This window comes from Oncorhynchus clarkii, chromosome 5 (genome assembly GCF_045791955.1).
Source record: "Oncorhynchus clarkii lewisi isolate Uvic-CL-2024 chromosome 5, UVic_Ocla_1.0, whole genome shotgun sequence".
Taxonomy (NCBI): Eukaryota; Metazoa; Chordata; class Actinopteri; order Salmoniformes; family Salmonidae; genus Oncorhynchus; species Oncorhynchus clarkii.
Window position 1 is genome coordinate 91794913 of NC_092151.1, and position 144179 is coordinate 91939091.

Sequence of the window (144179 nt, forward strand, 5' to 3'; positions counted from 1 at the left end):
CATTCCCAAGCAGACCCCCCCCCCCCCCCCCCCCCCCCCCCCCCCCTGTGAGCCATTCCCCCCCTTCCCCCTCTAAAATAAGTAACCATTTACCTTTAAATGTAAGTGGGTAATAAAACAAATAGAAAAAAATAGCAACAGAAATGCAAACCTAAACAATAAAAGTTCCTCATTATTATTAATAATATGGTCTAAATTAGCTTAAATAATACGAAGGAGAAAGAAAACAAGCAAAAAGGAATTTTGAGGAAGCCCATGGGATTGGTCGTCTATCGTAAGCAGTTTAGTCCATAGGGATGCAATGTGCACTTCAATGTATGGCACTTATATATTACTACACTGAGTGTACAGAACATTAGGAATGCCTTCCTAATATTGAGTTGCAGCCCCCTTTTGCCCTCAGAACAGCCTCAATTCATCTGTGCATGGACTTTACAAGGTGTCGAAAGCATTCCACGGGGACGCTGCTGCCCCATGTTTTCCACCTTTAAACAACAGATAAATCAGTTAGAAGACATGCCTGTGTCTGGTCCTCTCATTGGCCTTTAACCCTGCGGCCAATACTGGCTCCATTGTACCCACAACCCCCACTCCTTCGTTAAGACAATCAGCTTTAATCAAGTCGCTGCTTTAATTGATTTAATTAACTCTTCCTCTGAGTGAGGACGTCCCCCCCTCCATACACAAACGTGCAGAAAAACAAACCCACACCAACTGTTTATTTGAGTGATATTTTCTATACTCCTTCCCACACACTAGCTTTAGAGCCAATATGAAAGTTCATAGTTTATAGTTATTTCAATAATAGCACAACTATAACCCCCACAGCCACTTGCCTGGACCCCACACCCAATGCAAATCCACTTGGTCACTGGGTTCTGTGGGCTGTTCAACTAGCGCACCTGGAGTTTGAGATTTCAGTCTGACATTCGACACTTCTGAAGCATAAAACTTAAAGACGTCATTCAGCAATTAAAAAAAAAAAAAACTTTTACTGTTGAAAAAATAAAAATACTGTAAAGTACACACACTACAAGGGTACAACTGAAACATTCAATGAGTCAGTCTGATGGGAATCTGTGATGTCATCAGCCCTCGCTTGAGGAACAATAGAGAAGCAATAACAAACAAAGAGGAAAGCCCCCCCCACACACACACACACACACACACACGCACACACACACTGCCATGTCATGACTTACCTGGACCACCTGTTGAGATGTGCCTTTTGTTAAGGAAATCATGGTTATAAATGAGCTGGGGGGGAAAAAAAAGACTGGAGTAGGACTATAAACTCACAGCAATATGCACAGATAGTTGTATTGTTCATCAATCATCAGAGTACAGATTGCAGTTAATAAAGCCTGTGATGGTAACTGAGCCAGTGGTGACGAAGGTCAGATTCTGTTCCTTTATTGAGCTCTTTCAACTGTGAACAAACAGTGTTCCAAACGACACCATATTCCCTATATAGTGCACTACTTTTAATTAGAGACCCGATGGGCCCTGGCCAAAAGTAGTGTGCTTTATAGGGAATAGGGTGCCATTTTGGATTCAGCCCAGGGACATCTGGGTTTGCTCTGGATAAGGCTGGAGGACTCAGAATAATCGAACACAGTAACCCAGGTAAACTATTGCAGATGTGACATAATTGCAGAGAGCTGGTTCTCTCAAAATAACTTAATTTGGCGCGGTTGCACATTTTGCATTCTCTTGTAGACCTACTAGACATGAAGGCTGATGGCCATAAAGTAGTAGTATGTTTATTTATTTTTTATCTCACAGTGACAATGACCAGCAACAGATAACTCCATCAATTCAGTCGAGGGATAACGTAGAGACTTGGTCAATAACTGCCTTCCATTCAAAGTGGTACGAAGAAGGTTGTTCTGTGATTTAATACGCCGCCTGCTGTGGCCTGGATCCTTGCTGTTCTAAGGTCACGGAAAAATATTATGCACCAAGAAGAAGAAGAAGAACACACATGTTCAGCAACATGAACACAGACAGGGGGGAAAAGAGAGAGGAGACAGCGAAACCTGGCAAGGGGTATGCTAAAAAAAAAAGTATTCTCTATAATTGTACATAATTGGTTGCTCTACAGAAACAGTGACAGAGATGCCAAGTAATACCAGGCTACATGGTTGGATATTCGAACTAATTGGCTCTTTAAAAAAGGGTAAGGCATTTTTTTTAAGGTCCTTAAATTGGCCTTTTCTCCTCCAGAGTGAGTTCTGAGTGCCAGAGCTAATTAGACCGTGGGTGATTGTTTAGGAACCCAGAAAACACACTAAGGCACAATAGACAACGTGCAGGGAGAGGAGGACGTCAAGAGCAGCTTTACTAGGCCGTCCTAGCTAAGGTGGTAAAAACTGACACTGATTATATGGGAGTAACTGATTTATAACTACATTCCGAAGATCCAGTATGCCCCTTTTGAGACATGCAGCCCACACTTTAACTTGTACAAGGTACTTACCATTAGTTGTGAAAAGATGCTATCACTTTACTATAGTCATTCAAGGACTACAAAAGAGTTGAACATCTTTTAACATCATTGACAAGACTTTAAAAAACATTTTTAACGTCATAACATAATTGATAAAGCTCTGTTGGAGTCCAAGGGGGCTCATCTCAGTTTTTTTTTTGTTTGTGTCTTGAGGTATAGTGTTTATGGTGCTTGGCTAAATGCAGTAACTATTTAATGCTGTATGTAGGCTTTAACTGTTCCCTGACCCCTGACCTCTAACCCCCATCACACAGCATGAGCCCAGCGCTCCTGTTTCCATTTTGGACCTAATTATCTACGTTATTATTCACAGCTTGTTGTAATTTTATGGAGGAAGTTGTTTTTCGATTTTCACTCATACAAATTTTCCACACTAAGTTTCTCACCGATGCCTAAGGGTGTCAGTTTATTTAATCTTTCGTATTGACAACATACGAGCAGATCTTCAGACTTTCTATTTTAAACCACCCCCCCTCCCTCTTCGCTCCAACCCTCAACCAACCAAATTGTCATCTGTGTTGTGTGCTGAGTGATGACGTCCCTCTCACATTAATCGTCTAAAACTCTTCTGAGGGCCTTGCGTCACCCATTTGCAGCTGTGTGGGGAGTTCCAGATTTTGCTGTGCGCTAACTTTTTCTGCGCCCCAAATGGTATTTTATTCCCTATAAAGTGCACTACCTTTGACCAGGACACGTAGGGTGCCCCTATATGCTGTAGGGAATAGGGTGTCATTTGGGATGCAAACTTTAAGCTGGGGAAACATGGAGAGAGAGAGAGAGAGGGCTGGGCGGATGTCCTAGTAGCCTCATTCTCCCCGCTAACGGAGCATGTTCCAACTGTCGTCAATTTATCAACGTAACGTGCACTAGTGGGCACAGTTTGAGCCTCCATTAGGACAGGTGCTGCCATCCATCATGGCACAGTCACTTATTCCACCTTGTCAGGAGAAACTAAATAGGGCTTTAGAAGAAATGTAAACAGCTCTAAGCAGACAATGAGTGGTCCACCATCACCATCTCCTCAGCTCTGGAACTCAGAGCAGGTAGAGAAGATAGAGAGAGAGAGAGAGATAGAGAGTAGAGGTAGAGAGAGTCTCCCATTTAAACACCTTTTGCCAGAGAATTGCATCATCCCAGTCCACTGGCAAGGTTGTCGTTCTCACCTGCATTCTGAACGATGCATCCTTGCATTCTTCCCTTTTTTTAAAGTAAAAAGGGAAGCATTGTTGAGTGGACAGTAGAATGTACAGTACTTCATTTATACAGTAGAATGTACAGTACTTCATTTATACAGTAGAATGTACAGTACTTCATTTATACAGTAGAATGTACAGTACTTCATTTATACAGTAGAATGTACAGTACTTCATCTATGCAGTAGAATGTACAGTACTTCATCTACGCAGTAGAATGTGCAGTACTTCATCTATACAGTATAATGTACAGTACTTCATCTATGCAGTAGAATGTACAGTACTTCATCTATGCAGTAGAATGTACAGTACTTCATCTATGCAGTAGAATGTACAGTACTTCATCTATGCAGTAGAATGTACAGTACTTCATCTATAGAGTAGAATGTACAGTACTTCATCTACACAGTAGAATGTACAGTACTTCATCTATACAGTAGAATGTACAGTACTTCATCTATACAGTAGAATGTATTGTACTTCATCTATACAGTAGTATAAGTAATACTTCTAATAAATATCTTTACACCCATTAAAAATAGGTGTCAAGTCTTGTTTGAAGGTCCGTTTCACAAAGACATGTGTGTAGAGCAATTCCATCTTTATAATCAAAGGTCAACTTGTGGTGCTTATATTTGAACCAGAAAAAAAATATATAAAATTGAGAATCACACAAGATGTCAATTAATCCTAACCAATCAGGATAGATGGTGAGATGGCAGCCATCACAAGCATATAAAGACAGAGGATACGTCCCAAGTAGCACCCTATATAGTGAACTACTATTGACCAGAGCCCTATGGGTAGAAGTACACTAGTAATGCACAATAAAGTGAATAGGGTGCCATTTGGGACAAAAACAAAGATAAATTAAATGTTTTTTTTTGTTGCTCTTCCTGTATCAATGATCTAAATTGACTTTTTGAGGCTCCTTTGAACATGAGAAATGTACGACCATTCCGCCTGCTAATTTACCAGTACACTAACTGTGTTCATTCAAGCACCAAGATAGAGGGATAGTTTTCTCTATTAGCTAAGGGGGGGAAAACCCTGAGATAATGATGATCTGGAGATCATCTCACATACTCTGAGTCAGCGACAAGTCTACACGCTCCCCTGTCACTGACTGGTTGTTTTCATTTCAATATTTCAGGCCACAGAAGGAGGTGGGGATGATTTTTTTTTTTTACCTTTATTTTACTAGGCAAGTCGGTTAAGATCTAATTCTTATTTTCAATGACAGCCAAGGAAGTGTTGTTCGGCCTAGGAAACTGCCTTGTTCAGGAGCAGAACGACAGATTTTTACCTTGTCAGCTCAGGGATTTGATCCTGCAACCTTTCAGTTACTGGCCCAATGCTCTAACCACTAGGCTACCCTGCAGTCTTGCCATGTGACATGCTAGATTCATTATGAATCATCTCCATGCCTCCAACTTCCCTTATCTCAATCCTCATTGGAAGTCTGACACATCAACTCTGCATTACTTTGTCTCATTAATCAATGCACACTAATGGTAGCTGACGACCGTGGAAAGTTGAGTCTGTTTGTGACAACCTCTCTGTCTTTAGATTAAAAAGCACTGGCAAGGAAAACAGGGATAAGTGCACAAATTAACCAAATCTTCCTCTCATGCTGCTTCACTGGGCATTAGCAACACATTATTATCAATCTGTTTTGATTGATGTATTTCAGCATGGATTAATTGGCAACAGGTGTGGCAAAGGTGTGGGAGCAGGATGTTTTTTTTTAAAGCAGCACACATAAGGGTGCAATGAATTAATGGGCTTGCCCCATTAATAATTTTCCTCCCGTAGGTGCTGTGCTTGGCCCGCCACAGCTGCATAAACAGAGATGTTGTCCCCTGCTAAGGGCTTTCAGAGAGCTTCAAAGAGCCGTTCTTTATTTCAATCCATCTACACAGTGGATCAGCTGTTATCAGGACACAGCAACAACAGCACTCTCAAGTTAATAATCAAGTAACCAAGGGTAGGCAAATATCAAAAGATCTTCCATCTTGTGTCATTTAATGAGGGTTTGTGCTATAATCCATGAGTCACTTTTGTTAAAGATGTGACCTAACCAATTGGCTTGGATGGACTGGCAGATGCATAGGGGACCTAGTACCGAGCCCTGGGGAACACCGCATGAGGCTGTGCGATTGAAGACTTCTGGAAAGAGCTAATAGAGATCTGAATACATCATGTATTTAAATGTTTGATCAGGCATAAAACAATCAATACATACCCAAACAGCAACTATGGTTTTGAGCTGTCTATTAATTTGCATTACAACATATATTTTGTGTACATGGAGGATTGGAACCATAAAGTCTGTATGTTATTGACTGTGCCGACTGAAACTCTAAAGTGCTAAATGTATCTGAAAAAAATATTTAGATACATTTTTTTGTCCCTCACAAAAAAAAACAAGAAAAACTTATTCTTATTTAGATAATGTGATATGAAGTGAACTCCATTCAATATGAAAGTAATGACAATCTATTCTATTCAAACAGAGTGTTTTAAACCTTTGGTCATGCTAATCACATGTCCTTTTATTCTCAATGAAGATTCTAGTTTGCTCTCCGTTTCCTTCCTTTCATATCTGACGCTTATTATCTCATTTTCTTTTCGAGGTCCTTGAATATCCCGCAGCCTGTCTATGATTACCCCTCAGTCTGGAAATGGACAATAATTGCTGCCCCACTGCTTACAAAGATCTGTGGAGGAGAGAAAAATAATCATTTTACATTGGTTGATCAACAAAAGGGGTAAATGAATGTGCCATTTTGTCTTTGCTTCCTCTGGTGTTGTTCATGAAACAGAGAAGCTCTCTGTAGAATGACACACACCTTGCACTTTCCCCATTACAAGTGAATATTCTGTGCTTTATTTTCAAAATAATATGGACAACAAGCAGAAAATTGAATTAAAAAAAAAAAATGGGAGCGAGAGCTTTGAACACATATGCCTGCAGGATTCTTACCACTTTGATGTAGATCTTTCAGCTCGATGAAAGACGGGTCCGTTTGGCCTGGGGCCGCGTAAAAATGTACACGCTTTAATTATATTCTCTCTCCCTCCTTACTAGGTGTGTGCCAAGTGAAGTCCCCCTCCGCGCTTGATCATTTTCTAGCATTATCGTATGAGACTAGATGTCTCCTAAGTTACTGCGACAAAACGGTGTGAAGTGATTTCCCGCTCTAAAAAAGCGGATTTAATTATCACTCCGACACACCCTCCCCCTTCCTCCCCCTCTGGAGAAGGTGAGGGTGGGGGAGGAGACTGTGGAGATAGGTGGTTGGTTGTGCCTGTGAGGCAGGGGGGGGGGGGGGGGGGACAGGGATAAGGAGAAAAGCCGTAGCAGTTGTTGTTTTAATACTATAATAAACCCTGCGATGGCAGCATCTGATTGCCATCAGCTGGATGAATCAGAAAGATTAATGACAGCCATTTTGTTATGAGAGAAGGGGGAGATGAGGTGGGTGGGGAGGTGAGGGGGTGGGGACGTAAGGGAGGTGGGATGAGGTGGTTTGGAGGAGATGGGGGCGGGGCCGGTGGGGAGGTGAGTGTGTGTGGAGAGCGGGGTGTTGGAGACAGGGTGGGGAGGTGCGTCTATCCAGAACAGATGAGATTGACCTCACCTCAGAACGTACTATCTGTAGGTTATAAGATGGTCAAATGTGTGTAAAATGTCACGGTCCTTGTTTAGGTGGATATATAATATTATAATGGGGTGCCGTTGTTGATCGACTGACTGTCCTCTGTTTTGAATCAGTTCAGAAACACATATCATGGAATGGGTGCCAAAATGAGTGGAGGAGGAATTGTCATAATGCCAGCAGAACTTTATGGCACTAAGGAATATAATCCTTGAATCTTTTTCTCATCGTGCACTGATATATTTATCAGGCGTGGATCATTCCTTTACAAATGGAAGATAGGACACACAAACACCTACAGTAAAGACAAGTTGTTTAATCATTTGCTTGAACGCTAACCTCTACCTAGGAATATTTGTCATGAACCTTTCTCACACATTATTGTTTCTTCAGACGGGCAGATAAACATGCCTAGCAACACTTTTTTATTTAAACAACACCAAAAACCACACAGTCCCATCAACCTATTACCATGGAGGGTAACTCTGTCACCTAACCAGTGTTACCAGTAATACTTTTCTATTATTATATGGAGATAGAGGAACATAGAAGACAAATAGGATTTTGAGGGGGGGGTGGGGGGCATATAACCACTTATCCCGCTCTGAATACAAAGGGCTGGACCCCGTACTATCACAAAGAAAACAGCTTAGCAGTGAGGGCATTTGTTTTCCATTCAGTGGGAGAAGCACTTTGTCTTTCCAATCGTTACCTGTTTGAGAATCAGTTTCTCCATTAAGGTTAGGCCTAAAGAGGGAGGTGCTGTCTGGGGCTAAATTGCAATTAGTGGGCCTGCGAGTGAGGCCGATACCAGTTAACTTGGGATATTGGAGTGCAAGAGCCCTAGTAATCAGCCTTTGGTCATGTAGAACAATGCATAAAATTAAATTGACATTAATGAATAATTGTGTAATGAAAATGGAAGAGGCGAGTTAATTACATGTTACGGTGAGTGTAATGCCCAGATAACCTTGTGTCTAATGCTATTCTTAGTCTGGCTGCCAAGCCTCTCCTCTTTCCTCTCCTCTCCTGTCACAGAACCCCCCCCCCCCCCCTCTCTCTCTCGCTCTCCTCTACTCTCTCCTTTCACAGAAGCCTCTCTCTCTCCTCTCTCAGAGAAGCCTCTCTCTCTCTCTCCTCTCTCAGAGAAGCCTCTCTCTCTCTCCTCTCTCAGAGAAGCCTCTCTCTTGCTCTCTCTCTTTCTCCGCTCGGCGGGAAGTCATTAGAGCCAGAGTAGATAATGCCGCGGTGACGCCGGCCAAACCCAGAGTGGCTACAATCTAGCAGAGACTTTCTTTCAGGTGCCTTTTTCTCCTGAGTGGGGCATGTTGAAGTCATTTGTACACAGCCTGAATGGAATTAAAGGTCACATGCGCTAAGTGGCCTGGATGGGCTCTCCTCTTCTCTCCTCTCACACTCAGCCAGACCCACTTACCTAAAGGGAATGTCATGGGGACAGATCAACCCAACCAGGTTCACTCAGCTAGAGGACTGTCATGGGGACTAAAGGGACTAATATGGGGACTAAAGGGACTATCATGGGGACTAAAGGGACTTTCATGAGGACTAAAGGGACTATCATGGGGACTAGAGGGACTATCGTGGGGACTAAAGGGACTATCATGGGGACTAAAGGGACTATTATGGGGACTAAAGGGACTATCGTGGGGACCAAAGGGACTATCATGGGGACCAAAGGGACTATCATGGGGACTAAAGGCGCTATCATGGGGACTAAAATGACTGTCATGGGGACTAAAGGAACTATCATGGGGACTAAAGGGACTATCATGGGGACTAAAATGACTGTCATGGGGACTAAAGGGACATTGGGACTAAAGGGACTATCACTAAAACTAAAAGGATTTTCATGGGGACTAAAGGAACTAATTCTAAAACTAAAGGGATTATCATGGGGACTAAAGGGACTATCATGGGGACTAAAGGGACATGGGGACTAAAGGGACTATCATGGGGACTAAAGGGACAATCATGGGGACTAAAGGGACTATCATGGGGACTAAAGGGACTATCATGGGGACTAAAGGGACTATCATGGGGACTAAAGGGACATGGGGACTAAAGGGACTATCATGGGGACTAAAGGAACTGTCACTAAAACTAAAGGGACTATCATTGGGACTAAAGGGATTATAATGGACACTAAAGGGACTGTCATGGGGACTAAAGTGACATGGGGACTAAAGGGACTATCATGGGGACTAAAGGAACTATCATGAAGACTAAAGGGACTATCATGGGGACTAAAGGAACTATCATGGGGACTAAAGGGTCTATCAAGGGAACTAATTGAGTCAATTGTAAACTGGGGATGATTAGGTGACCGTGATGGTATGAGGGCCAGATTGGGAATTTATCCAGGACACCGGGGTTAACACCCCTACTCTTACAATATGTGCCATGGGACATTTAGCGACCACAGAGAGTCAGGACACCCGTTTAATGCACCCTACACAGGGCAATGTCCCCAATCACTGCCCTGGGGCATTGAGATATGTTTTTTAGACCATAGGAAATGATGCCTCCTACTGGCCCTCCAACACCACACCTTACTATATAAGGTCCCAGAGTTGACAGTGCATGTCAGAGCAAAAACCAATCCATGAGGTCGAAGGAATTGTCTGTAGATAGCCGAGACAGGATTGGGTTCTAGGCACAGATCTGAGGAAGGGTACCAAAACATGTCAGCATCATTGAAGGTCCCCAGTGGCCTCCATCATTCTTAAATGGAAGACGTTTGGAACCACCAAGACTCTACCTACAGCTGGCTGCCCGGCCAAACTGAGCAATCAGGGGAGAAGGGCCTTGGTCAGGGAGGTGACCAAGAACCCAAATGGGCACTCTGACAAAGCTTTAGAGTTCCTCTGTGGAGATGGGAGAAGCTTCTAGAAGGACAACTATCACTGCAGCACTGCAGCAATCAGGCCTTTATTGTAGAGTGGTCATACAGAAGCCACTCCTCAGTAAAAGGCACATAACAGCCCACTTGCAGTTTGCCTAAAGGCACCTAAAGGACTCTAAAGGACTTTCAGACAATGTGAAACAAGATTCTCTGGTCTGATGTAACCAAGATTGAACTATTCGGCCTGAATGCCAAGCATTACATCTGGAGGAAACCTGGCACAATCCCTACGGTGAGGCATGGTGGTGGCAGCATCATGCTGTGGGGATGTTTTCAGTGGCAGGGACTGGGAGACTAGTCTGGATTGAGGCAAAGATTAATGGAGCCAAGTATAGAGATCCTTGATGGAAACTTGCTCCAGAGCGATCAGGACCTCAGACTGGGGCAAAGGTTCACCTTCCAACAGGACAACGACCCTAAGCACACAACCAGACAACGCAGGAGTGGCTTCAGGACAAGCCTCTGAATGTCCTTGAGTGGCCCAGCCAGAGCCCGGACTTGAACCTGATTGAACGTCTCTGGAGAGTCCTGAAAATAGCTGTGCAGCAATCCCCATCGAACCTGACAGAGCTTTAGAGGATCTGCTGAGAAGAAAGGGAGAAACTCCCCAAATACAGGTCTGCCAAAGTTGTAGCGTCATACCCATAAAGACTCAATGCTGTAATCGCTGCCAAAGGTGCTTCAGCAAAGTATTGTGTAAAGACTCTGAATACTTATGTAAATGTGATATTTAAAAAAATATATAAATTAGGAACAATTTCTAAAAACCTATTTCTATTTTGTCGTTATGTAGATTGATGAGGGAATTTTTCAAAATACATTTTAGAATAAGGCTGTAACGTAATCAAATATGGACAAAGTCTGATTTCTTTCCGAAGGCACTGTATACTTCCATTCATTTTTTTCATCTGGTACCGGGGAACCTTCAAACAAGTATTGTGTGGCATGTGGGCATCCTAGAGCAAATCAACATGTACGTACAGGGGTCATATTATTGTGTAGCCCAAAGTGTTCTGACGCTACAGACAGAAGTTGGCAGATCGGTTGTATCGACTTCAGACGAGTCCCAAGGTAGTTGTGGAGGACGTAGAGCGAAACGGAGAACCCCGTCGTGTCCGTGAGAGTCTCATCTTTCCACGGGGCCTAAAAGACATGAAACGGAGAACCCCGTCGTGTCCGTGAGAGTCTCATCTCTCCACGGGGCCTAAAAGACATGAAACGGAGAACCCCGTCGTGTCCGTGAGAGTCTCATCTTTCCACGGGGCCTAAAAGACATGAAACGGAGAATCCCGTCGTGTCCGTGAGAGTCTCATATTTCCACGGGGCCTAAAAGACATGAAACGGAGAACCCCGTCGTGTCCGTGAGAGTCTCATCTTTCCACTGGGCCTAAAAGACATGAAACGGAGAACCCCGTCGTGTCCGTGAGAGTCTCATCTTTCCACGGGGCCTAAAAGACATGAAACGGAGAACCCCGTCGTGTCCGTGAGAGTCTGAGAGTTGGACTGTCATGGGAACTAAAGGGACTGTGATGGGAACTAAAGGACTATCATGGGAACTAAATGGACTGTGATGGGAACTAAAGGACTATCATGGGAACTAAAGGGACTGTGATGGGAACTAAAGGACTATCATGGGAACTAAAGTGACTGTGATGGGAACTAAAGGACTATCATGGGAACTAAAGGGACTGTGATGGGAACTAAAGGACTATCATGGGAACTAAAGGGACTGTGATGGGAACTAAAGGACTATCATGGGAACTAAAGGACTATCATGGGAACTAAAGGACTATCATGGGAACTAAAGGGACTGTGATGGGAACTAAAGGACTATCATGGGAACTAAAGTGACTGTGATGGGAACTAAAGGACTATCATGGGAACTAAAGGGACTGTGATGGGAACTAAAGGACTATCATGGGAACTAAAGGGACTGTGATGGGAACTAAATGACTATCATGGGAACTAAAGTGACTGTGATGGGAAGTCAACTTGTGCATTATGTTCATTTAATTTCACCTGTCACATTATTTTACATTTTAAAGCTTACTACAGTTCCCCAGTCACGTGTTTGTTTGGAGACTGCGGGAACTGGTGAGTCCATGTCACTTGTGCTACCTCTCCGGCCTCTAGGTCACCAGGATGCTCGTTATGGCGCACACCTCTCACCATCGTTACACGCACACCACTCACCTGGACTCAATCACTTCCTTGAATACCTGCCCTGTATATGTCACCCCCTGTAATGAAATGTCGGACCAATGCGCAGCGTGGTATGTGTTCATGATGATTTATTTTACTGAACACTGAAAATACAAAATAACAACGTGAAAATAAACGAAAACCGAAACAGTCCTGTAAGGTGCGTAAAACACTAAAACAGAAAATAATCAGATAAGGCTACCTATGTACGATTCTTAATCAGAGACAACGAACGACACCTGCCTCTGATTGAGAACCATACCAGGCCAAACACATAAACACAACATAGACTACCCACCCCAACTCACGCCCTGACCAAACTAAAACAAAGACATAACAAAGGAACTAAGGTCATAACGTGACACTACCTTTGGTTCCTTATCCAGGCGTCATTGTTTCTGTTTCCTGTCTGTGTGCTGTTAGTGTTTCTTGTTTTGTATTATGTTCCGTTTACTTTATTAAAACACTCACTCCCTGAACTTGCTTCCTGACTCTCGACGCACATCGTTACAGAATGATGCCTCACCTAAGGGAAGCATCAGGGAGTGTTTTTTGTTGTTTTTGTGTCAGGTGGAATGACGTCGGGTCTGGGAGCCGCTACAGGCTTACAGGCCTCAGGCTTTCATGCCTCAGCTGACTCTCAGCGCACATCGTTACAGTCCATAGTGTTTCATATCTATCGGCGAGTCTCTGTTGTGCGGTGCACATGAGGTAATGAAGTTACACTTCTATGCAATTCATTACTAAATAATTGCCTTCAGATATCTTATAATGATGGCCTTCTGCCAGAAGTCAAAGAGCTCTGGATGAGTTATCTGTCGAGCTGCCATTTTGTCCCTGTGCTTCCTACTAGCATTTTGCTTCTCCTTCGTTCTTCTCCCCTCACTCATCATCCAGAAAAGCATGCATCACAACTTTGTTCATTTGCACAATAACTTAATGAGCTGGATTTGCCTGTCTTCGCTATTAGATTGTGCAAATTATGTTAGCGTTCTGGTAATCGAGGTCCAATGGGGTTTTCTTGCATTTTAGCGCCCCCTTGTGTGCTATGCCGGAAATACTGTAAATCCCGGGATGAGAGAAGGTTGGTATGACAATACGAACATCTGGATACTGTCCAAACCAAGATGACCAACACTTGCACCCTCTCCGAGAGGGCTTGTTGTCAGAATAGGGAAACTAATCACCATCCATAGTGAGAGGGCTTGTTGTCAGGATAGGGAAACTAATCACCATCAATAGTGAGAGGGATTGTTATCACAATATGGAAACTAATCACTGTCCGTAGTGCTTCTCTTGACTCTTGCTTTCTCACCAAATGAAACGCCTTGGCCCTGGCACTATTGGGAAAATTAACGAGAACAAATTAGTTTGGTGGAAGGTAGCATGAAACCCTTGGCTCGTCCTTTTAGTAATTACGCAGACAAATGCCCTGACTTCACACCTCAAACACCTGCACAGACTTTTAAATCTGCAGAGTTTGCTCATTTCTTTTCCCCTTGCGTTTTTGGGTCAATTTCAGACTCTAACGTCTATAGGGGAATGACCTTTTGTTGATTACAAAGTAAAGTATTTTAGGTCTCAGTGGTTAGATTGATCATTCTCTCTCCCTTATGGTATATATGCACTGCAGAACACACATAACAGGATTAGAAATCACTAGTTGGCTGGGTGGATAAACTCATAGACTCAAATACAATCTATGCATGCTATTTCTACAGTTTATAGTCCTCAGATCCTCAAAGATCTACTCTCTGGTCCAGTGTCGTGCCCTCCAATCCTCAAAGGTTTACAGCTGCACCATCGAGAGCATCTTGACTGGCTGCATCACCGCTCGCTATTACAATTGCAAGGCAAGACACTACAGAGGTTAGTGCGTATAGCCCAATACATTACTGGGGCCGAGCTCCCTGCCATTCAGGACCTCTGTACCAGGCGGTGTCAGAGGAATGGCCCTAAAAATGTTTTAAGACACCAACCACTCAAGTCATAGCTCGTTCTCTCTGTAACCAACAGGACCCTGAACAGCTTCTACCCTCAAGCCATAAGACTGAAAAAAAATTGAAGCGAACGTGCTATTAGCATTATCAAATAAAAAAAACAATCTCGTAACACATGCTGAGCACATGCTGATGTCATAATGAAGGACCAAACCATACTTCTTATTATTCACGTAGTAAGGAATCTCTTCAACCACGCCCACACATTGTGGAAAACAAAAGTTCTTTACAATTGACCACCATTGTAATTTTTTTGTTGTTATACAGAAATAACTGCTGTGTTGTTCAATGTGACCAAGTCAAAAATCTTGACCTACGGTTCACAATACTTCCACATAGGGAAATAAAGGCTTCGAGAAGAGCCCTGTGGCTTCAGGTTATTTGGCGTGGGAACTGTGGGGACCCGGTGGCTACACGTGTGTGGAAAACATTTCATCACAGGTAAGACATTTAACTTGTTTAGTATAGTCTGTTTGTAACTCCACTCACTACTTGTAGCTGTGTAGTCTGTTTGTTTGCCTTGTAGGGTCTTGGCTAGCTTAATGTTCCGGTCGGTAGCTGGCTAACACGTACTCATTTGGCTGCCAGCACCGTCATGAGAAAAATACAGATATTGTAGAAGCCACACTGTAATATATTTTTGGAAGTAGTGAGAACTCTAAGGAGCAGACAATGTTGAAACAATCTCTAGATATGGTATACATTTCTTAAATTTAGTAATTGATTAAAACAAGCAGACAACAAGAAAACGTATTTTGAAAAAGGTCAAGTTTTTTTTTGCTGTGAGCCAATTGAGTACAGTGCCTTGCGAAAGTATTCGGCCCCCTTGAACTTTGCGACCTTTTGCCACATTTCAGGCTTCAAACATAAAGATATAAAACTGTATTTTTTTGTGAAGAATCAACAACAAGTGGGACACAATCATGAAGTGGAACGACATTTATTGGATATTTCAAACTTTTTTAACAAATCAAAAACTGAAAAATTGTGTGTGCAAAATTATTCAGCCCCTTTACTTTCAGTGCAGCAAACTCTCTCCAGAAGTTCAGTGAGGATCTCCGAATGATCCAATGTTGACCTAAATGACTAATGATGATAAATACAATCCACCTGTGTGTAATCAAGTCTCCGTATAAATGCACCTGCACTGTGATAGTCTCAGAGGTCCGTTAAAAGCGCAGAGAGCATCATGAAGAACAAGGAACACACCAGGCAGGTCCGAGATACTGTTGTGAAGAAGTTTAAAGCCGGATTTGGATACAAAAAGATTTCCCAAGCTTTAAACATCCCAAGGAGCACTGTGCAAGCGGTAATATTGAAATGGAAGGAGTATCAGACCACTGCAAATCTACCAAGACCTGGCCGTCCCTCTAAACTTTCAGCTCATACAAGGAGAAGACTGATCAGAGATGCAGCCAAGAGGCCCATGATCACTCTGGATGAACTGCAGAGATCTACAGCTGAGGTGGGAGACTCTGTCCATAGGACAACAATCAGTCGTATATTGCACAAATCTGGCCTTTATGGAAGAGTGGCAAGAAGAAAGCCATTTCTTAAAGATATGTCGTTTAAAGTTAGCCACAAGCCACCTGGGAGACACACCAAACATGTGGAAGAAGGTGCTCTGGTCAGATGAAACCAAAATTTAACTTTTTGGCAACAATGCAAAACGTTATGTTTGGCGTAAAAGCAACACAGCTCATCACCCTGAAAACACCATCCCCACTGTCAAACATGGTGGTGGCAGCATCATGGTTTGGGCCTGCTTTTCTTCAGCAGTGACAGGGAAGAAGGTTAAAATTGATGGGAAGATGGATGGAGCCAAATACAGGACCATTCTGGAAGAAAACCTGATGGAGTCTGCAAAAGACCTGAGACTGGGACGGAGATTTGTCTTCCAACAAGACAATGATCCAAAACATAAAGCAAAATCTACAATGGTATGGTTCAAAAATAAACATATCCAGGTGTTAGAATGGCCAAGTCAAAGTCCAGACCTGAATCCAATCGAGGATCTGTGGAAAGAACTGAAAACTGCTGTTCACAAATGCTCTCCATCCAACGTCACTGAGCTCGAGCTGTTTTGCAAGGAGGAATGGGAAAAAATGTCAGTCTCTCGATGTGCAAAACTGATAGAGACATACCCCAAGCGACTTACAGCTGTAATCGCAGCAAAAGGTGGCGCTACAAAGTATTAACTTAAATCAAATCAAATCAAATCAAATTTTATTTTATACTTAAGGGGGCTGAATAATTTTGCACGCCCAATTTTTCAGTTTTTGATTTGTTAAAAAAGTTTGAAATATACAATAAATGTCGTTCCACTTCATGATTGTGTCCCACTTGTTGTTGATTCTTCACAAAAAAATACAGTTTTATATCTTTATGTTTGAAGCCTGAAATGTGGCAAAAGGTCGCAAAGTTCAAGGGGGCCGAATACTTTCGCAAGGCACTGTAACTGCAGCTTTTCGGTAACCTCTGGTTGTTTTCCCCGCAGGTGGGTGGAGCCGCGACGTTCTATCCAATACCGATTGGACGACAGCAGACTATACAGGCTCAGGTGCATCTTTTTCAAAATAAAAACAAAGAGGTTGAAATGGAATACCTTAAAGATATTACAACAACCAAAGTAAAGAATCGATTAAAAGAAAAGATCCCAGGGGACAACCCAGAGACCCTTATGACTGATTTCAGTGGACCTGAAGAGAGGAGAATGAGATTGAAACCTGCTCTTCTTTACCCCACATCCTACAGCCTAGCACTCTGCCATCACTGCTGCCTTGCCCTATCCCAGGAAGGGTGGCATCTGCACATGTAGACAGATCACTGTGGAGGGAGAAGAGGGGGAAGCGGAAGAAGGACTGAAGTTAACAGTTAACATTTTATAACAATGGAACAAGAATGGTCCAGGGTCCTGAGAGCAGCCTGGAGGAAGTTCCCAACACGAAAAGCGGCCACAGAGCGCTTTAAACAGGAGGACCCAGAGGTGAAGGCTACCCGTGAAGATGTGTCAACATCAGAAACAACAACTGGGTACCCCTCCCCACCTCCTCATTCCCGCCACTGCCCCAGAGTTAACGCTCTGAAAGACAGCCTGGCTGAAACAACAGAGAGACTTTACCATGTTCAATGAAAAATACAACCTCCAGCAACCAGATCAGACCTGGCCCGCAGACCTGAAACCAGCTGACAGCACAGATACAACAGATGTGCTGTGCTGTAAGGAAGGTTGAAGAGGCAAACCAGGATCTACAAATGGAGCTGAACCGCATGAAAGAGGAACTCGTCTGGAGACACAGCTGGAGGGGATGAAGAGATCCGCTCCAGACACCACCCCACAACAGCAGCACACAGCCAGAGCAGCAGTCAGAGGACAACATTGTCATCCTGTATTACTCCAACAGAAAAGACCTTGATGGAAGACAGTTCTTCCCAAGGAGAAGAGTGAGGAACTATGCAGTCTGCCCTTGGATTACTGGCAGGGCACCCACCCACATAATCCTCCACACAGGAAGGAATGAGCTCAGCACAGGCAAGGTGGATGTAGCCAAGTCTCTGACCCAGGTGGTTATAGACTTTGACCCAGGTGGCTATTGGCTCTGACCCAGATGGCTATAACAGCCACATAGGCCTACGCCACAAGTAAGATCATAATCTCTACTCTTCTACCCAGAACAGATATACATCACAGAATCATTCACAGGTTAAATGCTGAAATGTCTGGTAACTTTGCTCTGATTCAGAATGTGCGCATTGCTCATCATAAGTATATTTCCCATGACCAACTCTCTGACCAGTTTCACGTCAACAGAGAAGGGATGAGCGCCTTTGCAAAGGTTCTGAAGGACACCGCTTTGGACAGAAGGTCACACAACCACACTGACATCAGAAGACCAAAAAATCAACCACCAACAACCTCAAAGGGACTCCAAGCCAAGGCAACACAACACACATACCCATCGACAATACAATCAGCCATCTACCCAGAGATACTACAATAGCATCCAGGGTAAACGCCAGCCATCTACCCAGAGGGACAGTTATACTACAGTAGCATCCAGGGTAAACCCCAGCCATCTACCCAGAGGGACAGTTATACTACAGTAGCATCCAGGGTAAACCCCAGCCATCTACCCAGAGGGACAGTTATACTACAGTAGCATCCAGGGTAAACCCCAGCCATCTACCCAGAGGGACAGTTATACTACAGTAGCATCCAGGGAAGCACCCACAGGTCCAATCCAACATAACTACCACAGAGCTCCAGAACAGTCCACTGAGAGAATCCCAGGCGTTCAGTCAGAGAGCTTTGCTGAGATAAACACGCAGGGTCTGCAAAAACACAGCAGCATCTGAACTTAATCAGATATGACACCTTCTGAACATGATCTGGAATCGAGGTATGCAATTCATTTAGTTTTATTCATTATTATTTAGTCATGTCTAGTCCAGATAGAATAACAGATACCAAAGCCTTCAAAATTATACATGTAATCATTCATAGCCTGCTACCCAAAATATACATGCCCAGAGCATTAGTAGAAACTCATAAACCTCAAATACTGTGTTAACATTTTCAGAGACATGGATGAATAGAAACATTTCAGACACTGAGTAAAAAAATCCAGGGTTTGATATGATATAGAATTGATAGGTACACTCGAGGTGAGGGAGTAGCAACCTATGTCCTCGATAAATGACTGTCTATGAAGATTTCAACTTGAGATTCCCCCTGTAGATGTTGATGGTTTATTTGTTTTAAATAACTCTACATGAGAACAAGTCATTGATGATTGGTCAAATTGAAAAACTACCCAATGCCCCAGTAGACGCCATAAACAATATTATCACCCCTGTAAATTCAATGCATTGGTCAAATGAATGGATTATTTAGGATGACTTTAACAAGAATTGGCTAGATAAATCCTTTGCTAAGGATAGAGAAAACTATTAAAAATATGTATGTTACTCAAGTAATCAAAGAACCAACGAGAGTTAATCCACAAATTCATAACGGGACTTTGCTGAATTGGTTCTTGGTGACAGGTCCTGACAGGATTATACATTCGGGTGTTCTTCCAGACTGTTTCAGTGATCTTTCCATCATCTACTCTGTTTGTAATTTATTTAGCTAGACAAGTCAGTTAAGAACAAATTCTTATTTACAATGATGGCCTACCGGGGAACAGTGGGTTAACGGCCTTGTTCAGGGGCAGAACGACAGATTTTTACCTACTAGTCCAACGCTCTAACCACTAGGTTAAAGAACCACCCACATTGATTAATTTAAGACAATGTATACATTTCGATATTGATTCTTTCATTGACGACTTGATTTCCAACGAGCAAAGATTTCAACTAATCCCAACAGCCCAAAGAGCATGGGATTACTGTCTCACTGACTTCACAAAGAGATAAAGATGCACCTTGGAGAACAGTAAAAGTTAAGGGCTGTCACCTGCCCTGGGTTAGCTCTGATTGAATACATCTGTACAGGGAAAGGGATAAAGCTCGGGCTAAGTACCGTAGAACCAAAGAATAAAACTAATTGGGAGTCCTATAGAAAATGAAATCCTTCTATATGGGATAGTCTTACAAATAAAAAAAAATCTAAAATCCACAGCAGTTCTGGAAATACACAAAGGACCTTTTAAATAGGTCAAATAATCAAACCTATTCAGCAAATCATCCTAAATTACCATGTCATTCAAGAGCCGACAGATATAGCTGATGTTTTTAATCATCACTTCTCATTTAGTAGCTCACCTGGAACCTCAAATAATATTACCCACAATTCCACAATTCTGCCCCTGAACAGGCAGTTAACCCACTGTTCCTAGGCCATCATTGAAAATAAGAATTTGTTCTTAACTGACTTGCCTAGTTAAATAAAGGTCAAATAAAATAAATATTTAACTTTAGAAAGAATCAAACAACTGCTATACTGCCTCTCCTCAATGAGATCAATATCAACTAAGGAGCAGGTCTAGATGGACTGGAACCCAGATTTATACATTGGTCTGGTAATCTTAGAATGTGTCTTCTAGCAGATCTATTCAACACGTCTTTAACGACTGGTTAAATACCTTTCGGATGGAAATGAGTCCGAGTCACCGAGTCACCGAGTCTTCATAAAGGTGGAAACTCCTTAGACCCAAATAACTATAGACCTATATCAGTAATCTAGTCAATAGCAAAAATCTTTGAGAAATTAATTAATTAATGTACCTAGATAAATTTAATTTCACCCTTTCAATCTGGATTTAGACCCAACAGTTATATCACTAGAGCATTAGATACTTACTAATGGTATAAATCATTCATCTCACCAAGGCAAATTAACTGGTGCCATCTTCATTGATTTATCAAAAGCATTTGATTTAGTCAATCATTCTATCTCACTAGGAAAACTTCAAAACATTGGTTTCACTAACAGATCACTAAACTGGTTCCGTGCATATTTTAGCAATAGAAAACAATGTGTTTTCATAGAAGGACATAAATCAGAGCTTCTTGGACTCAGTAGAGGTGTACCTCAAGGCTCAGTATTGGCCCCCCTTCTACTCTCTATATTCATAAATGAATTGCCTCTAATGTGTCATAATACACATGTTCACGAATACACTGATGATACAGTGCTCTATACATCATGTTCAAATATACAAGCAACTCTCGAAGAGGATTTTAGCAAATGATTTGGTTTTAAATGAATAAAAACAGTCCTATATCACGCTGTTTGGTATGCAGAAAAAAACAAACTCTACATCTGGTAATTTCAAAATTCATTGAAGTGATGGAACAATGCTTGAGCGTGTTGATTGTTTGACATTTCTAGATTTGAGGATAGATTCTACATATTGATTATACTAGGAAAAACAATTAACTTTAAGCTTGGGTTACTATACAGATCCATAAAATGGTTTACTGTATCCGTTAGAAAGACCTTAGTAACCCAACTGCTGTTTCCTGTCCTAGACTGTGTTGACATCTTTCAAAACACAACCAATACCTTATTTAACAAATTAGGTGTTCTTTATAACAATCTTTGCATATTCATAATTGGGTGCCATTATAAGACATTGTTGCACAATGTATGCATCGCTAAAGGGCCTGTCACTCCCAAACAGAAGACAACTGCATTGGTACCACTTTCTTTTTAAAATGTATCAACTTAGATTTTTCCCTGTATATATTAGGGAACACCTAACTTCACAAGACTCACACTACTCCTTTCGATAAGAACAGCAATTACACATTCCGAGGATATATCATGAAGATAGAGTAAGATCTTTGTCACACCCTGACCTTAGTTTTCTTTGTTATTTTGGTTAGGTCAGGGTGTGACATGGGTGATGTATGTGTTTTTGTGTTGTCTAGGGGTTTTGTATGTTTATGGGGGTGTTTTCTATTTCTAGGTGTTTTTGTAAGTCTATGGTTTCCTAGATTGGTTCTCAATTAGAGGCAGCTGTCTATCGTTGTCTCTGATCGGGAACCATATTTAGGCAGCCATATTCTTTGGGTATTTTGTAGGTGATTGTTCCTGTTCCAGTTTTTAGTGTTCACGTTACGGGACTGTTTCGTCTTTGTTCCTTTTGTCGGTTTGTTGTTTTTGTTCGGTGTTTAAAGTATTCCCATTAAATATGGATTTATCATCACGCTGCATCTCGGTCCTCCTCTCTTTCACCCGAAAACAACCGTTACAATCTTTCAGATACAAAGGCCTTAACTGACTGAAACCATTTACACATAGAAATCATGGCATTGAAATCACACCGTGAATTTAAGAAATACCTTTTTTTTTTTAAATTTTAAGAACAAACTTTTTGTATTTTTAACTAATATGAACATATTTGTAAATATGTATGTATATATCATAGGTACGTAGTTTTATTAATTGTAGTTTTGTTAGTTGTAGTTGTAGCAGTAGTTTTGTAATTGTGTTAGTAGTTGTAGTTTTGTTAGTTGTATTAGTAGTTGTAGCAGTAGTTTTGTTAGTTGTATTAGTAGTTGTATTAGTAGTTGTAGCAGTAGTTTTGCTAGTTGTAGCAGTAGTTTTGTATTTGTAGCAGTAGTTTAGTAGTTGTAGCAGTAGTTTTGTAGTTGTATTAGTAGTTGTAGCAGTAGTTTTGTAGTTGTATTAGTAGTTGTAGCTGTAGTTTTGTTAGTTGTATTAGTTGTAGCACTAGTTTTGTTAGATGTATTAGTAGTTGTAGCAGTAGATTTGTAAGTTGTATTAGTAGTTGTAGCAGTAGTTTTGTAGTTGTGTTAGTAGTTGTAGTTTTGTTAGTTGTGTTAGTAGTTGTAGTTTTGTTAGTTGTGTTAGTAGTTGTAGTTTTGTTAGTTGTATTAGTAGTTGTAGCAGTAGTTTTGTTAGTTGTATTAGTTGTAGCAGTAGTTTTGTTAGTTGCATTAGTAGTTGTAGCACTAGTTTTGTTAGTTGTATTAGTTGTAGCACTAGTTTTGTTAGTTGTATTAGTTATAGCAGTAGTTTTGTTAGTTGTATTAGTCGTTGTAGCACTAGTTTTGTTAGTTGTATTAGTAGTTGTAGCACTAGTTTTGTTAGTTTTATTAGTTGTAGCAGTAGCTTTGTAGTTGTAGCAGTAGTTTTGTAGTTGTATTAGTAGTTGTAGTTTTGTTAGTTGTAGCAGTAGTTTTGTTAGTTGTATTAATAGTTGTAGCAGTAGTTTTGTTAGTTGTAGCAGTAGTTTTGTAGTTGTGTTAGTAGTTGTAGCACCAGTTTTGTTAGATGTATTAGTAGTTGTAGCACTAGTTTTGTTAGTTGTATTAGTAGTTGTAGCAGTAGATTTGTAAGTTGTATTAGTATTTGTAGCACTAGTTTTGTAGTTGTGTTAGTAGTTGTAGTTTTGTTAGTTGTATTAGTAGTTGTAGCAGTAGTTTTGTTAGTTGTATTAGTTGTAGCAGTAGTTTTGTTAGTTGTATTAGTCGTTGTAGCACTAGTTTTGTTAGTTGTATTAGTAGTTGTAGCACTAGTTTTGTTAGTTGTATTAGTTGTAGCAGTAGCTTTGTAGTTGTAGCAGTAGTTTTGTAGTTGTGTTAGTAGTTGTAGTTTTGTTAGTTGTAGCAGTAGTTTTGTTGGTTGTATTAGAAGTTGTAGCAGTAGTTTTGTTAGTTGTAGTAGTTGTAGCAGTAGTTGTAGCAGTAGATTTGTTAGTTGTAGTAGTTGTAGCAGTAGTTGTAGCAGTAGATTTGTTAGTTGTATTAGTAGTTGTAGCAGTAGTTTTTATTAGTTGTGTTAGTAGTTGTATTAGTTGTATTAGTCGTTGTACAACGTTTTTGCTGTTAATGGATGTTTATTAATATTATTAGTTAATTGTTATTATTTTAGACTGTAGTTGCCCTATTATTCTTGCTAAAGTATAGCTTTCTGTTTTTTTCATTTGGACACAGATCGTGCATCTCAATAGATTTCATCTTGCAAAATTTCTGATAAATAAATAAATTGGGAATGAACTGTAAGTCATCTTTTCACTGTTAGTCCACACCAGTTTACCAAGCATGTGATGAATAATATTTAATTGATTTGATTTAATGATTGATAACACTAAAGCTCACTAGTCCAATGTTAAAATTCTAAAGCTTGGCACGGACTGCCTCTCTGCCTCTCTGCTCTAAAACAAATGCACAGTGCCCAGTAACCTATTGTGTAATTCATTTGGGAGCCAGTGTGGCTTAATTCTATCCCTTGAGTCTGGTTTAAGTTGTAAGCTTCAGCTGTTTAGTGCACTCATCACATATGACTTGATGAAATTGGTGAGCTGTTTTGAAAGAATGGATTAGGGACTGGAAGTGGGGAGGGGGGGGGATGTGTGTTATTGAGAGGAGAGCATTCTACGGACATTTTGAATATCAGCATGTGTGATTTAGGGAAAGGTTCCGAAAGGGATGTAGCTAGGGGGTTGAGAATAGAAATGTGATCAAATGAGCAAGGTGACATTTTCGATTAATGTCGTGCAGATGGAGAACAAAAAAAATCACCAGGGTTGAAAATGAAAAACAATCAAACATAATACTGACAACAAAGAGACGCACGGTGAATGGGCCTATCTACCTTTTGTAGGGTTACTGGGTGAGCTGTAGTCAAAGTTGTGTATCATGTTATCCATCATATTTTGGAGGGAACTGAGTTCTGACAGATATCAAAGGGTCCCCCAGGGGTCTGTAGATTGACTACCTGCTGGTTGTCTCTTAGTTTTAATAGGGTCCACACAGCTGGAGGTGCCTAAACCATTCGTGTTTCACAGCCCTGGCACTCCTGGGCCCTCTGAAGATCCCAGAGACACACACACTCTCTCTCTCTCGCTCGCTCTCTCGCTCGCTCTCTCGCTCTCTCTGCGCTGATAAAAGAAGTCCAGGTTGTTCCTTTTACTTGACCCACCAGTGTTTATGTGTGGATTGAGCAGGTCTGTAGCCTTTTTGGGATAAAAAAAGTAACCCCTACTTTACCAAACCACCCTTATACCCTGGCCAGTATTCCACCCACACTCATACAAACCTGAGATGTGTATTTAGAGTAATATGGCATCTTATTTTTAGGACATAAAATATACCCCAGTCATACACTCAGTGGTCAGTTTAATAGGGTACACCACCCCGTTCGTGAAAATAGTTTGCTCCTACAGACAGTGAGTCACTTGGCCGTGGCTTGCTATATAAAGCAGGCAGACAGGCACTGAGGAATTCAGTTACTGTTTGATTGAACGCTAGAATGGGCAAAACGAGTGACCTAAGAGACGTTGAGCGCCAGTTCCTGTATCTAAGAAATGCCCGGCCTCCTGGGCTTTTCACGGATGACAATGTCTAGGGTTTACGGAGAATGGTGCGACAAAAAAACAACAACATCCAGTCAGCGTGTAGATGTGAGGTCGAAGGAGAATGGCAAGAATCGTGAAAGCTAACAGGCGGGGCCACAAACAGACAAAATAACGTTGCAGTACAACAGTGGTGTGTAAAACAGGAATGAACCTCCTTGTCACGGATGGGCTGTTGCAGCAGACAACCACTCCTATTAGTGAAAAACAAGAAGAAGCGGCTCCAGTGAGCACGCCATCACCAACACTGGACAGCTGAGGAGTGGATAAACATGGCCTTGGTCCGACGAATCCCAGTTCCTGTTTTGTGTCATGCTGATTTAACATAAGCTGCATTAGTCCATGGCCACATCCTGCCTGGTGTCAACGGTACAGGTTGGTGGCCGGTGGTGTAATGGTGTAGGGAATGTTTACCTGGCACACGTTAGGTCTTTTGATACCAATTGAGCAATGTTTCCATACCCCAAATAATTCAGGCTGTTCTGGAGGCAAAGGGGGGCCCGGTACCAAACGAGTGTAGCTAATAAACTGGCCACACTAAAACACACACACACACACACACACACACACACACACACACACACACACACACACACACACACACACACACAGAGCTCATAACCCAGTCACACCCCCAGCCAGTCTATCCTTCAGTCCACTGACAACTCCAGTTAGTGGATGTTTGCAGCTGTCTTCCCCTTCTCTCTTTATCAGGGCATGCATCAGTGGCACTCAGAAATGTTTGAAGTGTAAGACACTAGAGTGGAGTGTGGAAGAGTTCCCCTGTTACACTGGAGGATAGTGCTGCCATTAAGTCAGCTATAGTAGTATATAAAGGACCCACTTCTCAAGTTATGTAGGCCGCCGCCATCTTTAATTTTCCCGAGCAGAGTAGTTCTGACATACTTGGCTGAAATTGACAGATGAGATAAATAACATCATCATAGATATAACAATCGCAAATACGAGACATTTAGTTGCTTTAGATGCGTCGTCAGAAATCCATCTTTCTGTCAACAGCCTAAATAACGATCATAGATAATGATTAAAAAGTAGAAACATAAAACTAGCTTATGACTTAAAATAAAGTGACTGAAGATTTTAAATGGACATCTTTTGGGGAAAAAAATCACCAAGGCAGGCCCTACGTTGTTCATAAAATCACCAAGACAGGCCCTACGTTGTTCATAAAATCACCAAGACAGGCCCCAAGGTCTTCATAAAATCACCAAGACAGGCCCTACGTTGTTCATAAAATCACCAAGACAGGCCCCAAGGTCTTCATAAAATCACCAAGACAGGCCCTACGTTGTTCATAAAATCACCAAGACAGGCCCTGCGTTGTTCATAAAATCACCAAGACAGGCCCCAAGGTCTTCATAAAATCACCAAGACAGGCCCTACGTTGTTCATAAAATCACCAAGACAGGCCCCAAGGTCTTCATAAAATCACCAAGACAGGCCCTACGTTGTTCATAAAATCACCAAGACAGGCCCCAAGGTCTTCATAAAATCACCAAGACAGGCCCTACGTTGTTCATAAAATCACCAAGACAGGCCCCAAGGTCTTCATAAAATCACCAAGACAGGCCCTAAGTTGCTCATAAAATCACCAAGACAGGCCCTACGTTGTTCATAAAATCACCAAGACAGGCCCTACGTTGTTCATAAAATCACCAAGACAGGCCCCAAGGTCTTCATAAAATCACCAAGACAGGCCCTACGTTGTTCATAAAATCACCAAGACAGGCCCTGCGTTGTTCATAAAATCACCAAGACAGGCCCCAAGGTCTTCATAAAATCACCAAGACAGGCCCTACGTTGTTCATAAAATCACCAAGACAGGCCCCAAGGTCTTCATAAAATCACCAAGACAGGCCCTACGTTGTTCATAAAATCACCAAGACAGGCCCCAAGGTCTTCATAAAATCACCAAGACAGGCCCTACGTTGTTCATAAAATCACCAAGACAGGCCCCAAGGTCTTCATAAAATCACCAAGACAGGCCCTAAGTTGCTCATAAAATCACCAAGACAGGCCCTACGTTGTTCATAAAATCACCAAGACAGGCCCTACGTTGTTCATAAAATCACCAAGACAGGCCCCAAGGTCTTCATAAAATCACCAAGACAGGCCCTACGTTGTTCATAAAATCACCAAGACAGGCCCTGCGTTGTTCATAAAATCACCAAGACAGGCCCTACGTTGTTCATAAAATCACCAAGACAGGCCCCAAGGTCTTCATAAAATCACCAAGACAGGCCCTACGTTGTTCATAAAATCACCAAGACAGGCCCCAAGGTCTTCATAAAAGCTTGTTGTGTAAAAAAATATATATATATATATTTACTCTTCCATCTCTGCTTCATATTAATGCTTCAGGGTAGACAGGCAACGAGGTACAGACTTACCTGTCTGAAAGGCAGCATTGCTGAATAATTTGATCACATTTTTTCAATTCACACGGGTGCTGAACAAACAGGAATCTGTGATTAACAGTTTTAATTATGATTCTAACCTGACTTACTCCGACAGCCTCGCAACACGAATAAATCACAGGGGCTGGGATCGTCAAGCTGCCTGCTAAGTGAATGTGCTCCTGGCCAGTAGATTGCTTTGTGACTGCCACAAGCTGTGAGTCAGCCTGGGCTGAGGAGGATTTTCCCCCGCTCCCTCCGCCTTCCCGCCCCCCCTCTCACTTACTAGTCTCTGTCTTGTCCATCTCTTTTATTTTCAACCCTCCATCCATCCTTCCCTCGCTCCCACCTCCCCAACCTCCATCCTCTATCTTGTCCATCTCTCTTATTTTCAACCCTTCCATCCATCCTTCCCTCCACCCATCCTTCCCTCGCTCCCACCTCCCCAACCTCCATCCTCTGTCTTGTCCATCTCTCTTATTTTCAACCCTTCCATCCATCCTTCCCTCCACCCATCCTTCCCTCGCTCCCACCTCCCCAACCTCCATCCTCTGTCCTGTCCATCTCTCCTGAAGTCTATGGTAAGTAATTGAACTGTGATGCCCACATAAGTTCAGACATAAGTAGGTCCATAGTATTGGTCCCTCATGCTCTCTCCTATGCTACCTGATTTTTATGTCCATTTCTTGTTGACTAGCCAGTGTTGAGTAGGGTATCATTGGACTCAAATGACATCCTGCTCCCAATATAGTGCCCTACTTTTAAGCAATGACCATAGAGTTGTCTACTTTATATGGAAATTGTGTGCCACTTGGGAAGCAGCCGATGACTCATATTTAGCTTACAGTACCTCTTGTACGCCATGGAAAGTAGAAGGATTTCTCTGGCCGTAATCTAAGTCCACATGATATAACCAACATGACTGGTGTGGTGTACAACCACACTATAGATGAGCTGCTTTGCTCTTGATTAGGATCTGTTATGACCTGTCACTACCCGTTACGACCCGTTAGCACTGGTAGGATCTTTTGCGACCTGTTACGACCCGTTACGACCCGTTAGACCTGTTAGGATCTTTTACGACCCGTTACGACCCGTTATGTCCCGTTACGAACCGTTAGACCTGTTAGGATCTGTTACGACCTGTTACGACCCGTTACGACCAGTTAGACCTGTTAGGATCTGTTACGACCCGTTACGACCCGTTAGACCTGTTAGGATCTGTTAGAACGTGTTACGACCCGTTAGACCTGTTAGGATCTGTTACGACCCGTTAGACCTGTTAGGATCTGTTACAACCCGTTACGACCCGTTAGACCTGTTAGGATCTGTTACGACCTGTTACGACTCGTTAGACCTGTTAGGATCTGTTACGACCCGTTACGACCCTTTAGACCTGTTAGGATCTGTTACGACCCGTTACAACCCTTTAGACCTGTTAGGATCTGTTATGACCTGGTACGACCCATTTTGACCCGTTACAACCCGTTAGACCTGTTAGGATCTGTTACGACCCGCTAGACCTGTTAGGATCTGTTACGACCCATTAGACCTGTTAGGATCTGTTACGACCCGTTACGACCCGTTACGACCTGTTAGGATCTGTTACGACCCGTTACGACCTGTTAGGATCTGTTACGACCCGTTACGACCCGTTAGACCTGTTAGGATCTGTTATGACCCGTTACAACCCGTTAGACCTGTTAGGATCTGTTACGACCCGTTAGACCTGTTAGGATCTGTTACGACCCATTGCGACCCGTTAGACCTGTTAGGATCTGTTACGACCTGTTACGACCCGTTAGACCTGTTAAGATCTGTTACGACCCGTTAGACCTGTTAGGATCTGTGACGACCCGTTAGACCTGTTAGGATCTGTTGCGACCTGTTAGACCTGTTAGGATCTGTCACCTGTTACAACCTGTTAGGATCTGTTACGACCCGTTAGACCTGTTAGGATCTGTTACGACCCGTTAGACCTGTTTTGATCTGTCACCTGTTACAACCTGTTAGGATCTGTGACGACCCGTTAGACCTGTTAGGATCTGTTGCGACCTGTTAGACCTGTTAGGATCTGTCACCTGTTACAACCTGTTAGGATCTGTTACGACCCGTTAGACCTGTTAGGATCTGTTACGACCCGTTAAGACCCGTTAGACCTGTTAGACCTGTTAGGATAAGTTACGACCCGTTAGACCTGTTAGGATCTGTCACCTGTTACAACCTGTTAGGATCTGTTATGACCTGTTATGATCTGTTATGACCTGTTAGGATCTGTTATGACCTGTTATGACCTGTTATGAGGTCTAATTTCTTGGTGTTTTAAATATTCACTGGCTTTCATTATTAAGCTGCCCACTCAAGAAAAAGCTTCAAACTGTAAGTACCTGCAACCTAGTTCAGGTTATCAGTCAACCTACCAGGGTAGTTACAAACAGCACAGGAATGAAATCATCAACATGTATTGATCACATCTTCACTAATGCTGTAGAAATCTGCTCTAAAGCAGTATCCAGACCCATCGGATGTATTGATCACAATATAATAGCCATATCTAGGAAAAACAAAGTTCCAAAGGCTGGGCCTAATATAGTGCATGAGAGGTCACACAATAAGTTTTGTAGTGATTCCTATGCTGTTTTTGTAAAGAATATTTGTTGGGCTGTGGTGTTTAACGAGACGCTGCACTTCACACATTTATGAAATTATTCCAGTTACTAATAATTATGCACCCATTAAGAAAATGACTGTAAAAACTGATGAGCAATTGAACAATTTTATGGTCCAGAGGGATGAGGCAAAAGGAATGGTAAATAAGTCTGGCTGCACAACCGATTGGAAAATGTACTGCAAATTGAGAAATCATGTGGCTAAACTAAATAAAAAGTAGAAGAAACTATACTATGAAACAAAGATAAATTATATAAAGAATGATAGTAAATCAATTTGGACCACCTGAAATTACATTTTGGTAAAAAAAAGGCAAACTCAGTTCAATCATTCATTGAATCAGATGGCTCATTCATTACAAAACCCACTGCTATTGACAATTACTTTAATTATGTTTTCATTGGCAAGATTAGCAAACTTAGGGATGACATGCCAGCAACAAACACTGACTACACATCCAAGTATATCAGACCAAATTATGAAAGACAAGAATTGTACTTTTGAATTCCGTAAGGTGAGTGTGGAAGAGTTGAAAAAAATGATTGTTGTATTTCAACAATGACAAGCCACCGGGGTCTGACAACTTGGATGGATAATATTACTGAGGATAATAGCGGACGATATTGACACTCCTATTTGCCATATCTTCAATCTAAGCCTACTAGAGAGTGTGTTCCCTCAGGCCTGGAGAGAAGCTAAAGTCATTCCGCTACCCAAGAATAGTAAAGCCTACTTTAATGGCTCAAATAGCCGACCAATCAGCCTGTTACCCACCATTAGTAAACTTTTGGGAAAAATTGTGTTTGACCAGATACAAATCAAATCAAATCAAATTGTATTTGTCACATACAGTGAAATGCTTACTACAAGCCCTTAACCAACATTGCAGTTTTAAGAAAATACCAAAAAATTGTAAGAAATAAAAGTAACAAATAATTAAAGAGCAGCAGTAAAATAACCATAGCGAGACTATGTACAGGGGTTACTGGTACAGAGTCAATGTGCGGGGACACCGGTTAGTCGAGGTAATTGAGGTATTATGTGCATAGCAGCAGCATAGAAGAGGGAGTGGGGTGGGGCTAATGCAAATAGTCTAGGTAGCCATTGTATTAGATGTTCAGGAGTCTTATGGCTTGGGGTAGAAGCTGCTCCAGGTTGAGAGCTTCAAGTTGTGAGCCATGACTAGATGTGAACCATGGCCAGCCTTTCAAAGCACTTCATGGCTACAGACATTAGTGCTACGGGTTGGTAGTCATTTAGGCAGGTTACCTTAGTGTTCTTGGGCACAAGGACTATGGTGGCCTGCTTGAAACATGTTGGTATTACAGACTCAGACAGGAAGAGGTTGAAAATGTCAGTGAAGACACTATTTGGCCAGCGCATCCTGGTAATGCATCTGGCCCTGCAGCCTTGTGAATCTTGACCTGTTTTAAGGTCTTACTCACATCGGCTGCAGAGAGCGTGATCACAGAGTCGTATGGAACAGCTGATGCTCTCATGAATGTTTCAGTGTTACTTGCCTCGACGCAAGCATAGAAGTTATTTAGCTCATCTGGTAGGCTCGTGTCACTGGGCAGCTCTCGGTTGTGCTTCCCTTTGTAGTCTGTAATGGTTTGCAAGCCCTGCAACATCTGACGAGTGTCGGAGCCGGTGTAGTACGATTAGATCTTAGTCCTGCATTGACGCTTTGCCTGTTTGATGGTTCGTCGGAGGGCATAGTGGGATTTCTTATAAGCTTCCAGGTTAGAGTCCCACTCCTTGAAAGCGGAAGCTCTACCCTTTAGCTCAGTGCAGATGTTGCCTGTAATCCATGGCTTCTGGTTGGGGTATGTACAGTCACATTGGGGACGACGTCCTCGATGCACTTCTTAATGAAGCCAGTGACTGATGTGTTGTACTCCTCATTGCCATCGGCTGAATCCCGGAACATATTACATTCTGTGATAGCAAAACAGCCCTGTAGTTAAGCATCTGCTTCATCTGACCACTCTTTTATTGACTGAGTCACTTGTGCTTCCTTCTTTTATTTTTGCTTGTATCAGGAGGATAGAATTATGGTCAGATTTGCCAAATGGAGGGAGATCGAGAGCTTTGAACATGTCTCTGTGTGGGGAGTAAAGGTGGTCTAGAGTTGTTTCCCCCCCTCTGGTTGCACATTTAACATGCTAATAGAAATGAGTTCAAATCAATTAAAGTTTTCCTGCATTAATGTCCCCGACCACTAGGAGCACCGCCTTTGGATGAGCATTTTCCTGTTTGCTTATGGCCTTATACAGCTCATTGAGTGCGGTCTTAGTGCCAGCATTGGTCTGTGGTGGTATGTAGACAGCTAAGAAAAATACAGATGAAAACTCTCTATGTAGACAGTGTGGTCTACAGTTTATCACAAGATAGTCTAACTCAGGTGAGCCAAATCTTGAGACTTCCAAAGATATCGTGCATCAGCTGTTGTTTACAAATATACATAGACCGTCACCAGAGGCTGCTGTTCTATCCTGCCGATAGAATGTATAATATGCCAGCTGTATGTTATTCATGTCGTCGTTCAGTCATGACTCTGTGAAACATAAGATATTACAGTTTTTAATGTCCTGTTTAGTTCGTCCCATATATTTTCCAGCGATTGTACGTTGGCTAATAGTATGGATGGCAAAGGCAGATTAGCCACTCGTTGCCTGATCCTCACAAGGCACTCCTATCTCCTTCCGCTAAATCTCCAACTCTTTCTCCTGCGAATGACGGGGATGAGGGCCTGTTTGGGTGTCTGGTGTAAATCCTTCTAGTCTGACTAACTAAAGAAAAATTAATTGTCCAATTCAAGATGAGTAATCACTGTTCTGATGTCCAGAAGCTCTTTTCGGTCATAAGAGACGGTAGCAGCAACATTATGTACAAAATAAGTTACAAACAATGCGAAAAAACAAACAAAATACGTTTGGTTAAGAGTAAATAAAACGGTAGCAATCCTTTCCGGCGCAGATACAACGTTATTTTATTGTAAACAAATTGACAACAGACTTTCAGCACACTTATAGGAAAGGGCATTCAACAAGCACGGCACTTACAAAAATGACTGATGATCAACTGAGAGAAATTGATTAAAAAAAAGATTGTCGGAGCTGTATTGTTGGACTTCAGCGAAACTTTTGACATTATCGATCGATAGTCTTATCGATAGTCTGCTGATGGAAAAACGTATGTGTTATGGCTTTACACCCCCTGCTATATTGTGGATAAATAGTTACCTGTCTAACAGAACACAGAGGGTGTTCTTTAACGGAAAACTCTCCAATATAATCCAGGTAAATTCAGGAATTCCACAGGGCAGCTGTCTAGGCCCCTTTTTCTCAATCTTTACTAATGGCATGCCACTGGCTTTGAGTAAAGCCAGTGTGTCTATGCATGCGGATGACTCAACACTATACTATCTGGATCCCTACATATCAGCTGGGCTAGACAATCTGGACCCTCTCTTTCTAAAGTTATCCGGCAAAATTGTTGCAACCCCTATTGCTGGCCTTCCCTACCTCTCTTTCATATCATCTGAGATCCCCAAAGACGGGAATGCTGCCGCGGTCATCCCCCAATTTTTCAGTTTTTGATTTGTTAAAAAAGTTTGAAATATCCAATAAATGTCGTTCCACTTCATGATTGTGTCCCACTTGTTGTTGATTCTTCACAAAAAAATACAGTTTTATATCTTTATGTTTGAAGCCTGAAATGTGGCAAAAGGTCGCAAAGTTCAAGGGGGCCGAATACTTTCGCAAGGCACTGTACACATGATAAGACACACTCTACACACACGTACACATGGATTTTGTGTTGTAGATATGTGATAGTATAGTAGTGGTTTGAGGGAAGTGTTATGAAATGTAAAGTCATGTAATAGTTAAAAATGGTATATACTGTAATTGCCTTAATGTTGCTGGACCCCAGGAAGAGTAGCTACTGCCTTGGGAGGAACTAATCGGGATCCTTAATAAATGCAAATACAAATTAGGAACTGTTATTATATTTTAGGACCTGGTACATTAGCTATATTTTTTGATTCAAGTGGCACATGCAGCATCAGACACAATCTACCACACACTGTATTTATCCCAGATCACATTAAAAAATGTATAAAAATCTCAATGTGATATCCCTGGTTAAATAACAAAAACCATCTGAGAAGGTCCCTCTTAGCTACTTCTGACCATGGGAATGTCCCTCTTAGCTACGTCTGACCATGGGAATGTCCCTCTTAGCTACGTCTGACCATGGGAATGTCCCTCTTAGCTACTTCTGACCATGGGAATGTCCCTCTTAGCTACTTCTGACCATGGGAATGTCCCTCTTAGCTACTTCTGACCATGGGAATGTCCCTCTTAGCTACTTCTGACCATGGGAATGTCCCTCTTAGCTACTTCTGACCATGGGAATGTCCCTCTTAGCTACTTCTGACCATGGGAATGTCCCTCTTAGCTACTTCTGACCATGGGAATGTCCCTCTTAGCTACTTCTGACCATGGGAATGTCCCTCTTAGCTACTTCTGACCATGGGAATGTCCCTCTTAGCTACGTCTGACCATGATAATGTCCTCTTAGCTTCTTCTGACCATGATAATGTCCTCTTAGCTTCTTCTGACCATAACAATGTAGTCTTAGCTACTTCTGACAATGATAATGTCCCTCTTAGCTACTTCTGACCATGGGAATGTCCCTCTTAGCTACTTCTGACCATGGGAATGTCCCTCTTAGCTACTTCTGACCATGGGAATGTCCCTCTTAGCTACCTCTGACCATGATAATGTCCTCTTAGCTTCTTCTGACCATGGGAATGTCCCTCTTAGCTACTTCTGACCATGGGAATGTCCCTCTTAGCTACGTCTGACCATGGGAATGTCCCTCTTAGCTACTTCTGACCATGGGAATGTCCATCTTAGCTACTTCTGACCATGGGAATGTCCCTCTTAGCTACTTCTGACCATGGGAATGTCCCTCTTAGCTACTTCTGACCATGGGAATGTCCCTCTTAGCTACTTCTGACCATGGGAATGTCCCTCTTAGCTACTTCTGACCATGGGAATGTCCCTCTTAGCTACTTCTGACCATGGGAATGTCCCTCTTAGCTACTTCTGACCATGGGAATGTCCCTCTTAGCTACTTCTGACCATGGGAATGTCCCTCTTAGCTACTTCTGACCATGGGAATGTCCCTCTTAGCTACGTCTGACCATGATAATGTCCTCTTAGCTTCTTCTGACCATGATAATGTCCTCTTAGCTTCTTCTGACCATAACAATGTAGTCTTAGCTACTTCTGACAATGATAATGTCCCTCTTAGCTACTTCTGACCATGGGAATGTCCTTCTTAGCTACTTCTGACCATGATAATGTCCCTTTTAGCTACTTCTGACCACGGGAATGTCCCTCTTAGCTCCTTCTGACCATGATAATGTCCTCTTAGCTTCTTCTGACCATGATAATGTCCTCTTAAGCTTCTTCTGACCATGATAATGTCCCTCTTAGCTTCTTCTGACCATGATAATGTCCCTCTTAGCTTCTTCTGACCATGATAATGTCCTCTTAGCTTCTTCTGACCATGATAATGTCCTCTTAGCGTCTTCTGACCATGATAATGTCCCGCTTGGCTACTTCTGACCATAATAATGTAGTCTTAGCTACTTCTGACAATGATAATGTCCCTCTTGGCTACTTCTGACCATGATAATGTAGTCTTAGCTACCTCTGACCATGATAATGTAGTCTTAGCTACCTCTGACCATGATAATGTAGTCTTAGCTACCACCGACCATGATAATGTCCCTCTTAGCTACTTCTGACCATGATAATGTCCCTCTTAGCTACTTCTGACCATGATAATGTCCCTCTTAGCTATTTCTGACCATGATAATGTTCCTCTTAGTTACTTCTGATGATGATAATGTTCCTCTTAGCAACTTCTGACCATGATAATGTTCCTTTCGCTTCTTCTGACCATGATAATGTAGTCTTAGCTACTTCTGACCATGATCATGTCCTCTTAGCTACTTCTGACCATAATAATGTAGTCTTAGCTACTTCTGACCATGATAATGTCCCTCTTGGCTACTTCTGACCATGTGTCTCAATGGTTCTCCATAGAGTTGTATGGTAGAGTTATGAATGGGAGTCTTGTATTGGACCAGTTTACAGACTTCAACAGCTGTTCTGTTTGATGATGTTTGAGATGTTATTTTTGTTTAATTGAGGCGCCTTTTGGCCCACTGTTGGTCTGACTATGTACAACACACTGTTCTTAAGTGGTGGCAGTGGTTTATATCCATTCCGTCACATGGAAAAATCAAGGATTTAATCTGCAAGTTTTTTTCCGCTCTTCCTTTAAATAACGCTTGAATGGCTCCCAGTGTTGACAAATAGAAGAAGAAGTCTGCATACCAGTTAGAATACATAAGGTTGACATTTTGAGTAGCTCGGGGAGTGTAAACAATGCTCTACAAAGGCTGAATCTGCTAGGTTTCCATGTATTAAATGTTGTTGAGTTAAACACACATAGCTCCTCGCAGCTAGACGACGTCTCTTCTATCCTCCCTGGCTGTCGTTGATTCATTCCAGCCAGGCAGATCTAATGAAGGGCTGTTTGCTAAGTTGTCATCTTTGCTATCCCTTGTCAGGATCTCTCAGCACTCATAAAACAACCCAGCCCTTACAAAGCAATATGTTATACCCGCCTTAGATTAGAAAATATATATATATATATTTTTTACCCCTGGCTTTTGTAGTCAATCATGACTATAACAGAATAGGAATCCAAACAGATGGAATGTGAATGCATCAAGCTCACTATCAAAAGATACAGGCGTGCTACTGTAGCAGTTGTCATGATATTCATTTCTGTTCTTGTTTTTTTTAACAATTTGTCTCCTTTCAATTGTACAACTGATGAGTGAATAAAGCACTTGTTCAGTTAGATGAATGTTGTAATTAATTAACCTTTTTGAGTATCTGTCTTTATAATTCGTGAATGTTAAAAATTATATTGACACAAACTCCATGTGGATAGTGTCGGGTGACAGGGGTTTGGTCCTGAATGTCAAATATTTCAGCGTAGCTGAATGCTGTGACAGGTATTACAGCTGTTAAACTAACATCCATTTTAAGAGATGGGCTACGGAGTCCCAATCAGGACACCTTTGGATCTTCTAATACGGCATTGAAAATTCTAAAAGTTCCCCCTGACACACAGCTTATTTAAACAGAATGAATCAACCAACCAATGTAATGATGCTTTAAAATGAGCAATGATTTGCCTGATTTAAAAAAATAGAAAAAAGTTCTCAAGTCAACTATAAAGACTGCTAAGGGCTAGTAACATATGCTGCTGAATTCACTTAAAGAATATGTTCGATATAAATCTTGATATGCATCATAAATATTGTAATTATAGGGTTATGTCCCAAATGACAATCTATTCCCTATATAGTGCACTCTTTTAGACTGGAGCCCTATGGAACCCTATTCTTTATGCAATGCACTACTTTAGACTAGAGCCCTATGGAACCCTATTCCTTATGCAATGCTCTACTTTAGACTAGAGCCCTATGTAACCCTATTCCTTATGCAGTGCACTACTTTAGACTAGAGCCCTATGTAACCCTATTCCTTACGTAGTGCACTACTTTAGACTAGAGCCCTATGTAACCCTATTCCTTACGTAGTGCACTACTTTAGACTAGAGCCCTATGGAACCCTATTCCAAATGCAGTGCACTACTTTAGACTAGAGCCCTATGGAACCCTTCTGTATATAGAGTCCTGTGGGACCCTTCTGTATATAGAGCCCTATGGAACCCTTCTGTATATAGAGCCATATGGAACCCTTCTGTGTATAGAGTCCTGTGGAACCCTTCTGTATATAGAGCCATATGGAACCCTTCTGTATATAGAGGCCTATGGAACCCGTTCTGTATATAGAGTCCTGTGGAACCCTTCTGTATATAGAGCCATATGGAACCCTTCTGTATATAGAGGCCTATGGAACCCGTTCTGTATATCGTGTCCTGTGGAACCCTTCTGTATATAGAGCCAAAGGGGAATAGGGGGCATTTGGGACGTAGATGGATCTAATTCTCTTCCTCCATTATTAATTGTCCAAGGAGTAAAATGATTAATCGTGGCCCTGGAAAATAATTATAAATTTTCTGCTTGATTCTACCTGTGGGCGTTCCCTTGTCAACAACTCTTCTCCGAGCGCTGTCTGGATAGAAGGATGCTTTCGTCTCATAAAAAAAGTACTATGAGTACAGTATGTCCCAAAATGGCACTCTATTCTCTTCCTTGTGCACTGCATTTGACGATTGCTTTGGTTAAAAGTAGTGCACTATGTAGGGAATAGGGTGGTGCCGTTTGGGACACACGTACTTTGTCTGCTAAACGGGAAGAGAAAAGTACTATATGCTTCACATGAAAACACGTCCCTGAGGAGAGAACTCATTTTTACTTTAATCAAGCTTACTAAAAAGTGTTGATGAACGGTACCGCAGATGTTCTTCAGGGACATTTGAAAGCTGAGTTATTTAATGTGTTCACTTTCCATTCTCTAAAGTATGCGGAAGAAAATCAGCAGATTTAACAAGAAACACCGTTTTTATCCCCCCTCCCCCTATTTTCCAATAAACTTCCCCAAAGCTGTGTGTTTTCATATGGTTCATGTCCTAGCCAGGTGGAAGAATCTTGTATTTCTATAGGGCCTTCTGCTGTTTTAAAACAAGTCAGGGTCTGAACTCAATCAAGCCAGTGGAATGCACAACACCTGCTTAACTCATGGGCCGTCGGACACATTGAAAAACATGCAGGCTTATAGCTGGTTACCCTCGTGTCCCCTGCAACACTGTGCTGGAGCAGCCCGTGCATCATACGCCCCTCGTCCCTTATAAAAACCCTATACCCTGTATAGTGCATTACTTTAGATCAGGGCCCTGTGGGGCCCCATTTGGGACAGACCCACACACAGCATTCTGGGAATGTTGACATCCTCTGGTATGTTTGACCAGGCAAACCCTCTCACTGGCCAAACACACACAGCCTCCACATGTCCATGTCCTTTCTACAGATTGATTGATTGATTGATTGATTGATTGATTGATTGGCATGGCGCCAACATACATGTCTATGTGTAAATGAAGTATCTATCAATTAATCAACAATGCATTGTGCCGGGTGCATATTGTGCAATCTAAACATGTGTTAGAGCATCCAAGGCCCAGACCTGAATATCTAGATAGCTAGTGAAAGAGGCACTGTCTACTCACCCAATTCCTCGAGTGATTTGTTTTTGTTATCTAGAAATCAAGGATATTTCTACTCAAACACACATTTTATTTATATATATATATATAGTCTTGTCAATGAAACCATGCATCTTACAGTAATCAATATAGCATAACAAAAACAAGAAATATGAACATGAGAAAGTAAGAAGCTACCGTTTTAAAACAGGGTCAGTTCCTGTACCATATTAACAATGCGCACGGATACTGGAGTGATAGAGGTAGATATGTTTTGGGGTAAGGTGACAGGATATATGATAAACAAAGTAGCAGCAGCATAATTTATGATTGAGAGTGTGTGTGAAGTCTGTATAAATGTGTGTGCATGTTGGAGTGTCAGTGCACGTGACTGTAAAGTCCTGTGAGTGTGCATAGAGACAGTGAAAAAAACACAAGGGTCAGCTATGTCGGTCTAGCCATTCTGTTAGCTGTTTAGCAGTCGCATGGCTTGTGGAGAGAGCTGTTCAGGAGCCTGTTGGTGTGAGACTTGATGTTCCGGTACCACTTGCCGTGCGGCGACAGAGAGAACAGTCTATGACTTGGGCTGGCTGGAGTCTAATGAATTTCCAGGCCTTCCTTTCACACCACCTGATGTAGAGGTCCTGGATGGCAGGGAGCTTGGTCCCAGTGATGTACTGGGCTGTCCGCACCACCCTCTGTAGCGCCATGCGATCGAGGGCGGCGCTGTTGCCATACCAAGCAGTGACGCAGGTAGTCAAGATGCTCTCAATGGTGCAGCTGTAGAACTGAGAATTTGAGGGCCCACGCCAAACCTTTTCAACATCCTGAGGGGAAGATGCTGCCACACCTTTTCCATGACTGTGACTGTGTGAGTGGACCATTTTAAGTCCTTGGTGATTTAGACACCGAGGAACTTGAAGCTCACGACCCACTCCAGCCTTGCCCCCCCCCCCCATTTCTTGTAATGCACGATCAGCGCCTTGGTCTTAGTGACGTTGAGGTTGTTGTCCCTGCACCGCACTGCCAGGTCACTGACCTCCCTGTAGGCTGTCGTGTCTAAAGCAAACTTGGTGTTGGAGTCATGCAGGCCAACCAATTGTGGGTGAACAGGAAGGGACTAAGCACACACACCTGGGTTGAGGATCAGCAAGGTGGAGGTTATGTTGCCTACCCACACCAAGTCCAGGATCCAGTTGCAGAGGGAGGTGTTCAGATCAACGGTCCTAAGCGTGATAAGCTTTGAGGGGACTGCTGTTGAACGCTGAGTTGCAGTAAATGAACAGCATTCTCACATGCAGTAGGTATTCCTCATATCTAGGTGGGTGAGGGCAGTGAAGTGTTTTTTTTTTTTATCACGTTGTCACATGTGCCAAATACCACAGGTGTAGACTTCAGTGAAACGCTTAGTTATACAAGCCCTTAACCAACAATGCAGTTAAAATAGCCATAACAAAATAGATAAGAAATATTTCAAGCAGTAAATAATAGCAGGGCAATATACAGCCGGTATCGGTACAGAGTCAGTGTGTGGGTGCACCGGAGTCACGGTAATATGTACATATAGGTAGAGTTATTAAAGTGACTATGCATAGATAATAACAGAGTAACAGCAGCATAGAATAGGGTGTGGAGGGGGGAGGGCAATACAAATAGTCTGGGTGGCCATTTGATTAATTGCTCAGCAGTCTTATGGCTTGGGGTTAGAAGCTATTTAGAAGCCTCTTGGACCTAGACTTGGTGCTCCGGTAGCGCTTGCCGTGCGGTAGCAGAGAGAACAGTCTTTGACCTGGGTGGCTGGCGTGACACCGCCTGGTATAGAGGTCCTGGACGGCAGAAAGCTTGGCCCCAGTGATGTACTGTGCTGTACATCACCGAGTCGATGTGCAATTGAGATTGCCGATGACACCAACCCAACCAAATCGTCTGACCACATCCAATCTCTGCAACCACGGTACCTGGAAGAAACAATTTAAGAGAAAGAAATGGAGACCTAGCAACTGGAGAGCAGAAGCCAGAGCAACAGGAAGACCAAAATACACTGGTTCACCAACTAACCACATCAGTTACATCAGCACATAGTTCAAATTTAACGAATTCAGAAGACAAACGAGCACACGGCTTTAATAACAAATTGACATGGTAGAGCTGATTCGCCTTTCGCCGCTCAAATCAAATCAAATCAAATCAAATTTTATTTGTCACATACACATGGTTAGCAGATGTTAATGCGAGTGTAGCGAAATGCTTGTGCTTCTAGTTCCGACAATGCAGTAATAACAAGTAATCTAACTAACAATTCCAAAACTACTGTCTTGTACACAGTGTAAGGGGATAAAGAATATGTACATAAGGATATATGAATGAGTGATGGTACAGAGCAGCATAGGCAAGATACAGTAGATGGTATCGGGTACAGTATGTACAAATGAGATGAGTATGTAAACAAAGTGGCATAGTATAGTATAAAGTGGCTAGTGATACATGTATTACATAAGGATACCGTCGATGATATAGAGTACAGTATATACGTATGCGTATGAGATGAATAATGTAGGGTAAGTAACATTTATATAAGGTAGCATTGTTTAAAGTGGCTAGTGATATATTTACATCATTTCCCATCAATTCCCATTATTAAAGTGGCTGGAGTTGAGTCAGTGTCAGTGTGTTGGCAGCAGCCACTCAGTGTTAGTGGTGGCTGTTTAACAGTCTGATGGCCTTGAGATAGAAGCTGTTTTTCAGTCTCTCGGTCCCAGCTTTGATGCACCTGTACTGACCTCGCCTTCTGGATGATAGCGGGGTGAACAGGCAGTGGCTCGGGTGGTTGATGTCCTTGATGATCTTTATGGCCTTCCTGTGACATCGGGTGGTGTAGGTGTCCTGGAGGGCAGGTAGTTTGCCCCCGGTGATGCGTTGTGCAGACCTCACTACCCTCTGGAGAGCCTTACGGTTGAGGGCGGTGCAGTTGCCATACCAGGCGGTGATACAGCCCGCCAGGATGCTCTCGATTGTGCATCTGTAGAAGTTTGTGAGTGCTTTTGGTGACAAGCCGAATTTCTTCAGCCTCCTGAGGTTGAAGAGGCGCTGCTGCGCCTTCTTCACGATGCTGTCTGTGTGAGTGGACCAATTCAGTTTGTCTGTGATGTGTATGCCGAGGAACTTAAAACTTGCTACCCTCTCCACTACTGTTCCATCGATGTGGATAGGGGGGTGTTCCCTCTGCTGTTTCCTGAAGTCCACAATCATCTCCTTAGTTTTGTTGACGTTGAGTGTGAGGTTGTTTTCCTGACACCACACTCCGAGGGCCCTCACCTCCTCCCTGTAGGCCGTCTCATCGTTGTTGGTAATCAAGCCTACCACTGTTGTGTCGTCCGCAAACTTGATGATTGAGTTGGAGGCGTGCGTGGCCACGCAGTCGTGGGTGAACAGGGAGTACAGGAGAGGGCTCAGAACGCAACCTTGTGGGGCCCCAGTGTTGAGGATCAGCGGGGAGGAGATGTTGTTGCCTACCCTCACCACCTGGGGGCGGCCTGTCAGGAAGTCCAGTACCCAGTTGCACAGGGCGGGGTCGAGACCCAGGGTCTCGAGCTTGATGACGAGCTTGGAGGGTACTATGGTGTTGAATGCCGAGCTGTAGTCGATGAACAGCATTCTCACATAGGTATTCCTCTTGTCCAGATGGGTTAGGGCAGTGTGCAGTGTGGTTGAGATTGCATCGTCTGTGGACCTATTTGGGCGGTAAGCAAATTGGAGTGGGTCTAGGGTGTCAGGTAGGGTGGAGGTGATATGGTCCTTGACTAGTCTCTCAAAGCACTTCATGATGACGGATGTGAGTGCTACGGGGCGGTAGTCATTTAGCTCAGTTACCTTAGCTTTCTTGGGAACAGGAACAATGGTGGCCCTCTTGAAGCATGTGGGAACAGCAGACTGGTATAGGGATTGATTGAATATGTCCGTAAACACACCGGCCAGCTGGTCTGCGCATGCTCTGAGGGCGCGGCTGGGGATGCCATCTGGGCCTGCAGCCTTGCGAGGGTTAACACGTTTAAATGTCTTACTCACCTCGGCTGCAGTGAAGGAGAGACCGCATGTTTTCGTTGCAGGCCGTGTCAGTGGCACTGTATTGTCCTCAAAGCGGGCAAAAAAGTTATTTAGTCTGCCTGGGAGCAAGACATCCTGGTCCGTGACTGGGCTGGGTTTCTTCCTGTAGTCCGTGATTGACTGTAGACCCTGCCACATGCCTCTTGTGTCTGAGCCGTTGAATTGAGATTCTACTTTGTCTCTGTACTGGCGCTTAGCTTGTTTGATAGCCTTGCGGAGGGAATAGCTGCACTGTTTGTATTCGGTCATGTTACCAGACACCTTGCCCTGATTAAAAGCAGTGGTTCGCGCTTTCAGTTTCACACGAATGCTGCCATCAATCCACGGTTTCTGGTTAGGGAATGTTTTAATCGTTGCTATGGGAACGACATCTTCAACGCACGTTCTAATGAACTCGCACACCGAATCAGCGTATTCGTCAATGTTGTTATCTGACGCAATACGAAACATCTCCCAGTCCACGTGATGGAAGCAGTCTTGGAGTGTGGAGTCAGCTTGGTCGGACCAGCGTTGGACAGACCTCAGCGTGGGAGCCTCTTGTTTTAGTTTCTGTCTGTAGGCAGGGATCAACAAAATGGAGTCGTGGTCAGCTTTTCCGAAAGGGGGGCGGGGCAGGGCCTTATATGCGTCGCGGAAGTTAGAGTAACAATGGTCCAAGGTCTTTCCTCCCCTGGTTGCGCAATCGATATGCTGATAAAATTTGGGGAGTCTTGTTTTCAGATTAGCCTTGTTAAAATCCCCAGCTACAATGAATGCAGCCTCCGGATAAATTGTTTCCAGTTTGCAGAGAGTTAAATAAAGTTCGTTCAGAGCCATCGATGTGTCTGCTTGGGGGGGGATATATACGGCTGTGATTATAATCGAAGAGAATTCTCTTGGTAGATAATGCGGTCTACATTTGATTGTGAGGAATTCTAAATCAGGTGAACAGAAGGATTTGAGTTCCTGTATGTTTCTTTCATCGCACCATGTCACGTTAGTCATAAGGCATACGCCCCCGCCCCTCTTTTTACCAGAAAGATGTTTTTTCCTGTCTGCGCGATGCGTGGAGAAACCTGTTGGCTGCACCGCTTCGGATTGCGTCTCTCCAGTAAGCCACGTTTCCGTGAAGCAAAGAACGTTACAGTCTCTGATGTCCCTCTGGAATGCTACCCTTGCTCGGATTTCATCAACCTTGTTGTCAAGAGACTGGACATTGGCAAGAAGAATGCTAGGGAGTGGTGTGCGCTGTGCCCGTCTCCGGAGTCTGACCAGAAGACCGCCTCGTTTCCCTCTCTTTCGGGGTCGTTTTTTTGGGTCGCTGCATAGGATCCACTCCGTTGTCCTGTTTGTAAGGCAGAACACAGGATCCGCGTCGCGAAAAACATATTCTTGGTCGTACTGATGGTGAGTTGATGCTGATCTTATATTCAGTAGTTCTTCTCGACTGTATGTAATGAAACCTAAGATGACCTGGGGTACTAATGTAAGAAATAACACGTAAAAAAACAAAAAACTGCATAGTTTCCTAGGAACGCGAAGCGAGGCGGCCATCTCTGTCGGCGCCGGACCCGCTCAGGGGTAGCAATCCGATAGTTCAGATCGGACGATTGGTGAATCAGTGTATGGGCCGCTGAATTTGGCCTGAAGAGAAGAACCGACAATGGGCAGCAGGGTCAGACTCGGGTCACCTGGACTAAATTGTCACGGCTCCACTCCCCGGTCAAACAATCGTTTCATCCTCACCTGAGACGATGCTAGTTTTTCCCTTTAGCCATTTCACAAGCTACATACATCCTGTCAGAAACCATTAACATATGACAACACATTTGGGGGGGAGGCTCAACCACCTTCCAATCCTCCTTTTAATACAGCAAGGGGACCATGCACAGTATGACCAAATACAAGGTCATTTTGACTGAACCCAGTGCTCTCGCGGTAATTCTTTAACAGCAAGTAGCAACCAGGGTTAACACTACAGTAACCAACACTAACACTACAACCCCTCTTCCCAGTCACGTTCTAATTCAGTGCAGTACGTGTGACGGATGTGAAATGGCTAGCTAGTTAGCGGTGGTGCTAGTGTAACGGATGTGAAATGGCTAGCTAGTTAGCGGTGGTGCTAGTGTAACGGATGTGAAATGGCTAGCTTAGTTAGCGGTGGTGCTAGTGTAACGGATGTGAAATGGCTAGCTTAGTTAGCGGTGCGCGCTAGTGGCGTTTCAATCCGTGACGTCACTTGCTCTGAGACCTTGAAGTAGTGGTTCCCTTTGCTCTGTTAAGAGCCGCGGCTTTTGTGGCGCGATGGGTAACGATGCTTCGTGGGTGACTGTTGTTGATGAGTGCAGAGGGTCCCTGGTTCGCGCCCGGGTATGGGTGAGGGGACGGTCTAAAGTTATACTATTACATACGCACATAAGTGGCTTCAAAGTCTGATAAAATGCTCAAGGGCCCCTCGACTGAGCATAAAAAGCACTGATTATGTTTTATACGCAATTGTCCCAAGACTTGTGCAAATATGTGAGAAGTGAAATTGGAATCCTGATCGCTCTGAATCACCTTAGGTAATTAAAAAAGATATATATATATATATATATATGAACTGTGACAAAGTCTTCACAACAGACTTAGTTGTAATGTGGCTAAGTGGATCGGCTGCAGGATCTCATAGCCTGACAGTTAACATGTAGGTGGTACCAGTTGTAGAATGAAGTCCAACACAATCAATAGTCAAATGCTCAAATGGCCTGTAACAGGTTGTAGCGGAACGGGCCTTAAACATCTGATTAGGATCCCCAGAAAGCTGACAAACATGGAACGTTTTGATGTAAGCAGAAAATGTCTTTATAAATGAGGCCAATAAAAATGAAGCAAAATTCAATCATGGGTTTTTACTAACCCCTAAGTGACAAGAAATGTCATGAGATGTTTTTAAAACTAGAGATTGAACTGAATAGCGTCACACACACACACCCAACTGTGTGATATGTCCATTTCCTCACGCTTCAGGGACCAACTCGTAAGCATGCAGGGCAGCAGTTTTAACCTTTATGTTATCATAGCTATCTATAGCGCTAAAGAATTGAGCCTTCCGAACCCTACCGGTCAAAACACACTGTAGCATCAAAGTACGGTCTGTAATAGACCAAGTCCGAGTCTGCTACACATTCAAATAACGTAGAAACATAGGAACTTTTTCAGTAAATTTAGGCAAGAACCGTAGACTACCAGCAACATCGAAAGGCGGAGAACGACCAAGGTAAGAGCGTCCCATTAGGGAGCTTTAGTCATCATTCTCGAAAGAACATTTACCTGAAAGCTTGCCTTCTCTGACAAGTTCTAACCAGTGATATTGCGACCGCAGTTTAGCTTGTTCCGTATCCTGCGTCAAACTTTCCAAATCAAGTTATTATTGCTGTTTCAACCTTTCCAGATCTTTGTCATGATTTAGCTGCAATAAAGTTACCTCATTTTTCCTGCTCAAATGTCAAACCAGCACTAGACACAATTGGTACATCCAATACAGCTTGACTAGGTTTACTCAATTCAGCCGGCAAAAATACCAGCTGAAAGCAAATTAGCTGCCTGAATAGACCTCCCTGTATCCTTGAGATGTTTGTCACTAATCTCAACATGATAATACTCGCTCAACTTCAAAAGCTGTTCCTTCGTAAACTGCATAAGCAACTATTCAGAAGGAGCACGAACAAAATCCTCAATAGATGCCAAAATGATATGAACAAATGAATGTCCCAAACTTTGAACTGCCCTAATGACCACATCGACTACAGTACAAGTACATAGCTGACTTAACAGTGCAAAAACAGGAGTGTATTACTTGAGTTTCCCCAAATCCTACTGTTAAACTTAACCCTAGCCTTCGGTGGCTTTGCGGCAGGTATTGATGCACTAGAGCCCACTGGCACAAAGGAGGAACCAGCTCTCTGGTAACCAACCCCGAACATGCTCCCGAGACAACTTCTCTGACCGCTATCACCACACAAAAACAACAACGTGCCCCAAGTGGGAACACGCTGCTATACCTAACACTGGGAAAGACCATATCCTTGGGCAATGAGTTGTGTCTGCCTCAAACCTTCTCACTGTCAAACATTGCAAAGACAACTCACCTCCTTAAGCCAATGACCCAATAGCACATAAAAATGGCCATTAAGGGCTTCGGGGACATTAACAGAACTAAGCAAACCACAAGACCCACCAAAGAGTCAACAATTAGCGCTAACCAATCACCATATATACTAGGGATAACATCAAAATAGCCAAGGCACGATCCCAAGTGAGCCCCCCCCCCCCCCCCCCCTTGTCACAACTTAGCTTTTAGATGGTGACAAAGAAGGAAGTCCACACATTGGCAGTTATGGAGCAACAACAACAACAACAACAACAACAACAACAAAATGAATAACTTATAAAACTACAAAGGGGAGGAGGGGGGGGGGGTAGAAATGCAAATTGGAAGGTGGCTTAATATAGCGTACAGTATGTGTAGTCATTGATTTATATCGATCTATATTCTATGTTGAAAAAAAATAATAGTTTTGGTCCTGTTATTGGTATATTAATGGTCACTGGTTAAGAACCAGAAGAGAATCTCTAAAGTGATTTCTCTGGATGATTCTTGATTGACCATATTAGATAGACTACCACTGCTTGTCCATCCCCAAGACAAAGGTTCCCTTTTCTTTATTAGGCTTTTCATTATCTCAATTGAATAACTTATCCGATTATGGCTGGGATTTCACTCTATATCAGAGCACTATTTGTCATTCATTTAAAAGCAAGGGACCAGATGAGGTTTTATAATGGGGGGGCATTATGATTAGGATGATTATGTCTGTTGGTTAGGTCCACAGCCTAAAAGCTTTATCCCAAACTTGACATTTGGTGAGTCTGTGATGCTGATGAGCAGATTGGATTGGAATTGTGCAGTTGACCTTTACTGTTGGAGTCTAGGCCCTGTGCAAGGAAGAACAGGGGACAAGAGAGCTCTGGTTGGCCCTGTGCTGTGTAGGGGACAGGGAGCTCTGGTTGGCCCTGTGCTGTGCAGGGGACAGGGAGCTCTGGTTGGCCCTGTGCTGTGCAGGGGAGAGAGAGAGAGAGCTCTGGTTGGCCATGTGCTGTGCAGGGGACAGGGAGCTCTGGTTGGCCCTGTGCAGTGCAGGGGACAGGGAGCTCTGGTTGGCCCTGTGCTGTGCATGGGAGAGAGAGAGCTCTGGTTGGTCCTGTGCTGTGCATGGGAGAGAGAGAGCTCTGGTTGGCCCTGTGCTGTGCAGGGGAGAGAGAGAGAGCTCTGGTTGGCCTTGTGCTGTGCAGGGGAGAGAGAGAGAGCTCTGGTTGGCGCTGTGCTGTGTAGGGGACAGGGAGCTCTGGTTGGCCCTGTGCTGTGCAGGGGAGAGAGAGAGAGCTCTGGTTGGTCCTGTGCTGTGTAGGGGACAGGGAGCTCTGGTTGGCCCTGTGCTGTGCATGGGAGAGAGAGAGCTCTGGTTGGTCCTGTGCTGTGTAGGGGACAGGGAGCTCTGGTTGGCCCTGTGCTGTGCATGGGAGAGAGAGAGCTCTGGTTGGCGCTGTGCTGTGCAGGGGAGAGAGAGAGAGCTCTGGTTGGCCCTGTGCTGTGCAGGGGAGAGAGAGAGAGCTCTGGTTACACCATGCAGAGGAGGCTGGTGGGAGGAACAATATGAAATATGGGCTCATTGTAATGTCTGGAATGGAGTCAAACACGTTGTTTGCATGTGTTTGATATGTTTGGTTATAATGAGCCCATCCTCCTATAGCTCCTGCCACCATTCTACTCTGACAAGCTTATTCTGGAGAGACCCTGTCCTCTTCTCTTCCCCCGGTCCTGCTCGAAGTCTAGAGAGAGAGAGAGAGAGAGAGAAAGAGAGAGAGAGAGAGAGAGAGAGAGAGAGAGAGAGAGAGTCAGATTAATAACGAGACCTCAGCAGCCAATGAAGACAGGTGGCAAAAGTCGTCATAAGAGACAGATCTGAAGGCTCTCATACAAAACCAATTTCAGACGCACTCCGTTTTTCAAAAGCTCATCAGGGTTGAGGATCGGCAGTGGTAGAGCCGGACGGCCACAGAATTTGTTTCTCACTGATTGCCTTGTCAGGATATCTTATCCCATAGCGGATGACCACAACTGATACACGCACACACGCACAGAGGTATGCTCTCTCACACACACGCTTCAGATTTATTGGGCTTAGCTAACATGACAACCCACCATATCAATGCCACCATTCATTGGCTGTTGGCCCCAAAATGTTCAAACGTTCATACTATGTGCATATGTGTTCCTGTGTCATATGTGGATATACACAGTACCAGTCAAAAGATTGGACACACCTACTCATTCAAGTTTTTTGTGTGTTTTTTTTAAAACCATTTTCTACACTGTAGAACTATAGTGAAGACATCAAAACTATGAAATAACCCCAAAAAGTGTTAAAGAAATTATTCAAAGTAGCCACTCTTTGTCTTGATGACAGCTTTGCTCACTCTTGGCATTCTCTCAACCAGTTTCACCTGGAATGTTTTTCAGTCTTGAATGTGTCTTAAAGGAGTTCCCACATATGCTGAGCACTTGTTGGCTGCTTTTCCTTCACTCTGCGGTCCAACTCATCCCAAACCACCTCAATTGGGTTGAGGTCGGGTGATTGTTAAGGCCAGGTCATCTGATGCAGCACTCCATCACTCTCCTTCTTGGTCAAATAGCCCTTAAACAGCCTGGAAGTGTGTTGGGTCATTGTCCTGTTGAAAAACAAATGATAGTCCCAATAAGCGCAAACCAGATGGGACGGTCTATTGCTGCAGAATGCTGTGGTACTTACTTGAACTCTGTGAAGCATTTATTTGGAATGCAATCTGAGGTGCAGTTAACTCTAATGAACTTATGCTCTGCAGCAGAGGTAACTCTGGGTCTTCCTTTCCTGTAGCGGTCCTCATGAGAGCCAGTTTCATCATAGCGCTTGATGATTTTTGCGACTGCACAATTTTCCGGATTGTCTGACATTCATGTCTTAAAGTAATGATGGACTGCCATTTCTCTTTGCTTATTTGAGTTGTTCTTGCCATAATATGGACTTGGTCTTATACCAAATAGGACTATCTTCTTTTTACCACCACTAAGAAATAGCTCGTCAGCAACTTAACCCCGTTGCCTAAAGCTAACATTTATAGCAGGGTACAAATATGTCGTTCTGCCCCTGAACAGGCAGTTAACCCACTGTTCCTAGGCCGTCATTGAAAATAAGAATTTGTTCTTAACTGACTTGCCTAGGTAAATAATAAGAATAATAGCTCATGAAGCTGGTTGAGAGAATGACAAGAGTGTGCAAAGCTGTCATCAAGGCAAAGGGTGGCTACGTTGAAGAATATATTTAGATTTATTAAACACGTTTTGGTTACTACATGATTTCATATGTGTTATTTCAGAGTTTTGATGTCTTCACTATTATTCTACAATGTAGAAAATAATACAAATAAAGAAAAACCCTGGAATGAGTAGATATATATATATATCTCGCCATGCTCTCTAGAGTATCTGTCTCTATACCAGGCCCTGGTTGAGACTGTGTCTATACCAGGCCCTGAGTGAGTCTGTCTCTATACCAGGCCCTGAGTGAGTCTGTCTCTATACCAGGCCCTGAGTGAGACTGTGTCTATACTAGGCCCTGACTGAGTCTGTCTTTATACTAGGCCCTAAGTGAGTCTGTCTCTATACCAGGCCCTAAGTGAGTCTGTCTCTATACCAGGCCCTAAGTGAGTCTGTCTCTATACCAGGCCCTGAGTGAGTCTGTCTCTATACCAGACCCTGAGTGAGTCTGTCTCTATACCAGGCCCTGAGTGAGACTGTGTCTATACTAGGCCCTGACTGAGTCTGTCTCTATACTAGGCCCTAAGTGAGTCTGTCTCTATACCAGGCCCTAAGTGAGTCTGTCTCTATACCAGGCCCTAAGTGAGTCTGTCTCTATACCAGGCCCTGAGTGAGTCTGTCTCTATACCAGGCCCTGAGTGAGTCTGTCTCTATACCAGGCCCTAAGTGAGTCTGTCTCTATACCAGGCCCTGAGTGAGTCTGTCTCTATACCAGGCCCTGAGTGAGTCTGTCTCTATACCAGGCCCTGAGTGAGTCTGTCTCTATACCAGGCCCTGAATGAGTCTGTTTCTATATACCAGGCCCTGAATGAGTCTGTCTCTATACCAGGCCCTGAGTGAGTCTGTCTCTATACCAGGCCCTGAGTGAGTCTGTCTCTATACCAGGCCCTGAGTGAGTCTGTCTCTATACCAGGCCCTGAGTGAGTCTGTAGCTATACCAGGCCCTGATTGAGTCTCTGTATCTAAACCAGGCCCTGAGTGAGTCTCTGTCTCTATACCAGGCCCTGAGTGAGTCTCTGTCTCTATACCAGGCCCTGAGTGAGTCTGTCTCTATACCAGGCCCTGAATGAGTCTCTGTCTCTATACCAGGCCCTGGTTGAGACTGTGTCTATACCAGGCCCTGAGTGAGTCTGTCTCTATACCAGGCCCTGAGTGAGTCTGTCTCTATACCAGGCCCTAAGTGAGTCTGTCTCTATACCAGGCCCTGAGTGAGACTGTGTCTATACTAGGCCCTGACTGAGTCTGTCTCTATACTAGGCCCTAAGTGAGTCTGTCTCTATACCAGGCCCTAAGTGAGTCTGTCTCTGTACCAGGCCCTAAGTGAGTCTGTCTCTATACCAGGCCCTGAGTGAGTCTGTCTCTATACCAGGCCCTGAGTGAGTCTGTCTCTATACCAGGCCCTAAGTGAGTCTGTCTCTATACCAGGCCCTGAGTGAGTCTGTCTCTATACCAGGCCCTGAGTGAGTCTGTCTCTATACCAGGCCCTGAGTGAGTCTGTCTCTATACCAGGCCCTGAATGAGTCTGTTTCTATATACCAGGCCCTGAATGAGTCTGTCTCTATACCAGGCCCTGAGTGAGTCTGTCTCTATACCAGGCCCTGAGTGAGTCTGTCTCTATACCAGGCCTGAGTGAGTCTGTCTCTATACCAGGCCCTGAGTGAGTCTGTCTCTATACCAGGCCCTGAGTGAGTCTGTAGCTATACCAGGCCCTGATTGAGTCTCTGTATCTAAACCAGGCCCTGAGTGAGTCTCTGTCTCTATACCAGGCCCTGAGTGAGTCTCTGTCTCTATACCAGGCCCTGAGTGAGTCTGTCTCTATACCAGGCCCTGAATGAGTCTCTGTCTCTATACCAGGCCCCGAATGAGTATCTTTCAATATACCAGGCCCTGAGTGAGTCTGTCTCTATACCAGGCCCTAAGTGAGTCTGTCTCTATACCAGGCCCTAAGTGAGTCTGTCTCTATACCAGGCCCTGAGTGAGTCTGTCTCTATACCAGGCCCTGAGTGAGTCTCTGTCTCTATACCAGGCCCTGAGTGAGTCTGTCTCTATACCAGGCCCTAAGTGAGTCTGTCTCTATACCAGGCCCTAAGTGAGTCTGTCTCTATACCAGGCCCTGATTGAGTCTGTCTCTATACCAGGCCCTGAGTGAGTCTGTCTCTATACCAGGCCCTGAGTGAGTCTCTGTCTCTATACCAGGCCCTGAATGAGTCTGTTTCTATATACCAGGCCCTGAATGAGTCTCTGTCTCTATACCAGGCCCTGAGTGAGTCTGTCTCTATACCAGGCCCTGAGTTAGTCTGTATCTATACCAGACCCTGAGTGAGTCTGTCTCTATACCAGGCCCTAAGTGAGTCTGTCTCTATACCAGGCCCTGAGTGAGACTGTGTCTATACTAGGCCCTGACTGAGTCTGTCTCTATACTAGGCCCTAAGTGAGTCTGTCTCTATACCAGGCCCTAAGTGAGTCTGTCTCTGTACCAGGCCCTAAGTGAGTCTGTCTCTATACCAGGCCCTGAGTGAGTCTGTCTCTATACCAGGCCCTGAGTGAGTCTGTCTCTATACCAGGCCCTAAGTGAGTCTGTCTCTATACCAGGCCCTGAGTGAGTCTGTCTCTATACCAGGCCCTGAGTGAGTCTGTCTCTATACCAGGCCCTGAGTGAGTCTGTCTCTATACCAGGCCCTGAGTGAGACTGTGTCTATACTAGGCCCTGACTGAGTCTGTCTCTATACTAGGCCCTAAGTGAGTCTGTCTCTATACCAGGCCCTAAGTGAGTCTGTCTCTGTACCAGGCCCTAAGTGAGTCTGTCTCTATACCAGGCCCTGAGTGAGTCTGTCTCTATACCAGGCCCTGAGTGAGTCTGTCTCTATACCAGGCCCTAAGTGAGTCTGTCTCTATACCAGGCCCTGAGTGAGTCTGTCTCTATACCAGGCCCTGAGTGAGTCTGTCTCTATACCAGGCCCTGAGTGAGTCTGTCTCTATACCAGGCCCTGAATGAGTCTGTTTCTATATACCAGGCCCTGAATGAGTCTGTCTCTATACCAGGCCCTGAGTGAGTCTGTCTCTATACCAGGCCCTGAGTGAGTCTGTCTCTATACCAGGCCTGAGTGAGTCTGTCTCTATACCAGGCCCTGAGTGAGTCTGTCTCTATACCAGGCCCTGAGTGAGTCTGTAGCTATACCAGGCCCTGATTGAGTCTCTGTATCTAAACCAGGCCCTGAGTGAGTCTCTGTCTCTATACCAGGCCCTGAGTGAGTCTCTGTCTCTATACCAGGCCCTGAGTGAGTCTGTCTCTATACCAGGCCCTGAATGAGTCTCTGTCTCTATACCAGGCCCCGAATGAGTATCTTTCAATATACCAGGCCCTGAGTGAGTCTGTCTCTATACCAGGCCCTAAGTGAGTCTGTCTCTATACCAGGCCCTAAGTGAGTCTGTCTCTATACCAGGCCCTGAGTGAGTCTGTCTCTATACCAGGCCCTGAGTGAGTCTCTGTCTCTATACCAGGCCCTGAGTGAGTCTGTCTCTATACCAGGCCCTAAGTGAGTCTGTCTCTATACCAGGCCCTACGTGAGTCTGTCTCTATACCAGGCCCTGAGTGAGTCTGTCTCTATACCAGGCCCTGAGTGAGTCTGTCTCTATACCAGGCCCTGAGTGAGTCTCTGTCTCTATACCAGGCCCTGAGTGAGTCTGTCTCTATACCAGGCCCTGAGTGAGTCTGTCTCTATACCAGGCCCTGAGTGAGTCTGTCTCTATACCAGGCCCTGAATGAGTTTGTTTCTATATACCAGGCCCTGAATGAGTCTGTCTCTATACCAGGCCCTGAGTGAGTCTGTCTCTATACCAGGCCCTGAGTTAGTCTGTATCTATACCAGACCCTGAGTGAGTCTGTCTCTATACCAGGCCCTAAGTGAGTCTGTCTCTATACCAGGCCCTGAATGAGTCTGTTTCTATATACCAGGCCCTGAATGAGTCTGTCTCTATACCAGGCCCTGAGTGAGTCTGTAGCTATACCAGGCCCTGATTGAGTCTCTGTATCTAAACCAGGCCCTGAGTGAGTCTCTGTCTCTATACCAGGCCCTGAGTGAGTCTCTGTCTCTATACCAGGCCCTGAGTGAGTCTGTCTCTATACCAGGCCCTGAGTGAGTCTGTCTCTATACCAGGCCCTGAATGAGTCTCTGTCTCTATACCAGGCCCCGAATGAGTATCTTTCAATATACCAGGCCCTGAGTGAGTCTGTCTCTATACCAGGCCCTAAGTGAGTCTGTCTCTATACCAGGCCCTAAGTGAGTCTGTCTCTATACCAGGCCCTGAGTGAGTCTGTCTCTATACCAGGCCCTGAGTGAGTCTGTCTCTATACCAGGCCCTGAGTGAGTCTCTGTCTCTATACCAGGCCCTGAGTGAGTCTGTCTCTATACCAGGCCCTAAGTGAGTCTGTCTCTATACCAGGCCCTAAGTGAGTCTGTCTCTATACCAGGCCCTGAGTGAGTCTGTCTCTATACCAGGCCCTGAATGAGTCTCTGTCTCTATACCAGGCCCTGAGTGAGTCTGTCTCTATACCAGGCCCTGAGTGAGTCTGTCTCTATACCAGGCCCTGAATGAGTCTGTCTCTATACCAGGCCCTGAGTGAGTCTGTCTCTATACCAGGCCCTGAGTGAGTCTGTCTCTATACCAGGCCCTGAGTGAGTCTGTCTCTATACCAGGCCCTGAGTGAGTCTGTCTCTATACCAGGCCCTGAGTGAGTCTGTCTCTATACCAGGCCCTAAGTGAGTCTGTCTCTATACCAGGAACTGAGTGAGTCTGTCTCTATACCAGGCCCTGAGTGAGTCTGTCTCTATACCAGGCCCTGAGTGAGTCTGTCTCTATACCAGGCCCTGAGTGAGTCTGTCTCTATACCAGGCCCTAAGTGAGTCTGTCTCTATACCAGGCCCTGAGTGAGTCTGTCTCTATACCAGGCCCTGAGTGAGTCTGTCTCTATACCAGGCCCTGAGTGAGTCTCTGTCTCTATACCAGGCCCTGAGTGAGTCTGTCTCTATACCAGGCCCTGAGTGAGTCTGTCTCTATACCAGGCCCTGAGTGAGTCTGTCTCTATACCAGGCCCTGAGTGAGTCTGTCTCTATACCAGGCCCTGAGTGAGTCTCTGTCTCTATACCAGGCCCTGAGTGAGTCTGTCTCTATACCAGGCCCTGAGTGAGTCTGTCTCTATACCAGGCCCTGAGTGAGTCTGTCTCTATACCAGGCCCTGAATGAGTCTGTTTCTATATACCAGGCCCTGAATGAGTCTGTCTCTATACCAGGCCCTGAGTGAGTCTGTCTCTATACCAGGCCCTGAGTTAGTCTGTATCTATACCAGACCCTGAGTGAGTCTGTCTCTATACCAGGCCCTAAGTGAGTCTGTCTCTATACCAGGCCCTGAATGAGTCTGTTTCTATATACCAGGCCCTGAATGAGTCTGTCTCTATACCAGGCCCTGAGTGAGTCTGTAGCTATACCAGGCCCTGATTGAGTCTCTGTATCTAAACCAGGCCCTGAGTGAGTCTCTGTCTCTATACCAGGCCCTGAGTGAGTCTCTGTCTCTATACCAGGCCCTGAGTGAGTCTGTCTCTATACCAGGCCCTGAGTGAGTCTGTCTCTATACCAGGCCCTGAATGAGTCTCTGTCTCTATACCAGGCCCCGAATGAGTATCTTTCAATATACCAGGCCCTGAGTGAGTCTGTCTCTATACCAGGCCCTAAGTGAGTCTGTCTCTATACCAGGCCCTAAGTGAGTCTGTCTCTATACCAGGCCCTGAGTGAGTCTGTCTCTATACCAGGCCCTGAGTGAGTCTGTCTCTATACCAGGCCCTGAGTGAGTCTCTGTCTCTATACCAGGCCCTGAGTGAGTCTGTCTCTATACCAGGCCCTAAGTGAGTCTGTCTCTATACCAGGCCCTAAGTGAGTCTGTCTCTATACCAGGCCCTGAGTGAGTCTGTCTCTATACCAGGCCCTGAATGAGTCTCTGTCTCTATACCAGGCCCTGAGTGAGTCTGTCTCTATACCAGGCCCTGAGTGAGTCTGTCTCTATACCAGGCCCTGAATGAGTCTGTCTCTATACCAGGCCCTGAGTGAGTCTGTCTCTATACCAGGCCCTGAGTGAGTCTGTCTCTATACCAGGCCCTGAGTGAGTCTGTCTCTATACCAGGCCCTGAGTGAGTCTGTCTCTATACCAGACCCTGAGTGAGTCTGTCTCTATACCAGGCCCTAAGTGAGTCTGTCTCTATACCAGGAACTGAGTGAGTCTGTCTCTATACCAGGCCCTGAGTGAGTCTGTCTCTATACCAGGCCCTGAGTGAGTCTGTCTCTATACCAGGCCCTGAGTGAGTCTGTCTCTATACCAGGCCCTAAGTGAGTCTGTCTCTATACCAGGCCCTGAGTGAGTCTGTCTCTATACCAGGCCCTGAGTGAGTCTGTCTCTATACCAGGCCCTGAGTGAGTCTCTGTCTCTATACCAGGCCCTGAGTGAGTCTGTCTCTATACCAGGCCCTGAGTGAGTCTGTCTCTATACCAGGCCCTGAGTGAGTCTGTCTCTATACCAGGCCCTGAGTGAGTCTGTCTCTATACCAGGCCCTAAGTGAGTCTGTCTCTATACCAGGCCCTGAGTGAGTCTGTATCTATACCAGGCCCTAAGTGAGTCTGTCTCTATACCAGGCCCTAAGTGAGTCTGTCTCTATACCAGGCCCTGAGTGAGTCTGTCTCTATACCAAGCCCTAAGTGAGTCTGTCTCTATACCAGGCCCTGAGTGAGTCTGTCTCTATACCAGGCCCTGAGTGAGTCTGTCTCTATACCAGGCCCTGAGTGAGTCTGTATCTATACCAGGCCCTAAGTGAGTCTGTCTCTATACCAGGCCCTGAGTGAGTCTGTCTCTATACCAGGCCCTGAGTGAGTCTGTCTCTATACCAGGCCCTAAGTGAGTCTGTCTCTATACCAGGCCCTAAGTGAGTCTGTCTCTATACCAGGCCCTGAGTGAGTCTGTCTCTATACCAGGCCCTGAGTGAGTCTGTCTCTATACCAGGCCCTGAGTGAGTCTGTATCTATACCAGGCCCTAAGTGAGTCTGTCTCTATACCAGACCCTAAGTGAGTCTGTCTCTATACCAGGCCCTGAGTTAATCTGTATCTATTCCAGGCCCTAAGTGAGTCTGTCTCTATACCAGGCCCTGAGTGAGTCTGTCTCTATACCAGGCCCTAAGTGAGTCTGTCTCTATACCAGGCCCTGAGTGAGTCTGTCTATATACCAGGCCCTGAGTGAGTCTGTCTCTATACCAGGCCCTGAGTGAGTCTGTCTCTATACCATGCCCTACGTGAGTCTGTCTCTATACCAGACCCTGAGTGAGTCTGTCTCTATACCAGGCCCTAAGTGAGTCTGTCTCTATACCAGGCCCTGAGTTAGTCTGTCTCTATACCAGTCCCTAAGTGAGTCTGTCTCTATACCAGGCCCTGAGTGAGTCTGTCTCTATACCAGGCCCTAAGTGAGTCTGTCTCTATACCAGGCCCCGAGTGAGTCTGTCTCTATACCAGGCCCTGAGTGAGTCTGTGTATCTATACCAGGCCCTAAGTGAGTCTGTCTCTATACCAGGCCCTGAGTGAGTCTGTCTCTATACCAGGCCCTGAGTGAGTCTGTCTCTATACCAGGCCCTGAGTGAGTCTGTCTCTATACCAGGCCCTGAGTTAGTCTGTCTCTATACCAGGCCCTGAGTGAGTCTGTCTCTATACCAGGCCCTAAGTGAGTCTGTCTCTATACCAGGCCCTGAGTGAGTCTGTCTCTATACCAGGCCCTGATTGAGTCTCTGTCTCTATACCAGGCCCTGAGTGAGTCAAGCGATAATATTGAAATGGAAGGAGTATCAGACCACTGCAAATCTACCAAGACCTGGCCGTCCCTCTAAACTTTCAGCTCATACATTTCAGCTCATACAAGGAGAAGACTGATCAGAGATGCAGCCAAGAGGACAACGACGAGACAGCCTATAGGGAGGAGGTCAGAGACCTGGCCGTGTGGTGCCAGGACAACAACCTCTCCCTCAACGTGATCAAGACTAAGGAGATGATTGTGGACTACAGGAAAAAGAAAACCGAGCATGCCCCCAGAGATTCAAGTTTGTTGGTGTCCACATCACCAACAAACTAACATGGTCCAAGCACACCAAGACAATCGTAAAGAGGGCACCTGTTTGTAGGCCCTAGCTACCTGTCTGTAGGCCCTAGCTACCTGTCTGTAGGGCCTAGCTACCTGTCTGTAGGCCATAGCTAGCAGTTTGTAGGCCCTAGCTACCTGTCTGCAGGCCCCAGCTACCTGTCTGTAGGCCCTAGCTACCAGTTTGTAGGCCCTAGCTACCTGTCTGTAGGCCCTAGCTACCTGTCTGTAGGCCCTAGCTACCTGTCTCTAGGCCCTAGCTACCTGTCTGTAGGCCCTAGCTAGCTGTTTGTAGGCCCTAGCTACCTGTTTGTAGGCCCTGTTTTGCCTCACCATGCCAGTCTCTTGTCTCCCCATGCCAGTCTCCTCCATACCCATGCCAGTCTCTTGTCTCCCCATGCCACTCTCTCCCCTTGCCATGCCAGTCTCTTCCCTCCCCATGCCAGTCTCTTCCCTCCCCATGCCAATGTCTCGCCTCCCCATGCCAGAACAAGACAGTCTATTCCCTCCCCATGCCAGTGTCTCGCCTCCCCATGCCAGAACAATACCAGGCCCTGAGTGAGTCTGTCTCTATACCATGCCCTACGTGAGTCTGTCTCTATACCAGACCCTGAGTGAGTCTGTCTCTATACCAGGCCCTAAGTGAGTCTGTCTCTATACCAGGCCCTGAGTCAGTCTGTCTCTATACCAGGCCCTGAGTGAGTCTGTCTCTATACCAGGCCCTAAGTGAGTCTGTCTCTATACCAGGCCCTGAGTGAGTCTGTCTCTATACCAGGCCCTGAGTGAGTCTGTCTCTATACCAGGCCCTGAGTGAGTCTGTCTCTATACCAGGCCCTGAGTGAGTCTGTCTCTATACCAGGCCCTAAGTGAGTCTGTCTCTATACCAGGCCCTGAGTGAGTCTGTCTCTATACCAGGCCCTGAGTGAGTCTGTCTCTATACCAGGCCCTGAGTGAGTCTCTGTCTCTATACCAGGCCCTGAGTGAGTCTGTCTCTATACCAGGCCCTGAGTGAGTCTGTCTCTATACCAGGCCCTGAGTGAGTCTGTCTCTATACCAGGCCCTGAGTGAGTCTGTCTCTATACCAGGCCCTAAGTGAGTCTGTCTCTATACCAGGCCCTGAGTGAGTCTGTATCTATACCAGGCCCTAAGTGAGTCTGTCTCTATACCAGGCCCTAAGTGAGTCTGTCTCTATACCAGGCCCTGAGTGAGTCTGTCTCTATACCAGGCCCTAAGTGAGTCTGTCTCTATACCAGGCCCTGAGTGAGTCTGTCTCTATACCAGGCCCTGAGTGAGTCTGTCTCTATACCAGGCCCTGAGTGAGTCTGTATCAATACCAGGCCCTAAGTGAGTCTGTCTCTATACCAGGCCCTGAGTGAGTCTGTCTCTATACCAGGCCCTAAGTGAGTCTGTCTCTATACCAGGCCCTAAGTGAGTCTGTCTCTATACCAGGCCCTGAGTGAGTCTGTCTCTATACCAGGCCCTGAGTGAGTCTGTCTCTATACCAGGCCCTGAGTGAGTCTGTATCTATACCAGGCCCTAAGTGAGTCTGTCTCTATACCAGACCCTAAGTGAGTCTGTCTCTATACCAGGCCCTGAGTTAATCTGTATCTATTCCAGGCCCTAAGTGAGTCTGTCTCTATACCAGGCCCTGAGTGAGTCTGTCTCTATACCAGGCCCTAAGTGAGTCTGTCTCTATACCAGGCCCTGAGTGAGTCTGTCTATATACCAGGCCCTGAGTGAGTCTGTCTCTATACCAGGCCCTGAGTGAGTCTGTCTCTATACCATGCCCTACGTGAGTCTGTCTCTATACCAGACCCTGAGTGAGTCTGTCTCTATACCAGGCCCTAAGTGAGTCTGTCTCTATACCAGGCCCTGAGTGAGTCTGTCTCTATACCAGTCCCTAAGTGAGTCTGTCTCTATACCAGGCCCTGAGTGAGTCTGTCTCTATACCAGGCCCTAAGTGAGTCTGTCTCTATACCAGGCCCCGAGTGAGTCTGTCTCTATACCAGGCCCTGAGTGAGTCTGTCTCTATACCAGGCCCTGAGTGAGTCTGTCTCTATACCAGGCCCTGAGTTAGTCTGTCTCTATACCAGGCCCTGAGTGAGTCTGTCTCTATACCAGGCCCTAAGTGAGTCTGTCTCTATACCAGGCCCTGAGTGAGTCTGTCTCTATACCAGGCCCTGATTGAGTCTCTGTCTCTATACCAGGCCCTGAGTGAGTCAAGCAATAATATTGAAATGGAAGGAGTATCAGACCACTGCAAATCTACCAAGACCTGGCCGTCCCTCTAAACTTTCAGCTCATACATTTCAGCTCATACAAGGAGAAGACTGATCAGAGATGCAGCCAAGAGGACAACGACGAGACAGCCTATAGGGAGGAGGTCAGAGACCTGGCCGTGTGGTGCCAGGACAACAACCTCTCCCTCAACGTGATCAAGACTAAGGAGATGATTGTGGACTACAGGAAAAAGAAAACCGAGCGTGCCCCCAGAGATTCAAGTTTGTTGGTGTCCACATCACCAACAAACTAACATGGTCCAAGCACACCAAGACAATCGTAAAGAGGGCACCTGTTTGTAGGCCCTAGCTACCTGTCTGTAGGCCCTAGCTACCTGTCTGTAGGGCCTAGCTACCTGTCTGTAGGCCATAGCTAGCAGTTTGTAGGCCCTAGCTACCTGTCTGCAGGCCCCAGCTACCTGTCTGTAGGCCCTAGCTACCAGTTTGTAGGCCCTAGCTACCTGTCTGTAGGCCCTAGCTACCTGTCTGTAGGCCCTAGCTACCTGTCTCTAGGCCCTAGCTACCTGTCTGTAGGCCCTAGCTAGCTGTTTGTAGGCCCTAGCTACCTGTTTGTAGGCCCTGTTTTGCCTCACCATGCCAGTCTCTTGTCTCCCCATGCCAGTCTCCTCCATACCCATGCCAGTCTCTTGTCTCCCCATGCCACTCTCTCCCCTTGCCATGCCAGTCTCTTCCCTCCCCATGCCAGTCTCTTCCCTCCCCATGCCAATGTCTCGCCTCCCCATGCCAGAACAAGACAGTCTATTCCCTCCCCTTGCCAGTGTCTCGCCTCCCCATGCCAGAACAAGACAGTCTATTCCCTCCCCATGCCAGTGTCTCGCCTCCCCATGCCAGAACAATACCAGGCCCTGAGTGAGTCTGTCTCTATACCATGCCCTACGTGAATCTGTCTCTATACCAGACCCTGAGTGAGTCTGTCTCTATACCAGGCCCTAAGTGAGTCTGTCTCTATACCAGGCCCTGAGTGAGTCTGTCTCTATACCAGGCCCTGAGTGAGTCTGTCTCTATACCATGCCCTACGTGAGTCTGTCTCTATACCAGACCCTGAGTGAGTCTGTCTCTATACCAGGCCCTAAGTGAGTCTGTCTCTATACCAGGCCCTGAGTGAGTCTGTCTCTATAAAAGGCCCTAAGTGAGTCTGTCTCTATACCAGGCCCTGAGTGAGTCTGTCTCTATACCAGGCCCTAAGTGAGTCTGTCTCTATACCAGGCCCCGAGTGAGTCTGTCTCTATACCAGGCCCTGAGTGAGTCTGTGTATCTATACCAGGCCCTAAGTGAGTCTGTCTCTATACCAGGCCCTGAGTGAGTCTGTCTCTATACCAGGCCCTGAGTGAGTCGGTCTCTATACCAGGCCCTGAGTGAGTCTGTCTCTATACCAGGCCCTGAGTGAGTCTGTCTCTATACCAGGCCCTGAGTGAGTCTGTATCTATACCAGGCCCTAAGTGAGTCTGTCTCTATACCAGGCCCTAAGTGAGTCTGTCTCTATATCAGGCCCTGAGTGAATCTGTCTCTATACCAGGCCCTAAGTGAGTCTGTCTCTATTCCAGGCCCTGAGTGAGTCTGTCTCTATATCAGGCCCTGAGTGAATCTGTCTCTATACCAGGCCCTAAGTGAGTCTGTCTCTATTCCAGGCCCTGAGTGAGTCTGTCTCTATACCAGGCCCTAAGTGAGTCTGTCTCTATACCAGGCCCCGAGTGAGTCTGTCTCTATACCAGGCCCTGAGTGAGTCTGTGTATCTATACCAGGCCCTAAGTGAGTCTGTCTCTATACCAGGCCCTGAGTGAGTCTGTCTCTATACCAGGCCCTGAGTGAGTCTGTCTCTATACCAGGCCCTGAGTGAGTCTGTCTCTATACCAGGCCCTGAGTGAGTCTGTCTCTATACCAGGCCCTGAGTGAGTCTCTGTCTCTATACCAGGCCCTGAGTGAGTCTCTGTCTCTATACCAGGCCCTGAGTGAGTCTGTCTCTATACCAGGCCCTGAGTGAGTCTGTCTCTATACCAGGCCCTGAGTGAGTCTGTCTCTATACCAGGCCCTGAGTGAGTCTGTCTCTATACCAGGCCCTGAGTGAGTCTCTGTCTCTATACCAGGCCCTGAGTGAGTCTGTCTCTATACCAGGCCCTGAGTGAGTCTGTCTCTATACCAGGCCCTGAGTGAGTCTGTCTCTATACCAGGCCCTGAGTGAGTCTGTCTCTATACCAGGCCCTGAGTGAGTCTGTCTCTATACCAGGCCCTGAGTGAGTCTGTCTCTATACCAGGCCCTGAGTGAGTCTGTCTCTATACCAGGCCCTGAATGAGTCTCTGTCTCTATACCAGGCCCTGAATGAGTCTCTGTCTCTATACCAGGCCCTGAATGAGTCTCTGTCTCTATACCAGGCCCTGAGTGAGTCTGTCTCTATACCAGGCCCTGAGTGAGTCTGTCTCTATACCAGGCCCTGAGTGAGTCTGTCTCTATACCAGGCCCTGAGTGAGTCTCTGTCTCTATACCAGGCCCTGAATGAGTCTCTGTCTCTATACCAGGCCCTGAATGAGTCTGTCTCTATACCAGGCCCTGAGTGAGTCTGTCTCTATACCAGGCCCTGAATGAGTCTCTGTCTCTATACCAGGCCCTGAATGAGTCTCTGTCTCTATACCAGGCCCTGAATGAGTCTCTGTCTCTATACCAGGCCCTGAGTGAGTCTATATCTATACCAGGCCCTGAGTGAGTCTGTCTCTATACCAGGCCCTTAGTGAGTCTGTCTCTATACCAGGCCCTGAGTGAGTCTCTGTCTCTATACCAGGCCCTGAGTGAGTCTCTGTCTCTATACCAGGCCCTGAGTGAGTCTGTCTCTATACCAGGCCCTGAGTGAGTCTGTCTCTATACCAGGCCCTGAGTGAGTCTGTCTCTATACCAGGCCCTGAGTGAGTCTGTCTCTATACCAGGCCCTGAGTGAGTCTCTGTCTCTATACCAGGCCCTGAGTGAGTCTGTCTCTATACCAGGCCCTGAGTGAGTCTGTCTCTATACCAGGCCCTGAGTGAGTCTGTCTCTATACCAGGCCCTGAGTGAGTCTGTCTCTATACCAGGCCCTGAGTGAGTCTGTCTCTATACCAGGCCCTGAGTGAGTCTCTGTCTCTATACCAGGCCCTGAGTGAGTCTGTCTCTATACCAGGCCCTGAGTGAGTCTGTCTCTATACCAGGCCCTGAGTGAGTCTGTCTCTATACCAGGCCCTGAGTGAGTCTGTCTCTATACCAGGCCCTGAGTGAGTCTGTCTCTATACCAGGCCCTGAGTGAGTCTCTGTCTCTATACCAGGCCCTGAATGAGTCTCTGTCTCTATACCAGGCCCTGAATGAGTCTCTGTCTCTATACCAGGCCCTGAGTGAGTCTATCTCTATACCAGGCCCTGAGTGAGTCTGTCTCTATACCATGCCCTACGTGAGTCTGTCTCTATACCAGACCCTGAGTGAGTCTGTCTCTATACCAGGCCCTAAGTGAGTCTGTCTCTATACCAGGCCCTGAGTTAGTCTGTCTCTATACCAGTCCCTAAGTGAGTCTGTCTCTATACCAGGCCCTGAGTGAGTCTGTCTCTATACCAGGCCCTGAGTGAGTCTGTCTCTATACCAGGCCCTGAGTGAGTCTGTCTCTATACCAGGCCCTGAGTGAGTCTGTCTCTATACCAGGCCCTGAGTGAGTCTCTGTCTCTATACCAGGCCCTGAGTGAGTCTGGTTCTATACCAGGCCCTGAGTGAGTCTGTCTCTATACCAGGCCCTGAATGAGTCTCTGTCTCTATACCAGGCCCTGAATGAGTCTCTGTCTCTATACCAGGCCCTGAATGAGTCTCTGTCTCTATACCAGGCCCTGAGTGAGTCTGTCTCTATACCAGGCCCTGAGTGAGTCTGTCTCTATACCATGCCCTACGTGAGTCTGTCTCTATACCAGACCCTGAGTGAGTCTGTCTCTATACCAGGCCCTAAGTGAGTCTGTCTCTATACCAGGCCCTGAGTTAGTCTGTCTCTATACCAGTCCCTAAGTGAGTCTGTCTCTATACCAGGCCCTGAGTGAGTCTGTCTCTATACCAGGCCCTAAGTGAGTCTGTCTCTATACCAGGCCCCGAGTGAGTCTGTCTCTATACCAGGCCCTGAGTGAGTCTGTGTATCTATACCAGGCCCTAAGTGAGTCTGTCTCTATACCAGGCCCTGAGTGAGTCTGTCTCTATACCAGGCCCTGAGTGAGTCTGTCTCTATACCAGGCCCTGAGTGAGTCTGTCTCTATACCAGGCCCTGAGTTAGTCTGTCTCTATACCAGGCCCTGAGTGAGTCTGTCTCTATACCAGGCCCTAAGTGAGTCTGTCTCTATACCAGGCCCTGAGTGAGTCTGTCTCTATACCAGGCCCTGATTGAGTCTCTGTCTCTATACCAGGCCCTGAGTGAGTCAAGCGATAATATTGAAATGGAAGGAGTATCAGACCACTGCAAATCTACCAAGACCTGGCCGTCCCTCTAAACTTTCAGCTCATACATTTCAGCTCATACAAGGAGAAGACTGATCAGAGATGCAGCCAAGAGGACAACGACGAGACAGCCTATAGGGAGGAGGTCAGAGACCTGGCCGTGTGGTGCCAGGACAACAACCTCTCCCTCAACGTGATCAAGACTAAGGAGATGATTGTGGACTACAGGAAAAAGAAAACCGAGCATGCCCCCAGAGATTCAAGTTTGTTGGTGTCCACATCACCAACAAACTAACATGGTCCAAGCACACCAAGACAATCGTAAAGAGGGCACCTGTTTGTAGGCCCTAGCTACCTGTCTGTAGGCCCTAGCTACCTGTCTGGAGGGCCTAGCTACCTGTCTGTAGGCCATAGCTAGCAGTTTGTAGGCCCTAGCTACCTGTCTGCAGGCCCCAGCTACCTGTCTGTAGGCCCTAGCTACCAGTTTGTAGGCCCTAGCTACCTGTCTGTAGGCCCTAGCTACCTGTCTGTAGGCCCTAGCTACCTGTCTCTAGGCCCTAGCTACCTGTCTGTAGGCCCTAGCTAGCTGTTTGTAGGCCCTAGCTACCTGTTTGTAGGCCCTGTTTTGCCTCACCATGCCAGTCTCTTGTCTCCCCATGCCAGTCTCCTCCATACCCATGCCAGTCTCTTGTCTCCCCATGCCACTCTCTCCCCTTGCCATGCCAGTCTCTTCCCTCCCCATGCCAGTCTCTTCCCTCCCCATGCCAATGTCTCGCCTCCCCATGCCAGAACAAGACAGTCTATTCCCTCCCCATGCCAGTGTCTCGCCTCCCCATGCCAGAACAATACCAGGCCCTGAGTGAGTCTGTCTCTATACCATGCCCTACGTGAGTCTGTCTCTATACCAGACCCTGAGTGAGTCTGTCTCTATACCAGGCCCTAAGTGAGTCTGTCTCTATACCAGGCCCTGAGTCAGTCTGTCTCTATACCAGGCCCTGAGTGAGTCTGTCTCTATACCAGGCCCTAAGTGAGTCTGTCTCTATACCAGGCCTTGAGTGAGTCTGTCTCTATACCAGGCCCTGAGTGAGTCTGTCTCTATACCAGGCCCTGAGTGAGTCTGTCTCTATACCAGGCCCTAAGTGAGTCTGTCTCTATACCAGGCCCTGAGTGAGTCTGTCTCTATACCAGGCCCTGAGTGAGTCTGTCTCTATACCAGGCCCTGAGTGAGTCTCTGTCTCTATACCAGGCCCTGAGTGAGTCTGTCTCTATACCAGGCCCTGAGTGAGTCTGTCTCTATACCAGGCCCTGAGTGAGTCTGTCTCTATACCAGGCCCTGAGTGAGTCTGTCTCTATACCAGGCCCTAAGTGAGTCTGTCTCTATACCAGGCCCTAAGTGAGTCTGTCTCTATACCAGGCCCTGAGTGAGTCTGTCTCTATACCAGGCCCTAAGTGAGTCTGTCTCTATACCAGGCCCTGAGTGAGTCTGTCTCTATACCAGGCCCTGAGTGAGTCTGTCTCTATACCAGGCCCTGAGTGAGTCTGTATCAATACCAGGCCCTAAGTGAGTCTGTCTCTATACCAGGCCCTGAGTGAGTCTGTCTCTATACCAGGCCCTGAGTGAGTCTGTCTCTATACCAGGCCCTAAGTGAGTCTGTCTCTATACCAGGCCCTAAGTGAGTCTGTCTCTATACCAGGCCCTGAGTGAGTCTGTCTCTATACCAGGCCCTGAGTGAGTCTGTCTCTATACCAGGCCCTGAGTGAGTCTGTATCTATACCAGGCCCTAAGTGAGTCTGTCTCTATACCAGACCCTAAGTGAGTCTGTCTCTATACCAGGCCCTGAGTTAATCTGTATCTATTCCAGGCCCTAAGTGAGTCTGTCTCTATACCAGGCCCTAAGTGAGTCTGTCTCTATACCAGGCCCTGAGTGAGTCTGTGTATCTATACCAGGCCCTAAGTGAGTCTGTCTCTATACCAGGCCCTGAGTGAGTCTGTCTCTATACCAGGCCCTGAGTGAGTCTGTCTCTATACCAGGCCCTGAGTTAGTCTGTCTCTATACCAGGCCCTGAGTGAGTCTGTCTCTATACCAGGCCCTAAGTGAGCCTGTCTCTATACCAGGCCCTGAGTGAGTCTGTCTCTATACCAGGCCCTGATTGAGTCTCTGTCTCTATACCAGGCCCTGAGTGAGTCAAGCGATAATATTGAAATGGAAGGAGTATCAGACCACTGCAAATCTACCAAGACCTGGCCGTCCCTCTAAACTTTCAGCTCATACATTTCAGCTCATATTAGGAGAAGACTGATCAGAGATGCAGCCAAGAGGACAACGACGAGACAGCCTATAGGGAGGAGGTCAGAGACCTGGCCGTGTGGTGCCAGGACAACAACCTCTCCCTCAACGTGATCAAGACTAAGGAGATGATTGTGGACTACAGGAAAAAGAAAACCGAGCGTGCCCCCAGAGATTCAAGTTTGTTGGTGTCCACATCACCAACAAACTAACATGGTCCAAGCACACCAAGACAATCGTAAAGAGGGCACCTGTTTGTAGGCCCTAGCTACCTGTCTGTAGGCCCTAGCTACCTGTCTGTAGGGCCTAGCTACCTGTCTGTAGGCCATAGCTAGCAGTTTGTAGGCCCTAGCTACCTGTCTGCAGGCCCCAGCTACCTGTCTGTAGGCCCTAGCTACCAGTTTGTAGGCCCTAGCTACCTGTCTGTAGGCCCTAGCTACCTGTCTGTAGGCCCTAGCTACCTGTCTCTAGGCCCTAGCTACCTGTCTGTAGGCCCTAGCTAGCTGTTTGTAGGCCCTAGCTACCTGTTTGTAGGCCCTGTTTTGCCTCACCATGCCAGTCTCTTGTCTCCCCATGCCAGTCTCCTCCATACCCATGCCAGTCTCTTGTCTCCCCATGCCACTCTCTCCCCTTGCCATGCCAGTCTCTTCCCTCCCCATGCCAGTCTCTTCCCTCCCCATGCCAATGTCTCGCCTCCCCATGCCAGAACAAGACAGTCTATTCCCTCCCCTTGCCAGTGTCTCGCCTCCCCATGCCAGAACAAGACAGTCTATTCCCTCCCCATGCCAGTGTCTCGCCTCCCCATGCCAGAACAATACCAGGCCCTGAGTGAGTCTGTCTCTATACCATGCCCTACGTGAATCTGTCTCTATACCAGACCCTGAGTGAGTCTGTCTCTATACCAGGCCCTAAGTGAGTCTGTCTCTATACCAGGCCCTGAGTGAGTCTGTCTCTATACCAGGCCCTGAGTGAGTCTGTCTCTATACCATGCCCTACGTGAGTCTGTCTCTATACCAGACCCTGAGTGAGTCTGTCTCTATACCAGGCCCTAAGTGAGTCTGTCTCTATACCAGGCCCTGAGTGAGTCTGTCTCTATACCAGGCCCTAAGTGAGTCTGTCTCTATACCAGGCCCTGAGTGAGTCTGTCTCTATACCAGGCCCTAAGTGAGTCTGTCTCTATACCAGGCCCCGAGTGAGTCTGTCTCTATACCAGGCCCTGAGTGAGTCTGTGTATCTATACCAGGCCCTAAGTGAGTCTGTCTCTATACCAGGCCCTGAGTGAGTCTGTCTCTATACCAGGCCCTGAGTGAGTCGGTCTCTATACCAGGCCCTGAGTGAGTCTGTCTCTATACCAGGCCCTGAGTGAGTCTGTCTCTATACCAGGCCCTGAGTGAGTCTGTATCTATACCAGGCCCTAAGTGAGTCTGTCTCTATACCAGGCCCTAAGTGAGTCTGTCTCTATATCAGGCCCTGAGTGAATCTGTCTCTATACCAGGCCCTAAGTGAGTCTGTCTCTATTCCAGGCCCTGAGTGAGTCTGTCTCTATATCAGGCCCTGAGTGAATCTGTCTCTATACCAGGCCCTAAGTGAGTCTGTCTCTATACCAGGCCCTAAGTGAGTCTGTCTCTATTCCAGGCCCTGAGTGAGTCTGTCTCTATACCAGGCCCTGAGTGAGTCTGTCTCTATACCAGGCCCTGAGTGAGTCTCTGTCTCTATACCAGGCCCTGAATGAGTCTCTGTCTCTATACCAGGCCCTGAGTGAGTCAAGCGATAATATTGAAATGGAAGGAGTATCAGACCACTGCAAATCTACCAAGACCTGGCCGTCCCTCTAAACTTTCAGCTCATACATTTCAGCTCATACAAGGAGAAGACTGATCAGAGATGCAGCCAAGAGGACAACGACGAGACAGCCTATAGGGAGGAGGTCAGAGACCTGGCCGTGTGGTGCCAGGACAACAACCTCTCCCTCAACGTGATCAAGACTAAGGAGATGATTGTGGACTACAGGAAAAAGAAAACCGAGCGTGCCCCCAGAGATTCAAGTTTGTTGGTGTCCACATCACCAACAAACTAACATGGTCCAAGCACACCAAGACAATCGTAAAGAGGGCACCTGTTTGTAGGCCCTAGCTACCTGTCTGTAGGCCCTAGCTACCTGTCTGTAGGGCCTAGCTACCTGTCTGTAGGCCATAGCTAGCAGTTTGTAGGCCCTAGCTACCTGTCTGCAGGCCCCAGCTACCTGTCTGTAGGCCCTAGCTACCAGTTTGTAGGCCCTAGCTACCTGTCTGTAGGCCCTAGCTACCTGTCTGTAGGCCCTAGCTACCTGTCTCTAGGCCCTAGCTACCTGTCTGTAGGCCCTAGCTAGCTGTTTGTAGGCCCTAGCTACCTGTTTGTAGGCCCTGTTTTGCCTCACCATGCCAGTCTCTTGTCTCCCCATGCCAGTCTCCTCCATACCCATGCCAGTCTCTTGTCTCCCCATGCCACTCTCTCCCCTTGCCATGCCAGTCTCTTCCCTCCCCATGCCAGTCTCTTCCCTCCCCATGCCAATGTCTCGCCTCCCCATGCCAGAACAAGACAGTCTATTCCCTCCCCTTGCCAGTGTCTCGCCTCCCCATGCCAGAACAAGACAGTCTATTCCCTCCCCATGCCAGTGTCTCGCCTCCCCATGCCAGAACAATACCAGGCCCTGAGTGAGTCTGTCTCTATACCATGCCCTACGTGAATCTGTCTCTATACCAGACCCTGAGTGAGTCTGTCTCTATACCAGGCCCTAAGTGAGTCTGTCTCTATACCAGGCCCTGAGTGAGTCTGTCTCTATACCAGGCCCTGAGTGAGTCTGTCTCTATACCATGCCCTACGTGAGTCTGTCTCTATACCAGACCCTGAGTGAGTCTGTCTCTATACCAGGCCCTAAGTGAGTCTGTCTCTATACCAGGCCCTGAGTGAGTCTGTCTCTATACCAGGCCCTAAGTGAGTCTGTCTCTATACCAGGCCCTGAGTGAGTCTGTCTCTATACCAGGCCCTAAGTGAGTCTGTCTCTATACCAGGCCCCGAGTGAGTCTGTCTCTATACCAGGCCCTGAGTGAGTCTGTGTATCTATACCAGGCCCTAAGTGAGTCTGTCTCTATACCAGGCCCTGAGTGAGTCTGTCTCTATACCAGGCCCTGAGTGAGTCGGTCTCTATACCAGGCCCTGAGTGAGTCTGTCTCTATACCAGGCCCTGAGTGAGTCTGTCTCTATACCAGGCCCTGAGTGAGTCTGTATCTATACCAGGCCCTAAGTGAGTCTGTCTCTATACCAGGCCCTAAGTGAGTCTGTCTCTATATCAGGCCCTGAGTGAATCTGTCTCTATACCAGGCCCTAAGTGAGTCTGTCTCTATTCCAGGCCCTGAGTGAGTCTGTCTCTATATCAGGCCCTGAGTGAATCTGTCTCTATACCAGGCCCTAAGTGAGTCTGTCTCTATTCCAGGCCCTGAGTGAGTCTGTCTCTATACCAGGCCCTAAGTGAGTCTGTCTCTATACCAGGCCCTGAGTGAGTCTGTGTATCTATACCAGGCCCTAAGTGAGTCTGTCTCTATACCAGGCCCTGAGTGAGTCTGTCTCTATACCAGGCCCTAAGTGAGTCTGTCTCTATACCAGGCCCCGAGTGAGTCTGTCTCTATACCAGGCCCTGAGTGAGTCTGTGTATCTATACCAGGCCCTAAGTGAGTCTGTCTCTATACCAGGCCCTGAGTGAGTCTGTCTCTATACCAGGCCCTGAGTGAGTCGGTCTCTATACCAGGCCCTGAGTGAGTCTGTCTCTATACCAGGCCCTGAGTGAGTCTGTCTCTATACCAGGCCCTGAGTGAGTCTGTATCTATACCAGGCCCTAAGTGAGTCTGTCTCTATACCAGGCCCTAAGTGAGTCTGTCTCTATATCAGGCCCTGAGTGAATCTGTCTCTATACCAGGCCCTAAGTGAGTCTGTCTCTATTCCAGGCCCTGAGTGAGTCTGTCTCTATATCAGGCCCTGAGTGAATCTGTCTCTATACCAGGCCCTAAGTGAGTCTGTCTCTATTCCAGGCCCTGAGTGAGTCTGTCTCTATACCAGGCCCTAAGTGAGTCTGTCTCTATACCAGGCCCTGAGTGAGTCTGTGTATCTATACCAGGCCCTAAGTGAGTCTGTCTCTATACCAGGCCCTGAGTGAGTCTGTCTCTATACCAGGCCCTGAGTGAGTCTGTCTCTATACCAGGCCCTGAGTGAGTCTGTCTCTATACCAGGCCCTGAGTGAGTCTGTGTATCTATACCAGGCCCTAAGTGAGTCTGTCTCTATACCAGGCCCTGAGTGAGTCTGTCTCTATACCAGGCCCTGAGTGAGTCTGTCTCTATACCAGGCCCTGAGTGAGTCTGTCTCTATACCAGGCCCTGAGTGAGTCTGTCTCTATACCAGGCCCTGAGTGAGTCTCTGTCTCTATACCAGGCCCTGAGTGAGTCTCTGTCTCTATACCAGGCCCTGAGTGAGTCTGTCTCTATACCAGGCCCTGAGTGAGTCTGTCTCTATACCAGGCCCTGAGTGAGTCTGTCTCTATACCAGGCCCTGAGTGAGTCTGTCTCTATACCAGGCCCTGAGTGAGTCTCTGTCTCTATACCAGGCCCTGAGTGAGTCTGTCTCTATACCAGGCCCTGAGTGAGTCTGTCTCTATACCAGGCCCTGAGTGAGTCTGTCTCTATACCAGGCCCTGAGTGAGTCTGTCTCTATACCAGGCCCTGAGTGAGTCTGTCTCTATACCAGGCCCTGAGTGAGTCTGTCTCTATACCAGGCCCTGAGTGAGTCTGTCTCTATACCAGGCCCTGAATGAGTCTCTGTCTCTATACCAGGCCCTGAATGAGTCTCTGTCTCTATACCAGGCCCTGAATGAGTCTCTGTCTCTATACCAGGCCCTGAGTGAGTCTATCTCTATACCAGGCCCTGAGTGAGTCTGTCTCTATACCAGGCCCTGAGTGAGTCTGTCTCTATACCAGGCCCTGAGTGAGTCTCTGTCTCTATACCAGGCCCTGAATGAGTCTCTGTCTCTATACCAGGCCCTGAATGAGTCTGTCTCTATACCAGGCCCTGAGTGAGTCTGTCTCTATACCAGGCCCTGAATGAGTCTCTGTCTCTATACCAGGCCCTGAATGAGTCTCTGTCTCTATACCAGGCCCTGAATGAGTCTCTGTCTCTATACCAGGCCCTGAGTGAGTCTATATCTATACCAGGCCCTGAGTGAGTCTGTCTCTATACCAGGCCCTGAGTGAGTCTGTCTCTATACCAGGCCCTGAGTGAGTCTCTGTCTCTATACCAGGCCCTGAGTGAGTCTCTGTCTCTATACCAGGCCCTGAGTGAGTCTGTCTCTATACCAGGCCCTGAGTGAGTCTGTCTCTATACCAGGCCCTGAGTGAGTCTGTCTCTATACCAGGCCCTGAGTGAGTCTGTCTCTATACCAGGCCCTGAGTGAGTCTCTGTCTCTATACCAGGCCCTGAGTGAGTCTGTCTCTATACCAGGCCCTGAGTGAGTCTGTCTCTATACCAGGCCCTGAGTGAGTCTGTCTCTATACCAGGCCCTGAGTGAGTCTGTCTCTATACCAGGCCCTGAGTGAGTCTGTCTCTATACCAGGCCCTGAGTGAGTCTCTGTCTCTATACCAGGCCCTGAGTGAGTCTGGTTCTATACCAGGCCCTGAGTGAGTCTGTCTCTATACCAGGCCCTGAATGAGTCTCTGTCTCTATACCAGGCCCTGAATGAGTCTCTGTCTCTATACCAGGCCCTGAATGAGTCTCTGTCTCTATACCAGGCCCTGAGTGAGTCTATCTCTATACCAGGCCCTGAGTGAGTCTGTCTCTATACCAGGCCCTGAATGAGTCTCTGTCTCTATACCAGGCCCTGAATGAGTCTCTGTCTCTATACCAGGCCCTGAGTGAGTCTGTCTCTATACCAGGCCCTGAGTGAGTCTGTCTCTATACCAGGCCCTGACTGAGTCTGTCTCTATACCAGGCCCTGAGTGAGTCTGTCTCTATACCAGGCCCTGAGTGAGTCTGTCTCTATACCAGGCCCTGAATGAGTCTCTGTCTCTATACCAGGCCCTGAGTGAGTCTGTATCTATACCAGGCCCTGAGTGAGTCTGTCTCTATACCAGGCCCTAAGTGAGTCTGTCTCTATACCAGGCCCTGAGTGAGTCTGTCTCTATACCAGGCCCTAAGTGAGTCTGTATCTATACCAGACCCTGAGTGAGTCTGTCTCTATACCAGGCCCTAAGTGAGTCTCTGTGGTTTACGATAGGACTCAGTTTCAAAATATTTTCCCCTTGGGACCATTAATCCACACAGTCTCACTCAGGGCCCCCCCCCCCTCTCATTAATCCACACAGTCTCCCGAGTCACTCAGAGAGAGAGGGGCTCACTGAGTATGAAGATTAAAGAGAGGGGGGGGCATAGAGAGAGAGAGAGAGAGAGAGAGAGAGAGAGAGTGAGAGAGGGGGGGGGCATAGAGAGACAGAGAGAGAGAGAGAGAGAGAGAGAGAGAGAGAGAGGGGGGGGGCATAGAGAGACAGAGAGAGAGAAAGAGAGAGAGAGAGAGAGAGAGAGAGAGAGAGAGAGAGAGAGAGAGAATTGGGGGGGGCATAGAGAGACAGAGAGAGAGAAAGAGAGAGAGAGAGAGAGAGAGAGAGAGAGTTGTCCACACCTCCATCACACACAGGGGTTGTTTTCTCTCCTCTACCCAATGAATATATAATTGTGTATGAAAATTAATTTAACCAGAGATTAATGTAGGCTACAAGGTAGATATGTTAGCACTTATCTCCTTTGAAATTCTCTATATCCCCCCCCCCCTTCTCCCTCTTCTCCCTCTCTCTCTTTCCTCTATGGGTGGGGTTGAAGCCGGCAGGATGTCGTGTTAGGCGGTGTACCAAGTGGCACCCCTTTCCCTATATAGTACAATACTTTTGACCCGGGCCTTTAGGGCTCGTAGGACTCTGGTCAAAAGTAGTGCACTATTTAGGGAATAGGGTTCCATTTGAGACGAAGCCGGAGGGCTTTAATGAAAAAGGAGATTCCAGTCAGCCTGATGCTTCTCATCAATCACCTCTCTGCTTTGGAAGTGTAATACCGAGTAGATGGGTGGAGGAGTGGAGGGGAGTGTAGGGGGTGAATGTGAGTGGAGGCATCAGGCTTTTAATCTCTATGACTTAATGGACTCCACTAGTTTGGCCTCAGTGCAGAGTGGAGTGAGTGCTGCATAGCTGCTGGGAATTAACCCCCGCAGGTCGGCAAACAAGTTGAATGAACGTCGGAGCTTGTTTCGAGCTTGTTTCAGCAGTAGGCAAGATCAGTGTCTGCCTCTCTGACATACAACTCACACAAAGAGTTTGGGCAGACTAGAAATGGCAATGATTGGAAATATGATACTTATTGTACACTATTGTCAAGGCACCCCCATGTTATTTAGCCTACGTGAATTAATTTATCTAAATTGTTTGGCTTTTCCCCGCTTCATTCCATAAGCTACACCCATCTGACCGTTACACCAATCACCTCATATCTTACAGAGAACTAGCTTTTATCAAATCAATACAAATCAAATCAAATGTTTTTTGTCACATGCTTTGTAAACAATAGATGTAGACTAACAGTGACATTCTTATTTAAGGGTCCTTTTTCAACAATAAATAGTGACACGAGTAATAAATACGCAGTGAATATAGAATATCAATGACGATGTAAAAGTAATATGGCTTTTTACAGGAAGTACCATGTAATAACATGGCTATATACAGGAAGTACCATGTAATAACATGGTTATAAACAGGAAGTACCAGGTAATAACTTGGCTATAAACAGGAAGTACCAGGTAATAACATGGGAGTACCAGGTAATAACATGGCTATATACTGGAAGTACCAGGTAATAACATGGCTATATACAGGAAGTACCAGGTAATAACATTGCTATATACAGGAAGTACTAGGTAATAACAAGGCAATATACAAGTTGTACCAGTTATAAACATGGCTATATACAGGGAGTACCAGGTAATAACATGGCTATATACAGGAAGTACCAGGTAATAACATGGCTATATACAGGAAGTACCAGGTAATAACATGGCTATATACAGGAAGTACCAGATAATAAACTGGCTACATACAGGGGGTACCAGGTAATGACATGGCTATATAGAGGATGTACCAGGTAATAACATAGGTGCATACAGGGAGCACCAGGTAATATCATGGCTATATACAGGGAGTACCAGGTAATAACATGGCTATATACAGGAAGTACTAGATAATAAACTGACTACATACAGGGAGTACCAGGTAATAACATGGCTATATAGAGGAAGTACCAGGTAATAACATGGGTACATACACTAAGAACCAGGTAATAACATGGCTATATACAGGAAGTACCAGGTAATAATGTTGCTATATACAGGAAGTACCTGGTAATAACATGGCTGTATACAGGAAGTACCAGGTAATACCATTGCTTTACACAGGAAGTACCTGGTAATAACATGGGTACATACAGGAAGTACCAGGTAATAACATGGCTATATACAGGAAGTACAGTGCCTTGCGAAAGTATTCGGCCCCCTTGAACTTTGCGACCTTTTACCACATTTCAGGCTTCAAACATAAAGATATAAAACTGTATTTTTTTGTGAAGAATCAACAACAAGTGGGACACAATCATGAAGTGGAACGACATTTATTGGATATTTCAAACTGTTTTAACAAATCAAAAACTGAAAAATTGGGCGTGCAAAATTATTCAGCCCCTTTACTTTCAGTGCAGCAAACTCTCTCCAGAAGTTCAGTGAGGATCTCTGAATGATCCAATGTTGACCTAAATGACTAATGATGATAAATACAATCCACCTGTGTGTAATCAAGTCTCCGTATAAATGCACCTGCACTTTGATAGTCTCAGAGGTCCGTTAAAAGCGCAGAGAGCATCATGAAGAACAAGGAACACACCAGGCAGGTCCGAGATACTGTTGTGAAGAAGTTTAAAGCCGGATTTGGATACAAAAAGATTTCCCAAGCTTTAAACATCCCAAGGAGCACTGTGCAAGCGATAATATTGAAATGGAAGGAGTATCAGACCACTGCAAATCTACCAAGACCTGGCCGTCCCTCTAAACTTTCAGCTCATACATTTCAGCTCATACAAGGAGAAGACTGATCAGAGATGCAGCCAAGAGGACAACGACGAGACAGCCTATAGGGAGGAGGTCAGAGACCTGGCCGTGTGGTGCCAGGACAACAACCTCTCCCTCAACGTGATCAAGACTAAGGAGATGATTGTGGACTACAGGAAAAAGAAAACCGAGCATGCCCCCAGAGATTCAAGTTTGTTGGTGTCCACATCACCAACAAACTAACATGGTCCAAGCACACCAAGACAATCGTAAAGAGGGCACCTGTTTGTAGGCCCTAGCTACCTGTCTGTAGGCCCTAGCTACCTGTCTGTAGGGCCTAGCTACCTGTCTGTAGGCCATAGCTAGCAGTTTGTAGGCCCTAGCTACCTGTCTGCAGGCCCCAGCTACCTGTCTGTAGGCCCTAGCTACCAGTTTGTAGGCCCTAGCTACCTGTCTGTAGGCCCTAGCTACCTGTCTGTAGGCCCTAGCTACCTGTCTCTAGGCCCTAGCTACCTGTCTGTAGGCCCTAGCTAGCTGTTTGTAGGCCCTAGCTACCTGTTTGTAGGCCCTGTTTTGCCTCACCATGCCAGTCTCTTGTCTCCCCATGCCAGTCTCCTCCATACCCATGCCAGTCTCTTGTCTCCCCATGCCACTCTCTCCCCTTGCCATGCCAGTCTCTTCCCTCCCCATGTCAGTCTCTTCCCTCCCCATGCCAGTGTCTCGCCTCCCCATGCCAAAACAAGACAGTCTATTCCCTCCCCTTGCCAGTGTCTCGCCTCCCCATGCCAGAACAAGACAGTCTATTCCCTCCCCATGCCAGTGTCTCGCCTCCCCATGCCAGAACAAGACAGTCTATTCCCTCCCCATGCCAGTGTCTCGCCTCCCCATGCCAGAACAAGACAGTCTATTCCCTCCCCATGCCAGTGTCTCGCCTCCCCATGCCAGAGAACAAGACAGTCTATTCCCTCCCCATGCCAGTGTCTCGCCTCCCCATGCCAGAGAACAAGACAGTCTATTCCCTCCCCATGCCAGTGTCTCGCCTCCCCATGCCAGAGAACAAGACAGTCTATTCCCTCCTCATGCCAGACAACAAGATTTATGCAAAACATGGGCGAGAAGGAAAAAGCCCAAAATATATGAATAATCTAAAATGTCTGCTAGTTCTCACCGATTGGCCTCAGAGCCAAAGTCTACAACCCTCCATGTGTGCAAAGGAAATGTTGCGTGTCGTTCTCTTTTAGGGGCTAATGTCAAAGGCCTAGTGGTGTGTCAAGTATTCATCGGTCATTCCTTTCAAATTCCCCAGAATTTATTGTGAATGTGTTTCGTATTGTCTTTGGCACACGCTGCCATAACTCTTTTTACATCCATTTTCCCACGAGACAGTTATCTACTGTGAATTTCTAACCTAGTCTAAAAACAATAACTGAATTTCTGAATTTCCTTATACCTTTTCCTTTAGATATATAAACAAACATTCCTAATGTTATGCAAATCAGTCGAATGCTGCTAGATGATTCCACGACAGTAGAGTGGAAATACTACCACTGTGGTTACTGTGGAGAATAATCCAATGTGTGGGAAATAAATGTATTTGGGTTAACTGTGCTCTCTCATTAATAATGATTGTGTTTGTTTGGATAAATAGTGCCCTACTTTCAGCATCTGTGGTTTTAAATAATCCCAATAGGCCTCTTGCCTGCTTATTGATTGATTGGAATGGTCCTTAAAGGTCGTATTCATAAAACATAAAGACGTGATAAACACATTGCTGTGTGGAATTTTTGTTAACGAGTGGGCTAATATATCAGTGTGTTGTAACCATGTTGTCTTAGTAAGGTAGAGTTTCCAGATACTCTATTCATACAATTATTTCACTTTCAAAACGTATAGATATTATTTTATGTACTGTACTCCTGCAAATCATCTTTCACAAACAATGTACATACAATTGTGTTTCACATACAATAATACGCACAACGTGATACACCGTGATACAACGTGATACAATGGTGATAAAACATGATTCAACATGATATAATGTGATACAATGGTGATACAACGGTGATACAACTTTATACAACGGTGATACAACGGTGATACAACTTGATACAATGGTGATACAACGGTGATACAACTTTATACAACTTGATACAATGGTGATACAATGGTGATACAACGGTGATACAACGGTGATACAATGGTGATACAACTTGATACAATGGTGATACAACGGTGATGCAACGGTGATACAATGGTGATACAATGGTAATACAACAGTGATACAACTTTATACAATGGTGATACAACGGTGATACAACGGTGATACAATGGTGATACAACTTGATACAATGGTGATACAACTGTGATACAATGGTGATACAATGGTGATACAACTTGATACAGCGGTGATACAACTTGATACAATGGTGATACAACAGTGATACAACGGTGATACAACTTTATACAACTTGATACAATGGTGATACAATGGTGATACAACATGATACAATGGTGATACAACAGTGATACAACGTGATACAATGGTGATACAACGGTGATACACCGTGATACAACAGTGATACAGTGGCGATGCAGCGTGATATAATGGTCGTACAATGGTAATACAATGTGCAACAATGGTGATACAACATGATACAATGGTGATACAACGGTGATACAACGTGATACAATGGTGATACAACGGTGATACAACGTGATACAATGGTGATACAACGGTGATACACCGTGATACAACAGTGATACAGTGGCGATGCAGCGTGATATAATGGTCGTACAATGGTAATACAATGTGCAACAATGGTGATACAACATGATACAATGGTGATACAACGGTGATACAACGTGATACAATGGTGATACAACGGTGATACAACGTGATACAATGGTAATACAACGGTGATACAACTTTATACAATGGTGATACAACGGTGATACAACGGTGATACAACGGTGATACAACTTGATACAATGGTGATACAGCGGTGATACAACTTGATACAATGGTGATACAACAGTGATACAACGGTGATACAACTTTATACAACTTGATACAATGGTGATACAATGGTGATACAACATGATACAATGGTGATACAACGGTGATACAACGTGATACAATGGTGATACAACGGTGATACACCGTGATACAACAGTGATACAGTGGCGATGCAGCGTGATATAATGGTCGTACAATGGTAATACAATGTGCAACAATGGTGATACAATGTGATAGAATGATTATACATTGTGATACAATGGTGATACAATGGTGATACAATGGTGATACAATGTGATAGAATGATTATACATTGTGATACAATGGTGATACAACGTGATACAACGTGATACATACAATGGTACCTTTACCTGTTTTAACTCTTATTTTTACACATCCAAATGTACAGAGTTAATTAATACACAATACATTTTATCCAGTGAGAATCCATGTGTTACTTCCAACAGACACTATGAATACTTTGGACAATGACTATATTTTTATGTTTACATTTTCTAACTTGAGTGATTTAGCAGTTACACCAGTTACACTAGTTACACTAGTCACCATAGTTACACTAGTTACACCAGTTACACTAGTTACGCTAGTTACACTAGTTACCATAGTTACACTAATTACACTAGTCACCATAGTTACACTAGTTACAATAGTTAGGCTAGTTACACTAATTATACCAGTCACCATAGTTACACTAGTTACAATAGTTACACGTGTTACAATAGTTACACTAGTTACAATAGTTACAATAGTTACAATAGTTACACTAGTTACAATAGTTACACTAGTTACAATAGTTACACTAGTTACACTAGTTACGCTAGTTACACTAGTTACCATAGTTACACTAATTACACTAGTCATCATAGTTACACTAGTTACAATAGTTAGGCTAGTTACACTAATTATACCAGTCACCATAGTTACACTAGTTACAATAGTTACACGTGTTACAATAGTTACACTAGTTACAATAGTTACAATAGTTACACCAGTTACACTAGTTACGCTAGTTACACTAGTTACCATAGTTACACTAATTACACTAGTCACCATAGTTACACGAGTTACAATAGTTAGGCTAGTTACACTAATTATACCAGTCACCATAGTTACACTAGTTACAATAGTTACACGTGTTACAATAGTTACACTAGTTACAATAGTTACAATAGTTACACCAGTTACACTAGTTACGCTAGTTACACTAGTTACCATAGTTACACTAATTACACTAGTCACCATAGTTACACTAGTTACAATAGTTACACTAGTTACAATAGTTACACTAGTTACACTAGTTACAATAGCTACACTAGTTACAATAGCTACACTAGTTACAATAGCTACACTAGTTACAATAGCTACACTAGTTACAATAGTTACAATAGTTATACTAGTTACATGTCACACCCTGACCTTAGTATTCTTTGTTTTCCTTGTTATTTTGGTTAGGGTCAGGGTGTGACATGGGTGATGTATGTGTTTTAACTTGTCTAGGGGTTTTGTATGTTTATGGGGCTGTCTCCTTTCTAGGTATATTGTATGTCTATGGTTGCCTAGATTGGTTCTCAATTAGAGGCAGCTGTCTATCGTTGTCTCTGATTGGGAACCATATTTAGGCAGCCATATTCTGTGGGTACTTTGTGGGTGATTGTTTCCTGTCTTTGTGTTCTCTGCACCAGATAGGTCTGTTTCGGGTTTTTTTTTTTCGTCACATTTGTTGTTTTTTGTAATTGTGTTCATGTTGAGTTTCTCATATTAAAAACCATGGACTCTAACCACGCTGCATTTTGGTCCTCCTCTCCTTCGACGGAAGAAAACCGTGACATTACAATAGTTACACTGGTTACAATAGTTACACTAGTTACACTAGTTACAACAGTTACAATAGTTACAAAGCTACACTAGTTACAATAGCTACAATAGTTACAAAGCTACACTAGTTACAATAGCTACACTAGTTACACTAGCTACAATAGTTACACTAGCTACAATAGTTACACTAGTTACAATAGTCACACTAGTTACAATAGCTACAATAGTTACAAAGCTACACTAGTTACAATAGCTACACTAGTTACAAAGCTACACTAGTTACAATAGTTGCAATAGCTACACTAGTTACAATAGTTACAATAGTTACACTAGTTACAATAGTTACACTAGTTACAATAGTTACACTAGTTACACTAGCTACACTAGTTACAATAGTTACACTAGCTACAATAGTTACACTAGTTACACTAGCTACAATAGCTTCACTAATGTTAAAGGTTAACTTTTAGGCATTACATTGTGTATGAAATTGAATGAAAAGTATACCATTGAAATATTGTATACAGTGCAATTGAATACAATTATTCCAACTGTGAAACTCCTACAGTATTTATAACAAGGTTTCACAACGATTGATTCTGGCTTTTGAGAATTATTATTATTATTTGAAATTGTCTGCATTTATACTGGACGTTAAAGTATCAGTCTCAATTATCCTTTATATGAAATCTGAAAAGGTCATGTAATATATTTTGAGTAGTAGAATCGTCTCACTTCACGAGACAAGATCTACGTTTCAAATGGCACTCAATGCATCCCAAATGGCTCTCTATTCCCTACACAATGCATTTCTATTTGAGCAGAGCCCCTGTAGGCCCTGCTCAAAAAGTAGTGCATTAGAGAGGAAGACAGGGTGCCATTTGGGACAAAGTCAAGGCCTGTTGCAGTAACTGTGTTCATACTGTGGCCAGTATTGAGAGCGCCTAAGGCCATTGACAGGCTAAGATCTTAATAGTATTTCTCATGAAGGCCTCCTTAACAGATAGACCATTCTGTGACTCTCTTTGGAACCACTCTAGTTCTTGTCAATTGTGCTGACATGAATACTAGACAGCTTACATTCATACGAGCTTTCAGAAAATCTATCAAACATATATCCCCGGACGCGACAGTTTGGCTCAATAAATGTTGCTCTCCTCCTCTCCTCTTTAACAGATAATTAAATGTTCCTACTTGATACAGTGAGGCTTTTGTGCTGCTTTTAACCGGCTTCTAACCATGCAGGCTTGGCCTTGATAGAACTGAAGGCTGAGCGCTGAGGGAACATTGAAGGGGGAAGAAAACCACATCTACAGTGAAATTAAGTGCACCTTTTCACCATTGTGCCATTAAAACTTTTAACAGCCTTGAGCCATCTACTTTCTATCGTTAGTTACCTAAAGAGTAACCACAGGCATCTTCCTTACCAATCCCCCCCCCCCTCTCTATCAAATTAAAATAACATCCATTGTGTGACGACACGTTACCTCTTAACAAGCTTTTACCTTGGGAGCTGTGTCCATTTGTGTCCGTTTTCACTGGGAGAAGAAATATGATATGTTTCTGTCAACTAAAGACATTTCTCTTATCCTGTCGGCCGGTTCAGGGTGAAAACAATCAAAGGAAATCATCTCAGACACAACTCAAAATTAAATGTACTGTAAATAATAAATAACAAAGAATGGATTAATATAAACGTTAAATGTCTCTCTAGCTGTAGAATGTTTTGTTTAATGTATTGATAACATGATTTCCTTGTGTATTTTTATCAGCGCCGTCAGGACAACGGTTCTCAGTAGCTTAATGATAACGGTTAACCGTTTACAAGTGTGGTAAAGTAAACATAAAATGTTTTAGATTTCTGCATTTCCTTTTTGAAAGGATTGTTAAAAGTTTGCCGTCTAAGGCATTGAAAAACAACGCTGCTTGATCTTACAACGGCAGGTACAGCTGGGGCGGCAGCGTAGCCTAGTGGTTAGAGCGTTGGGTTAGTAACTGAAAGGTTGCAAGATCGAATCCCTGAGCCGACATTATCATTTATACTTGGACATCACAGATTACAGTCTTACTCTTATACAGACATTGTACACACACACTCTCACTAAATCACATCCAATATCATACACATCAACCTACGCTGATTTACTACACACATAACATCTGTGGCATTGGTTCACAGGCAAACAGGCAAAGGAATAAAACAAATATAGCTAGAAACTGTTTCTTGAATTCTAAATATCAGACATTTGAAAGCACTAATTTTGACCTTCATAATACCTCTTTATGGCAGTAACTTTACAAGCACGAATTATGGTCAATTTAGACTGAGAATAGTATCTAGTTATGGTAAGGGGTGAAATAAGTATAGCCAGTTATAATTGTAACGGTTTGGCAGATTATAAAGAAAGAAGATCAGCCTTTACGAAGCTCAAAGAAAAGGACTATAAAACATACACTGTTTACAGGAAACTCACTCTACATCCTGAGATGGAGTTGTTTACAGGAAACTCACTCTACATCCTGAGATGGAGTTGTTTACAGGAAACTCACTCTACATCCTGAGATGGAGTTGTTTACAGGAAACTCACTCTACATCCTGAGATGGAGTTGTTTACAGGAAACTCACTCTACATCCTGAGATGGAGTTGTTTACAGGAAACTCACTCTACGTCCTGAGATGGAGTTGTTTACAGGAAACTCACTCTACATCCTGAGATGGAGTTGTTTACAGGAAACTCACTCTACATCCTGAGATGGAGTTGTTTACAGGAAACTCACTCTACATCCTGAGATGGAGTTGTTTACAGGAAACTCACTCTACATCCTGAGATGAAGTTGTTTACAGGAAACTCACTCTACATCCTGAGATGAAGTTGTTTACAGGAAACTCACTCTACATCCTGAGATGGAGTTGTTTACAGGAAACTCACTCTACATCCTGAGATGAAGTTGTTTACAGGAAACTCACTCTACATCCTGAGATGAAGTTGTTTACAGGAAACTCACTCTACATCCTTAGATGAAGTTGTTTACGGGAAACTCACTCTACATCCTGAGATTAAGTTGTTTACAGGAAACTCACTCTACATCCTGAGATGGAGTTGTTTACAGGAAACTCACTCTACATCCTGAGATGGAGTTGTTTACAGGAAACTCACTCTACATCCTGAGATGAAGTTGTTTACAGGAAACTCACTCTACATCCTGAGATGAAGTTGTTTACAGGAAACTCACTCTACATCCTGAGATGAAGTTGTTTTAGGAAACTCACTCTACATCCTGAGATGAAGTTTACAGGAAACTCACTCTACATCCTTAGATGAAGTTGTTTATAGGAAACTCACTCTACATCCTGAGATGAAGTTGTTTACAGGAAACTCACTCTACATCCTTAGATGAAGTTGTTTACAGGAAACTCACTCTACATCCTGAGATGGAGTTGTTTACAGGAAACTCACTCTACATCCTGAGATGGAGTTGTTTACAGGAAACTCACTCTACATCCTGAGATGAAGTTGTTTACAGGAAACTCACTCTACATCCTGAGATGAAGTTGTTTACAGGAAACTCACTCTACATCCTGAGATGGAGTTGTTTACAGGAAACTCACTCTACATCCTGAGATGAAGTTGTTTACAGGAAACTCACTCTACATCCTGAGATGGAGTTGTTTACAGGAAACTCACTCTACATCCTGAGATGAAGTTGTTTACAGGAGACTCACTCTACATCCTGAGATGAAGTTGTTTACAGGAAACTCACTCTACATCCTTAGATGAAGTTGTTTACAGGAAACTCACTCTACATCCTGAGATGAAGTTGTTTACAGGAAACTCACTCTACATCCTGAGATGGAGTTGTTTACAGGAAACTCACTCTACATCCTGAGATGAAGTTGTTTATAGGAAACTCACTCTACATCCTGAGATGAAGTTGTTTACAGGAAACTCACTCTACATCCTTAGATGAAGTTGTTTACAGGAAACTCACTCTACATCCTGAGATGAAGTTGTTTACAGGAAACTCACTCTACATCCTGAGATGAAGTTGTTTATAGGAAACTCACTCTACATCCTGAGATGAAGTTGTTTACAGGAAACTCACTCTACATCCTTAGATGAAGTTGTTTATAGGAAACTCACTCTACATCCTGAGATGAAGTTGTTTACAGGAAACTCACTCTACATCCTGAGATTAAGTTGTTTACAGGAAACTCACTCTACATCCTTAGATGAAGTTGTTTACAGGAAACTCACTCTACATCCTGAGATTAAGTTGTTTACAGGAAACTCACTCTACATCCTTAGATGAAGTTGTGTGGAAAAAGGAATGGGGTGGTGAAATAATTTTCTGTCATGGACAAAGGAACTCAAAAGGTGTAATGATATTTATCAACAAAAAATGTCAACCTGCATGTGTAAATAGTCAAGAATAATTTGCAGGGAAGGTGGATCTTTTTGAATGGGAAAGTGGATGAAAAAGATATTTGAATCATTAATCTACAGTATATGGCTAAAGAGACAAGACTAACAAGGGAAATACATTAACTAATAGTAAATCATATTTAAAATCAAATCAATTTATATAGACCTTCTTACATCAGCTGATATATCAAAGTGCTGTACTACTGTACAGTAGTTGTCAAGGGTGCAACAAGTCAGCACCTCAGGAGTAAATGTCAGTTGGCTTTTCATAGCCAATCATTAAGAGTATCTCTACCGCTCCTGCTGTCTCTAGACAGTTGAAAACAGCAGGTCGGGGACAGGTAACATGTCCGGTGAACAGGTCAGGGTTCGATATGCGCAGGCAGAACAGTTGAAACTTTAGCAGCAGCACGGCAAGTAGTCATCAGGCCAGATGGTCCTAGGGCTCAGATCCTGAGTGAGAGAGAGAGAGAGAGAGAGTGTGAGTGAGTGAGTGAGTGAGTGAGTGAGTGAGTGAGTGAGTGAGTGAGTGAGTGAGTGAGTGAGTGAGTGAGTGAGTGAGTGAGTGAGTGAGTGAGTGAGTGAGTGAGAGAGAAAGAAAGAATTAGAGAGAGCATACTTAAATTCACACAGGACACCGGATAAGACAGGAGAAATACTCCAGATATAACAGACTGACCCTAGCCCCCCGACACAAACTACTGCAACAAAAATACTGGAGGCTGAAACAGGAGGGGTCAGGAGATACTGTGGCCCCATCCGATGATACCTCCAGACAGGGCCAAACAGGCAGGATATAACCCCACCCACTTTGCCAAAGCACAGCCCCCACATCACTCGAGGGATATCTTCAACCATCAACTTACCATCCGGAGACAAGGCAGAGTATAGCCCACAAATATCTCCGCCACAGCACAACCCAAGGGGGGTCGCCAACCCAGACAGGAAGACCACGTCAGCGACTCAACCCACTCAAGTGAAGCACCCCTCCTAGGGACGGCATGGGAGAGCACCAGTAAGCCAGTGACTCAGCCCCTGTAATAGGGTTAGAGGCAAAGAATCCCAGTGGAGAGAGGGAAACCAGCCAGGCAGAGGCAGCAAGGGCGGTTCGTTGCTCCAGAGCCTTTCCATTCACCTTTACACTCCTGGGCCAGACTATAGTCAATCATATGACCTACTGAAGAGTTGAGTCTTCAGTAAAGACTTAAAGATTGAGACCGATTCTGCGTCTCTCACATGGGTAGGCAGACCATTCCATAAAAATGGAGCTCTATAGGAGAAAGCCCAGCCTCCAGCTGTTTTCTTAGAAATTCTAGGGACAATTAGGAGGCCTGTGTCTTGTGACAGTAGCGTACGTGTAGGCATGTACGGCAGGGCCAAATCAGAAAGATAGGTAGAAGCAAGCCCATGTAATGCTTTGTAGGTTAGCTGTAAAACCTTGAAATCAGCCCTTGCCTTAACAGGAAACCAGTGTAGGGAGGCTAGCACTGGAGTAATATGATCACATTTTTTGGTTCTAGTCAGGATTGTAGCAGCCGTATTTAGCACTAACTGAAGTTTATTTAGTGCTTTATCCGGGTAGCTGGAAAGTAGAGCATTGCAGTAGTCTAACCTAGAATTTACAAAAGCATGGATAAAGTTTTCTGCATAATTTTTGGACAGAAAGTTTCTCATTTTTGCAATGTTACGTAGATGGAAAAAAGGTTGTCCTTGAAACAGTCTTGATATGTTCGTCAAAAAAGAGATCAGGGTCCAGAGTAACGCCGAGGTCCTTCACAGTTTTATTTGAGACGACTGTACAACCATCAAGATGAATTTTCAGATTCAACAGAAGATCTCTTTGTTTCTTGGGACATAGAACAAGCAACTCTGTTTTGTCCGAGTTTAATAGTAGGAGGTTTGCAGCCATCCACTTCCTTATGTCTGAAACACAGGCTTCTAGGGAGCGCAATTTTGGGGCTTCACCATGTTTCATTGAAATGTACAGCTGTGTGTCATCCGCATAGCAGTGAAAGTTAACATTATGTTTTCGAATGACATCCCCAAGAGGTAAAATATATAGTGAAAACAATAGTGGTCCTAAAGTGGAACCTTGAGGAACACCGAAATGTACAGTTGACTAACCATTCACAGAGATAAATTGATATCTTTCCGACAGATAAGATCTAAACCAGGCCAGAACTTGTCCGTGTAGACCAATTTTGGGTTTCCAATCTCTCCAAAAGAATGTGGTGATCGATGGTATCAAAAGCAACACAGGTCTAGGAGCACGAGGACAGATGCAGAGCCTCTAACTGACGCCATTAAAAGGTAATTTACCACCTTCACAAGTGCAGTCTCAGTGCTATGATGGGGTCTAAAACCAGACTGAAGCATTTCGTATACATTGTTTATCTTCGGAAAGGCATTGAGGTGCTGCCTAACAGATTTTTCTAAAATTGTAGAGAGGAATGGAAGATTCGATATAGGCCAATAGTTTTTTATATTTTTTGGGTCAAGGTTTGACTTTTTCAAGAGAGGCTTTATCACTGCCACTTTTAGTGAGTTTGGTACACATCCGGTGGATAGAGAGACGTTTATTATGTTCAACATAGGAGGGCCAAGCACAGGAAGCAGCTTTTTCAGTAGTTTAGTTGGAATAGGGTTCAGTGTGCAGCTTGAAGGTTTAGAGGCCATGATTATTTTCATCATTGTGTCAAGAGATGTAGTACTAAAACACTTGAGTGTCTCCCTTGATCCTAGGTCCTGGCAGAGTTGTGCAGACTCAGGACAACTGAGCTTTGGAGGAATACGCAGATTTAAAGTCCGTAATTTGCTTTCTAATGATCATGATCTTTTCCTCAAAGAAGTTCATGAATTTATTACTGCTGAAGTGAAAGCCATCCTCTCTTGGGGACTGCTGCTTTTTTGTTAGCTTTGCGACAGTATCAAAAATAAATGTTGGATTGTTCTTATTTTCCTCAATTAAGTTGGAAAAATAGGATGATCGAGCAGCAGTGAGGGCTCTTTGATACTGCACGGTACTGTCTTTCCAAGCTAGTCAGAAGACTTCCAGTTTGGTGTGGCGCCATTTCCGTTCCAATTTTCTGGAAGCTTGCTTCAGAGCTCGGGTATTTTCTGTATACCAGGGAGCTAGTTTCTTATGACAACTGCATCTAGGGTAAGGTTAAATTGAGTTCCTCAGTTATGTGATTAACAGATTTTTGTCCTCTGATGTCCTTGGGTAGGCAGATGGAGTCTGGAAGGGCATCAAGGACTCTTTGGGTTGTCTGAGAATTTATAGCACGACTTTTGATGCTCCTTGATTGGGGTCTGAGCAGATTATTTGTTGCTATTGCAAACATAATAAAATGGTGGTCCGATAGTCCAGGGTTATGAGGAAAAACATTAAGATCCACAACATTTATTCCATGAGACAAAACTAGGTCCAGAGTATGACTGTGGCAGTGAGTAGATCCAGAGACATGTTGGACAAAACCCACTGAGTCGATGATGGCTCCGAAAGCCTTTTGGAGTGGGTCTGTGGACTTTTCCATGTGAATATTAAAGTCACCAAAGATTAGAATATTATCTGCTATGACTACAAGGTCCGATAGGAATTCAGGGAACTCAGTGAGGAACGCTGTATATGGCCCAGGAGGCCAGTAAACAGTAGCTATAAAAAGTGACTGGGTAGGCTGCATAGATTTCATGACTAGAAGCTCAAAAGACGAAAACGTTTTGTTTTTTCTGTAAATTGAAAATTGCTATCGTAAATGTTAGCAACAACTCCGCCTTTGCGGGATGCACGGGGATATGGTCACTAGTGTAACCAGGAGGTGAGGACTCATTTAACACAGTAAATTCATCAGGCCAGTCAGGCCAATCACATGAAGATTATTATCAGTGATTAGTTCATTGACTATAACTGCCTTTGAAGTGAGGGATCTAACATTAAGTAGCCCTATTTTGAGATGTGAGGTATCACGATCTCTTTCAATAATGGCAGGAATGGAGGAGGTCTTAATTCTAGTGAGATTGCTAAGGCGAACACCACCATGTTTAGTTTTGCCCAACCTAGGTTGAGACACAGACACGGTCTCACTGACACTGACTGTGCTACACTGACTCCACTACACTGACTCCACTAAGCTGGCAGCCTGGCTAACAGCCTGCTGCCTGTCCTGCACCCTATTTCATTGTGGAGCTAGGGGAGTTAGCGCCCTGTCTATGTTCGTAGATAAGATGAGGTAGATAGCAATAAAAACGATACTACAGAGATACAAAAAAAACGTTTTTTTGTCCTATTTCTTGTTTGTTTCACAATAAAAAATATTTTGCATTCTCAAAGGGGTAAGCATGTTGTGTAAATCAAATTATACAAACGTCCCAAAAAGCCATTTTAATTCCAGGTTGTAAGGCAACAAAATAGGAAAAATGGCTAGGGGTGTGAATACTTTTGCAAGCTACTGTACTTGGTATTCACATCACAAAATATATAAATGAGCTGTGCACAATGAATTTCAATAGAAAACTTGTAAAAATACACAAGATCCTGCAACCTTGGAGAGGTAAATAAATACCTGTCTATATATGGAATAATTGCCTGAATTAACTCCTTAGTCATATCTCAGTTTACTCACTTACTTATGGCAATGCCTACTGATGATTTGTTTTTCAAATCATATGAGCAAAAATTATGTCGCTTTATCTGGGATGCTAAATAAAGCATGACTATCTTTATAGTGAATATGAATTGGGTGGGTTGAGAACCTCTTTGGGCTAGGTGGGACGCTAGCTCCCCACCTCGACAACATCCGGTGATATTGCAGAGCGCGAAATTCAAAATACAAAAATCGTAATATTAAACATTCATGAAAATACAAGTGTCTTACATCGTTTAAAAGCTTAACTTCTTGTTAATCCACCTGCTTTGTCAGATTTCAAAAAGGCTTTATGGCGAAAGCATACCATGCGAATATCTGAGTACAGCGCCCCGTATACATCAGCATTAAAATCATTGTCCCAACCAGCAGAGGCGTCACAAAAAATCTGAAATAGCGATAAAATAAATCTCTTACCTTTGAAGATCTTCCTCTGGTTGCAATCCCAAGGGTCGCAGCTACACAACAAATGGTTGTTTTGTTCGATAAAGTCCTTCTTTATATCCCCAAAAAGTCAGTTTAGGTGGCACGTTTCATTCAGTAATCCACCCATTCCACTCGTTCAACATGCAGACAAAGCAATCCCAAAAGTTACCAATAAACTTCGCATTTGAATGGGTGGTGACTTTAAAAAAATGTATATTCCAGATGGATTCTCCTTGGGTTTTCTCCTGCTATATCAGTTCTGTTATACTCACAGACAGTTTTAGAAACGTCAGTGTGTTTTCTATCCAATGCTACCAATTATATGCATATCCTAGCTTCTAGGCCTGAGTAAAAAGTAACTGAGTTACTTTGCTTTACTTTGTTTTCATGTGCCAAAACACTTTCCACCGACACTCTTTCTTTTGGATTATGTGGCTTCAAAACTTAGATGGTAGATACTTCCAGTTGATTTGGGCAATGTATGGGAAATTGCAACTCAATAGATGGTAGTCAGCCTGCAAAGTAAACACTTCAATGGTAGCTAAGATAAATATGACAAAACTAGAAAGGGCACATTTCCTGAAGAAAATGTGTGTGCTTGTTTCAGCTGAATAAAAATATTTGTAAACCTACCATCGCCATTTGGTCTTTGATATGTTGAATAAGCTAATTATTTCAAAAGGCCTAAAAACATATTTGGTTGTAATGTTGCAATGTTATACATCAAAGGTTTTTATTTGTATTTTAGCCTTATTTTACAAGGTAAATAGACTGAAAAAACATTCTCATTTACAGCAACGACCTGGGGAATAGTTACAGGAGAGGAGGGGGGATGAATAAGCCAGTTGGAGGCTGGGGATGATGGTCAGGGCCAGGACACTTGGGTTAACACCCCTACTCTTACGATAAGTGCCATGGGATCTTTAATGACCACAGAGAGTCAGGACACCCGTTTAACGTCCCATCCGAAAGATGTACAAATGTGGCCAACTATCCCCCAGGCGAGTCAATGGGTGTGCAGGCTTTTATTCCAGTCCCCCCTCTATCAAACCACATTTAGAAATGTGCTGCTCAACCGGACCTTGATAAACTGTCTCTGATGTGTTGGATGCAGGGCTTGATCAAAAGCCTGCACACCCAGTAGCTCTCCAGGCTGAGGGTTGACCACATGTGTTTTATACAGTTGCCTAACAGATATTCTACTTTGAAGGGGTTAGGTGCCTTGCACAACGACAGGATCAGAGACCAGCCTCCCAGTGTTGATAACACATTACACTTACCGTTTTATACGTACTGTACATAGAGACGCCACCAATTGTCGGTCATGGAACTTTGGTTAAAAGTCATGGAGAAGTCATGAAATTCCATCTATCAAAATGTCTTTGAACCCTGAGTATTAGAGCTCAAGACATTGTAACATGAGATTGAGAGAACATTTCTGTATTAGAGCTCAAGACATTGTAACATGAGATTGAGAGAACATTTCTGTATTAGAGCTCAAGACATTGTAACATGAGATTGAGAGAACATTTCTGTATTAGAGCTCAAGACATTGTAACATGAGATTGAGAGAACATTTCTGTATTAGAGCTCAAGACATTGTAACATGAGATTGAGAGAACATTTCTGTATTAGAGCTCAAGACATTGTAACATGAGATTGAGAGAACATTTCTGTATTAGAGCTCAAGACATTGTAACATGAGATTGAGAGAACATTTCTGTATTAGAGCTCAAGACATTGTAACATGAGATTGAGAGAACATTTCTGTATTAGAGCTCAAGACATTGTAACATGAGATTGAGAGAACATTTCTGTATTAGAGCTCAAGACATTGTAACATGAGATTGAGAGAACATTTCTGTTATTCTGGTATTTTTGAAAGATGGGAAAATCAAAACTGTTTTCCACAAATATTTATCTTAAATATGATTTTTAATTTCTTTATATATATTTTGTTTCAGCTATCACATCCTGTAGATGAACAACTTCATTTTTAATGCAACTACCTGGATTTATGTAAATTCTGCATTTCATTTTTACAATTATTGTCCAACAAGTGTTTAAAGGCCTAACATTCGATCATTCAAATATGTAATACAAATTTCCAAATGTGTTTTTAGTTTTGTTTTATGAAATGCCTTTTGGCATATTTTTCTAGATTTAGAACATAAAACATTTATAAAGTAAACATTATCCATTTGTCTAGCACAGAAAAATACTTAGATTGTTTGAGCATATTTTGCAGAAGAATGATTACAACATATTTTTTAGGGGGTTAGACATCAGTGACAGAGTTGACAACAGACACTGTCACATTTGTTGAAATGAGCGGACCAAGGCGCAGTGTACATAGAGTTCCACATGTTTATTAAAATGAAACTCACCAACAAAAACAATAAACAGCAAACGAGACGTAATGACTGGAGAGCTCACATGCACTACACAAAAACAAGATCCCACAAACTAGGGTGGGAAAAAAGGCTGCCTAAGTATGATCCCCAATCAGAGACAAGGATAGACAGCTGCCTCTGATTGGGAACCATACCTGGCCAACAAAGAAATAGAAAATCTAGAATGCCCACCCAAATCACACCCTGACCTAACCAAATAGAGAAATAAAAAGGCTCTAAGGTCAGGGCGTGACAGATACTCAAAACAGACATATATTTGCTTCTAAAAAATAAAAGTTCAGTAAAAAACATTTGTAAATATGGAAAATTCTTATTTTGAAAATTCCCAATAAAAACAACCAGTCTATATGATCTTTCAACACTCTTCAAATCAAATCCCTCTTGTTGACGTTCAACAGAAATCTGACTGAGTTGATGTTTTTACCGGAGTTGACAGAAATCTTCTTCGTTGAAGTGGTATACACACTAGCAATTTCATTTTTCTCGGTTCAATGTAACAGTTGGGAGATGGAGTCGACAGTTTACGGTTGTGACCATGGTGATTCCAAAATAGTTTGTTTAAGTCTATCAAAAGTAGAGACTTTTACAGACCATGAGGGTTATTTGACGACATGTAATGAGAACATGAAAAGGGATCCTTATGGAATAGCTGGCCTTGTGTCACGGTCGTCATAAGAAGCGGACCAAAGCGCAGCGTGGTGTGAATCAATTATTTTATTGAATGACAAAAAACACAAAGAACACTTAAACAAAAAAACGACCGTGACGCTATGAAACCGAGTGCTAAACACAGGCAACAACACATAGACAATAACCCACGAAATACCCCAAGAAGATGGCTGCCTAAATATGGTTCCTAATCAGAGACAACGATAAACACCTGCCTCTAATTGAGAACCAATCTAGGCAACCATAGACCAACATAAACACCTAGATGAAGTCAAACCCCATAAATCTACAAAAACCCCTAGACAGTACAAACACCCTAGAATAAGACAAAAACACACATATCACCCATGTCACACCCTGACCTAACCAAAATAATAAATAAAACAAAGAATACCAAGGTCAGGCCTTGCTTATTCCTGATTCATTGAGGATTTTAGACAAATCCGTAAGGAGGTCACCAAATCTCCAGACACATCTTTTAGGAATCAAAGTTTTGAGAGAAATGTTCTTTAAATTCACACAAGGCTATTGCAAGAAACTACACAGTACATGATCATGTTTCTGTTAATAATATCCTTTATTGACAGTGTTAATCACTTTTTTTGGAGATTTTGAAATTGGGATTCTTTGCTCCGGACAAGAGAATTTCCAAGCATGTAAATGAATAATATTGAAAGCATTTAGAAAATTCCCATAATAAGTATATTCCCTTATAAAATTCCCCTTCATGTAAATGGTAAGCTCAAATAATGCTCAAAGCTTGAATGGACACCAGTAACATGTGTGCTTACGTTAGAGCTGTGTGACTATCCCTGTATTCTTCATAAAAGCTTTCTGTGGCTTGGTAGAGTGTTAAAATCTGTCTCCAGCTGCAGTAGACTACCATGCCTAAGACTAGAGCTGGGACAGAGCTGCAGTAGACTACCATGCCTAAGACTGGAGCTGGGACAGAGCTGCAGTAGACTACCATGCCTAAGATTGGAGTTGGGGAGGAGCTGGGCTGGAGCTGGGATCGGAGCTGGGGATGGGGATGGAGCTGGTGTAGGACTGGAGCTGGGGATTGAGCTGGTGTAGGACTGGAGCTGGGGCTGGAGCTGGGGTGGGGCTGGACATGGGTATAGAGCGGATGGGGATGGGGGAGGAGTAAGAACAGAAAGGGGAAGGGAGACTTAACAGGTGTGAGGCTGCATCACTCTGCAATTGTTTACTCCAACAATAGAGGCATTGTTTGTTTTCCATTAGGCTGCCTTTGGGGCTTCTTCCCAAAAGACACCCTGTTCCCTTTCCAGTGTCCTGTTTTTGAAGTACTGCACTATATAGCGGATAGGGTTGCATTTGGGATGCATCCCCAGTGTAGGCTACAGGTTCATTACAACACAAGCAATGGTGGTGAAAGCCAGGGATTGTCCCACTGTTGTGTTATCTACTGGGTCTTTACCCAAGTTATCTGATCACCTGCTGGGTCTCAATTACTGAGCCAGGTAGTTAAGTCCTACTAGCAATGTATTGTATGAGCCAGGTGATAGCTAACATTACCAGAACGTTCCTCATATGGTTATAATGGATAACCATTCCCTACTGTCTATTGGACAGTTTTCTGAGTGTTCTGCAGGAATTGTTAGACTATGCCAGAGGATTATTTGCTTTCCTCTGAATAGACAGAAGACATTTAATATGTAAAGATTAAACGTGCTTACTTGCTGTATCTATCCATGTGTGTCTTTACAGTACCAGCTCCAGAGACAGTCCCCATGGAGGTGGCTGTGTTGCCAGTGGCAGTCCTGGGTGCTGCTGGTCTGTGCCTTGGCTCTGCTGGGCCTGCAAGTCTGTGCCCTGGCTTTGCTGGGCCTGCTGGTCTGTGCCCTGGCTCTGCTGGGCCTGCTTGTCTGTGCCCTGGCTCTGCTGGGTATGCTGATCTGTACCCTGGCTCTGCTGGGCCTGCTGGTCTGTACCCTGGCTCTGCTGGGCAGGCTGGTCTGTACCCTGGCTCTGCTGGGCCTGCTGGTCTGTGCCCTGGCTCTGCTGGGCCGGCTGGTCTGTACCCTGGCTCTGCTGGGCCCTTACCTGGTGTTCTTTATGATGACCCTCCAAAACCCGCCTACTGCCGCCATTAAAGCTGCTGCAGTCTGCTCCGGGTTCCTCGCAAAAGTCTTTCTGTTCAAGTGAGTACCTATATTTTGTATCGTCACATCAAATGCTGCGTGGGGGAGGGGGGGTCTGTGCTTAAAATGGTGAATGCTATTATCATGCTTTTCATCGTTCTTTGATAGAAATGGGGGTAGACATAGTGAGAGTAGACATATGTTTTTTAGGCTCCCTAGTTGGTTTTTGTAACACAACAAGGCTACGAGCGTTTCAGCTGTTAGGCTATCATGAATGTTCTCTATCTACAGCAGCTACATATTTATCTATGGGCCCGATTCAGACTTAGGAAATCTTTAAAAAAATGTTATGCGGGTTTGATTGAAGCACTTCTCAGTAGTTGGTATACTTTTCGTATGCAGGTGTGTAATGGGCTTTGCAGGTGTGGCTTCCCTTGTGCGCACTGAATACATATCATTTAAACCCTCCCACTTGCTGGCCAACAGATTTTCTTGTGAAGTTTTCAGTTCAATTGGGTTTTCAGTTCAATTGGGTTTTCAGTTCATTTATCTAAAGATATCCCTTTAAATACTGCGCACCTTTAAGTATACTTTTCTCGACAGACTCACTAGAATACATGGAGAGAACAGGTTCAGAATATTAGGGTCCAATGACAGAAAAACATGTGAATACATATTAATCTGCTTATCGGCACCAATTGGTAAATACAAAAAATACCCTGATGTTGTTAATTATTTAGTGTTAGGAAATAATTTATGAATTAAAATAAAAACAGTTTTTAGAAATACAGTGGTTTCGTTTATCCTTAGAGTTGCCATATTCAAATCTGTAGGTTTGGCGCTATACTGTAATTTGCACATGGCTACAGAAGCCTATAGCTTCAAGTTATAATGTCAGCATTTCATAAACTTTACTGTTGATATGTTGATATGCTTCAGCTTGCTGCCATATGACTGGTTTCACATTTGTCTCCAGTGATCATAAGGTAAATTAGATCCCCAAAAATGGTCATTTATAGTTACAATCCCTTTATCAAATTGGCTTACTCGTTCAGCTCTTATCAATAGATCTCATCAATAGATCTTATCAATAGATCTTATCGATTTGTAAAGTACAGTGCAAGGATAATGGTGTTGTTTCTGTCAGGAAAAAGAAAGTAGACCTGCAGGTTGCTCAACCTTATTCATTGTTTCATCATGTGTGCAGGTGGTGGAATTACGAGGGAATTAAGTCAGAGGCCGGAATACGGCGTATCTATCGACACACCTGCACCACAGCTTCATTTCTTTGATCTTCACCGGAAAAATGAATGGCGGATGAAAAGCATGCTATTCTGATGGTTAAATTCAAGGTCGGAATATGCATAGAGAGAAAGGTGCGTGAAAATGGAATTATGTTACATTTATACACACTTACCTAGTGTCGGATTTCCACCCTCTAAATATAGTATCCATCATCACATGCTATAATGCCACTTCCCTCTTTAGTGGTGAGGTGCCCAGGAGAGGTTCCCTCCTTCAACTTTGACCTGTTGGAGAAGAGGAGGAGATAGGAAGGAGAGAGGATGAGAGAGAAGGAGAGGGGAGTAGAGAGTAGGAGAAGGGAGGAGAGAGGAGGAGAAGGGAGGAGAGGGGAGGAGAGAGTAGGAGAGAGGAGGAGAAGGGAGGAGAGGGGATGAGAGATGAGGAGAGAGGAGAAGGGAGGAGAGGGGATGAGAGGGGAGGAAAGAGGAAGAGAGAGGAGAGAAGAGAGGAGAGGGGATGAGAGAGGAGAGAGAAGGAGAGAGGAGAAGGGAGGAGAGAGGAGGAGAGAGGAGAAGGGAGGAGAGGGGATGAGAGGGGAGGAAAGAGGAAGAGAGAGGAGAGAAGAGAGTAGGACAGGGGAGGAGAGAAGAGAGGATGAGAGGAGAGAGGGGAGGAAGGATATTCATTTTGGAACTGTCTGTGACCGGGGGCCTGCCAGGAGCCACACACATATGTGATTGTCTAATTGCAGAGAAGACAATAAAACCCTTCACCATTGTTTTGTGAGCATTTGAGAATCCTAGGAATTATTTTTTTTTGCATTGTAGCACTCGTAGTACTGTGTATGTACCATATTGACATTATCAATCTGCAGTTAAGCTATATCAAACTAACTGTAAGTACATAATAGTTGAGGACTGTCAAACAAAATGCTTTTTGAAAATCTCTTGATGTCTTTCTTACAACCTCTCTCTCTCCCTCTCTCTTTCTCTCTCTCTCTCTCTCTCTCTCTCTCTGTCTCTCTCTCTCTCTCTCTCTCTCTCTCTCTGTTTTCCCTTTTCTCTCACAAGTTAATTTTTGGTTGTTAGGTTTTGATATTCCTAATTGGAATAACGCCTGGGGTTGTGTAAACCATTAGTAAATGAACAGTCTGCTTTAATTAGCATCCGACTAAATAATGCATTAAATGCCTGGGGTAAACATAATCAACTTCGTGCTGTAATAATGCATTAAATGCCTGGCGTAAACATGATCAATCCCATCCTGTAATAATGCATTAAATGGCGGGGGTAAACATGAACAAATCAGTGCTGTAATAATGCATTAAATGGCTGGTGTAAACATAATCAACTCAGTGCTGTATTTATAATGGGAAACATGCTCAACTCCATGCTGTATTCATAATGGGAAACATGATCAACTCCATGCTGTATTCATAATGGGAAACATGCTCAACTCCATGCTGTATTCATAATGGGAAACATGATCAACTCCATGCTGTATTCATAATGGGAAACATGATCAACTCCATGCTGTATTCATAATGGGAAACATGATCAACTCCATGCTGTATTCATAATGGGAAACATGATCAACTCCATGCTGTATTCATAATGGGAAACATGATCAACTCCATGCTGTATTCATAATGGGAAACATGATCAACTCCATGCTGTATTCATAATGGGAAACATGATCAACTCCATGCTGTATTCATAATGGGAAACATGATCAACTCCATGCTGTATTCATAATGGGAAACATGCCACATCACTTCCCCATCTGAAGTCGTTCAAACAAATTCCAGGTGAAAGATAGAAATAAAACAAAAGCACCTGAGGCTGATTTCCATAATAACAAGGGAAATAAAAATGTGACAATATATTTCTCCCTCCCTCCCTCCCTCCCTCCCTCCCTCCCTCCCTCCCTCCCTCCTTTGTTTGAATTAAGAGAAAAGGAGGTTGTTTGTAATCAATTCAACAAGGGGTTCATACGTCTTCCCATTAAACCGGTTTGGAGTGGAATGTTGCCTGGTGAACTAGTAATTAATGTTGTGGTTGTATTGGTAATTAATATTGTGGTTGTATTGGTAATTAATATTGTGGTTGTATTGGTAATTAATATTGTGGTGAACTGGTAATTCATATTGTGGTAGTGGTTAAGCCAAGGTAACCTGTCTAAATGACTACCGTTCCGTAGCACTCACATCTGTAGCCATGAAATGCTTTGAAAGGCTGATCCCATCAACACCCTCATCCCAGAAACTCTGGACTCACTCCAATTCATATACAGCCCCAAGAGATCCACAGATGACCTCAACTCTGTTGCCCTCTACACCGCCCTTTCCCACCCGGACAAAAGGAACACCTACAGTTGAAGTCTGAAGTTTACATACATCTTAGCCAAGTACATTTAAACTTAGTTTTTCACAATTTCCTGACATTTAATCCTAGTAAAAAACTCCCTGTTTTAGGTCATTTAGGATCACCTAACAATTCCAAAACTACTACCTTATACACACAAGTGTAAAGGGATAAAGAATATGTACATAAAGATATATGAATGAGTGACGGTACAGAGCGGCATAGGCAAGATGCAGTAGATGGTATCGAGTACAGTATATACATGTATGTAAACTTCCGACTTCAACTGTACGTGAAAATGCTGTTCATTGACTACAGCTCAGCGTTCAACACCATTGTCCCCTCCAAGCTCATCACTAAGGACCCAGGGACTGAACACCTCCCTCTACAACTGGATCTTGGACTTCCTGACGGGACGCCCCAACGCTGATGACGCTGACGCTGATGGCCCCACCCTCAACACGGGGCCCCTCAGGGGTGTGTGCTTAGTCCGCTCCTGTACTCCCTGTTCTGCAAGAACTGTGTGGCCGTGCCTTACTCCAACACTATCATCAAATTTGCAGACCATACGACAGTGGTAGGCCTGATCACTAACAAAGATGAGCAGCCTATAGGAAGGAGGTCAGAGACCTGGCAGTGTGGTGCCAGGACAACAAACTCTCCCTCAATGTCAGCGAGACAAAGGAGCTGATTGTGCGCTACAGGAAATGGATGGCCGAACATGCCTCCGTTGACATCAATAGGGCTGTAGTGAAGCGGGATGAGAGATTCAAGTTCCTTGTTGTCCACATCACTTAGGACCTATTTGGTATTTAGTGTTTGGAGTTTTATTATGATCCCCATTAGCTGTTGCATAGCAGCAGCTACTCTTCCTGGGGTCCACAACAGAACATAAAACATTATACAGAATGACATAATACAGAACATCATTAGACAAGAACAGCTCAAGGACAGGACTACATGGTCTAAACACACCAACACAGTCGTGAAGAGGGCATTACAAAGCTTCTTCCCCCTCAGGAGGCTTAAAAGAGTGGGCCCTCAGATCCTGAAAATGAACTACAGCTGCACTATTGAGTGCATCTTGACTGGCTGCATCACCTCTTGGTATTGCAACTCCTCGGCACCAAACCGCACAGCACTACAGAGGGTAGTGTGTACAACCCCAAAACATCACTGGGGAAGAGCTCCCTACCACCCAGGACCTCTATACAGCCGGTGTCAAAGGAAGGCCCCAAAACATTGTCAAAGACTCCAGTCACCTGTCAGTACGCACTCTGCTACCGCAGGCAAGCAGTACCGGAGCACCAAGTCTGTGACCAAAAGGCACCTGAACAGCTTCTACCCCCAAGCCATCAGACTGGTGAACAGCTTCTACCCCCAAGCCATCAGACTGTTGAACAACTTCTACCCCCAAGCCATCAGACTGGTGAACAGCTTCTACCCCCAAGCCATCAGACCCCTGAACAGCTTCTACCCCCAAGACATCAGACTGGTGAACAGCTTCTACCCCCAAGCCATCAGACTGTTGAACAGCTTCTACCCCCAAGCCATCAGACTGGTGAACAGCTTCTACCCCCAAGCCATCAGACTGTTGAACAGCTTCTACCCCCAAGGCATCAGACTGGTGAACAGCTTCTACCCCCAAGCCATCAGACTGTTGAACAGCTTCTACCCCCAAGGCATCAGACTGGTGAACAGTTAATCAAATGACTACCTGAACTAAAACAATGACCCCCTTGTTATTTATTGTTTAATGTGTATTGTTTTGCACTGACTCCCTGTTTACCATTCCTCTCCTCCTCTATGTTTATTTTCCTCCTGTACCGCTCCCTAAGTACCTTCCCCTCCCCACCTCTCCTCTACTCTCCCTCTCTCCTCCACCCATCCCTCTCGCCCCCGTTGGCCATCAGTCGCAGGTCGGTGGGTGTGTGGGTGGGTGGTTGAAGGGCATGGGGTATGGAGAGTGGCTCCAGCTTGCCCCTTGGTGCTGGAGCTGGCTGGGACGTGCCAGCCTCCTGCTGCCCCTTGTCAGGGTGCGTCTCAGTCAGCCTCTTCCCTTGGGGTCCTGGGGGGAGGGAGACCTCCACATGGAGGAACCCACAGTGCTGCACTGGCTCTCAAATGGCACCCTATTCCCTATGTAGTGTACTACTATTGACCAGGGCCCATAGGGACTTGGGACCCTACGTACAGTAGGAAATAGGATGCCATTTGGGATGTGGACTCCCTCTAACCATACCATCCAGACTGTATGAGATGCTAACCTTTGTAAAAGAGCTCCCAGACAAACCTTTACAAAAAAACAGAAAACGACCCCCCCCCCCCCCCTGCTCTGCTCCGTACCCTTCCGCACAGCATCCATGAAGCCTGACCTTTCTGTTGTTGTTATTGTGTTAGTTTGCCTCCACTTCTGGGCTTATTTGTTCATTTGGACTATATCCCAACTGACATTCTAATATCTATATATTGCAATTATTTTGACCAGGACCAATAGGACTCTGGTCAACGGTAGTGTACTATATACCAGGACCTATAATAGGACTCTGGTCAACGGTAGTATACTATATACCAGGACCAATAGGCCTCTGGTCAACGGTAGTGTACTATATACCAGGACCTATAATAGGCCTCTGGTCAACGGTAGTGTACTATATACCAGGATCTATAATAGGCCTCTGGTCAACAGTAGTGTACTATATACCAGGACCTATAATAGGACTCTGGTCAACAGTAGTGTACTATATGCCAGGACCTATAATAGGACTCTGGTCAACGGTAGTGTACTATATACCAGGACCTATAATAGGACTCTGGTCAACGGTAGTGTACTATATACCAGGACCTATAATAGGACTCTGGTCAACGGTAGTGTACTATATACCAGGACCTATAATAGGACTCTGGTCAACGGTAGTGTACTATATACCAGGACCTATAATAGGACTCTGGTCAACGGTAGTGTACTATATACAAGGACCTATAGGACTCTGGTCAACAGTAGTGTACTATATACCAGGACCTATAGGACTCTGGTCAACAGTAGTGTACTATATACCAGGACCTATAATAGGACTCTGGTCAACGGTAGTGTACTATATACCAGGACCTATAATAGGCCTCTGGTCAACGGTAGTGTACTATATACCAGGACCTATAATAGGACTCTGGTCAACGGTAGTGTACTATATACCAGGACCAATAGGCCTCTGGTCAACGGTAGTGTACTATATACCAGGACCTATAATAGGACTCTGGTCAACGGTAGTGTACTATATACCAGGACCTATAATAGGACTCTGGTCAACGGTAGTGTACTATATACCAGGACCAATAGGACTCTGGTCAACGGTAGTGTACTATATACCAGGACCTATAATAGGACTCTGGTCAACGGTAGTGTACTATATACCAGGACCTATAATAGGACTCTGGTCAACGGTAGTGTACTATATACCAGGACCTATAATAGGACTCTGGTCAACGGTAGTGTACTATATACCAGGACCAATAGGACTCTGGTCAACGGTAGTGTACTATATACCAGGACCTATAATAGGACTCTGGTCAACGGTAGTGTACTATATACCAGGACCTATAATAGGACTCTGGTCAACGGTAGTGTACTATATACCAGGACCAATAGGACTCTGGTCAACAGTAGTGTACTATATACCAGGACCAATAGGACTCTGGTCAACAGTAGTCTACTATATACCAGGACCTATAATAGGACTCTGGTCAACGGTAGTGTACTATATACCAGGACCTATAATAGGACTCTGGTCAACGGTAGTGTACTATATACCAGGACCTATAATAGGACTCTGGTCAACGGTAGTGCACTATATACCAGGACCTATAATAGGACTCTGGTCAACGGTAGTGTACTATATACCAGGACCAATAGGACTCTGGTCAACGGTAGTGTACTATATACCAGGACCAATAGGACTCTGGTCAACAGTAGTGTACTATATACCAGGACCTATAATAGGACTCTGGTCAACGGTAGTGTACTATATACCAGGACCAATAGGACTCTGGTCAACGGTAGTGTACTATATACCAGGACCTATAATAGGACTCTTGTCAACGGTAGTGCACTATATACCAGGACCTATAATAGGACTCTGGTCAACGGTAGTGTACTATATACCAGGACCTATAATAGGACTCTGGTCAACGGTAGTGTACTATATACCAGGACCTATAATAGGACTCTGGTCAACGGTAGTGTACTATATACCAGGACCTATAATAGGACTCTGGTCAACGGTAGTGTACTATATACCAGGACCAATAGGACTCTGGTCAACGGTAGTGTACTATATACCAGGACCAATAGGACTCTGGTCAACAGTAGTGTACTATATACCAGGACCTATAATAGGCCTCTGGTCAACGGTAGTGCTCTATGTAGGGATTAGGTTGCCATTTGGGACGCATCTTTAGACTCATTTTTAATTGGTTTAAAACGGAACAGGGGCGTGCAGAAACGCCAGTCTGGTACCAATGGCGCTAAAGCATGTTGTCGCGTCTTGCCTGTGATTGGTCCCGTCAGATGTTCCGTGGTGTAAGCAGGAAGAGGAGTCTCCCGTCTCCGTGTCATCGCTGTGCATACGCAACGTTACCTTGGGACAGCTTAGAGACAATCCCTGTTGGTCGTCACTCTGTTGTAGTTACAGGGGAAGAACAACACTTTACCCTAAAAAAGGTGAAGTAAACATCAATATCGATTCCGATTTCCACAACAGTTAACAAGAGTGTTGAAGTGCCAGGCTTTTTAAACCTCTCCGCTGTTTTGGTCCCGTTGATACCTCGTTGTAGTGGGGTGAAGTGTATCCCCTTTGCAAATGCGCAGATACTCTGTCTGACTGCACTCATCTTCAATCACTTCACACAAACATGGCTGTTGTTTTTTATTTTATTTTCAGAAACACAGTATCTCCACCATGTGCTGTTAGGTTAGCAGTAGGCCTAAAGTCACAAATTACAGAGTGTTTATTTGATCCATTTGTCATGTGTGAGATCTTGATTTAGGCCATCTTGGGGTGAGGTCCTTCTCTTGTTTCAATAAGCCAGAACTTGGAGTTGAATGCAACAGGCAGTCTAGATGACTCCCTCCAGTTGAATCAAACAGCAGTCTAGATGACTCCCTCCAGTTGAATCAAACAGCAGTCTGGATGACTCCCTCCAGTTGAACCAAACATCAGTCTGGATGACTCCCTTCAGTTGAACCAAACAGCAGTCAGGATGACTCCCTCCAGTTGAACGCAACAGGCAGTCTAGATGACTCCCTCCAGTTGAACCAAACAGCAGTCTGGATGACTCCCTTCAGTTGAACCAAACAGCAGTCTGGATGACTCCCTCTAGTTGAACCAAACAGCAGTCTAGATGACTCCCTCCAGTTGAACGCAGCAGGCAGTCTAGATGACTCCCTCTAGTTGAACCAATGTAGCAGATGTAGGCTGGGGAACCTGTAGCAGATGTAGGCTGGGGAACCTGTAGCAGATGTAGGCTGGGGAAACTGTAGCAGATGTTGCCAGGGGAACCTGTAGCAGATGTTGCCTGGGGAACCTGTAGCAGATGTTGCCAGGGGAACCTGTAGCAGATGTTGCCTGGGGAACCTGCAGCAGATGTTGCCTGGGGAACCTGCAGCAGATGTTGCCTGGGGAAACCTGCAGCAGATGTTGCCTAGGGGACCTGCAGCAGATGTTGCCTGGGGAACCTGCAGCGGTTGTTGCCTGGGGAAACTGCAGCGGTTGTTGCCTGGGGAACCTGCAGCAGATGTTGGAATAGGATTACAAATGGAAACCTGGCACAAAAGCAGTGCCTTTTGTTTGAAGATGTAGTGTAGGATTCTGGGTAATTTGGATCTGACCTGGCATCTGTAAAACATACCTCTCCTATCTACTGAGTAGTAGGCAGACAGTGCTGCTACAGGTCTGACATTGTGCATAACCAGGAAGTCACGTGGTATTTTTTAGGCTTGAGCTCCCTCACAAAATTCTGCCTTCCCCCAACACACACACACACACACGCACACACACAGGCGCACACACACGCACACACACGCACATACACACACACACACACCACCCTCTCCCCCCCGCTGTCATAACCAGAGACACAGCTCTGAGACAAGAGGACCAAGCAGCTCTCCACACTGTGAATGATCATACCACATCACCATCACCATGGCCTGGAGGTTAGAAACTCTCATTATGCCACGTGAGATTTATTCAAATAGATTATGGAAATGTTAATTAAGTCATTAACTACATTATTTTAGCAGCATTGACAGATAGGGGAATGTGTGTGTGTGGCGGGTGGGGGTAGTGGAGGGGGGTGAAGGGGTGTGTGTGTGTTTGTGTGTGTGTGTGTGTGTGTGTGCCTGCGTGCGTTGGTGCGTAAATGCATTGGTGCATAAGTGCGTGCACACGTGTGTGTCCGTGTGTGTCTGTGTGTGTGTGTGTGTGTGTGTGTGTGTGTGTGTGTGTGTGTGTGTGTGTGTGTGTGTGTGTGTGTGTGTGTGTGTGTGTGTGTGTGTGTGTGTGTGTGTCTGTGTGTGTCTGTGTGTGCGTGTATCGTGTCTGTGTGTGTGTGTGTGTGTGTATGTGTGTGGTGTCAAAGCATCCTGGGTGGCTGGGTGTTTTAAAGGGAAGTGATTGTGAATGTCGACAGGAGACAACGTAGAGGCCGTGTCCAACATGGAGAATAAATGCTAAGGCTGACATGATACAAAGTGGCCGCCTCCCCTCTTCTACCCCTTGTTCTACCTCGGCTTCCCTTCCTGCTTCCTCAACTCACAACATCAGAGTTTCCTGCTGTTTTTGCACCCAGGGCTGCATGAAGATGAGTGGTTGATGGCCCTCCAGAAGATACAGATGGAGCCAGACGTACAGACGTAGAAGACACTTTTACATGACGGAAATTAAACACAAATTCTCCACAGGAGGGACTAAAGATGAAAATTATGCGCCTGGCTAAATCTGGCACATAACCTTTATTTAACTAGGAAAGGCAGTTTTAAGAACAAATTCTTATTTACAATGACGTCCTAAACCCGGGCCGATGCTGGGCCAATTGTGCGCCGCCCTATGACTCCCAATAAACGGGCAATTGTAATACAACCTGGAATCGAACCAGGGTATGTAGTGATGCCTCTTACAAGAGATGTTTATCATTGTCAAAAAAAAAAAAAAACTCATAATAAAGTCAAGAAGAGGTGGACTGCGTACTGTATTCAATAAAAATATGTTTAACTCCATAGCCTTTATTTAAGCCATTGTGTCTCTTAATTTACAGATCAATGCAATGGGCCCCAAGGACAAGTGGTGACCGCATGAATTATCTTTGGACTGGAAGCCCACTGCCTCATACACTAGCTTCTTCATGCATGAATTATCTGTGGACTGGAAGCCCACTGCCTCATACACTAGCTTCTTCATGCATGAATTATCTGTGGACTGGAAGCCCACTGCCTCATACACTAGCTTCTTCACGCATGAATTATCTTTGGACTGGAAGCCCACTGCCTCATACACTAGCTTCTTCATGCATGAATTATCTGTGGACTGGAAGCCCACTGCCTCATACACTCTATATATACATTCTTCATGCATGCGACTTTACATGTTTAATTGTATGAGCAGTTGGAGGAAACAGTTGGAGTGACATTTGTGCTCAGGCCTCAAACCATATTTCCAAGCTGTTAGAGAAAGGAAAGTACAAGGGAGCGATGGTAAAATGGATTACAACGCAGTTGATACCGGGACTCCCTTATCAGTTGACAGCTTAGTTACCACAACAAGAAATGCGTTTTTTCAATTCACTGAGAACTGAGCTTTTTAATCCCAACAGACCTGTATTAAGGGAGGGGAGATTGCTCTGATCGGGTGCGGTCAGCCTGACTCATCACTGGGGACACGCTGCCTGCCCTCCAGGGCATTTACAGCACTCTGTGTCAAAGAAAGGCAAAGAAGATCTTCAAGGACCTCAGCCACCCAAGCCACAGTCCTGTTCACCCCTCTACCAACTAGAAGATCATCAAGGACCTCAGCCACCCGAGCCACAGTCCTGTTCACCCCTCTACCAACTAGAAGATCATCAAGGACCTCAGCCACCCGAGCCACGGTCCTGTTCACCCCTCTACCAACTAGAAGATCATCAAGGACCTCAGCCACCTGAGCCACAGTCCTGTTCACCCCTCTACCAACTAGAAGATCATCAAGGACCTCAGCCACTCGAGCCACAGTCCTGTTCACCCCTCTACCAACTAGAAGATCATCAAGGACCTCGGCCACCCGAGCCACGGCCTGTTCACCCCGATACCATCGCAGGCTATGGGGTTGGTATTCACACAGTATGGGGTTGGTTGTCACACAGTATGGGGTTGGTTATCACCCAGTATGGGGTTGGTTGTCACCCAGTATGGGGTTCATTATCACCCAGTATGGGGTTGGTTATCACCCAGTATGGGGTTGGTTGTCACCCAGTATGGGGTTGGTTGTCACCCAGTATGGGGTTGAATATCACCCAGTATGGGGTTGGTTGTCAACCAGTATGGGGTTGGTTATCACCCAGTATGGGGTTGGTTGTCACCCAGTATGGGGTTGAATATCACCCAGTATGGGGTTGGTTGTCACACAGTATGGGGTTGGTTATCACCCAGTATGGGGTTGGTTATCACCCAGTATGGGGTTGGTTGTCACCCATTATGGGGTTGGTTATCACCCAGTATGGAGTTGGTTGTCACCCAGTATGGGGTTGGTTATCTCCCAGTATGGGGTTGGTTGTCACCCAGTATGGGGTTGGTTGTCACCCAGTATGGGTTGGTTGTCACCCAGTATGGGGTTGGTTGTCACCAAGAATGGGGTTGGTTGTCACCCAGTATGGGTTGGTTGTCACCCAGTATGGGGTTGGTTGTCACCAAGAATGGGGTTGGTTGTCACCCAGTATGGGTTGGTTGTCACCCAGTATGGGTTGGTTGTCACCCAGTATGGGGTTGGTTGTCACCCAGTATGGGGTTGGATGTCACAATGTTTTCTGGCATTTTCTTCCTGGAAGTGGGCAACTATAGCACACAGCCTTGGAAGTTTTTATTTGATTGACCTTATTCCATATTCATAACACAATTGAGTTTGACATTATGACTCATGTTCATACTGTTTAGAGGATCAAAGAACATGATGACATGATTCTGCTGCTCCCTGACCTCTACAAGACAAATCCACTGAACACTAATTACCACGGAAACGTGCACAACGTAGTTCAGAAAATGAAGTCGAGACTGAAATCTGAAATTATGATGGAAATCCGTACATTTCATTTGACTTTTTGATTCTATCTTTCCTGGATTGATGAAGGGGGTATAGTAACTTTGAATGTTGTAATTATGTGATGACTGTATGTGGGTCATTAATTAAAAGTTTATCATCATCAAAAGGAGTTTCAAAGATTGAGAGTTTAGATTTGTCAATACAATGTGCGACAGCTTCTAACAAAAGTGCTTAAATTGAGATTTCTTCTTTGCGTGGCTGGTCCTTCAAATATCACCTTGCAGATAACAAGAAACTCTGTATTGTAAGTATTTCAGTATGACCTACATTCTATTTCAATAGCTACTCAAAGGTATGTTTATATAGTTACTCTAGTGTCTGTTTCTATAGTTACACTACTGTCTGTTACTATAGTTACTCTACTGTCTGTTTATATAGTTACTCTACTGTCTGTTTCTATAGCTACTCTACTGTCTGTTTCTATAGCTACTCTACTGTCTGTTTATATAGCTACTCTACTGTCTGTTACTATAGCTAATCTACTGTCTGTTACTAAAGCTACTCTACTGTCTGTTTCTATAGATACTCTACTGTCTGTTACTATAGCTACTCTACTGTCTGTTTCTATAGCTACCCTACTGTCTTTTTCAATAACTACTCTACTGTCTGTTTCTATAGATACTCTACTGTCTGTTACTATAGCTACTCTACTGTCTGTTTCTATAGCTACCCTACTGTCTGTTTCAATAACTACTCTACTGTCTGTTTCTATAGCTACTCTACTGTCTGTTTCTATAGCTACTCTACTGTCTGTTTCTATAGTTACTCTACGGTCTGTTTTTATAGCTACTCTACTGTCTGTTACTATAGCTACTCTACTGTCTGTTTCTATAGTTACTCTACTGTCTGTTTCTATAGCTAATCTACTGTCTGTTACTAAAGCTACTCTACTGTCTGTTTCTATAGTTACTCTACTGTCTGTTTCTATAGCTACTCTACTGTCTGTTACTATAGCTACTCTACTGTCTGTTTCAATAACTACTCTACTGTCTGTTTCTATAACTACTCTACTGTCTGTTTCTATAGCTACTCTACTGTCTGTTTCTATAGCTACTCTACTGTCTGTTACTATAGCTACTCTACTGTCTGTTACTATAGTTACTCTACTGTCTGTTTCTATAGTTACTCTAATGTCTGTTACTATAGTTACTCTAGTGTCTGTTTCTATAGCTACTCTACTGTCAGTTTCAATAACTACTCTACTGTCTGTTTCTATAGCTACTCTACTGTCTGTTTCTATAGCTACTCTACTGTCTGTTTCTATAGCTACTCTACTGTCTGTTACTATAGCTACTCCACTGTCTGTTTCTATAGCTACCCTACTGTCTGTTTATATAGGTAAAATACCGTTTGTTTCCATAGCTACACTAATTTAGGGTTCTATAGCTACTCTACTGCCTGTTTCTATTGTTACAATACTTTCTGTTTTATAGCTTCTCTACTGTCTGTTTCCATCACTTCTCTACTGTCTGTTTCTATAGCTACTCTACTGTCTGTTTCTATAGCTACTCTACTGTCTGTTCCTATAGCTACTCTACTGTCTTTTTCGATAGTCTCTCTACTGCATGTTTCTATAGCTACTCTACTGTCTGTTTCTATAGTTACTCTACTGTCTGTTTCTATAGTTACTCTACTGTCTGTTTCTATAGTTACTCTACTGTCTGTTTCTATAGCTACTCTACTGTCTGTTTCTATAGCTACTCTACTGTCTGTTTCTATAGTTACTCTACTGTCTGTTTCTATAGCTACTCTACTGTCTGTTTCTATAGCTACTCTACTGTCTGTTTCTATAGCTACTCTACTGTCTGTTTCTATAGCTACTCTACTGTCTGTTTCTATAGATACTCTACTGTATGTTTCTATAGATACTCTACTGTCTGTTTCTATAGCTACTCTACTGTCTGTTTCTATAGATACTCTACTGTCTGGTTCTATAGTTACTCTACTGTCTGTTTCTATAGCTACTCTACTGTCTGTTTCTATAGATACTCTACTGTCTGTTTCTATAGATACTCTACTGTCTGTTTCTATAAATACTCTACTGTCTGTTTCTATAGATACTCTACTGTCTGTTTCTATAGCTACTCTACTGTCTGTTTCTATAGATACTCTACTGTCTGTTTCTATAGCTACTCTACTGTCTGTTTCTATAGCTACTCTACTGTCTGTTTCTATAGCTACTCTAATGTCTGTTTCTATAGATACTCTACTGTCTGTTTCTATAGCTACTCTACTGTCTGTTTCTATAGTTACTCTACTGTCTGTTTCTATAGCTACTCTACTGTCTGTTTCTATAGATACTCTACTGTCTGTTTCTATAGCTACTCTACTGTCTGTTTCTATAGCTACTCTTTTGCCTCAGAGCCTTTACTTACATTTATCATGGAAATTACTTCTCTGAATAAATATGCAAAGCTACAGCTGGGTTAGCTATAATTATTTCAAACAACACCTCTCGGATCAGACATGTCCCGGATAGGTTTGTGCTCCACATCAAATAGTCTCCCAAGTGTTTGGAAGTACCGGCACAGGGGAATAGATTGTAGAGTGGAGCCATTGTCATTCGTTACTAATAGATCTCAGGAGGGTTTACCCATCTAGCGCTCAGCTCACTAAGGGCCTGTTTAGGGAGAGGAGGAGAGGAGGAGGCGGACCAAATAATGAGATTAGGCTAGTGTAATTATATAAACCAAGTTTTGTGTGGCTGCCGATGGTCTAAGGAACATGGGGGGTTAGGTGGGTTTACAGAAAACAAGGGCAGAGAGCAGTGACATAGAAGAGGGACAGAGGACAGGGACAGAGAATAGGGACAGAGAATATGGACAGAGAAGAGGGACAGAGAACAGGGACAGAGAACAGGGACAGAGAACAGGGACAGAGAAGAGGGACAGAGAAGAGGGACAGAGAACAGGGACAGAGAAGAGGGACAGAGGAGAGGGACAGAGAACAGGGACAGAGAAGAGGGACAGAGAAGAGGGACAGAGAACAGGGACAGAGAAGAGGGACAGAGAAGAGGGACAGAGAACAGGGACAGAGAAGAGGGACAGAGGGACAGAGAAGAGGGACAGAGAACAGGGGCAGAGAACAGGGACAGAGAAGAGGGACAGAGAACAGGGACAGAGAACAGGGACAGAGAAGAGGGACAGAGAACAAGGACAGAGAAGAGGGACAGAGAAGAGAAACAGAGAACAGGGACAGAGAGCAGGGAAAGAGAACAGGGACAGAGGACAGGGACAGAGGACAGCGAAGAGGGACAGAGGACAGGGGCAGGGAGCAGGGACAGAAAAGAGGGACAGAGAGCAGGGACAGAGGACAGGGACACAGAACAGGGACAGAGGACAGGGACAGAGAAGAGAAACAGAGAACAGGGACAGAGGACAGAGAAGAGGGACAGAGAAGAGGGACAGAGAACAGGGACAGAGAAGAGGGACAGAGAACAGGGACAGAGAAGAGAAACAGAGAACAGGGACAGAGGACAGAGAAGAGGGACAGAGAACAGGGCCAGAGGACAGAGAAGAGGGACAGAGGACAGGGGCAGAAAAGAGTGACAGAGAGCAGGGACAGAGCAGGTACAGAGGACAGGGGCAGAGGACAGTGACAGAGAAGACAGAGAAGAGGGACAGAGACCAGGGACAGAGAAAACGGACAGAGAAGAGGGAGAGAGAAGAGGGACAGAGGACAGTGACAGAGAATAGGGACAGAGAGCAGGGACAGAGAAGAGGGACAGAGACCAGGGACAGAGAAGATGGACAGAGAAGAGGGAGAGAGAAGAGGGACAGAGGACAGGGACAGAGGACAGGGGCAGAGGACAGGGACAGAGAAGAGGGACAGAGAAGAGGGACAGAGAGCAGTGACAGAGAAGAGGGACAGAGAGCAGGGACAGAGAAGAGGGACAGAGAGCAGGGACAGAGAAGAGGGACAGAGAGCAGGGACAGAGAAGACGGACAGAGAAGAGGGACAGAGAAGACGGACAGAGAAGAGGGACAGAGAAGATTGGCAGCATGACAGGGTGGATTGCAGAGGTCTTGAAAAAGAAGGGTCAACACTGCAATGTAATGTAATTGTCAATAAAAGCCTTTGACACTTTTGAAATGCTTGTAATTATACTTCCGTATTCCATAGTAACATCTGACAAAAATATCTAAAGACACTGAAGCATCATGGTTCATCGCTGTAATACATCGCTGTAGTATATCATGGTACATCACTGTTGTACATCACTGTTGTACATCGCTGTAGTATATCATGGTACATCACTGTAGTACATCATAGTACATCACTGTAGTATATCATAGTACATTGCTGTAGTACATCATGGTACATCACTGTTGTACATCATGGTACATCACTGTCATACATCATGGTACATCATGGTACATAATTGAAGAACATCACTGTAGTACATCACTGTAGTACATCACTGTAGTACATCATGGTACATCACTGTAGTACATCACTGTAGTACATCATGCTACATCACTGTAGTACATCATGGTACATCACTGTAGTACATCACTGTAGTACATCATGCTACATCACTGTAGTACATCACTGTAGTACATCACTGTAGTACATCATAGTACATCACTGTAGTACATCACTGTAGTACATCACTGTAGTACATCACTGTAGTACATCATGCTACATCACTGTAGTACATCATGGTACATCACTGTAGTAAATCACTGTAGTACATCATAGTACATCACTGTAGTACATCATAGTACATCACTGTAGTACATCATAGTACATTACTGTAGTACATCATAATACATCACTGTAGTACATCATAGTACATCACTGTAGTACATCATGCTACATCACTGTAGCACATCATAGTACACCACTGTAGTACATCATGGTACATCACTGTAGTACATCACTGTAGTACATCATAGTACATCACTGTAGTACATGATGCTACAGCACTGTAGTACATCATGCTACATCACTGTAGTACATCACTGTAGTACATCATAGTACATCACTGTAGTACATCACTGTAGTACATCATAGTACATCACTGTAGTACATCATAGTACATCACTGTAGTACATCATGCTACATCACTGTAGCACATCATAGTACATCACTGTAGTACATCACTGTAGTACATCACTGTAGTACATCATAGTACATCACTGTAGTACATCATAGTACATCACTGTAGTACATCACTGTAGTACATCACTGTAGTACATCATAGTACATCACTGTAGTACATCACTGTAGTACATCACTGTAGTACATCACTGTAGTACATCACTGTAGCACATCATGGTACATCACTGTAGTACATCATAGTACATTACTGTAGTACATCATAGTACATCACTGTAGTACATCATAGTACATCACTGTAGTACATCATGCTACATCACTGTAGCACATCATAGTACATCACTGTAGTACATCACTGTAGTACATCACTGTAGTACATCACTGTAGTACATCACAGTACATCACTGTAGTGCATCATGGTACATTACTGTAGTACATCATAGTACATCACTGTAGTGCATCATGGTACATCACTGTAGTGCATCATGGTACATCACTGTAGTACATCATGGTACATTACTGTAGTACATCATAGTACATCACTGTCGTACATCACTGTAGTACATCATACTACATCACTGTAGTACATCATAGTACATCACTGTAGTACATCACTGTTGTACATCATGGTACATCACTGTAGTACATCATAGTACATCGCTGTAGTACATCACTGTAGTACATCATAGTACATTACTGTAGTACATCATAGTACATCACTGTAGTACATCATAGTACATCACTGTAGTACATCATGCTACATCACTGTAGCACATCATAGTACACCACTGTAGTACATCATGGTACATCACTGTAGTACATCACTGTAGTACATCATAGTACATCACTGTAGTACATGATGCTACAGCACTGTAGTACATCATGCTACATCACTGTAGTACATCACTGTAGTACATCATAGTACATCACTGTAGTACATCACTGTAGTACATCATAGTACATCACTGTAGTACATCATAGTACATCACTGTAGTACATCATGCTACATCACTGTAGCACATCATAGTACATCACTGTAGTACATCACTGTAGTACATCACTGTAGTACATCACTGTAGTACATCACTGTAGTACATCATAGTACATCACTGTAGTACATCACTGTAGTACATCACTGTAGTACATCATAGTACATCACTGTAGTACATCACTGTAGTACATCACTGTAGTACATCACTGTAGCACATCATGGTACATCACTGTAGTACATCATAGTACATTACTGTAGTACATCATAGTACATCACTGTAGTACATCATAGTACATCACTGTAGTACATCATGCTACATCACTGTAGCACATCATAGTACATCACTGTAGTACATCACTGTAGTACATCACTGTAGTACATCACTGTAGTACATCATAGTACATCACTGTAGTGCATCATGGTACATTACTGTAGTACATCATAGTACATCACTGTAGTGCATCATGGTACATCACTGTAGTGCATCATGGTACATCACTGTTGTACATCATGGTACATCACTGTAGTACATCATAGTACATCACTGTAGTACATCACTGTAGTACATCATAGTACATCGCTGTAGTACATCACTGTAGTACATCATAGTACATCACTGTAGTATATCACTGTAGTACATCACTGAGCGTGAGTTGGTCCTCTCTGACCCATATTTGATCTTTATCTTGTCTGCTCAGGTTTCTGTGCATCTACTTCAGCAGTCGTTACCGGCAGGCTGAGCGGTGGTCATTCACAGTGCAGGCCGGGGGGAAGGTGAGCGAGGTGGGTCTGGATCTGGGCACCTGGTGGTAGCTGAAGCAACAGCAGTCATGGCAAGACGGAGGTCTTCAGGAGCGATGGAGGAGAAGAAAAGAGTGGAGGAGGAAACCGCATAAATGTAGATTGGCCACTAACACAGTCTGCTGCTCAAACTCTGAGAGGAACAGGGGGCACTAATGGGTATCCTCTGGTGTGAAAGGCAAATGTCCAGCATTAGAGACTGGAAACAATTGTGACTGTATCTCAGTGACTCGTAGATGGTATCTTGGAAATAGGACAGTCAAGAGTATGGCTACATGATGCATGGCTTCAATGACACACAACACACGGTCATCACTGTAATAAACTGTACATGGCTCCTAGTATTTGAAGTGACAGAGGAATTTGATAATAGCACCACTTGTACAATGCCAAAACACCATTGCAAGTATGTTTAAAGTCAAATGTGTAACAATTTAATTGTCTGTAGTTCTGTTAGTTAATTCTAATTCAAGGCTTTATTCTGCTAATTGCTCCTCTATATGTTTAGCAGGTGGATGAGAAGGGGAATGTGTGATCTCCTCTCTGACTATGTACATACAGTAAAAAGAACCAAACATCTCCTGACACAATCTGCCAGCACGTCCTGTTCCTAATAATGATGCCCACACAGAGACAATGGGACGCCTCTCTGATTAGTGTCACCAGTCCTTGTGCATTTCCTCTAGCATCATTAGTGCCTACTCTCCCCTCCCTCTAACTCTCTCCCGCTCTCCAATACACTTGTCCCATGCTCCTCACGCTCTCCCCTGCTCCTCACGCTCTCCCCTGCTCCTCACGCTCTCCCCTGCTCCTCACACTCTCCCATGCTCCTCACGCTCTCCCCTGCTCCTCACGCTCTCCCCTGCTCCTCAAGGTCTCCCCTGCTCCTCACGCTCTCCCCTGCTCCTCACGCTCTCCCCTGCTCCTCACGCTCTCCCCTGCTCCTCACACTCTCCCATGCTCCTCACGCTCTACCCTGCTCCTCACGGTCTCCCTTGCTCCTCAAGGTCTCTCCTGCTCCTCACGCTCTCCCCTGTTCCTCACGCTCTCCCCTGTTCCTCAAGGTCTCCCCTGCTCCTCACGTTCTCCCCTGCTCCTCAAGGTCCCCCCTGCTCCTCACAGTCTCCCCTGTACCACCATTAGGACCAACTCTCCCTGCTCCTCCATGCTCTCTCCGTCTCTCCTTTGTTCTCCCCACCTGATATTCTGGTTCCTTCCATTCTATCCTTTGTCCCCTGATCTACCCGCTCTATCCTGTTGTCCCCTGATCTACGCATTCTATCCTTTGTCCCCTGATCTACCCGCTCTATCCTGTTGTCCCCTGATCTACCCATTCTATCCTGTTGTCCCCTGATCTACCCATTCTATCCTGTTGTCCCCTGATCTACCCACTATCCCCTGTTATCACCTGATCTACCCACTGCTTTGGTCCAGGCGTACCCTGCTCAGTCTCTCTCTGTTCTGCCTTTCCATCCCTCTCTAGATTGGGCCTCTGCATTGCAGTCCACAGAGAGAGACTGAGCAGGGTAAGCCTGTTTGCGTCGTGTCCAGGTCTTCCTATGGGCAGACGTGAGGAGAGGGATGATATGACAGTGCGAAAGCAACAAAACCATGATTGGTATGAAGTGGATCCAGTACCGCTAGCCAAACCATGGTTCACGGTACAGAACCTCAACTCACATGGCTGAGGACGGGAAATGCCACAACAACAACAGAACAACAACAGCAGAACAACAGAACAACAACAGCAGAACAACAGAACATCAACAACAACAACAGAACAAAAACAACAACAACAGAACAACAACAACAGAACAACAACAACAACAGAACAACAACAACAACAACAACAGAACATCAACAACAACAACAGAACAACAACAACAACAGAACATCAACAACAGAACAACACCAACAACAGAACAACAACAACAACAACAGAACAACAACAACAGAAAGCCAATAACAACAACAGAACATCAACAACAGAACAACAACAACAACAACAGAACAACAACAACAGAACGCCAATAACAACAACAGAACATCAACAACAACAACAGCAACAGAACAACAACAACAACAGCAACAACAACAACAGAACAACAACAACACAACAACAACATAACAACAGAGAGAAAGGCCCAGTGTGTGTTCTGTGCACATCACCTCACCACGGTACGCCTGTGGTTTCTGGGGCTTATTGTGAAAATGGCGGCCTGGCGGGCCAGATGGCTACTTTCATGAGTGTGTGAGCGTGGATTATTCCTCCTGCTACATCTGGGGCTCCACATGGCACAGCAGACTGTGGTGGGAGGGAGAGGCAGGCGGGTGGACAATGGGGGCTTTGTCCCAAATGGCAATCTATTCCCTATTATAGTGCCCTCCTTTCGACCAGAGCCTTATGGGGAATAGTGTGCCATTTGGGATGCCTACTGTACATGGGGATGGCAGCCCTCCGGTGCACCAGCCATTCACCTGATCCCATCCATGCCCACTGACAGGGCACTGCATGGCACAATGGCAGACCAAAAGGTTACACGCGCAGGCATAAACTATAGAGTTCAACAAGACAAATATTCTTCAGATATTTAGGCGGTGTCAGACCCACCATCACAATATCCATCGCCATCGTTAAAGACACCCTTCTGTATGCATCTGGCCCTTTTGTGGACTCTGTGTTAACAAACCTCCAAAAGAGCTTCAACACCATACAACACTCCAACTGCTGGTTAAATGCAAGTAAAACGAAATGCATACTCTTCCACCAATCGCTGCCCTTCACCCCAGCCTGACTAGCATCACTACTCTGGACGGTTCTGGCTTAGAATATGTGGACAACTGTAAATACCTAGGTGTCTGGCTAGACTGTAAACTCTCCTTCCAGACTCACGTTATTAAGCATCTCCCATCCAAAGTTAAATCTAGAATCGGCTTCCTAAAATAAAAGATGCGTTGTTGTACTGCTGTCTGTCCTTTGCATATAAAGAAGCTGATTTAAACAGCATGATCATTACACAGGTGCACCTTGTGCTGGGGGGGGGGGGGGGGGGGGGGGGGGGGGGCAATAAAAGGCCACTCTAAAATGTGCAGTTTTGTCACACAACACAATGCCACAGATGTCTCAAGATTTGAGGGAGCGTGCAATTGGCATGCTGACTGCAGGAATCTCCACCAGAGATGTTGCCAGATAATTGAATGTTAGTTTCTCGACCATAAGCTGCCTCCAACGTCGTTTAAGAGAATTTAGCAGTATGTCCAACCGGCCTCACAACTGCAGACCAAGTGTAACCATACCAGCCCAGGACCTCCACATCTGGCTTCTTCAACTACTGGATTGTCGGAGACCAGCCACCCGGACAGCTGATGAAACTGAACAGTATTTCTGTCTGTAATAAAGCCTTTTGTGGGGATAAGCTCATTCTCATTGGCTGGGCCTGGCTCCCCAGTGGATGGACCTTGCTCCCCAGTGAATGGACCTATGCCCTCCCAGGCCCTTCCCAGTCATGTGAAATCCATAGATTAGGGCGTAATTCATTTATTTAAATTGACTGATTTCCCTGTAACTGTAACTCAGTAAAATCGTTGAAATTGTTGCACGTTGCGTTTATACTTTTGTTCAGTGTATTTCAGACATTGTCTCAGTTGGTGGTTCATTTAAAGTGATAATTTCACTTGACTGTTGCTCATTGCACATGCAGACAGTAGACCAGCTAAAATTGTTAAAGTTAAAAAGTACAACAACAAAAAAATTATTAATTTACTCATTTTCATTCCTATAGTATTTTCTCATATTTGTTTTCTCACGTTAGACATGTTTGTTTAATTTCCTGTAAGCATTCAGTATGAAATGAATGTTCTAATGGTTATAAATATGAACTAATTTGTGATGATTCTACTCAAAAATGCAATCTGCGGGAGCACTTTTGAAAATGTTATTAAAAGAGATGGAAACGTGCGCTGGATGATTGTTAAATAAAGGGATATACCACTGCTCTCTACACTGTATGGAGTCGCTCTTACTAGTATAGGCAACCCATCATTAGATTAATTAAAACGCTTTCAATTCACTGACTGTTTTTTCCTTCTGCAAATGTAACACAAATGCTTTCACTTTCCATCTGTGAGTCAAACTTGTAATCTGCTCTAACTGATCGTAGATCAGACATCATAATTGGCTTTTAAGAGAACAATCTGTCTGGTCAGAAACAGAGCCTCTCTTGTTGTCTCTGTGCTCTGGTCTACCACACCATCTGTTTGTCATATTCTATCTCTCTTCCACAATGGAACAATAGCTAAACAGTTCATCTCTGTATAAAATGTGTATTTCTGTAACTTTTTGTTATTAAATTAAACGATAAAGTATGACAATATTCCTTGACTTATTTTACTCTGAAAAGTGTCCCTGTGAGTATATATATATATATATATATATATATATATATATATATATATATATATATATATATGTGTGATTTTTTTGTACATGGATCATGATCATATGCTATACAATTAAGATAAATCATCAAATGTATCATTCATTAACATAATCAATTTATTAGGAACGAACAAATCAGTGTGAGGTGGAAGATAAAGCCCTATTCTCTGTCGGTAGTCCATCCAGGCCCTATTTTCTGTCGGTAGTCCATCCAGGCCCTATTCTCTGACTGTAGTCCATCTAGGCCCTATTCTCTGACTGTAGTCCATCCAGGCCCTATTCTCTGACTGTAGTCCATCCAGGCCCTATTCTCTGACTGTAGTCCATCCAGGCCATATTCTCTGACTGTAGTCCATCCAGGCCCTATCCTCTGACTGTAGTCCATCCAGGCCCTATTCTCTGACTGTAGTCCATCCAGGCCCTATCCTCTGTCGGTAGTCCATCTAGCCCCTATCCTCTGACTGTAGTCCATCCAGGCCCTATTCTCTGACTGTAGTCCATCTAGCCCCTGTCCTCTGTCGGTAGTCCATCTAGCCCCTATCCTCTGACTGTAGTCCATCCAGGCCCTATTCTCTGACTGTAGTCCATCTAGCCTCTGTCCTCTGTCGGTAGTCCATCTAGCCCCTATCTTCTGTAGGTAGTCCATCCAGGCCCTATTCTCTGACTGTAGTCCATCCAGGCCCTATCCTCTGTAGGCAGTCCATCTAGCCCCTATCCTCTGTCGGTAGTCCATCTAGCCCCTATCCTCTGTCGGTAGTCCATCCAGGCCCTATCCTCTGACTGTGGTGCATCCAGGTGAACATACCATCGCCCAGTGTTCTCTAACCACACGTGAGACAGGCCTTCCCTTTGATGAACCAACACAGATCCGGCTCACCGGGCCATGGTGCCAAATATCCTGGGTGGAAGGGGGCTTTGATCTGCTCTGGACCTAGATACCTGTAGAGGAGATTAGACAAAACACACGCCTTTGCACTTCACAGTCAGTGTCCCCATGGTGAAAAGTAGTGGACTATAAATGGAATAGGGTGCCATTGGAACTCAGGCCACACACAAAGGACAGTTGTCATCCCCAAGGTAAAATGTAAAAAAACATCAACAACAAAACACCTTTGTGCTTCTTCTTTTTTAAGAGTTAAAAAAATGTGATTATTAAATGTAGAAAGGAAAATAAGAAAAGCTTCCAGACGTTGTCAGGAATATGACTTGTCTTGTAGCACAGCTGCTCTTTGTTTGGTGTGTACCAAAATCTCGCGTCACATAAAGAATGTGTAACGCTTGTGTCTACTGTTTCCAAATCAATGTGATGCTACTCATGATCTCTGCTTTATGTCTGAAGAGCTTTATTCAGTCCCGGGGTCTGCATTATACCAATGCTATAGGCGCAATAACAGTATATACGCTGTAATTAATCAATAAGGCCCGAGGAGGTGTGGTATATGGCCAACATACCATTGGCTAAGGGCTGTTCTTACGCACGACGCATCGCGGAGTGCTGGTACATAGCCCTTAGCCAATGGTATTTTGGCAATATGTCACAAACCCCCGAGGTGCCTCTCTTGCTATAATAAACTGGTTTCCAACGTAATTACAGCAGTAAAAATATAGGTTTTGTTGTTCCCGTGGTATACGTGATATACCACGGCTGTCAGCCAATCAGCATTCAGGGCTCGAACCAACCAGTTTATAATGAATCATAACCATAATTTCTGATAGGAAGAGACATCAACCAACAACAGCTTGGTATGATCACAGCCTTGTCTAAACTACAAAAGAACGGTATGGTGGCCATGAGAGGACAATGATTGCTGACTGCAAGATGATGTATTCAAAACCTTTAAAAAAACAAAAAAAACAACAAGAACAAAAGTGCACGGCTGTCTGTTAGCACGGCCCACTGTCTTGAATGAATTAAATGAATTAGCATCTGCTTGTGAGAGACCGGAGGATGCGCGGTGGCATGAGCAGGCCATTACAACAATGATGAGGATGTCTACTTGGCCTTGTGTTAAAGAAATCAGACATAGCAGCCGCCGCCTTTTAAGACAGGGTGACAGTTCTGCGCACTGTGGCAACCTATAGTGACATGGAAATGTGTGGGGTTGCATAATGGCAGAGCTGGAGCATGCGTGGCCTTAGCTCTGTGCGCTGTGCACTCTACTGCTAAGAGGAGCCAAGAGAGAACACGTATCCCAGACGGCACCTCATTCCCTATACAGTGCACTACTTTAGACCAGAGCCCTATAGCCCACTGGTTAAAAGTAGCACATTTCTAAGGGAATAGGTTGTAATTTGGGACACGGAGAGAGGAACGCACCCATCCTGCTGTTCTGATGAAAACGGACCGGGCATTGTGCTTAAACGATTTAATAAAATGCAGCGCTGGTGATGATAACGTCACAAGATGTGAAATACCAGGGTAAAAAAGCGATGTCCGCAGAGACAGAGGTTATCTAAAACAATACGACATGGAGCTCTGACTTTGCAGAAAGTCTCCGCTGTCCTGTCCTGTCCAATCGTTTCTGGCTTCTACAACAGAAAAAAAAAACAGATGAGGAACGATGGCTGGGCCTGTATGTCGTTGACTCAGTGACTTTGGTTATGTCCCAAATTGCACCCTATTCCCTATGTGGTGGGAGTCCCATAGAGCCCATAAAGTTCTGGTCAACAAAAAAAATAGTGCCCTATACAGGGAATAAGGTGTAATTTGGGATGCATGTTAGGCCTATATGGGAAATAACATTTATTTTCCACTCTATTGTTTTATTTAAGTGTTACTCTTTTCACTTCCAGGCTATTGGGAAAGGTAGTAGTGTGGGCTTCAACATAGGTTATGTGGTGTTGGAGGCGTCTGATAAATTTGTCTTGCAGGTGTAATCTGATACGGTAGAAAGAGCGAGGGAGAGAGAGAGAGAGAGAGAGACAGGGAGAGAGAGAGAGGAGGGAAAGGGAGAGAGGGAGAGAGGGAGAGAGAGAGAGAGAGAGAGAGAGAGAGAGAGAGAGAGGAGGGAAAGGGGGAGAGAGAGAGAGAGAGAGAGAGAGAGAGAGAGAGAGAGAGAGAGAAGGGAAAGGGAGAGAGAGAGAGAGACAGAGAGAGAGAGAGAGAGAGAGAGAGAGAGAGAGAGAGAGAGAGAGAGAGAGAGAGAGAGAGGAGGGAAAGGGAGAGAGAGAGAGAGAGAGAGAGAGAGGGAGAGAGAGAGAGGAGGGAAAGGGAGAGAGGGAGAGAGAGAGAGAGAGAGAGAGAGAGAGAGAGAGAGAGAGAGAGAGAGAGAGAGAGAGAGAGAGAGAGAGAGAGAGAGAGAGAGAGAGAGAGAGGAGGGAAAGGGAGAGAGAGAGAGAGAGAGAGAGAGAGAGAGAAGGGAAAGGGAGAAAGAGAGAGAGACAGAGAGAGAGAGAGAGAGAGAGACAGAGAGAGAGAGAGATAGAGAAGGGAAAGGGAGAGAGAGAGAGAGAGAGACAGAGAGAGAGAGAGAGAGAGAGAGAGAGAGAGAGAGAGAGAGAGAGAGAGACAGAGAGAGAGAGAGAGAGAGAGAGAGAGAGAGAGAGAGAGAGAGAGAGAGAGAGAGAGGAGGGATCGGCCCACAGTTTCCCAAGTGATTTATGATTGAGGACATGTTAATAAAAAATATCGAAACAATCGTGTCTCTGCTGGGGGAAGATACGGTGTACATCACACAGAACAGAGCCCGTGTAGAAAGAGAATATCCTGCCTGCTCTGTAATGGTAGGCCCAGTCTGGTCTGTATTGGTGCCCCGTTCATGCGCCTTCACTTGAACGGACGTTCTTGTTATGTATGGTGACATTTACCTATCGGCTTTCTTGAGGACAGAACGCGTCTAATAGATGAAGCTAAAGCAAAGTTGTGTTTGAAAATAAGAAACAAGGAAATATCTCAAGCTCCCAATGGACGGGCTAACTTCTCAGACCCAAACCGATAAGCTCCTCTAAATAACAGAGTGAGACGTCTGAACATACAACGCCATCTTTATGATGTCACTTTAATTCTGAGTGTTGGGGGTGGTTTACCTGTCCTTTAAAAACATTATATCAACTGACAGATCACCAACACTCTCAGCACGGTCCTCCAGCCTGGTCTCATAGACTAGACGTGACATAGTTAATGTAAATCCGGGGGAAACACAAATGAGTATGATATGTGATGTTTAGTAAAGTTACATAAGATAGAAGGTTACTTAAAGGCAAAAATGATAGGAGGGTGGTTGATCGGGTTGGATGGGTGGGCGTAGAACGTGAACATCTAGCAACCAAAAGGTCATGGCAAGGCGACCGGAAACATGACTGAATACAAACAGTGTAGCTATTCCCTCCACAAGGCAATAAAACACGGCAATCACAGATTACAAAAAGAAACTAGTGGACACCGACGTCTTGATCCTAGACAAATTCAAAAACTCCTTTGCTCGCTTTGAGGGCAATACAGTGCTACTGACTCAGCCCGCTACCAAAACCTGTGGGCTCTCCTTCACCGTGGCCAACGTGAGTAAAACATTAAACGGATTAACCCTTGCAATGCTGCCGGCCAAGACGGCATCCCTAGCAGCATCCTCAGAGCATGCGCAGACCAGCTGGCTGGTGTGTTTACGGACATATTCAATCAATCCCATTCCCAGTCTGTTGTGCCCACATGCTTCAAGAGGGACACCATTGTTCCTGTTCCCAAGAAAGCTAAGGTAACTGAGCTAAATGACTATCGCCCCGTAGCACTCACTTCTGTCATCATGAAGTGCTTTGAGAGACTAGTCAAGGATCATGTCACCTCCAACCTACCTGATACCCTAGACACAATCCAATTTGCTTACCGCCCCAATACGTCCACAGACGACACTATCGCAATCACACTGCACACTGCCCTAACCCATCTGGACAAGAAGAATACCTGTGTAAGAATGCTGTTCATCGACTACAGCTCAGCATTTAACACCATAGTATCCTCCAAACTCGTCATTAAGCTCGACCCTACCCTGTGCAACTAGGTCCTGTATTTTCTGATGAGCCGCCCCCTGGTGGTGAGGGTAGGAAACAAGACCTCCACCCTGCACCCTGCTGATCCTCAAAACTGGGGCCCCACAAGGGTGCGTTCTCGGCCCTCTCCTGTACTCACTCTTCACCCATGACTGTGTGGCCATGCACGCCTCCAACTCAATCATTAAGTTTGCAGACAACACTAGAGTGGTGGGCTTGATTACCAACAACAACGAGACAGCCTACAGGGAGGAGGTGATGGCCCTCGGAGTGTGGTTTCAGGAAAATAACCTCACACTCAACATCAACATCAACAAAACAAAGGAGATGATAGTGGACTTCGGGAAACAGTAGAAGGAGCACCCCCCTATCCACATCGACGAGACAGTAGTGGAGAAGGTGGAAAGTTTTAAATTCCTTGGCACACACATCACAGAGAAACTGAAATGGTCCACCCATACAGACGGCGTGGTGAAGAAGGCGCAGCAACGCCTCTTCAACCTCAGGAGGCTGAAGAAATTTGGCTTGTCACCGAAAACACTCAAAAACTTACAGATGCACAATCGAGAGCATCCTATTGGGCTGTATCAACGCCTGATATGGCAACGGCTCCGCCCACAACCGTAAAGCTCTCCAGAGGGTAGTGTGGTCTTCTCAATGCATCACCGGGGGCAAACTACCTGCCCTCCAGGACACCTACACCACCCGATGTCACAGGAAGGCCAAAAAGATCATCAAGGACAACAACCACCCGAGCCACTACCTGTTCACCTCGCTATCATCCAGAAGTCGGAGTCAGTTCAGATGCATCAAAGCTGGGACCGAGAGACTGAAAAACAGATTCTATCTCAAGGCCATCAGATTGTCAAACAGCCATCACTAACATTGAGTGGCTGCTGCCAACATACTGACTCAAATCTCTAGCCACTTTAATAATTAAACATGGGATGTAGTAAATGTATTACTAGTCCCTTTAAACAATGCCACTTTATGTTTACATACCCAACATTACTCATCTCATATGTATATACTGTTGTCGTGTTTTTGGCTATGCCGGATTAAGTGATATGACATGCTCTTCTATAAAATCCTTTCTCTGTAATTAATATTACCTGATTGAGATAATCATGCAAATGTAATTAACTAGAGAGTCGGGCACCACGAAATAATATTTATAGAGCTGTTATCTTCCGAATAAACTCTTAAAGGCCTCGTAATATTTTACATCAATAGCAGTCAATATTAATCGTCACCTTAATTCAGTCTCATCTGAAAGTTGTAAATTCTTGGTTATCTTCTCTAACCCTGAATCAGCAATACAAAATTGTGTTTATTTTTTTTACTAAATACCTAACTAATCACACAGAATTACATATACACAGAATTACTCATAACATGATTACAAATTACGTCATAAAGGAAAACGTCCCTAGCAATAGGAACAGATATGACAGCTGGTTACACAAAAGAAAAGGGGCTGGGTTTGAGTGAAAGAGCGGGAAGACTGAGGGACAAAGGAAGAAGCTGTGCTATCGTAAATACAGTATATTATGCATTCTAAATTACCACCCATTTTGGAAAAGGAAAATGCAATAAATATTTACTCTGAGCTGCGCTTCGGTAGGTTGGTGGTAGATGGAAGGCCGTGTTGCCAAACTGAGTCCTTTGTCCTTTGGAGAATGTCTCTGGTGGTCAATTGAATACGTTGTAGTAACGTCGTTGTGTGGTAGACGGGATACTCTGTCTGTTCTTTCCTAGCCCGCGTTTGCAGCTGCTGTGGCTAACTCAACGGCTAGAAGGTATCACTTCTGTTGTGAATAAGAGTTCAAAGTTCATACCATTCGCAACCAAAGCTCACGCTGAGGTTGGCTTAGTTCTGTAGTTGACATGTTAGTCCTTTTAACGCAGAGGCTGCAGACCTCACGTACTTGGAACAGGAGGTTACATTTTCGTCAAGGCTTTATATAGTGGAGCGAGAAGGGTGTGTTTGAAAAGTTTTATAACCCACAGGGGTGGGCCACTGATTGAGCAGAGCCCTAACCTTATGAAATCCAAAAATCTCTCATTTGGAAGCTAAAATTACATTGAATCTTTTCACCAATAATTTTATATTCAAACATTTAAATTGAACAACAATTCCATGTGAATCCGATAACTCTGATGTGTAGACTTTCCACTGTAGAATTTATGTCATCCTTTCATCGATGAGAATGTCTCAGATGACAACCGAACTGACATCATATTCATTAAGTACCACCGCATATGTTCAATTGGTCGGATTACAAGAATATAGTTCATTTCCCCCCACCTTCTGATGTTCCCAGAATCTCTATGTTAACCAAAGGGGTTTTCAAATGTCACATCAGTAGGGTACAGAGAGGAAAAAGGGGGGAAGAGGTATTTATGACTGTCATAAACCTTCTCCCAGGCCAACGTCATGACACTGTACTCTATACCATCTACTGCATCTTGCCTATGCCGTTCGGCCATCGCTCATCCATATATTTATATAAACGTATTCATATTCATGCCTTTACACTTGTGTGTATAAAGTAGTTGTTGTTAAATTGTTAGACTACTAGAAGCACAAGCATTTCGCTACACTCGCATTAACATCTGCTAACCATGTGTATGTGACCAATAAAATTTGATTAGATTTGGTCTCAGTGCAAGAGGCGTCACTACAGTCCCTGGTTTGATCCAGGCTGAATCACATCTGGCTTTGATTAGGAGTCCCACAGAGAGGAGTGCAATTTGCCCAGCATTGTCCGGGTTTGGCCGGGGTAGGCCGTCATTGTAAATAAGAATTTGTTCTTAATCTAGCCACTGTGTCAGATTTCAAAAAGGCTTTACGGAGAAAGCAAACCATGCTATTATCTGAGGATAGCACCCCATCAAACAAACACAGACAATCATATTTCATCCCGCCAGGCGTGACACAAAACTCAGAAATAACGGTATAATTCATTTGAAGATCTTGTTCTGTTGGCACTCCAATATGTTCCATAAACATCATAAATGGTCCCTTTGTTCAAATCATTCTGTCGTTACATCTCCAAAATGTCCATTTATTTGGCGCGTTTGATAAAAAAAAAACACAGGTTCCAACTCGCTCAACATGACTACAAAATATCTAATAAGCTACCTGTAATCTTGATCCAAACATTTCAAACAACTTTCCTAATACAACTTTAGGTATCCTAAAACGTAAATAATCGATCAAATTTAAGACGGGATAAATTGAGTTCAATAGCGATAAAAACAAAGTGGAGGTAGCTTTCAGGTCGTGCGCCCCAACCACAACAGTACACTAGACTCCACCCTCGTTCTGAACAGCCCTACTTCTTCATTTCTCAAATGAAAAACATCAACCAATTTCTAAAGACTGTTGCCATCCAGTGGAAGCGATAGGAACTGCAAGCAAGTGCCTTAGAAATCTAGATGAAAACAATGTCACCTCAAAATAAAAATTCTGGATGGTTTGTCCTCTGGGTTTTGCCTGACAAATAAGTTCTGTTATACTCACAGATATAATTTTAACAGTTTTAGAAACTTTAGAGTGTTTTCTATCCAAATCTACTAATTATATGCATATCCTAGCTTCTGTGCCTGAGTTTCAGGTAGTTTACTTTGGGCGCGCTTTTCATCCAGACGTGAAAATACCGCCCCCATCCCAAACAGGTTGACTGTGACAACACTGTGTTGTTGCATTGGTGTGTAAAAACTTCTTACCCTTTAACCCTTGATCTGATTGAATCTAGGCCTTATAGATGGATGTAGATGGAATACAGGGTATGGAGGGAGATAAATTATTTTAAAAGTATTTACAAACTGAAGGCATGCAGCACTCTCATTAAACCCACTTCCGTTATATTACTATTCCTGAAATCTCCATCGTTTTCTGTCAGGATGTCTTCCTTGAACACAAAAATAATCTCCTTGTAACACAATGTTCTTCTTTGCGAGAACAAATTATACCCAACATGAGTACAGGCCTGACATGGACAGATGTAGAGTTGCTGGCATGCATCCTGTTTGACAAGCTGAATGCAGCCGGCAGCTCAAACCCCTCCAGGAATGCATTAACAAAGCAATTCATTCTATCATTAATTTAAAAATGGAATCACAATTCAGTGACCACTTCAAATTAATCTATTTGATTATTTACTCACACACTTTTCTTACATTCTCCTCCTCTCTGTGTCGTCAAGAAAAAAAAGACAGAGACTGCATCCCACATGGTACCCTAATCCCTACATAGTGCACTACTTTAGACCCAAATGGTACCCTATTCCCTATATAGTGCACTACTTTAGACCCAAATGGTACCCTATTCCCTATATAGTGCACTACTTTAGACCCAAATGGTACCCTATTCCCTACATAGTGCACTACTTTAGACCCAAATGGTACCCTATTCCCTACATAGTGCACTACTTTAGACCCAAATGGTACCCTATTCCCTACATAGTGCACTACTTTAGACCCAAATGGTACCCTATTCCCTACATAGTGCACTAATTTAGACCCAAATGGTACCCTATTCCCTATATAGTGCACTACTTAGGGAATAGTGTGCCATTTCAGACATACACAGTCTCATGTTTCACCTCGCTCTGTTTCAGGATGGCCTTGGATAGAACCCATAATGGGTTGGCTGTTCATGCAGCTGTTCTCAGACAGACTGTGGCCTATAATGCCACTTTAATTGTAATTCATGGCCTTGTAAATTAGAGATCGTGAGATAGTGTGTACACTGCCCAGGCAAAACTAGTACAAAACAGTGTAGGCCCTACCTACCATTAGTAAACTCCACAGACAATACAACATTTGTGAGTCTAAGTTACAATGTTATTATTTACATTTAGAAGAAAAATGCAGCGAATGATTTATCCCCGTTTATGTGAATTTAATGGTCAGAATTACAGGGCAGATTATGAAAGGGTAGTGGGCCAAGGAATGGATAGTCTGTCTACTAACAGTGACTCTCTTTAAAATAGCTCTTAGATACCATGTAGAATATTTTATTTTTATTTGACCTTTATTTAACTAGGCAAGTCAGTTAAGAACAAATTCTTATTTTCAATGACGGCCTAGGAACAGTAGGTTAACTGCCTGTTCAGGGGCAGAACGACAGATTTGTACCTTGTCAGCTCGGGGGTTTGAACTTGCAACCTAGTCCAACGCTCTAACCACTAGGCTACCCTGCCGCCCCAGGAAATAAACTACAGGCCTACTAAACAGACAAAAAGATAATGCTGCATACCACCGAAAACAAACTAGCTCTTAATTTTATGATAATCTCTTAAATTGTTACATAGTGTCAATCTGAAGGATTGTATCTACCACTGCTCAGGGGAGAGCAGGTCTGGTCATCTCTTAAATTGTTACATAGTCTCAATCTGAATCCTACCACTGCTCAGGGGAGAGCAGGTCTGGTCAACTCTTAAATTGTTACATAGTGTCAATCTGAAGGATTGTATCTACCACTGCTCAGGGGAGAGCAGGTCTGGTCATCTCTTAAATTGTTACATAGTGTCAATCTGAATCCTACCACTGCTCAGGGGAGAGCAGGTCTGGTCAACTCTTAAATTGTTACATAGTGTCAATCTGAAGGATTGTATCTACCACTGCTCAGGGGAGAGCAGGTCTGGTCAACTCTTAAATTGTTACATAGTGTCAATCTGAAGGATTGTATCTACCACTGCTCAGGGGAGAGCAGGACTGGTCATCCCTTAAATTGTTACATAGTGTCAATCTGAAGGATTGTATCTACCACTGCTCAGGGGAGAGCAGGTCTGGTCATCTCTCAAATTGTTACATAGTGTCAATCTGAAGGATTGTGTCTACCACTGCTCAGGGGAGAGCAGGTCTGGTCATCTCTCAAATTGTTACATAGTGTCAATCTGAAGGATTGTGTCTACCACTGCTCCGGGGAGAGCAGGCCTGTTTCTCATATGTGTTACTCTTTCCTATATGACCTCTCTGTGTCTGACTGGGAGTAGCAGCTGTTCCATCTTTTGGATAGGACCCTATCTACTCGTGCACTTAATCACAGAACGAAGACATTTAGGTACCCATTAGGGAACCACTTGAAGTAAAAGATAACCTAATGTCCACGACTGAGCGATAATGTTTTTTTTCTTCACCTATTTCTTTCAGACACTAGTGTCAAATATTTGCACAGTGAGGTTGTGGATTTTCCCCTCATTACACCCCACAGTGTGACTCTACTCTGAGCATTTCTCTGGACTCCTTCCAACAGTGTTTATTCATTCAACCAGAGAAGTGGGATTATATGTATATGTGAGCGGGGCGCGGAATTGTTGCCAGATCCACAGTCTGAAACTATTCTGAAGGTGATAACTTGTTAATGAGGAGCTCTTAGCAGGAACACCACACCACCGCGTCTGCGTCAAGAATGGCACTCTATACCCTACAGTGGGGCAAAAAAGTATTTAGTCAGCCACCAATTGTGCAAGTTCTCCCACTTAAAAATATGAGAGAGGCCTGTAATTTTCATCATAGGTACACTTCAACTATGAAAGACAAAATGAGAAAAAAAATCCAGAAAATCACATTGTAGGATTTTTAATGAATTTATTTGCAAATTATGGTGGAAAATAAGTATTTGGTCACCTACAAACAAGCAAGATTTCTGGCTCTCACAGACCTGTAACTTCTTATTTAAGAGGCTCCTCTGTCCTCCACTCGTTACCTGTATTAATGGCACCTGCTTGAACTTGTTATCAGTATAAAAGACACCTGTCCACAACCTCAAACAGTCACACTCCAAACTCCACTATGACCAAGACCAAAGAGCTGTCAAAGGACACCAGAAACAAAATTGTAGACCTGCACCAGGCTGCGAAGACTGAATCTGCAATAGGTAAGCAGCTTGGTTTGAAGAAATCAACTGTGGGAGCAATTATTAGGAAATGGAAGACATACAAGACCACTGATAATCTTCCTCGATCTGGGGCTCCACGCAAGATCTCACCACGTGGGGTCAAAATGATCACAAGAACGTTGAGCAAAAATCCCAGAACCACACGGGGGGGCCTAGTGAATGACCTGCAGAGAGCTGGGACCAAAGTAACAAAGCCTACCATCAGTAACACACTACGCCGCCAGGGACTCAAATCTTGCAGTGCCAGACGTGCCCCCCTGCTTAAGCCAGTACATGTCCAGGCCCGTCTGAAGTTTGCTAGAGAGCATTTGGATGATCCAGAAGAAGATTGGGAGAATGTCATATGGTCAGATGAAACCAAAAGAGAACGTTTTGGTAAAAACTCAACTCGTCGTGTTTGGAGGACAAAGAATGCTGAGTTGCATCCAAAGAACACCATACCTACAGTGAATTATGAGGGTGGAAACATCATGCTTTGGGGCTGTTTTTCTGCAAAGGGACCAGGACGACTGATCCGTGTAAAGGAAAGAATGAATGGGGCCATGTATCGTGAGATTTTGAGTGAAAACCTCCTTCCATCAGCAAAGGCATTGAAGATGAAATGTGGCTGGGTCTTTCAGCATGGCAATGATCCCAAACACACCACCCGGGCAACGAAGGAGTGGCTTCATAAGAAGCATTTCAAGGTCCTGGAGTGGCCTAGCCAGTCTCCAGATCTCAACCCCATAGAAAATCTTTGGAGGGAGTTGAAAGTCCGTGTTGCCCAGCAACAGCCCCAAAACATCACTGCTCTAGAGGAGATCTGCATGGAGGAATGTGGCAAGATACCAGCAACAGTGTGTGAAAACCTTGTGAAGACTTACAGAAAATGTTTGACCTCTGTCATTGCCAACAAAGGGTATATAACAAAGTATTGAGATAAACTTTTGTTATATAAATTCATAAAAAATCCTACAATGTGATTTTCAGTTTTTTTTTCCTTCTAATTTTGTCTGTCATAGTTGAAGTGTACCTATGATGAAAATTACAGGCCTCTCTCATATTTTTAAGTGGGAGAACTTGCACAATTCGTGGTTGACTAAATACTTTTTTGCCCCACTGTATCTACTGTAGTGCATTACCTTTGACCAGGGCCCAGTAGTGCATTACCTTTGACCAGGGCCCAGTTGTGCATTACCTTTGACAAGGGCCCGGTAGTGCATTACCTTTGACAAGGGCCCAGTAGTGCATTACCTTCGACCAGGGCCCAGTAGTGCATTACCTTTGACCAGGGCCCTGTAGTGCATTACCTTTGACAAGGGCCCGGTAGTGCATTACCTTTGACAAGGGCCCAGTAGTGCATTACCTTCGACCAGGGCCCAGTAGTGCATTACCTTTGACCAGGGCCCTGTAGTGCATTACCTTTGACAAGGGCCCTGTAGTGCATTACCTTTGACAAGGTTCCAGTAGTGCACTATATAGAGAATACAGTGCCGCTTGGGAGCATAGACCTCATCCACAGAAGGAAACCAATGTTGGTGTGGTGTTGTCACTGAATGTTCCCAGAACGATCCTTCCCTCTCCACTCTGCTCTGCTCTGCTAGCCGCATCCCTCCAACACTTGAGAGATGTCCCTATTAACACAGGGAAACCAGAAACCTGTTTTTTCTTTCTCAGGGCAAGAGGCCTCTATTCTGACCAATTAAGTCTGTGAAGTCATTAGATTAAGATAAGAACTTATCTTATACTTTGAGATAGACCGTTATGTGTTGTATTTTTTCTTCTCTCCCCCTCTCCTCTCATTCCCTCTCCTCTCATTCCCTCTCCTGTCCTATCTCTCCTTTTGTCTCACAACTCTTAGCTAGCAGTAATTGGGAGGTGCTCTAACCAGAAAGTCAAGATAGGATTTTAACCCTGTCAATGTTTAACCTTTTGTGCCTTGGATAGGAAAGGTGCAAATGGAGACATGTTAAAGGCCCAATGCAGTAAAAAACACGCTTTTTTCCTGTGATTTATATATACTACAACACGACATAGACAAAAGGATGTGGACAACTGCTTGTCGATCATCTCATTCCAAAATCATGGGCATTAATATGGAGTTGGTCCATATGCTGCTATAACAGTCTCCATTCTTCTGGGAATGCATTTGCTGCGGGGACTGGCTTCCATTCAGCCACAAGAGCATTAATGAGGTTGAGCACTGTTGTTGGACGATTAGGCTTGGCTCGCAGTAGGCATTCCAATTCATCCCAAAGGTGTTCACTGGAGTTGAGGTCAGGGCTCTGTGCAGGCCAGCCAAATTCTTCCACACCGATCCCGACAAACCATTTCTGTATGGACCTTGCTTTGTGTACGGGGGCACCGTCATGCTGAAACAGGAAAGGGCCTTCCCCAAACTGTTACCACAAAGTTGGCAGCACAGAATTGTCTACAATGGCATTGATCTGTATGATGTAACGCTAAGAAGGGGTCTAGCTCGAACCACAAAAAACAGCCCCAGAACATTAATCCTCATCCACCAAACTTTACAGTTGGTACTATATGCACTGGGGCAGGTAGAGTTTTCCTGGCATCCGCCAAACCCAGATGTGTCCGCCGGACTGCCAGATGGTGAAGAGTGATTCATCACTCCAAAGAACGCGTTTCAAGCTCAAGAGTCCAATGGCGGCCGACGCTTGGCATTGTGCATGTTTATTTACTAAAATAAACTGAAGTTAAAAAAAATATGTAAGGAAAAAAAATACATATCAAAATTACCAATAATTAAACAGCAACAGTAAAATAACAGCAGCAAGCCTATATACAGGGGCTACCGATACAGAGTCAATGTGCAGGATAGTAGAGGTAATTAAGGTAATATGTACATGTAGGTAGAGTTATTACAGTGACTATGCATAGATAATAAACAGAGAGTAGAAGCAGCACAGAATCGGGGGGGGGGGGGGGTACAATGCAAATAGTCTGGGTAGACATTTGACTAGCTGTTCAGGAGTCTTATGGCTTGGGGGTAGAAGCTGTTAAGAAGTATTTTGGACCTAGACTTGGAGCACTGATACTGCTTGCCATGTGGTAGCAGAGAGAACAGTCTATGACTAGGGTGGCTGGCGATTTTTGGAGCTTTCCTCTGACACTGCCTGGTATAGAGGTCGTGGATGGCAAGAAGCTTGGCCCCAGTAATGTACTAGGCCGTTCGCACTACCCTCTGTAGTGCCTTGCAGTCGGAGGTCAAGCAATTGCCATACCAGGCAGTGATGCAACCAGTCAGGACGCTCTCGATGGTGCAGCTTTAGAACATTTTGAGGATGCGAGGACCCATGACAAATCTTTTCAGTCTTCTCTTCTCTGACCTCTTCACAACTGTCTTGGTGAGTTTGGACCGTGATAGCTTGTTGGTGATGTGGACACCAAGGAACTTGAAACTCTCGACCCGCTCCACTACAGCCCCGTCGATGACAATGGGGGCGTGCTCGGTCCTCCTTTTCCTGTAGTCCACAATCACCTCCTTTGTCTTGATCACGTTGAGGGAGAGGCTGTTGTCGTGGCACCACACGGCCAGGTCTTTGACCTCCTCACTATAGTTGCAGAGAGAGGAGTTTAGTCCCAGGGTGCTTAGCTTCGTGACAAGCTTTGAGGGCACTATGGTTTTGAAAGCTGAGCTGTAGTCAATGAACAGCATTCTAACATAGGTGTTCCTTTTGTCCAGGTGGGAAAGGGCAATGTGGATTGCAATAGAGATTGCATCATCTGTGGATCTGTTGGGGCGGTATGCAAATTGGAATGTGTCTAGCATTTCTGGGATAATGGTGTTGATGTGAGCCATGGCCAGCCTTTCAAAGCACTTCATGGCTACAGCGTGAGTGCTACAGGTCGGCAGGTTACCTTAGTGTTCTTGGGCAGAGGGACTATGGTGGTCTGCTTGAAACACGTTGGTATTACAGACTTGGTCATGGACAGGTTGAAAATGTCAGTGAAGACACTTGCCAGTTGGTCAGCGCATGCTCGGAGTACACGTCCTGGTAATTCGTCTGGCCCTGCGACCTTGTGAATGTTGACCTGTTTAAAGGTCTTACTCACATCGGCTACCCAGAGATGGATCACACAGTGGTCAGCTGGTGCTCACATGCGTGCTTCAGTGTTGCTTGCCTCGAAGCGAGCATAGAAGATATTTAGCTCATCTGGTAGGATTGTGTCACTGGGCAGCTCTGCTTCCCTTTGTAGTCCGCAATAGTTTGCAGCCCTGCCACATCCGACGAGCATCGGAGCCGGTGTAGTCCTATATTGATGCTTTGCCTGTTTGATGGTTCGCCGGAGGACATAGCAGGATTAGACTCGCACTAATCCATGGCTTCAGGTTGGTGTATGTACGTACAATCTCTGTGGGGATGACGTTATCAATGGACTTATTGATGAAGCCAATTTGTTGTACTCCTTAATGCCATCAGAAGAATCCCGGAACATATTCCAGTCTGTGCTAAATAAACAGTCCTGTAGCTTAGCATCTGCGTCCTCTGAACACTTCCTTATTGAGCGAGTCACTGGTACTTCCTGCTTTAGTTTTTTCTTGTCAGATTTGCTTGTCAGATTTGCCAAATGGAGGTTGAGGGAGAGCTTTGTACCCGTCTCTGTGTGTGGAGTAAAGGTGGTCTAAAGTTTTTTTTGCTATGGTTACACATTTAACATACTGGTAGAAATGAGGTAAAATGAGGTAAAATGGATTTAAGTTTCCCTGCATTAAAGTCCCCAGTCACTAGGAGCACCGCCTCTAGATGAGCATTTTCTTGTTTGCTTATGGCCTTCTACAGCTGGTTGAGTGCTGTCTTAGTGCCAGCATCGGTTTCTGGTGGTAAATAGACAGCAATGTGTAACGTCATTTGTCCTCCTCTGATGAAGAGTAAGAGAGGTCAGACCAATGTGCAGCGTTGTAGGTGTTCATGATTTTTAATAATTAACGACACCTGCCTCTGATTGAGAACCATACCAGGCCAAACTCAAAAACCAACATAGAAAAACAAACATAGACTGCCCACCCAACTCACGCCCTGACCATACTAAAACAAAGGCAAAACAAAGGAACTAAGGTCAGAACGTGACAGTACCCCCTCCCCACCAAAGGTGGGGACTCCGGCCGCAAAACCTGAACCTATAGGGGAGGGTCTGGGTGGACGTCTGTCCGCGGTGGTGGCTCTGGCGCAGGACGTGGACCCCACTTCACCATAGTTTTTCTCCACCTCTTTATTCGCCTCCGTGGCCTCTTAAAAGCGGCGACCCTCGCCGCCGACCTCGGACTGGGGACCCTAGCCACGGGTCCCAAATGGAAGGGAGATTCCGGCAGCACCGGACGGACGGGAGACTCTGGAAGCTCCGGAGTGAAGGGCGATTCTGGCAGCTCCGGAGTGAAGGGCGATTCTGGCAGCTCCTGGCTGACTGGCGGCTCTGGCAGCTCCTGGCTGACTGGGGGCTCTGGCAGCTCCTGGCTGACTGACAGCTCTGGCAGCTCCTGGCTGACTGACGGCTCTGGCAGCTCCTGGACAGGCGGGAGACTCTGGCAGGTCAGGACAGATGGGCGACTATGGCAGGTCAGGACAGACGGGCGACTCTGGCAGCTCAGGACAGACGGGCAACTCTGGCAGCTCAGGACAGACGGGCGACTCTGGCAGCTCAGGACAGACGGGCGACTCTGGCAGCTCAGGACAGACGGGAGACTCTGGCAGCTCAGGACAGATGGGAGACTCTGGCAGCGCTGGAGAGGAGGAAGGCTCTGGCAGCGCTGGACAGGCGGGAACGCCTGTAGGAAAGAGATGGAGAGACAGCCTTGTGCGGGGGGCTGCCACCGGAGGGCTCACAGGAGGTCTCGTGCACAGAGCCTGCCCAACCTTACCTGGTTGAACGCTCCCCGTAGCCCGTCCAGTGCAGCGAGGAGGAATAGCCCGCACTGGGCTGTGCTGGCGAACCGGGGACACCATGCATAAGGCTGGTGCCATGTACCCCGGCCCGAGGAGACGCACTGGAGACCAGATGCGCTGAGCCGGCTTCATGGCACCTGACTCGATGCCCAACCTATCCCGGCCGATACGAGGCGGTGCAATGTACTGCACCGGGCTAAGCACGCACACCGGGGACACCGTGTGCCTCACGGCATAACACGGTGCCTGCCCAGTCCCTCTCTCTCCACGGTAAGCACGGGGAGTTGGCGCAGCTCTCCTACCTGACTTCGCCACACTCCCCATGTGCCCCCCAATACATTTTTGGGGCTGCCTCTCGGGCCTCCTTGATCACCGTGCCAACTCCATTCGCCGGTATCCCTCCTCACATTGTTCCAGAGAATCCCAGGCGGGCTCCTCCCTGGGTCGACCGACCACCTCTCTATTTTGTCCCATGTTGTAATATAGTCCAGATCTCCTTGCTGCTGCTGCCCGTTACCACGGTGCTTGGTCCTTTGGTGGGTGGTTCTGTAACGGCATTCGTCCTCCTCTGATGAATAGTCAGAGACGTCGGACCAATGTGCAGCGTGGTAAGTGTTCACGATTTTTAATAATAATCCAAACTGAACACTGAATAACAAAACAACAAAGAAACAACCGAAACAGTTCTACCTAAGTATGATTCTCAATCAGAGACAACTAACGACACCTGCCTCTGATTGAGAACCATACCAGGCCAAACTCAAAAACCAACATAGAAAAACAAACATAGACTGCCCACCCAAGTCACGCCCTGACCATACTAAAACAAAGACAACACAAAGGAACTAAGGTCAGAACGTGACACTATGAACAATATAGTTTGGTGTGGTCTACAGCTTATCATGAGATACTCTACCTCAGGTGAGCAAAACCTTTTAAACTTCCTTAATATTAGATTTTATGCGCCAGCTGTTACTGACCAATAGACACAGACCTCCACCCGTTGTCTTACCGGAGGCAGCTGTTCTATCTTACCGATGCCAGCATCCGAACACTGTGCACACGCCAACTTTCCTTTCTAATGTTCAAGTGGCTGAAACCAGAGATCTGTACATAATGCTTTTACAACAAGTTTAGGTCTGCATATTGTGCCAATAGAAACGCATTGGGCTTATTCCTCGCTGCAGAAACTAGCGGGAGAAAGAGCGTCACGCTGGCTTACTATATGTAGCCCATGTATCTGATGCTGTCTGGCCAGAAAAAGTATAACATACCATACTCCTTTTGTCCAGACAGCGTTAGATACATGGTGTACACATACAGGGACAGAGGGGTGCTGTTTTGCTCACCCATCCTGCTATATGTTATCCATGTTGTCGTCCAGCCACGACTCTGTGAAACATAAGATATAATAGTTTTTAATGTCCTGTTGGTAGGATAGTCTCCATTTTGTTATCCAATGATTGCACGTTGGCTAATAGGACTGATGGTAGAGGGGGATTTTTCACTCACCGTTGGATCCTTATAAGGCACCCCGCCCTACGTCCTTGATATCTCTGTCTCTTCTTCATGTGAATGATGGGGATTTGGGCCTTGTCCAGTGTCTGAAGTAAATGCTTTGCGTTCGACTCCATAAAGAAATAATCTTTGTCCAGTTCGAGGTGAGTAATCGCTGTCCTGATATCCAGAAGCTCTTTTCGGTCATAAGAGATGGTGGCAGAAACATTATGTACAAAATAAGTTACAAATAACGCGAAAAAAACATACACAATATCAGAATTGGTTAGGAGCCCATGAAACGGTAGCCATCTCTTCCTGCTCCATCATAAGAAGGAGAGTTCCAAACATCTCTGCCAATAGCAGCTAGTTTTCATTTTTGCCCTCTCCACTCAGACCACTCCCATAAATTCCTAGCAACATTTTTTGCTTGGGAAATTGCTCTTTGTTGAGAAGTTTTTAATTAAAAACAATAGCAGTAAAGTACTTAATTGTTTCCCAGAAAGGATTTGATATTGAGATAAAAACCTCTGCATCGGACCTTTAATTCTACTCATTAAGGGAAAGCCTGAGAGAGCATGGTTGGCAAACTGTTTCTTTCTTTTTCAGGTACATTTTGCAGAGGGCCTAGAAAATGACTGCTTTGTGGCATGCAGGCCTTATTAAAGAACAGAATTGATTACTGGGGTCAGTGAGCAAGGCTGATTTAATTCCTCCATCTCTGAGAGAAAGCGCGCGAGAGAGAGAGAGAGAGAGAGAGAGAGAGAGAGAGAGAGAGAGAGAGAGAGGGAGAGAGAGAGAGAGAGAGAGAGGGAGAGGGAGAGGGAGAGAGAGAGAGAGAGAGAGAGAGATCGCATCACTTAGAAATATTCAACAAGGCTTCACCACAGGAGAGCTGAAAGCCATTTTAAATGCCCTTTTAGAGTTCAACACAATCATGCTCTATTGAACTGGTGTGAAAAGACTCCTTGACAGAACCACAGAGAATCGTCTGTCTACCTGATCTTCCCCACGTATGTTTCTGTGTCTGGGCAATGAGGGAACGTAAATGAAATCACGCCATAAGCATGATCATCTCTTCAATCTAACTAATCTTATGAACGTGGCGCTAAACTGAAGCCTTGAATCACATGCAGATTAATTAATCACGCATTTTAATTCATCAGATGTAATTCCATAATCTGTTTCTAACCCGTAAAAAAAATACAAAAAATAAAATGAATATTTGATTGAATGAGCTAAACTTTGATAATGCCTAATCTATATTCTATTTATCATATGATACTGCTGGCATGCGGGATGTACTGTATGGGGGATGTATGGATCTCTGTCACATAGGGATGTATGGATCTCTGTCACATAGGGATGTACTGTATGTGGGATGTATGGCTGGATCTCTGTCACATAGGGATGTATGGATCTCTTTCACATAGGGATATACTGTATGGGGGATGTATGGCTGGATCTCTGTCACATAGGGATGTACCGTATGTGGGATGTATGGCTGGATCTCTGTCACATAGGGATGTACCGTATGGGGGATGTATGGCTGGATCTCTGTCACATAGGGATGTACCGTATGGGGGATGTATGGCTGGATCTCTGTCACATAGGGATGTATGGCTGGATCTCTGTCACATAGGGATGTACCGTATGGGGGATGTATTGCTGGATCTCTGTCACATAGGGATGTACCGTATGGGGGATGTATGGCTGGATCTCTGTTACATAGGGATGTACTGTATGGGGGATGTATGGCTGGATCTCTGTCACATAGGGATGTACCGTATGTGGGATGTATGGCTGGATCTCTGTCACATAGGGATGTATGGCTGGATCTCTGTCACATAGGGATGTATGGCTGGATCTCTGTCACATAGGGATGTATGGCTGGATCTCTGTCACATAGGGATGTATGGCTGGATCTCTGTCTCATAGGGATGTATGGCTGGATCTCTGTCACATAGGGATGTAAGGCTGGATCTCTGCCACAGAGGGATATATGGCTGGATCTCTGCCACAGAGGAATGTATGGCTGGATCTCTGTCACATAGGGATGTAAGGCTGGATCTCTGCCACAGAGGGATATATGGCTGGATCTCTGCCACAGAGGAATGTATGGCTGGATCTCTGTCACATAGGGATGTATGGCTGGATCTCTGTCACATAGGGATGTATGGATCTCTGTCACATAGAGATGTACTGTATGTGGGATGTATGGCTGGATCACTCTCACATAGGGATGCACTGTATGGGGGATGTATGGCTGGATCTCTGTCACATAGGGATGTACTGTATGTGGGATGTATGGCTGGATCACTCTCACATAGGGATGTACCGTATGGGGGATGTATTGCTGGATCTCTGTCACATAGGGATGTACTGTATGGGGGATGTATGGCTGGATCTCTGTCACATAGGGATGTACTGTATGTGGGATGTATGGCTGGATCTCTGTCACATAGGGATGTACTGTATGTGGGATGTATGGCTGGATCTCTGTCACATAGGGATGTACTGTATGTGGGATGTATGGCTGGATCTCTGTCACATAGTGATGTACCGTATGGGGGGTGTATGGCTGGATCTCTGTCACATAGGGATGTATGGCTGGATCTCTGTCACATAGGGATGTATGTCTGGATCTCTGTCACATAGGGATGTATGGCTGGATCTCTGTCACATAGGGATGTATGGCTGGATCTCTGTCACATAGGGATGTACTGTATGGGGGATGTATGGCTGGATCTCTGTCACATAGGGATGTACCGTATGTGGGATGTATGGCTGGATCTCTGTCACATAGTGATGTACCGTATGGGGGGTGTATGGCTGGATCTCTGTCACATAGGGATGTATGGCTGGATCTCTGCCACAGAGGGATGTATGGCTGGATCTCTGTCACATAGGGATGTATGGCTGGATCTCTGTCACATAGGGATGTACTGAATGTGGGATGTATGGCTGGATCTCTGTCACATAGGGATTTACTCTATGTGGGATGTATGGCTGGATCTCTGCCACAGAGGGATGTATGGCTGGATCTCTGTCACATAGGGATGTATGGCTGGATCTCTGTCACATAGGGATGTACTGAATGTGGGATGTATGGCTGGATCTCTGTCACATAGGGATTTACTCTATGTGGGATGTATGGCTGGATCTCTGTCACATAGGGATGTATGGCTGGATCTCTGTCACATAGGGATGTACTGTATGTGGGATCTATGGCTGGATCCCTGTCACATAGGAATGTACCATATGTGGGATGTATGGCTGGATCTCTGTCACATAGGGATGTATGGCTGGTTCTCTGCCACAGAGGGATGTATGGCTGGATCTCTGTCACATAGGGATATATGGCTGGATCTCTGTCACATAGGGATTTACTGTATGTGGGATGTATGGCTGGATCTCTGTCACATAGGGATGTACCGTATGGGGGATGTATGGCTGGATCTCTGTCACATAGGGATGTACCGTATGGGGGATGTATGGCTGGATCTCTGTCACATAGGGATGTATGGCTGGATCTCTGTCACATAGGGATGTACCGTATGGGGGATGTATGGCTGGATCTCTGTTACATAGGGATGTACTGTATGGGGGATGTATGGCTGGATCTCTGTCACATAGG